We start from the raw sequence: 140898 nt of genomic DNA, 5'->3' as shown, positions 1-140898 counted from the left end.
CATGCTTGTATAAGACTCTATTAAGAACACACTGTGAATTACATATATATATACATAGAGAGATGCATTAGTTAAAAATACTCTTGTCAAGAAACTCCAATGGATATTTTTAAACTTACAACTATATCCCATTATTCATGAAGAAGAGGCATGCTGAAAAATGGCAGTCAAAAAACCTATATTAGTATAATTAAAATTACACAGGTATATAATACTGTTGGTATACAGCAAATTATACAGGTATACTATATTACTAGGTATTGTTATCGAAGGGGTGAGGATGTGATTTCAGTGCTGCTCCAGGTACTAAAGCACACTTTCTACAGGTATTTATCTTTAAAGCTATAAGAGACAACTGTCTGGGATCAAGTACAGCATGTACTTGTTTATTCTGTTCCTTGGATTGTGCTTCCTTAATCTCTGCTATCAATGGCAAAACACAAGCAACTCTTAAATTCTGGACAATGAAGAATAAGCAGAAAAAACTGCAAAAGTTCAGGTAACAGCCAGCTTTATACTGGAGAATGCAATTGTGCACTCTAACTATGAAAGCTACTAAATCAACTTGCCTGCAAACAAGGCATGCACACAGTGTATATGTGCATATACATGTATGTTTATTAGTATATTTTATGTGTATATAGTCTCTCTCTCTTTGCCCCTCCCTCTCCCCACAATCTCCATATAAGAATACAAATATTAACAGTTGTGACCACTTTATTGAGAAACTCTGTTGCATTTTTCAAATCAGAAACCTAAATCCAAGTATAATTCAAGGCTAGTCCAGTAAGCTAACAATACCAGTACTGCATCAGAAGCCAGATCACTTGTAACCTGGTCCTGTTTCCAAAGGGTCAGTAGTGAGACGGACTTGGTACTCTCCAGCATAACCACAGCGCCTCTAAAAGGAGCTACTTTTTAGAGATACACTGAAAAGAAGTTTGTATTGTGGTGGGTATAAATAATCCAGTCACTTAGATCTGTGTTACTATGCCAACAATTGAACAACATATTGAGTATACTGCAATGTGTCAGTCATTCCATGGCCTAGTGCCAGCATAACAGCACCTGAGTTGCCTTCATTTAAGTACAATTTAACAGCAAAATCTGCATACAATCCCTTACTAGCCTTATCATGTTTTTTTTTGTCGTCCTGAAATTGCACCCGAAGCACCTATTAGTGGAAGAACTAGCACTGGGTCACCAATCTGACAAATAACTGCAATCTGGGAGGCTGCTGATGCTTAAACAATAGTGCTCACAGTTTGTGGGCTGGGTGGCTGGTATCTACAAAGAGATCAGTATTATATCTGTAGAAACAGCCCATGCAAACCTCAAATGCAGATTAAGAAAGCAATGACTTCCTTCAGTGTGAACTGAGGATGTTTTTTCTCCAGAATCCCACTTTGACCTACCGCACCTACATTGTTAGGATTCCTAAGTGCTTTTATGTTCTCTGCTGCATCTAGCACAACCCTGCAACCAGACTGCTCATTTCTTCTTAAACTCTCAGGATAGGGTCTAAAGTTTCCCTTCCCATTGTGAAACCAGCACACCCCATTTCTCCAGAGCTCTCTGACAGAAACAAGAGGTTGCCTGTAGGGGGTCACCACCTATGAAACCCTTGTGATACTGGGCCACAAATTCCCTTCATGGTCAGCTGCCAGGGTGCCTGAGGGCATTCAGACAGCTGAGAAAATGAGATGTAGCATTTTTAGTTTGTTTTTAAGAGTTCAGAGACTGTATTTAGTGTTTGGAATGGTGAGAAAGGTGATGCAACACGAGCTGCCCTCAATGCCGCTGGGAGGACCTGGGTAGCTAGTGTAGACAGGCATTCCCAATGAAGGTGCTCTGACTCTGCCTTCCACTTACAGACACTGAGCCTTGACAATACTTCTCAGATACTCACCAACATGATAAAAATTGAAAATACAGAGAAATCCCAAGTATATGAAGGAACAGACTTCCACTTAAATATTAGTTCATACGTGTGCCTTTATATCAGCATTAAATGGTTTCTGGACATAAAATTATATATAAACCACTGCCAGCTTGATTTCCTATTACTTTTGGGGGAGGATGTGGATAGGAAAGTATAATAGTTTTATTGTACTAGGTATATAGAATCATAGAATCATAGAATCACCAGGTTGGAAGAGACCCACCGGATCATCAAGTCCAACCATTCCTATCAAACACTAAACCATGCCCCTTAGCACCTCGTCCACCCGTGCCTTAAACACCTCCAGGGAAGGTGAATCAACCACCTCCCTGGGCAGCCTGCTCCAGTGCCCAATGACCCTTTCTGTGAAGAATTTTTTCCTAATGTCCAGCCTAAACCTCCCCTGGCAGAGCTTGAGGCCATTCCTTCTTGTCCTGTCCCCTGTCACTTGGGAGAAGAGGCCAGCACCCTCCTCTCTACAACCTCCTTTCAGGTAGTTGTAGAGAGCAATATATAACAAACATGACATGACATGAGCAATATATAACAAACATGAGCAATACAACAAACATGACTGTTCTTAAAGCGCTGGTTTCCAACTTTTGCCAAACCTAATTCTTATTTCTAACTTCAGGGCACATTTGCACCTCTTTCAGAAGTGAAAGAAAAGCAAAGTACCTAAACCTGGTGTTATCCAACAACACAAGAAACACAGGAGCCCCACCCAGTCTCTAATAAATGAGCAGTTGTTCTCTCATTACTTGGAGTGGAAATTAAGTTAGTCTGAACAGCTGGCCACAGGGAGCTGGCCTTGTGACTGCAGTCACAAGATGGGGGATCAGAGAACAGGTTGGGGCTGGCCGGCTTCCCAGCAGCCCTGCGGCAGCCAGCCTGCCTGTGCTGCTGCCCAGCAAGCCGAGCGCTGCGAGGAGCCGATCCTAAGACCTCTGTGGTGGAACCTCACCTTTCTCTTAGAAAACAAGACAGCTGAAAGGAGACGCTACTTGAAATACTGGATCAAACGTGTCTGAGTATTTGAATCAGAAGTCAGTACTCTATCTTGTTTTTCGTGAACCGTACACCCAGGGATTTTTGGTTTTTTTTTAATAAAGGCAACTGATATTTCTGGAAAAAAACAAGACTTTTCTTCATTTATAAAATGGAAGCAGTATACTTTAGACTAATTATAGAGAGAGAAAAAGAAAGAGCTATTAGCTTACATAGATTATAGTAATCAGATTTATTGTGAGAAATGGGTGCTCGGTACCTGTGGAAATATAAGGGAGAGATTAACAACAGGAAAGATGATAAAATCATTAACTCCTTCAAGACTGCAAGGATAGAAGTCTCTATTTTCCAGAAATATCCAAGGTTCAAATATGGGTAAAATATGGGTAAAACAGGGAACAAAATTAAGACATAGATAGAGGATCTCCACACAAATATTTTCTTAGAGGTACAGGACACCAGAATTTTTGAGGAGACAGTCCCTACCTTCATGTCATCATGGACAATAACCATAAGCCCTGTGCATTGCTACTGAAAACACTTTCAGGTTTTGTTCTTAGCTTTCTGCAAAGACATACATGGCTTCAGAAAACAGAAAAGTAAAAACTCAAACCAAGCGTGCCATCTGATTCCACAGAATTGATTTTAGTACTGCATGTGACAGGTTTTCCCACTAACCTCTGCCCTGGAGGAGGTTGCTCTCACCTGGTGCAACGATTTGCATCAGGGTTTTGCAGGATCCTGTTCATCAGGAGCTGAGCAGGTTTTTGGTAATAGCTTTTGCAGTTGAGGTCACTGCCATTGATGAAGGGACTTTGGTGAGTGACCTTGCAGAGGGTGTTTGCCAGAAAAGCTCCGTACTCACACGTGGATGAACAGAGCTTGGCCTAAACATTCTTGTCAGCGGCTGAGTAGATCACCCAGTGAATATTTTATAGCTTTTGAAAAGACAGCTCCATGGAGGAGATAACACCCTCGCTCAATTACCCGGCCAGCCATGCTCAGCTGAATGTGCGAGGCCAGCCTAATCCCAGCCCGGGGCACGACTGTTCATATGTCTCATCGGTTCAGCATTACACTCAGATGCACTGTCAGCACATGTTGGGAAATAAAGAAGCCAACTTCTCCCCACGCCCAGCCGACGCAGCACTGGCCTCACAATCATGTGCTGTAAAAAAAACATAATTCTGAGAGACCAGCATGCCCAGCAGTTACCTAATGGGTGACACTCTGTGCTTTGCGCTTTTGATTGCCTGATTTCCTGTTTTGTTCCTGCATGGACAATTTTATCTCTTTTTTGACAACTCAGTGAGACTTACTATGCCACCACAGGAAGAGAAAAAGAAGATTGCTCAAATGAAAAAAACCCAGAGAGTTTAAATAAAAGGGAAAGAGCCACACAGGCAAACACAGATCTGAAATTTAAACTTAGTAAAAGAAAAGGTACAGGGATGTTTACCTTTCAGCTCTCTTGAAGCTGCATTGTGAAAAAACAAAGCCAAAGGAGAAGGCTACCCTTCTCTCACATGTACACACACAGCAGCTAGTCAGCTACACAACCTCTGACCAGCAGCCTCACTACTTTTGGGTATTTTCCTCTCCTGTTCCTCAGCTGTATGTCAGGTTAGATTATAAACTTGATGAGGAGGGAGGTTCTCTTGCTTTTTTGTTTACAAAGTGCCTAACAAAATGGTACTATGAAGTTTGTTGAAATATCTGGAAAATAAAACTGAAATTGCACTTCATAGCTAGTCCTGATGACCTTCCAAGTTTGCTGCTGAAATGCTCTATTATATTGTGAGAGAAACATGATCAAACCTCATAACAGCACTGGATCGGAAAACACAGATTCCTTCAATTCTTCCCGTGAGTAGCGAGCAACAAATAGCAAAATGGCAGCAGAATTTATTCTTAGCATTTGCACAAGGCATTGTAATTTCTGTACAAACAGAAAGAGAAGTTTCTTTCAACTTCATGGGACTGCTACCATAAATTTCCAAAAGCCAATGCAATTTCACAACACAGCTGATGTTTTAAGTATATATTTCCTATTCCAAAAAAACCTGCAGTCAGCCAGTGCTGCATGCTTGAAACAGGAAAGCAAATTGCAATACTAGTAAACATGGCTGCCCAGAAGGAATGTTAAAAGGGCTGCTGAGAAGAATTTGCATTCACAATTCCTGCATTACTGCGCCATTACAGTAAAAGATTGTGGTATACACTTGGCTATATGCGTATCTAGCAAAACTGAGCACCTGCATTTACAGCAATGAACTGTCTAGATAGTTAACAGGCAGCTCTGTCTAGGGGTTTTTTGGTGGTGGCTTGTTAATAGCCCCGTAATTTGATACATTACAGAGATGCATTTAGAAATCTGCTTCCTTTATTAAGTGGGAAAACCCACCTGTGACTTGGCAGCTCTGAAGCTACTTTCATTTCACGTGACTTTGGGATTTTAAGCAAAAGCAAGCCAGCTGAGACTAAACCACAATAGCAAGTGCATGCCAAGGCATGCTTTAACCTAAAGGAGTTCTCACTGTATTCAAGTTGTGCAGGAAGATTTCACTAATAATTGAAAAAAACCAAAAAAAAGCCCAACTTCATCATTAAAGCCAGAAGTGAGAGTATTTTTCAATGCAATTCCTGAAACTGCAATTCTCCCTAGCAGATGCATAATGTAATAGCTATACTTGCTTCAGAGGCCCCTGATGTCACCCCAGGAGGGCGTATATAAATCACTCTTGCTCTGGAGGAACACACATTAACATAGACAAAGAACTTTGAAAGACAAAATTAATGCCAGAGGCATGTCTAAAGTGGATCAGATGTCACTAAGCATACGAACAACCCTCACCAGGGTGGAAAATCACCTCCTCTTTGCTCAGATCTCAGTCCAGCCACAGGGTTCCCCTGGAGGCCCTCTCAAAGGTAGGCTTACCTGGAACCATCTTCTGAAGGTGGGTGGGAAAGGCACCTCTGTCTTTGCTCCATCTTTGGCCATTCTTCCCAAACTAGAAGGACTGTAGGAGCTAAGGTAGTAGGTCTCAGAACTGCAGCACCGCACCTGACAACAGGTATTTTGTTGGTGTTTCTAAAACACGTGTTTCCCAGCATCACTTTACTGGGGAAGGCTAGTAGGTTTCAATCAGAAGCAAGTTTTGGGTCTCCTGGAGGTGGTAAGAACCATAGGCGAATAAAATAAGGAAGAATAATTTTAAAAATAACCCAGTATGGATTATAGAAATATCTGTCTTCGTGGTTTCTTTGTCCTTTTACTCACAAAAGTCAATGGCAGCTCTTCAACAGCTACTAGCATGCTAGTAGCATACAAAAACTGCTGTAGAAATAAAAGTTTAAGATCACTGGAAAATAATTCTTTGTCCAACTTGGCATGAAATATAAAGGAAATAAAGCACAGTCATGCTCCCTGAGAAGGCAAGTGAAGGTGGCTTCTTTTCAGGCCTCTAGTCTATCTAAACTAATCAATCCGTGGGTCAGGCTTCCACCAGGTGGCCAACCCTCCTCCTCCCCAAAGTGAATTTTTCAGGTTGGGCTCCGTGTCTGTTTTCAGGTGAGCCTTACTGAATGTCACCTAAGTTCAATTCTGTGAACTGAATCTCTGTGAATGAAATTTTGTGTCACATTATATCCTTTCTTCTAAATGCTTTAGGTGCCCCTGCATTCACCTGAAATTTCACTGATGATGTGATAAAGCCCTGATTACAGAATGAGAGAAAACATCCCCCATTAATGACTTCATCTTTCAACAATTCTTTCCTCAAAACAGTGTATTAATTATGTCTTAGCATATTCCCTAGCATTTTGACTTCTGAACAAAAACAGTGAAGGGTTTTGGGACAGACTGCAGTCAAAAATGGGCTCTCAATCTGTCGTACACCCTAATAAAGGGCAAAGAGAACTAAAAACCAGAAGTATCACTTTACATTATCACAGCCCTCAGGGTATGCTCAATTCCTTAGTTAATAGCCGGAAATTCCAGTAAATCTCTAATATGTAAAAACTGATCAATTGTTATTAAGCTTAAGAGATAAATGGCAGGATTTTTTATTTCATCATAGAGATTAATAAAAGAGAAAATATGGCATAACTGGTGTTCAGAAGCTAGAGCTTTTGAGTTCTTGATGTTTTGAAGTGGATATTCTCACTTTTTATAGCTCAGGTTGTCTCAGAACAATCTGTTTACAAGCGCCTTTGTGCAGATAATCAGTTAATCATTCACTACAGCAAAACTTCACTGGTACAACTATCACCTTTGGCGTCCCTGAAAGGTTTCAACAGTGAGATGACAAATATTTTGTCACTGTAGTCCTTCAAAGCATTTTGAAAATTACTTTCCTGCATGGATTGTGTAGGGGAATAAGAAGTTATTCATTCCACCGTTAGTGTTTGGAAATTGATTTAACACTAGCAAAGATGAAAAACAGCACACACACACACAAAAAAAAACCAAACCAACCAAAACAAAAAAAATTCCATTCTACTTAGTCACAGATAGGATATAGAAGGAAAAAAGAGTAGTTTCCTGCATTACAGCTGAACTCATTTTTCACTGGAGTTTAAAGATGCAGCACTTCATATGTAAATAGAATCATTTCTTTTCATGGTTTTCCTTGCCTCAAGAGTACTTGTCTTTAGAAACTCATGACCAGCTACTGATAAGTACAGTCATTGACCAGGCAGATCAGACAAACTTGTTATTCTTATGAAATCTTTAGGCCAAGCACAGTCTAAAAAGCACCAGCACATGAGAACAAAATGCAACACTTCTTAGTTCCCAAATATAAATAAAGCAGTTAATTTTCACAATGAAGATGGAAGCAAGTAATAACTGCAGGGCTTTAACACTCTACAGAACTGCCATCTATCATGCATGCAACAGAGTCCCCAAATCACATATTTGGATATGCACAAGACCCATTAAAAATGAGAGTAGTAGAAATTCAGACAGAGCCTAAACAGAGCAGTCTAGATAGATTGGCTCACTGACAACATGTGCACTGGTATCTTTACAAGTAATACATCCTATAATAATGCAACTTCAGCCATCAGCAAGAATACAAAACCAAAGAAAGCCAGGAAAAATATATATTTGAACACAAAGAGATTTAAGTACCCACAGCTTTTCTAGGAATAACTCAAGAGCTTCCTATGTGTGCATGTATGATATATTTTTGCTGTATTATCAGAAAGAAACAACTTTGAAGAGAGGTGACACTTTCCCCAACAGAACATAAACCATCATGGAATCATTTGCTACTTTCTGAGAGTACTTCTAAAGTAAATGAAAGAAGAGACAACTCTACAGAAAATAGGGCCACTGCCATGGAAGCACAGGTTCAGATTTAATGTAATTCTTGAAATGTAACAAGTTTTAAATTTCTGCCAGCGTATGTAACTGCAGCTTCCACAAAATGGTAGTTTACAGTGTCATGAAGCTGACACTTAATAAGACTGTGTAAAAACTGAGTTATTTGTACGACCTGACTTACCCTGCCCCCTTCAGAAGAGAGGATGTTCAGTCAGAAGTCAGCAAGTTTTAATGTGTATAATTGGCTGTATTATCGCATTTTATTTCCCAGTCAGAAGCTGATACTTCTTTTGTTAGCTACATTCCAATTCACATGCATACTCTTTGGAAAGTTATTTCCTTTCCATTTCACATCTGTTCATAAAAAAATATCTTGTTCTGCCAGCAACTTTTATTAGCCTTGGCCTTTGTAAACATACACCTTTCTCTGCTGCCCAGTTTTTGCAGCAGTTCAAATCCTAGCAGGGCTTTGTTCAGGTCTCACCCTGCACTGGATATTCTCACTGTCCTGTTGTTTTAATCAATGCAGACAACTAGTGACACTTTAAGTACTACCAAGCTTGCAGTATTGCCAGCTTCCAGCATTTAAAACTGTTGAGACAGATCCCTTTCTGCTCCTGCGTGGAGGCAGACAGAAAGAAAAGCATCTCCTGTGTAAGGACCTTACACAGTCACTTCCCCCTCAGCATTTTGATCTTGCCTCCCATTTTGAATGTACAGACTACTGCCTTTTCCTTAGGAAAACAAGCCTTGAGAGAACCACCAGAAGAGCTCTGTTTTCATTTCCCCCATAGATTCTGCCAAGCAGCGTGGGTGCTCTTAACAAACCTGGCAAGTCAGCTTAATAGCTAAATTGTAACCAGTATTTCTGCTTTGTGGGTTGTTAAATAGCCACTGGGATGAGGGAAGCTCTTCCTTTTAAGAAGTTTGTAAGGAGAAATAAAAGAAGTTTGTAAGAAAAATAAACCTCTAAAAGCAGCATATAAATGGACTCACAACTGAAGACCAGTTAAATTTTGATTATTCTAGATACCTCATATTTTCTTTTTTCTTTCAAAAAGCGTCTACAAAATACAAGCTTAAGACTTACCAAAAAGAAATTTAGCTTCTGTAACTTGTAGTCCAAGAGCCCTTTATACTCAGGGCTATCAGACTCAATGCATATTATGCATAAAGACCCTTGGGTCCATACACTATGAAGTGGTGTTAGCTAAGCTGCAGGGCTGTCCCTCCAGCCCACATGGACAGGGATGGAGTCAGCACCCAAACAACACAGCAAGACTCCCTCCCCAGCTGTTTGTGGCATTATGAATTCATCCTCTATAGAAACTAGTGGTAACCAAAACACATCTAAAAAACAGTATTAAGCTAGTAAGTATGTTTCAGCAGCACAGACAACTGCAGAGAGGACATCTTTCAGAAAAGCAGGTATAAGGCATCAGTGTAAGTCACTACAGTGCAGTCAGCAAGGAGTATCCAGGAATCAACAGAATGGTCCAACAGCACTGCACACAGAAACAGCATTTTCCTCCTCTCCCTCCACTTCTTTCCCCAGCCAAAACTGGTATAGGGGGAACACAGCCAAAGTGTACTACATACATCAAGACAAGTTTTCTCTTTGAAGAGTCCAGGCACTTTAGATATTCCTGCTATAGCCTATAATGCTCAAAGGGAGACAACTGCTCTAACTACACAAGTAGGGTACTTGGAGGTGCCACAGGAAAATATTAATGGTACTAAAGCTAAATGAGGATGAGGTGCTGCATCCTGGAAATGAAAATACTGAAGATCTACATTATGAAGTACAAAGAAGAGATAAATAGTGCCTCTGGGTCAGAGGATTAAGCCAAAATTCACTTAGATATATTTTAGAGAACAAGTAGTTTCAAAGAATGAGGGTCAGATTTTCAGTCACTTTTTCTTCAGTTGATAAAAAGACAGCTTTCCATTTCACATTTGAAATAAGTTGTCACAAATACTACATGCTATTTTATATGAACTATTAGCCATCCCCAGATAGGCTTGCATTTCAGCAGTTGGTAAGAGGCATGCACATAGGCTTCCAGTTAGTAAAATGATTTAAGATACCTATTTGATAAGGCTCCCAAGTGGAAAAAAATCACAGACCAAAAAGTCAAAGTCATCCATACACACTGAAATTTAAATGTTTATTTAAAAAGTAAACCTTTGGGCACAGTGCAATTTAAAAAAAAAAAAAACAAAGAAAGTATTAGATTAAGCAGGTAATAGCCAGCAATATTACAAGCTGTTTACATACCAACATTTACATTAATTTAGAATAAATGGCATGTCACCAACATGTAAAACATACTTCAAAAGTTTAAAAAGAAATCAAGTTTACTTTTGAAGGCTACAAGTCTACCACATGTGTGAACGTGGGTTTGGTCATTCAGTTTAAATCCCCATCTTGCACTGAAATGTTCAGTCTTCAAATTATACAAGTGGATAACTAGCAGCTGTTGCTATTCCACAGTGGTTCTTCCTGTCCTTGGCCATGTAGATATATCCTTTGTCACCCCACTTCTCACCCCAGCTGAAAACAGAAGTAAATGGTTTGTTTTCATATTCAGAAGATACTTACTTACGCGCCCCACCCCCCCACCCCCCCCCAATAAGCATTTATATTGAAAACTACTGCATTCCACATTTCTGGAGAAAAATTAACACACTGCAGTCAAAACTAAAGTGCTTTCCAGCAATTAAACACACATTACATAAGAAACACCTCAAGCTCACAGAAATAAAGGGTGCAGCCATCATTTCACTAGGTGGAGACCTTGGAGGGCAGTCCTCGATTACAGGTGCCTGAAAGCGCAGACACTGCTTTCCCAGCCAAATTTAACAGAGCAAGCAGCATTTGAGGGTGGTGCCTGAGCAACACTGAAGATGAGACAAGCTCCTGTGATGTGCCCTTTGCTGTCAATTTATTGCCTTCCCTCCAGCCTAGGAAGTTCATCTATCTTTAACTTTAAAGTGTTACCCTGCTTCACACAGGTACACAGTACTCTGCTTCTACAAAAGCCATTACGCCCCCAGAACCTTGTTTCCCTCCTGTTTCCCTCTGCTCTACCACTTTAAAATCTACTAGATTTACATGCAGTTCCAGTAACGAGCTCCCTTGAATAAATTAAAAGGCAGGAGCTTGCTGCTTTGGGCCTACTTTATTAGGCTACCAGCAACATGAATCAGGTTTCCCTTTTGTCATACCATACAATCTGATAATAGGCTCCAGATTTTCTACACACAGACTGACTACCGTTGCATCCATAACTCCCACTACAAGTGACAAACTACCTTTCCTCCCTGCAGAGGGTGCAAGGCAGAGAGAGACTTTACCTGTTCTTAACAATCCAGTATTTTTTACCATCTACATCTTCCCCCTCAAAGCCATAGCCTACAACCAGAACACCATGGTCCAGATCTTCACTGCTGCACTCTGGTTCATAGTAGATACCTGTAGAGGCAGAAGGTCACATGTGAACAAGCTCATTTGCAAGGAACCATCCTTCCTCACCAGCAGCCTTGTATATTTCAATTTATATGTTGCAAAGATTCTTGAGGACAAGAGAAAGGAGTCCCAGGTGAAGCGCATCACAGTAGAAGCCAGGTGACAAATACACACACCCACAAGAAAATTACAAAGTGTGGAGAACAATAAAAGGTCTCCCAATTATGTCCTATATCCTAAGATCATACTTGGGGTATCTTTCACCTATTAAACAGGTGGGTAACAAATACTGGGTACTCAAAAAAAAAAGTTCTTTGCATGCAAGTTGCTAACAAATCCCCACCTGACTGATAGAACTGGAATGAAGAGTGGCCTGCATCAATAGCAACAGACACTGGACCCACAGCTGCTACTGCTTTCATGAGCGCTCTTTCATGTCCTTGAGGAATGTCAACAAAGCCGGTGTCATTAGCAGCATTGTACTCTGCCTTGTAGCGACAGTCTTCATCATCCTAAATAAAGCAAGCCCTAGTTATTACATAGTTCTCCCCTTAACACACAGGTTAGTGCAGGAACTACCAGACATTCTATGACTTGGTAAACAAGGGGCTGAAGAGGATCCAATTGCTTTAGCAGTTCTTTGAAGAGAGAAGAGCAGAGGGAGAATACAGAAACTGCTTTTGAGTTGGTCAGAAATACAGAAAAAGCAAAAGGGCAGTTGGGCCCAAAAGGAAAGCTTTACTGGGATGCAAAGGACCATCACATCCTGGAACACTGCCTTCTTTGGTGGGCAGGACAAATATCTTTTCAGAGAGGAAAGAAGCCCAGACTGCATTAATGGGCAATGGAAAAGAGCCAAGTATTCATTAATTACAAAGCAATCCAGAAACTGTTCACTGAGCAAGCACTTAAAATCCGCAATTTTAGTCTGTCAGTTTGAAAAACCATACAGAACAACTTAAAGATTAATCATTTGTATTATATGTCCTTACATACAGCATTCATATGTTTTGTGCTTCTTCACATTTCATAAAAAACCAAAACAAAAAAACCTGTTGGTGCCACAGGCATTTGCCTCAATAGAAGCCTAGTTTGGAAGTCAGGCCACATAAAATTGAAACAGACTGAAGTAAGCACATGCCTCCCTTACCTGTGTGGTATGAGCAGTAATTAAGTCACCTCTGTCCAACTAAAGGAATAGAGTACACCTCAGTTGCTTACTTTTTGTACTGAGCAAGTCAGGCACTTCCTGTGACTAACTAAGGCCTCTAGAAGAACCAAGATTAAGAAATGATTTGAGATTACAGGAATGCAGGTGAACAGGAACCCACATCCAAAGGCTTCGATGTTGCTCACAACAGATGGGACTGCTATTGCCCACTCAAGTCAACACAGTATCACCTGCAAGAAAAGCTACTGTAGAGTGAGCAGAACTCCAAGAAGTGGAAAGCCCAAACTATGGGCTCTCAAGCGATGCCACAATTAACTACAGTTTTTTTGCCCTCACAAGTTTGTTTCACTTCTGGTATATCACCAGAAGTATTTTGGAAGTCTGCCCATTATCTCCACTTACACACATTTCATCCAGGAGGGGAACTTAAGGCGCTGTCAATAGCAATTTGTTCAAAAACAAATCACGCTAGCTGCCAGAATTACCTGGTCTATGGATAGCGACTCCATAATAGCTCAGTTACAGGAAGCTGAATTGCACTGCAACGACTAAGCAGCACGGTCAACAAGGGCTGGGTCCCAGTTTGGTGTGTCCAACAAGATAAGGCACAGCATCCAACAGGAGAGCAGCAGTGAGGGGGAGGAATAAAAATATTTGCTCCAGTTTCTCCAACTGGTCTGGCAATATTTTGACCTCAAAGACAAGTGTAGTATGTGATTACTGCTGGGGCTAGCAGTCATTCTAGTTTTCTTAGGAAAGATGCAACAGGAAGAACCAATATACTGATTACTACTGAGACACCTTCATTTCTAGACAAGAGTTTCCCAACATAGTTTGTCCGCACAAAACAAGTTCAGCTGTGAGTTACCTTTGCAGTGTAGGGGTAGGATACTTCTGAATCAATTCCTCCATTATCCTGCACATATTGGAAAGCCTGGTCCATGAGACCACCATTGCAGCCTTGATTCCCTTCTGGGCGAGAGCAGTCCACCAGATTCTGCTCACTTAGAGAAACAAGTTTGCCAGTTTTTCTGAAATGCTGCCCTTCAAGAGCACCAGTTGTGCTGAAAGCCCAGCAAGAGCCACACTGACCCTGAGGCAAGAAATAAAAACACAAGTTACAAATCCAGACAGGTAAGCAATTATAGTTCCCTTAGCACTGATCTAAACATGAAGAACGTAAAAGGTGCATAATCAACTTCAGTTTTGCACCTAGCATACTCCTAGCATGTAAAAGTGATGATACAGCAGCATTTTCAGTTACTAAGGCACTTAGTACAGAACTCCTAAGAAACCCCAAAGGGATAGAGCAATTCTAGCAAAACACCACTTCATTTAGCAAGCTTGCAGCAAGCTGTACTTAACAAATAAGTCCAGTGTTTTTCCTCTGTGGAAGCAGAAGCAACACACAGGAAACTGGATCTATAACTGGTTATCACTATCAGAGAGTACCTGGTCTTTAACTGGAGTTACATATCCCTTCTCTCTCCAGTCTACAGATCGTGGCACTTCCAGGAAGTTTGGCTCAAGAAACTGGGATCCTCTGTACTTTCTTGCAGTCTTCTTGTGTGCATAGCCATTCATCAACTGTCTGAACTCCTCAGTCGTCTGAAGACAATTCAAGACATGCAGTCACCACCTATTACACACCACTGTTTAGAACTGTACATTTCATACCTCTATACATACCATGTCACCAAACTGATTCATTCCCAATTTGTAGGTGTGTTTTCCTAACGTGTGATCCAGATTATGGAGTTCAATCATTTTCAGGTTCTTCTCCCACACCACTCTCCTCCAGTTTTCCTCTCTCTGAGGGGCCAGAAAACAACAGGCCGCTCATACAAGGTTCACTCGCACGATAAAGCGCTTTGTTACGGCTTACGGACTCGGGTAAGCGCAGAACAGTCCGAACGCCGTTTAAGAGACGGTTTTTTCGCCACCCTCATAAAAAAATCAGAGAGTTCAGTACGGCTGAGCCAACACATAAACACAGGAAAGGGACCTCGTCAGGGAGGGATTATTTTTCCCAGGCGTGGACCTCAGCCAGCTTCAAAACAAAGCAGGCAGGGATGACTCAGCGGGCACGGCCCGGCCGAGACCCGCGGATCCCGGGCGCTCACCTCATGGTACTCCTTGTTGTGCCACGACTTCCACAGCTGCCAGTGCCCATCCAGGTCGGGGTCGGCTCTCGGGGCGCCGAGGGCCATTCCGAGGCAGAGGCAGAGCGCGGTCAGACGCAGGTCCATGCTGGCGGCGCTGCCGGGAGCGGAGGACGCAGCAACGTCAGGCCCAGCAGCGCCGGGCACGGCTCGGCCCCCGCTTCGCGGGAGGGTCGAAGCCCACCCCGCACCCACGCGGGGCGGAGACGCGGGGAGGGCGGCAGCCTCCGCCCCGCTGGGCCCTCGCGTACGCGACTCGCCCCGCGGCGGGAACAAGCGCGGCGCCCGCAGTCCCCGCCCGGCCCGGCCCGCTCACCTCGCTCCTTCGCCCGCAGCCCGGCCCTGAGGCGCCCCCCACCCCGCCGCCGCTCTTATACGCCCCCGGCCGCGCGCGAGCCACGCCTCCGCGCGCCGATTGGCGGGTCGGGATAGGCCACGCCCCCACCGGCCACGCGCCTGGCGAAACCGCGCCCCGCTCAGTCATTGCCGCCGCTTGGCCACGCCCCCTCGTCTGGCCACGCCCCCACCCGCGCGTGGCCACGCCCCTTTGTGGGGCCCGCGCTCCCCTCACTGGGCCACGCCAGGGGTTCCCCCATCATTTAATACCTGAAACCTGCTTTTTCTTGCCTCTGCACCTGAGCCCGACAAAGAGCCAGGGGTTTTACCACCAGTGTGGCTAATGTTTACATGTCTAGCATCCTTTAGCGGCTGCCGGGTTGCGATACGTAGAATTGCAGAGATTTTTAAGAGTTTTACACTTTGTCCGCGTTTACTCAGGAGCAGACGCTTCGATTTTTAACTTGCCCCATGCAGCAGAATAACACGCAAGAGCCATGTGAGGTTCCTCCTTACACTCTTCCAAAGCCAGCAGTGCTGATGGCTGTAGCTTGCAGACTTGAAACCGAGCATTTAGAGTGAAAAAATGGGGTTTGTAGATTGTTGCACAATAGCAAAAAGGAAGAAATCATATGATACGTGCTTCTCCCTTTTTTTGATGTCTTAAGACACACAGTGTGTCGTAAAATAAAATGAGAAATAAGTGTTTTCCCACCCAGATTAACCCAGGAGCAGTCTTTGGCCCAAAGAAGCCCCACAAAGCCAAATATATAAGGAAAAGTCAGAGGGCTTGTCTTTTCAAAGTACCCATTTATCTCTCCTGGAGTAGTGTACTGAGTCCACAAAAAATGTGCAAATACACCTAATAATGCTGCTCCTTGATTAGTATATAATCGTAGGCAAGCCTTGTAAAAACTCCAAGGAAGTAAACTATTTCAAAGCTAAATTACTTCATTAGGTGAAAGCTTGCATATGAACGCTCAGGACTGATCTCTGGGAAAGGCTTATATGTATGCAGCCACGCCACTTTAGGCAGGAATGCAAAAACATGTAAAAGACTTCTTCGGAATAAGACTGTAGCAAAGGCACACTGGATGCACTATAATTTTTAGGACCAAGTAAAACTATGCATTTCTATCTTTCCAGTATGGTACTCTTCACTACCTAACCAATTCACATGTAAATACCTCAAGAGAGTTAAACGAACATAGTTTGACTAACTCATAGTTAGCTTTTTTTTGGGGAGGAGGGGCTGGTGGGGTCAGTGTTGTGTAGGATTTGAAAAGTTTTTACTCTTAACAGCTTTTTGCTAATATTTTCTGAGCAATGGGAGTTGTCAGTCCCATTTAGTTTTTGCAATTTGTTTCTGCAATTGTATCTGATGTCAGCTGAGCATTGAAAGACTACAATTAAGTCCTCAATGAACTATGGACAAAGGCTTCTTTCCTAAGAAGGCAAGATATTTAGCTGCCGTGACAGGAGGTAAGGTCAAAATTGCAGAAGGTCTTACACCATAAATCACATGTCTACTGCTCTGTAATGCACCCTGAGATGCACCGAGATAAACCAGTGCTTTTCCAGATGGTAGGAGGTCCCATGTCTTTGGGGAATTGCTATGTGGTCAGCTCACATTTGATAGCACTGTGCTACCTCTCCTCGTGGATACTGTTGCTGCATGTGCACACACTCACAAATGCCAGGTACCGTTCTTGCTGGGAAGATGAGTTCGCTCTAGAAATTTATTTAACTACCTTCCATAGGGAAATCTTAACTGAGATTTTGTTCAAATTCTTGAAAGAGATAGGAATACTTTTGCCTTCAACACATTGACTTCAGCATGCACTGAATCATAACTGTTAGGTGGACACATCTCGAAAAAGTGTTCTCACTACATATGTTTTCCAGCCTGTGGATGTTTACATCTCCAGTACTAGTCAATTGTGTGACATAATCTGAAGAAGACCTCCAGCTTCTGGATGAACATTTCCGCTGAGAGTTGTATTGTATTGTCACCAATGTGAAGAATGTGAGCCATGTTGCAGAGGCTGTTCATGGCTTCAGCTAAGGTAAAAATGCCATACTGCACAGCTACTTGACATCCCTCTGTCCCAGCTGGTCCTGTCTGTGCACCATAATGTGCCGAACTGCAAGCCCAGCACCGTGGTGGCCTACTGAAGTGCATAGAGGGTCAGTGGCAGCAGTTAGAGGTAACAACGGGACAGGTACTGCTAGAAATATTTTCCATCAACCTCCTCAACCTTGTTATATCCTAGTACAGTCACATCAGCCACAGCAGTCTTTTGCTGTTTGAAAGCATCTCTATGCCAGCCTCATGTGAGTCTTCTGTGCAAAGCACTCCTTCCAGGTTAGCACTGAGAAGAAGTGAAATGAAGAGCTTCAGTTCCTCTGCTTAAAAATTCAGCTGAAGCCATGCCATCCAGTCCAGAGGAGACCTAGACAGCCATGCTAATCACAGGAGTCACAATGGTGACAGCAGTTCTACAATAATGTGAAGATCACAACTTTGAAGGAAGAACACTCTTGTCCATTAATTTAAATCTCTCTCTTTTGGAGGATAAATTTCCAAGCAGATTTTTAAAATCAGCTTTTGAGGAACGTGATATGCGCAAATCTCCAACTGTTTGGCTAAGGGCATGCCACATTTCTAAGATGCAGAAGCACCACCTTTCAGCAACTGGTCATGTTTCCATTGTGACAGAGAGAGGACTGCCAGCCACCTTGTAGCTATCTGGCCCTAAAAGTTAGCAGACTTGCATTTCTTAACAGTCTCAAGAACATGCATAGCAGTGTATTGGAGGAGTGAACTCAGAACTGATCTCCAGAGAAACATCTCATCAACATGAAACTGCGCTGTTACTGCACATCCCAGGCATGTGGCACAATCCTCCATCTCTGGAACCACTCTACCTACTTGCATCCAGGATTTCTGAAACTTATTTTGTACTTTTAAATCCTTTTCCTAGTTTGTTCTCCTGGTACAAATGCACAGAGGACAGGTCCAACCTGCATCTGCCGGCAAAAGGCCCAGAAATCGGGAAAGCACAGCTCTTCTGTAATGATAGTTGGCTTGCAAAGCTACAGCAGGCTGGACATGGATCAAAAATATTTATGCAATGTAAACAGAATAAGCTGCATCACACATAACTATGAGAAGAGTGTATACACAAGGAGCTCCCACAGATCAGCTGTCTCAAGGTAGCTTGTGTACTGTGATCTTTACTGAAGTTAAACCAAGGTTTATTTGGATACCATTTATCCAAACAGCAAAGGCAGGACATTTTATTTGGTTGGTTTTTGCGTTACTATGAAGACTAAATTCGGGACCCTTATTCCTGGAATAAAAAAAGCTGAACTGGATACTTTAAAAGCTATGACTGTGAACATCTTTGTTTATACCAGGTTAAAGTTGTCTGGCTTAAATCTGCATTCTGTAATATTATCGAACTACACCATAACTTAAGAATCGATTTTTAGAGCAGCACAGTCTTATTCAAGGTGTATCTTGGTGTGTTATCTACCCTCAAATGGTGATTACGGTCTTTTGGAGTAAGCTTTCGCTGATGAACTTGTATTAGATTCTACTGAAAAAAAGAATATTCCAGTCACATAAGTACTTCCGTTCAGTCAAACACTGATCTCATTTAGAAAAGCACATGTACATTGCAGAGACCATTGTGCTGGTTTTACTTGCCAGAGTCTGGTTTAGATAAAGGAAATGTCATAATCGTATTTGTGTTTAGGAAAATGACATTTTTTTAAAAAATGGGTCAACTGTCTTTTCAGAAAAATAATCATATTCTTCTTCCAAAAGAAGAAAAGTTAAAGATAAGATTTTAAGTTTTAAGTTCATTTCGGATACCAGAGTAACTGTTTCAGAAAGCTGGGTAGATGTGAGAAGACAAATATAGACTGGATATCCCTATGCTGTCATAAGAAATGCTACTCACTTTAATACTTGTTTTTAGTGCCAATTTCAGAGAAGTTTTAGAAATTGCAGGTATTTTTTGTAGCTAACTGGATTTGAACATGGCTGGTAAAATGGCAACCCAAAAAGCATGAGCAGTTTTCTTCCTTGCAGCTTTGTGAAAAGTAACCAGCCTTCCTCCCCAAATGGGCATTCCTCACAAAAGATCTGAGGTGGCTCTGGGGTTTATAATGTCCCTCTTCATAAGTACCCACTTTAGAATCTTTGGTTTGTATTCTCTCTAGTGAAAAATCAAATTCAAATTGTGCTTCATCTGGAGCACCCATAATGAAGTTAGTTGTATCATTATTAAATTAGAAAAGGAAACAGCATCTGCTTCAAGAGAACATAGATAGCGTTCTGTGAATTTTCTGAAGATCTGGGAGATGGTTGGGGAGCAGTGACACAACCCTTCTGAAACACTTCTTTGTTTTCAGCAGTCTTGTGATCTGCCAGAACCTCACACATTTCCTCACTCAAGTGCCAGATAAGGAACTGCATTCCAACTTCTCAGCTGGCCCACAAGGCAAAGGCGACTTCGTTTGCATCTCAATGTTTTACCTGGTCACGAGAGCTGGGGAATGATGCAGGGAGTTGCTTGCCTTGAAAGATCAGATGGGGGTCCTTAGTATTGTCACCACTTCAGGATTAGAGTTTCCCAAAAGCAATGTTATTTTCCTATGATGTTTTCATATGAAGCTGTTTTGCATGTGTGGAAGAAATTAGTTGGTTTTTTTCTTTCTTCTTTTTTTTAAATTATTTTTTCTTTTACCTTGACTTGTGTTTTTTTAGAGAGGCTAAATGCTAAGTTGTACTCAAAGTCACCTTTGAAGCATTGACCATGGTGAGACTCACATACACAAAATTTAAAATCTCAATTCGATTCCTCATTTTTACTTAGTATCTACTCTTGATTTCTGGTGGACAGTCATTTCTGATTTGGGGGATATTTGTGACTTTAAAATCTCACCTGGGGAAATAGTGAGAGGATGTGGGCAAGTATATTAAATTGCTAATGTAGATGTTCACAAATATAGAATAATTCCCACATTGTTTCTCTCAAATGTAAAGGACATTGATATTTTTCCCCCCTCATACTAGAAAAGATAATATTTTTTCAATTTTGCTATTCAATTTCAAATATTTGCTGTTTCTTTACTGCTTTAATTTAAAAATTTATTGTAACATGTTGGAATTTGCAAATCCTGTCTGTATTGTAAGGTTACTTTGAACAAGACCATTTTTACTGACGATCTCTACTCTAGAGATCACAGTAAAGGCATTTTAACACAATCCAAAGGCGGCTTCAGAGAGTATTTAATTTAATATTTGAAATCACATTTTGATTTAAACAAACAATGATCCAACATTTCTGTTGTGAAACAGAAGCAGTAATAAAGTTCAGAGAAGTATAAATCTTTATGCTTCTATAAATGTTTATGCTTCTGCAAGCTATTGTAAACGGTTGCAGAGCAGGAAAGAAAATTCTGTTTGCCTGTCTCCTGTTGTTCTTGGAGCAGTGGTGTCTAAAGGGCAAGCTGACATGCTGGAAAGCATTTCCCATGATAAGGTTAGAGTCTGTGAGTGGTGTGAGGAGTTATTTTTAAACTTAAAGGTTGCAGGCTGGGCTTCATTAACAGATCATGTGAAGGAAGGTTAAACAAAAGTTGCGTGCTGAAGAGGAGAGAGGCAATTGAAACAATCAAATACTGGTTTAAAGTTTGTTTTCCTGAAAATCAGGTAAGAAGGAAAACAGACGAATGCATGTGAGTTTTGGGTAAGAGCAACTGACTCACAAATTCTGTTATTCCCTCTTTACAAACAGGAGGACCGAGGTAAAAAGAAGCAGTATCATGCTGTTGTGGCCACTGAAATCATATTAATGACCCATGGATAGATCATTCTAGGCTCTTTGATATAGAAGTTAGCCATAGTAAATCATAATGCATCTTATTTTCCTCTTCTGAAAATAAAAGCAAGGGTTAGGACTTTCTGGGAATGCAAACAGATATGATATAAATCAGTGCAATACACAATGCCTTCCCTGTCTCTGTAGCTACTCTAAGTCAGCCCATTGAACACAAGGATACTGGTAGTTGCTGTCAGATTTACACAATAATTTCAACTATTTTAATAACTAATCACTGTGACAGACAGATACTACACCAGGTCTTTAACAGGACTCTGCTGTCCACGAAGGGCTCTTGATTGGAATCTTCTCGCCATCAGTAGAAGAGAGTTTCTTTTGATCTCTCCCTCTTTGATCATCCTCAACCCACAGAGCATCCTAAATGCGCACCCTAAAGCCCCAGGACAGAGCAGCAGAAGGAAAAAGACTTCTGCCCTGGTTCCTCAGGGGACACTGAAAGTGACTGTATGCAGAGACATTTATCTGTATTTGGGATTAAGCTGGTTTAGTTACTGGCCGGCACGAAACAAGATATTTTAGGGAACTGTTTCACATCGCAGCAGTGCCTGGATGACTCCATGACAAGGCCATACTCAGTGCAGCAGCTACAGAGCTGAGCACTAAATCCTGTTTCTCTAACTTGCCTCATGAGCAGCTATAAGCTTACGCAATTTCCTCTTGCTCCACATGTCAGTGTCCTTCACTCACAGATTCCTCTCTCCCAGAGCAGTATTGCTGGAAGTGAGAGGCTTGAGTATCAGCCAAGTAAGCTATTTTACACATCAGCTCGCAACCGACTCACTACCTACAACACCCATGATTTACTGCAAAAATTGACCTTTGTCCATCACTGGAAAGGTGATGATGAAACCTCTTTCCCCGGGGGCTGTCCTGATTCTGCATGCCTGGGTTGACTTCTGCTCCCCTGCCCCATGATAGTGGTCTCAAATGCCTCCTGTTACCATGAAAGGCAGACAGCTGAGCACACACTGCAATCCAGACACAGTGCCGGCTGTTTCCTCTCACCCAGTTGACTTTATTTTAAGGATTTTGTCTTTAACTGAACAAATAGTTGGTCAAAACAAAGGCTGTGTTTGAGGAAGGACAGTTTAGGCTCTTTTTTACTTTGTTTGGCCAAGTTGGGGCAGCCATGCTTGAGCGACATGGAAGCTGCTTCCTGACCCTGGGAATTTGATTCCATGAATGCAGGCTGCTCCAGCTGCCGTCTCTGCTGACAAAGGACATTCAGATCTAGAACTAGGTACATTCACTGTCTGGCCTTGAAAGGCTAATCCCCAAGTATGTTGATGGTGACACAAGGGAAGGAATGGACAAATAAAGGAAGAAACAATGAAAGATTTAATGTACAATCTGGAGTTTACCTAAAAGACCTTATTTTGTGACTATTTTGATTGTGTGTACAGTGGCAAATATCAATGTAGATATTAAAATATTTTTCTGATTGTTCTTTTTCTGAGTAAGAAGAATATGTTTTCTTCACTCTGAGAGTGGTGAGGCACTGGCATAGGTTTCCCACGGAAGCTGTGGCTGCCCCATCCCTGGAGGTGTTCAAGGCCAGGTTGGATGGAGTCTTGGGCAGCCTGGTCTAGTGGGAAGTGTCCCTGCCCATGGCAGGCAGGTGGAACTGGATGATCTTTAAGGTCCCTTCCAACCCAAACTATTCTATGATTCTATGATTCTATGATTCTGTCTTTGGAATTGGTTTTTTGGGTTGTTTTGGGGTTTTTTTTTGTTTGTTTTGCTTTGAGGTTTTTTTTTGCATTACTAATACTTGTTTCATGAAATAATAGATCCATTACTCATATAAAATATCACACATTTTGTTTCATATATTGTTCAATGGGTTGAATTGGTACTGTCCTCAGCCATTCATGGAATGATATAAAAATGACAAAAAAGAGGGCAAAAGTATTAATGGAAAACATTCTTTAATGATGTCCTGCATCTACTAGGCTATGATAATTTAAATTAAAATGCTCCTTCATAATAGAATTAAAAATTTCGCCCCTTGAAGCAGTACTTGAAACTAGAATTAGAGAATTTTCTTGTCAAATCCTGAATTAGACTTGGTTGAGCTGACTAGCTTTTTCCCCCTCCTCTGCTTTAATGCTCACCAAAAGGCAAGCCAAGCAGAGCTGGCCGAGTCCAGCTGTGATTAGCCCATACTTCTTTCTGTATCTGGCTGTATTTAAAAACTGTATATAAAATATTGCCCTTTGCTCAGTATTCATGCCTTCAGTTACCTGGTTTGTCTGAAGCAGCTGAAAATATTACATCAGTTTCTAGAGAGATATCAAATAAAGGCTTGTAGTTACAGATCTTCTTTTAAAAATTGTTTAGATAATTCAGACTCAGATAACTGGCTGGCTTTCCACATTTGCTTTTAAGCAGGAATCAATATAAAAGTGTTTTTAAATGGTACCAGAATGGCAGGCATGGATATGCCTGCATGCTTTGGCTCTGGCCATAATGTACTCTTTTCTCCTGGACTTGGGGATAATTTCATGCCTTGCAGATGATCCAGTGCCAAGGTAGAAGTCTACTTCCTCATCTGTGGGCCTCTCTGCCACGAGCGGTCTTTCTTTTAACCTTTCCTTATGTGTAAAGGTTGCGTGCTGACAGCTCCTCGTGGTGAGTGAAAATGAAGACGACCAAAGAACTGAGTCGCCAGAAGTGACTGATAGTTGGCTTAAGTAGAATACGTGGGCTTTTGTAACATTTTCCCTGGCTTTTGCTTGTCCACCCACGAGGTCAGTTAATAATCCTTTATAGCCCTCTTATGCTTTAGCTTCTTCAAAATGAAAAAGAACTAAAACGAGCTTTACCTCCCTCATGCCCCCAGCTGTTATCAGCAAGAGCATTCACCCTGTAAAATTCAGGTTTGTTAAGTGTCAGACTGACTTTATCACTATCCTTTGGGACAAGCAGAGGACATCAGCCACCCTATAGACTATGTTAACGCACATTGTGTGTTTGCAGCTAAGTCTTGATAAAAGCTAATCAGAGCAAAAAGAAAAACCACAAGGAGATAGTAAAATACCTCACTGTAATGATATCACTCTAGATCTAATGTTTTGCATTGATTGGATGCCTTCCTCTTCCATGAACATTAACTAATAATGCCTTATTAAGTCTTGTGGAGGAATTGAGGATTAGTGCTGAAAATAATTTGGGACCGGTGTCCATAAATCTCCATACATCTATCAGGGTGCTTTCCCACATATTTCTTAGCTAAGGCTTAGCTGCAATGACAAATTCCTCAGGCTGACAGATCAGCAAATATGACACTGCAGGGAATGGAGCAGAAAATGAAAGCCGATTTTCATCATGATTTTTCTTCCTTTTTCTTTTTTTCTGAGATAAAATGTTAGTATGTTCTTGGAAAAAGGTGCAGAACCAATAATTTCATATGAAACTCTGGAAAGACTACAAGAATTCACCAAATAGGTTTGTAATTCATCAGCTCAGACATAATTCTGCATTCTGAATTCATCATGGACTTAGAGGAGAAAACAAGAGAATGGCAGTAACACAGTCCAGTGAGGTCTTGGCAGATATGTTGCTGTTCTCAAGTCGAGGAATGGAGGAGGATGCTGGTTACTTGTTCTCACATACTACATCAAAGGTACGTACATAGAAACCCAGCTGCTCTGTGCAGTGCTTTTTCATCTGATGAGACTGCACATAGTGGTGCTCTAAATGTCTCTTTTTGAATGCTAATTAGGTGAGATATATCATAAAAGCACATTTCTGTCCTCAAGTCTCTGGACAAACTTCTTCTTACCTTCAGTTATGTACTTGCAGTTGTGTACCTGCGTAATTCACCTGCCAGTTACCTGTTGTTTTCCCCAGCATTTCCATTTTGTTTCCCCCTCCTACTGGTTCCAGGAACAGTCAGGGTTACCTCCCATGTCTCAAACAGCCTTCTGAAATTACTAACCCTGGAATTTTTCTTACTAAATTGCTGAGTTTGCCACAGAGACTTCTTATAAGTAGGTGTTATGAGCAAAAATTCAGCACAACTTTCTTTTTTTACATTTTCCTCTTTTGAAAGGACAAGAAAGTATTTTCATGAAAAGCGCATAGGGCCCTATCCTGCTTCCTTACATAGGCTGAGCCCAGAGAGCAGTAGTAGGAGTTTCAATAGGTAGGCAATGCAGAATAAACTATGAGATTCATGTTTGCCCTGCTCCTGCTCCATCAGTCAGTCAGTACCTTCTGGGGTTTTTTTTCCCCTCAGAATATGGGACCTAAGGCATCACGTTATCTGCATGTCTGTTTCCTTCCTCCTATATCTTTTCAGCATGTTGGCCATTGCAAGTTAGGTATGAAAGGGAGGAGAAGATTCCAACTTGTCTGGAGGGCAGGAGCTTGGCACAAAAGAAGAAAACCAAACTAGAGCTTCCACTAGAGGAAAGCCAGGCTGACCACTGTTGCCAAAAAGTAGTGTTTGGAAGCAGCCAGTTCTCCCCTGTCTGAGCATGTACAGCTCCAGACTACCTGTGGCACTATTTGGTATCTCTCTTGCTCAGTGGGAATGTGAAGAGATACAGAGAGTGAAAGAGGAACACAAGACATAAGAAAGATCCAATGATAATATAAGAAATCATCAGTTCTGCTCTCCCATCACTTTTTTCTGCCATCCACGTTGTCCAGTTGTCTCCACAGCTGGCTTTATGATTTACTTGCAGAAGATCCTGTAGCTACCTCTGTGTCACTATTGAAGTCTATCAGATTCTTGAAACAATGAAACGTAACTATGAAGAGCAAGAGGGAGCACATTTCTACCTGTGCTTCTTTTGTGAGGAAACTGAAGCGTATTGAAGCAAAAGGGAAGTGCAGTAACCTTGGCTAGGGTGATGAAGCTTTCTAGGCAGACTGTAGGCAAAGGAAAAGGAAAAGGCAGGATGAGTTTTGCTTTTCTGTTCCACTGGTTTTGATTATGTGAAGTCTTCTGAGTAAATGAAATCACCTTAAAGACTTAACATCCTGCAACTGCTAAGTATGATGTGACAATGTACATCAGTAACAGAAACCACTGATGATACTAAACATCAATAATTTTTCAAAACAAACATCTTAGAATAGGAGTTAGACTGAAAGGATTATCTCTAAAGCTCAACGTATTTCATGAGGAATCCATTATTTAACATGGATTTTAAAAATAGAACACTTTCCTGTTTCTATGGTTGCTGCTTCTAAAGCACTTTTCTGGAACCTCCAGCCATCCTAATTCTGAAGGCACTGGAAAACCATGCCCTGTAGTATTACCCACAAAGATGATTTCATATAATTTTGTGTGGGTTTTTTACATTAATAAACCACACACATGTTTAAAAGTTTGCAGGTCCAGGTCCTAAATACCTAAATACTGTCTGCTTCAGTGAGATGGCAGAGTTAATTCTTTTTCCTCAGGGAATAGCTGAAAACACGAAGTCTTTCGTCCGCTGTAACGCAGTGCTTCAATTTTTTTCAGCATTGTAGCACTATATTTCATGAAGACTATAAACTAAAAAATAATATAGGACAGAAGAAAGTGTGTTTTGAACAGTGTGTAATCTAAGATGACATTTTTCAGAGGAATAGATAGAGAGTAACCTGACATTTTTGCTGTAGAAACACCTAACTTGAGAAATTAGCCAATTTCTAAGAGTTGTGTAAATAAATTGTATGCTATGGATGCCAAATGGAATCACTGAGAAGAATTTTTTTCTTTGCCCCAAAGGTGCTGTGAGCTCAAGCAGCAGTTTTCGTGTGTATTTGTCTCTGTAATTCAGACTATAAGGATCAGTAGTGTTTTGTTCCAACTTGTACAGCAGTATTTCATAGTTATAGACATCTGATGTCTTAAGAGTCCAAATTGAGGACTTTTTTTTTTTGAATGATACTTCTCATTGTCTTCCAAACTCTCCTGGTTTTCTTCCCCCAGGGGTTGTTTGTGGGGAGGAGAAGGCTCTAAGCATTGTGAGCTTACCATTTTCTTTAGGCAGAGTTGATGAAGCGCCACCACTTACAGATGAGATTAGCTGTCACCCACATTACTTGTACATGGAGGCTGGCACAGTGAGAGCAGATCAGAGACACTGTTTTACATAGCCCTTGTTACAACCTTTTTTAACTTGTCTTTGAGCCTTGCTGTATATGCTTTCTTCTTTTACAGCCTGAGTAGGTTTCTTTTTTCATCTGAAGAACTTGATTTCTTCTGAGCTTCCTCAGGCCGGAATAGATGTGTTTGGGTTTTTTGTTTTCCTTTCTTTGACTAAGCCACCACCTGTGCTGTAAATAACCCTGCAAACTCTTGCTGTCCTTTTTTCAAACTTGTTTCCCCTGACAGAAAAGCCTATAGCTATCTGTCTGCACAGAGAGGGTGAGGGAAAGCACACGTGAGGCGGCATGTAGAAAATCTCCTCTGCAGGACCTTCTTCAGTATGAAGCCTGGGCAGACGAGGGTAAATTCACAGCAATGAACATGGATGGACATGGCACCTGGAGTGCTGAACAAAGAAAGGCCATCATGCTTTCCCTCTGAAAAATGAAACGACTCCCAGACTCCCTTTGCTGCTGCAGGAATAACATATGCCTAGATACATTCCCATCCAGTCAAGCATTGATAGATAGGTTTAAGTATATTCAGCAGGGCCGTGCTAGCATGGTAACTTCAAATGCCCATGTCCACATTACTTATTTGGCTAGCAGCTCTAGCGATTAAACAAGTTCTGCTTGTAGCTTGGGTCAACAGTCTTTTCCCCACTAAATAGGTCACAAGACTATTCCTTGATTTGTGCTCTTGTTTACTGGATTCTTACCCTGGCTGACACATAGCCTAAAGGCACGATGTTGCAAAGGGACAGCAGGATGGATATAGGTCCTCTGATAAGAGATACGTCCCTCCTGTTCAGACACAAAGCAGCTGCTGCAATGCCCTCTCTGCTTCTACAGCAGCTACTGCACAGATAAATGAAAGGTGAGTGAGGACAGGAGACTAGGGTCAGGGCATGTTATGTTCTGCAGTTTAGTGAGCGTGCAATGCAATGTTCCCAGGAAAACACTAACCAGTTCAGCGGTGCATTCACGTGTCTCCCTGCCCCAGACACCTCCCCTTGTTTTATCAGAATCTATTGCATACAGACTGTGCAGGAAATTGTATGTAACAGATATGTGGTTATGTTGCAAAAAAAGTCCTGACCACGTGAAATCACTGCATTTGTTTATCTTACAGAATGGTCAGATGAGAAACCCTTCACCTCCTTTCACAGGTGAATTGAACAGATGGTGCCTCCAGGGGTGACTGGAGACCCTCTCTTTCACCTCCCAGAAGCAAGTGTGCTGACAGGAGTTGAGGAAAGATTGTATAAGACTCAAACAAAGGAGGAATGTTGCAATGGTCATTTTGAAATAAACCTGTTTGTGACAAGCACAGACTGTGGCAATATTTATGCTATGATTCATAACAAAGTGCGGCACCTGCAGTTTTAGTCTGGATGACTTTTAGGATAAAAGTAGCAGTGAGTGCTGTTCTAACATTTGAGAAGAGGAAAAAAAATCATCAGGGATGGTCTTGGCTGTGGGACTGCATTAACTTAGACAGGGCTTCTGTAAGGGCTGGCTGGAGCATCTTACATTACGAGGTGCAGCTTGCTTATAACTGACTTGTGACAAACAGGTTTGCAAAGTTGTATGTCCCTCTGTAGTCATTTGCAGTCTCTCTTCTCTACTGGCGTGTATCATACCATGTTAGAGCTCTTCAAGGATGGCCTCAGAAAATCCCTTATGCCACCTCCCGCTCTTCCTTGATGACAACTCTGAAGTTCCTTATCTGTGTCTATGCTAGATTGCAAGTAACAGTGTCTGCCTTTGTGTCTGTAGGCTCCAGGCACCTCCCAGCAGCCTCCTTAACAGCTGTCCTTGTTGAGAGACGTGCATGTTATTCTCTAAGCAGTACTGATAAGTAAACACTTACAGGCAGGAAGAGGTCAGAGATGGTCACTGCTTTTTATGCCTGGTGTTAATACTGTCGGAAGACAGTTTGGGTATCTGCTTTTAGAGACCTGTCATATTCCAGTGCACACCTGTAGGAGCTGCACATGGGAACACTGGGAAAACAGCTCTTCTGGGGGAATTCAAAAGTCAAGCTCATGTTTCTTTGAGAAACACAGTATGGAGCCTTCAGAATACAAGACTGCTCTCCCACTCTGCCTTAAAACCATTGCTAAATATCAAGATAATGAAAATGTCTAGCTTACTGCCTAGCTTATTGCAGAAAATGAGATCAGGATAGAAAGTGTCCAAAGATTATTTCCTCCAAGACGATATTGGCTTCCAGAAAAATCCTCAATGCACAGACTTCTCAATTCCGTCCTCAATGGTATTCAGTGTTTCTTCCTACAAGTGCTTACAATACTTGAAAGTGCCATGACAAATCTTTGCACAAGCTGGTTGGATGACTCCTCTGCTCAGTACTACACATGTTCTTCTGTTAGTTTTTCCCTCTACTTAACCACCTGGAGCTAGTTTTGAACAGTTTAAATAAAACACCCTTAAACACTTAGGGAAAAAAAAAGTGGAAAAAAGCAGGTTGTTCAAATAGACAACTGCCTATGAAAAAGCCTGGAAGAACTTCTTTCTGTGGGAAATGTTCATACTGATATTTTGCCCTCCTCACCTACTTTAATTCTTTACTTGAAGGAACTTTTGTTTCTTTTCATTTTTGTTTCAGATAAGGAAGATGACTTTCTATCTGTCTCTTCAGTCAATGTAAATGTATCTCAGATCCTAGCCAATGGATTATTTTACTGCTGGAAATGTAATTTTTGTGCCTCTGTACTTCGCAATTGTGTACAAAAGCCAACATCATCCACAGTTGAAGCAATGACAGATCCCTTGACTGTCCTAAACTTAACAGCTTTTCCCCACAGCACATCCCAGTTCTCCCTACTTATTAATGACCTACTTAGGTCTTTACATTTATTTGATAAGTGAAGAAGGAAATAATTCACAAATACAGGTTTTCAAAGCCCTTCTAAATTAGTGGGGGTTTCCATACATAGTAAATAAAAGATAAAACCTACAGGTAAACAGAATTACAAATATCTTTATGTACTCCCTTTTATTACATATTTAGACTACCTAAACACATGTAGATTCTGGAAGATGTACAAAGGGGCAGCCTCACCCATTCACATGCAGTGTGACCTTCCCTGTCTGCAAATCTTCAAAACTGGCTACAGCCAATGCAGAAGACTGATGCATCACTGATACTTTTGCAGCTGATGCTGTTACACAAGAAAACCCTCTTCCCTGCAAGCAGACCTTGGAGGCAAGAGGAAAGGATCTATAATGTCTTTAGTGAGAAAACGTGGACAACTTGGAGAAAAGCTCATCCTAATATACAGTGATACTGTCCAGTCTGGTATCCAGCTGCAATGCCCGGAGAACATACTGTTCAAAAGCAATGCCCTCATCCTCGGTCACACCTGACCTGGTGTTGGGGACCAAGTTGTTCTCTGCTCTAGGTCTGAGGGTGGTGCTGTTCTAGGAAGGCCAGACCTGGAGTGTGGCCCTGTGGACCCGTGCTGTGTGTCAGCCAGACTGTGGCAAGCCCTGGTGCTTTGAGGGCAAAGAATAAACAGATTAAATTAACATCTTTCTTCAGAAACAGAATCCCTGAGTGTTATTTAACTTCATAGAGGATTGTTAAAATATTTGTCAAAAAGTGCTTTACAATTTACTTACAGAATCACGATGGTTTATTAGTTTGATTTTTTTAATGCATTCCCAGGTGGAGACCTAGACTTGCGTCTTGCACCCAACAGTAATATTTGATGTGGAAGAAACGGAAGATTAGCCCTTGCTTTGTGACAGTACTTAGATTTTTAATTTAATTTGCTCATTATATTGTGTTAAGAACCAGCATGTACAGCAGCTGCTATGTATTCATAAAATGAGGGTATTTTTCCTTGTTGTCTTCTGACTGAAAGGAAAACAACAAATCCAAATGCCAATAGACTAAAAATACCCACTGGGTATATTGAAAGAAATGAAAGGGGTTGGTTGACATATAGCTTAGTTTTACACAGGAATGTTTAATGGCAAATCGTACTGTATTTCTTCTTTATGTTGTGTGCCTGTCTTTCTGTCCACATCTCCACCTAGCCTCTCTCTTCCTAGCATTTGTTTTATTACAGCGTGTAAAGCGCAGGCTCCACTGAGCTCCATCTACATCTCTGTGACAGGGCTGCAGGTCCACAGCATTGCCTGTACAGCTCTAAGAAGTTTCTCAAAAGCAATGGCCATCGGAAGGCATGCAGCTCCTGCAGCTCCTCCCAGACCTTGCAGGCAGGGCAGTACTGTTATCTGCTTGCATCCCACAGAGGGCTGAGTCAAAGGTGGACTCTGCGACTTCAGCAATGCTGCAGGAATCCAGTGGTGCAGGCAGGAACACAGCAAACTCCCTTTTCCGTGCTTTCAGGACTAACCGTGACTTCATCACCAGGTGGACTAGAATTGGTTGTACCCCAAGAGAGCTTAAAAAGGAAAGGACTATGGATAGCACTCTTCATTTGCTAAAAGGAGTAAACCAAATTACAATTCCTAGTACTTCAGGGAAGGCCTTGAATCAGGAACGCTCAACCACCACGGTGGTGCATTTACTGTTCTGCCCTCCCCTCCACAGCAGAGCAGCTGTAATTGTTCTTTGAGGCTGGCTTTCCTGGTTAAACACCCTCTAGGGTAAAGTCTCTAACATCTTGCATTTGCTGGTCTTTCTGGCTTTGGAATTGTTGCTCATTCCCTAGAAGGGGGTAGGTGATTATTACAGCTTACTGCAGTCTTTTTAAAACATCTTTTCTGCCACGGGCCACTGACATATGCCAAGAGTTTTATCAGAGCTTCTGGAAACATGTATAACTGAAACAAATATTGAAGTCAAACCTTTGTAGGGTTTGAAACTATTTATGGGTGTGGTTTCCCAAGCAGCTTTGAATGAGCATTACTGCTGAAAGAAAAGGCAATTTGGCCCTTCCCCTCACCTGTGACTTCTCATTCTTGCTCTAAGTCACAGCAGCAAGCTCACTGGGCTGCAGACAAAGCCCACAGAACAAAGTGATAGCTTCCTGCTGGATCAGTGACCTGAACTGGCTGAGCATTGCAACCACACAGGTACCACTGACCTCATTGCTCTCTATAACTACCTGGAAGGAGGTTGTAGAGAGGAGGGTGATGGCCTCTTCTCCCAAGTGACGGGGGACAGGATGAGAGGGAATGGCCTCAAGCTCCGCCAGGGGAGATTTAGGCTGGACATTAGGAAAAAATTCTTCACAGAAAGGGTCATTGGACACTGGAACAGGCTACCCAGGGAGGTGGTTGATTCACCTTCCCTGGAGGTGTTTAAGGCACGGGTGGATGAGGTGCTAGGGGAATGGTTTAGTGTTTGATAGGAATTGTTGGACTCGATGATCCGGTGGGTCTCTTCCAACCTGGTTATTCTATGATTCTATGATTCACTGCAAGCCCAGAAGACTGCCGTGCAAGGGTGGAGAGGACAGTGAAACACAGCATTAGATTAGCTTAAGATACTTGGGAAAACAGACTGTGAAACATTACAGTGTCGAGACTAAAGTGCTGACCAGAGATTTGGCAGAATTTGGTTAAAGTCTCCTCTGCCTCAAGCTGGGCAGGGATTCAGACCAGCCAGCATCAAACTGCACCTACTCTTGCGCATACAAATTCTCTGTTTATCTCTCTCCATTGTTGCAAAAATATTCTGGATTAAAGATAAAAAGAAGAAAAAGCAAAATGTCAGAAACACAGAAGTTGCTTCAACAGGATATCTAACCCTCATCAGCTGTCCTGAGTGTGTTACAAACACAGAGGCACTGCCCATACACCCCAGCTACCCTGCAAATAAGAGACGTCATCTTTGGATGGATTCGCTGATCAGTTGCCAGTGGTCTCGTGACCAAAATACATGTAGTAAGGCTTTGAGCTGTGGCTGTCAGCCAGAAAAGCACCTGGTCCTCTCTCTCTCTTTCCTAAACACATAGTAAAGTTACCTGTTGCTTGCATAGTTTTGTTTACTGTTTCCAACTAACCTGTAATATGCTTATTTCCAAGCCAGCTTAGGTAAAGCTGAACACAGTGTTTACGAAGCAGAATTGAACTTGCTCTTGCAATCAACTCAAAGAGGCTTTGCCAGAACTGGATGTACAAGGCTCTCCAGGAACCTGTACTAGCACATGGACTAGCTTTAGAAAGTGCTTAATCATATTTGTCAGGTGCACTCAACTCTTGTTTACCATGACTAAAGATGAACCAGGACCTCCTTCCCCTAAGCCCCCACCGGTGTCACAGCCCGTAATGCAAACAATTTGTCCCTGCGTCCTGCTGTCACTTAAAACAGTTTCTGCTCCCTACAAAGAGCATTTTAGATGTTTCACAAAGGCGAATGCCACCTATATGCTTTCTAACCTGGATGTTTCACCATTTAATTAGTACATCCCCACTCCCCAAAATGTTTTATCTATTTGGCTCCTCAGAGCTGGTAATCACAGGTGGGCCTCAGGCAGCAGAAGTTAGGAGGAGCATATCAGGCTTCCTAGATTTGAAACTGTCCCTTTAGTTTGTGCTTCAGCGGACTATAATTTGGAAGAAAGGACTATAACTATTTGGTATAAAGCAAAGCCAGATAGCTTGTGAAATTTGGTCCTTGTGCAAGAACAACAACCTTTTTTGACTCCAGACTCTTAATTTCAGTCATTGGCATCTGAACACTTCATCTTTGATCAACAGCTGTACCTAACATTACCAACCATATGGCAAGGTCAAGGAGCCACCGATTTCACAGATTTCCTTAATTTTCACATTCCTGTTCTACTCTTGTTACCAGGCCCCCTTCGTATAACCAACAGAAATAGGCTGAGGTGACTGGGTGAATAAACTCTTTCTCACTTATGGCATACGTTTCAGTCCTCATCATTTTATGGGGAAGTCCAGGATAGTGCCTGGGCTGCATCGGCTACTGCATCTCTGCCCATCAGGGATAAGATGGTGTCACCCCTTGTTAATTCTGGGAAATGTGAGAACACAGCATGTCAAGAACCTGAACTTGGCTCTATCATAACACTACAGGTGTGGTTGTAAATAATTTCTACTGTAACACAACTTTAACAACATCAACAGCTGGGCTAAGTCAAATGCCAACAAACAGAAGGATATCCTCACAATTAAGCATGTGTCAGATGAAAACTAAGTGGTAGAGGCAGTTTAATAACCTACTACCACACCCTGCACGTCAAGAAGTTGCTGTTGTTGGCAGTGCTATTGGAGGTCTTGTCCAAATTACAGAAATGTATGCCTGCACAGTACGCCCCCAGCTGAGATTTGTAAGTCTTGGGAAGCACCCTCAAGCACTGACAGTGACCCAGGGCCATGTGTGATAATCATATTTGGGAGGAGATGAATGTATCTGCAGGTTATTCTGTTGGCCAGTGCAGAAACTCTTCTGCTGGGCACAGACAGGAAACATCTCTACCAAGCACAGGAGAGAGAAGTCAGATTCTCACTTGGAGAGAGATGGTGGTCTTGGATAACGTTCCCAGCGAGCAATTCCAGATCAATTTCTTAATAGTCGTATTTCAGAAAATAGCTCCTATCACTTATACTACAGACTTTCTAGACTGTTACTTTTCATAAATTCAAAAAGGACAAAGAACTTCAACTTGGCAGAGTTTTTTTAAACTTGAAGTTGCAGAAAGAGAATAAAACCAGCTTATCTTTGCAACTGAAATGACCTTACTGATATTACAGTTGATCATATAGATTCTCAGAATCATTTGTGCTTTTTGAGGCTCACCTCATCTGGATAAACATACGGGACCACAAGCAGATAACAGGAGTAAATGCGGAGAAAATGCAAGCCCTTGAGCAGGACTGAGACCATGTCTGTGGGTGGGTTTCTCCAAGCTACAAATAGAAGCCTTGGCCTAAACTTATGCAAAATGTGTCTCTGGGCCAGGTGGATATTAATAATTACATTGCAGTGGCATGCAGTGGTCCTTGTAGGTCTCACCACCTACAGCAGAAGGCAGAAGGAACCACAAGCTTCACGCCTACTGAGTGTGTATTGATCTGCAAGACTCTAAGTACCTGTTAGGGAGTGTAGTTGTTATTAATTTCTATCTCTCATGCAGGGTCATACAGAAGTTATGACTCAGCTATGGTAGCTACTGTGTAGATGCATAACAAGGAGATGTGGCTCCAGCTTGATAGTGGATTAAAGGAGGTTCTTCTATGCGATTGTGAAGCTATTTCTTCTAACGATGGAAATAATTTGAATATTACTTCACTTACCAGTCAGAGTAACAGTCAGCGGCAGTCTCTATTAGTAGCTTCTGTGAACAGAAAATTGCTGCCAAAGGGTTTGTTTGTCTGTTGGGGAAATCTTTTCTTTTGGAGATTTCATTAAAACCACCTAGGAACAATATGGACCAGAGATGCAAGTGGAACAGGATTCCCAGGGAAGCTGTGGCTGCCCCATCCCTGCAGGTGTTCAAGGCCAGGTTGGATGGGGCCTTGGGCAGCCTGATCCACTGGGAGGTGTCCCTGCTTGTGTCAGGGGGGTTGAAACTGGATGATCTCTAAGGTTCCTTCTAACCTAAACCATTCTATGATTCTATGGTTCTGTAATTTCATTCTATGTGATAAACACTTGCTGAAAATAAGAACTTTCCAGCACTCCTATAAAAACCAGCTTCACTTCTGGGAATAAAAGAGAAAAAGTAGAGCACAATGAACACTGAGAGAGGCAGGACTGTCACCCTTTGCTGCTTAATGCAGCACACAGTGGTGCTGGGCTTTATGAAAATGCACATGAATGGTAAACCGGAGTTTCAGAGAGATCTCTTTGTGCTTGCAGTGCCTGTTCCTGAGCTCACTTGTGGAATGTGAAAGATGTTGCAAGTGAACCACACCATGAAGAAAAGTATATGACAGTCTCCCCTCTCTTTAATATACATGGTATTTTGTATATGTGATATTTTTCATTTGCTGCTAATGCCGTGAGAAACTCAGAGGGATCACATCCACATTGCGCAGCTGAATTGTGCTGGAGTCAGAAGCACGGTTTGACTGACAGTAGGGAGAGGCCCAGCTTTTATTTGGCTGGTGACAGCAGCTGTCACATCCATTCACTTTGACATGTGTTCTTCCTCTGTGCAACCCTGACTTTCCTGATACTGCAGGTGGCATTTTGCAGGAGTGACGTACGACTCCTTCCTGTGGTGAGTAACTTAAAGCAGAAAGGCAGGTCCAGTAGTGGAATTGTGAAACAACTGCACTAGCCTACAGGACTGGAATATTTAAATAACTGAATGTTATTCCTTGTTCCTTAGTGAAGCAGAACACATAAAGCAAGCCAGAGATTTTCTCTGTCACTTATTCCTCTCTTTCGTGACTATGTGAGTTCCTACAGAACTTTCCTAGCCATGGTGGCAATAAGTAGGTGCACAGCAGTAAGTTATAGCTGGGAAAGCCAGCCTTCCTATGCCACTCCTTGACCTTCTGCCATTCTTGGAAAGCTACTCTCCCTGTTTCACCAGGTACAAATGAATGCTGGTCACTGCAGGATGAATGCCAAATGAGGTGGTCAATTGATGGCTTTGTGTTAAGTCTTTACATCCATCTTGTACACCCAAACTGAAATCAGTAAATTATGTTCCTTGCAATATTTTCCTGATAAGGCAGCAAAAGGTACGTTGCAAAACACTTCTTGGCCAGGTAATATTACCTGGGATAAGAAGATCTAGGAATCCTTCTCCTGGTACCGCTTCCAGGCTCTGGGCCTTGATTCAGACCCTAAAGCATATCTGGAAACCATGTTTATCCATCAGTTTAAACGCCCTTTCAGGTCCTGTCTGAACCTCTGTAGGCAGACCAATACTGCAGGTCGCCTGCAGGCCTTAAGCACCCTCTGAAATCTTTTCCTGGCATTTGACTGCTAAGTCTAACAGCTGCAAGCAATGTCTCCTTCTGACTGTGAGCAACCCCGGAAATTCAGCCCAGCCTCTCTACTGCTAATTTTGTTACCCTGACTCACTCCTTTCCAGGATTTCCAGTGTAATTGCCACAACATTCTCAGGCTAAGAACACAAGCCCCAGGGATGTGCAGAAAATTTTGATTCAAAGTGTTTGGTTGTGAAGGATGGTGGTTTAACTCCCCTTCTGTACAACCAAGTCAAATAATCTAGTCTTAGCTACCAAAGCCTTTAATAGGTGGAAACGCCTCCAAAATAATCTCTTTCCTGTTTCTTCTGCTAATAAATACCTTAAGAATGATGAAATCATCCACAATATGGGCCTAGGAAGGCAAGACCTAGTTAAATCCTGGGACTCACCTGATTTTGGCTCTGGCTTTCATGTGCATGGACACGTTGCCTTCAGCACAAAATTCAAGACCTGTACCCTCTGTTTTCTGCAGCAATAAAAGCTCTAGCACAGCTGTAGTTGATTGGACTCAGCACTCTGAAGAACAGGGTTTTTTTTTTGCATTTGCAACCACTAGAAAGAACTAAAAAGAGATGCCGATATTACAATGCTGTAGTGCTTTGTAGATAAATTTATTGGTAGCAGGATTTGCTGATGTTATCCCAGCGTTCCCAGCAGATGACCCTTCTCTTGGCACTGTCTTTGCTACATATATTTTGCCTTGTAAGCAGTCCCGTGCAGAGGGTTTGCAGATGAGACTGATCCACCTCAAGGGGGAAACAGGCTATAACAATCAAAGTATACTTCTTTATGGCCAGTCTAAAATAGCAGATTTTGCCATGTAATGAGCAAATAAAAAGCTAAAGGACACATCTGATCTTTTCAAAACATCTGTAGTCTAACCCCCTGATGCAAGAGCCCTCCCTTCTGTCCGTTGTTTCTCTGAGGAGAGTTTTGAAAAGTACTTCACTCTTCCGTCCCTGTGAACCACATGCTGGTGTCTCACCCAGCCTCTAGTCACTCATGCAAATTCTGCCTCTTTTGCTGGGAAACGGCCCCACTGCAGCCTCAGCTGGTGAGATTGCATCAGAAGCATCCTGACTGTACTTCCAGCACGTGTGGCCCGAAGCTTCTGCAGTTCAATTACACTCAGCTGTGACAGTCCCTGAATCTGCCTGGAAGATGCTTCTCTGAGCTGTGCCCTTTAGATCCAATGCAGATGTGAGAGAGTGCGTATTGCTGAACCTGGACACAGAGCTGCTAGAAATGCCCCAATTATTGCAGCAGAAGGAGAAAATATGAGCCCAGGCTGTCAACATAACTTTGCCAGCAAAGTGTAGTGGTTAGGAGTTTACTCCTGTTCAAGACCACCTAGCACCCTGCACCTAGTCTTCCCTTCTCCCTAGAAGATGTGAGTGCCTATCAGTTGCGTAGGACCCAAAGTTTGGGCGAGGCAGTCCAGGTTTACCCCATCTCAGGGCAGGGCTGTGATTTTTAAGATACATTCAACTGACTGAGCAACACGGTTACATTCTGGAGAATGGTCTCTAAATGCTCATGTTTTGGATTTCGACCTCACCCAGGTTAGGCTGGCTGGTGCAGAAATGCTAGGTCAACACAGTTAATGCAAACCCGAACCAGGTCTACTGAGATCCTCATCTGGCTTTGAGGCAGCATTAGCTGCTGGTCCCTTTGTTCCTATAAAGCTTGTTACGATAAACAGTGTAGCCACATAGAGCAACACCATCAGTCCTCTTCTGTATACAGCTCACCGACTTCTGGAGACCTTGACACTTCTGCCTCCAAAGTCTGAATGATCTGGCTGTAAGCCTTTTAGACATTAAGCATTGTTAAAAACTGATTTTTCTTTCTCTTTTTTACCCACTACCTTGCCTTCTAAGTCAGACAAAGACTGGAAAGATGAGGGCATGAATCTCTGGTCCTGTTTGATGTTTAATGAACAGTCAAATTGAAATAAATTTTAAATATTGTACATGGTGCTTTCAGACCACCTTCAAAGAAGATAACTGCACTAACCTAAAGACAGGTTTCAGTTGACAGCATGCTTCATTTACTTTGTTTGGAATCACAACTTAGTTACTAGTCCTCCATTTCACTCGCAAAGCTGAAATAACGATGCGATTCAAATTGAGGCACCTGTTTTGAACAATGATGCTGTAACACAGCACCTCTGGAATACAAATGTTGCCATGAACTATCAGGTCATTTTTTCCTGGGCACAGGTTTAGGACCTAGAATTGGCTGCAGCTGTAAGAGCCTCCCCACTGCTCTCTAGTCTAAAGACCTAACTATTAAGAAAGTGTGTTCTGGCTCCTTTCTGAGCCTTCTGGCTCTGTCAGTCTTTGACACTTGCTAAACCCCTGTAGTTCCATAACTCTTTCTCAATCATTTGGATCATAAGGATCCTAAAACTTGTGGCTGTCTCCAGTTTACATCCTCTTAAGGCAAGAAGAATCATATTTACCCACCTCCACCCAAGGTCACCTCTGGATGCCTTTCCTGTCGCACCCTCAAAATCATTTGCATGTACGCACTGATGTCCTGTGGCTTCCCAAACTCACCAGCTAGGTCAGCAGCAGAACTCCAACAGGGAGCCAAATACAAGTAGCATTATGAAGCACTTTCTGATTCTACATATGCTGCTGTGTGCCAGGGAGAGGAGACTACTTGCAAAAATGGTCTGCACTAAAATCATAGTATCATAGAATCACCAGGTTGGAAAAGACCCACTGGATCATCGAGTCCAACAATTCCTATCAAACACTAAACCATGCCCCTCAGCACCTCGTCCACCCATGCCTTAAACACCTCCAGGGAAGGTGAATCAACCACCTCCCTGGGTAGCGTGTTCCAGTGCCCAATGACCCCTTCTGTGAAAAATTTTTTCCTAATGTTCAGCCTAAATCTCCCCTGGTGGAGCTTGAGGCCATTCCCTCTTGTCCTGTCCCCTGTCACTTGGGAGAAGAGGCCAGCTCCCTCCTCTCCACAATTTCCTTTCAGGTAGTTGTAGAGAGCAATGAGGTCTCTCCTCAGCCTCCTCTTCTCCAGGGTAAACAACCCCAGATCTCTCAGCCATCCCTCATCAGGCCTGTCCTCCAGCCCCCTGACCAGCTTCGTCACTCAAAATGCTTGCTTCCTCCCCAACATCTTCAGAAAATTTCTTCAGAATTTGAGTCCATATGTCAGTAACAGATATTTCTGAACTGCAAGATCACCTGTAATGCATCTTGGCTTTGAGCAGCTGCGTTACAAGCTTGGGAATTTGTCTATATTATGGATTTTTGAAGACAAAATGAACACTGAGGCTCATCTGCTTTACCTTGAAAATCGTGTCTCAGAAGCCAAGTGCAAGGAAGGGAGCCTCCTAATGGTCAGTATCCAGCTTCGCTTATCTCACTAGCACAAAGCGAACTTGGCTTCTTCCTTGCACAAATTACACGTAATTTACATTTATGGCTAAACTTTTTTTGACCTTGCAAAGGCTTGCGTTTCCTCCCTTTTTTAGAGTGAGTCAGGCAAGATCAGTACAGTTTGAACATTTCTAAAAACTGTGGAATGAAGCTCTGCTTCCCAGCCGTTGCACAGAACAACACAAGAAATCAGTAAATGCGAAGAAACTGAACGGACGCCCACTTGTATCACTCTAGAAAACTTTTTCTGTCATTTAGAACAATGGCGACTGTTTTTTTTTATTGCACATGATTTGTAGGAAAGCAATCCAAAGCTATCCTGTGACTGTGATTCACTTTCCTGAACCTATTACCATGAAAACTGTAAATGATGCAATAGGCTGTTACTGCCATTCAAAGATCCATCGTAGCATCTGCTAAGTAATTTATACTCCTAGGACTGCATTTTGCAGTAAATGGAAGCAGAGAATTGTCAGGAACATGCTGTGGAGAGGAGGGGAGAAAAAGCGTAAGGAAAAAAAAAAGGACCACTGCATCGATGCTAGTAAGCCAACGTATCTTGAGTATGTCTAAAGAATCTCTGGAGGCAAGCAGGGGATGTAGCTGCCCAGTATCTTGAAACCTTGTGATGCCACCACAAGCAGCACAGTGCTGAATTAAATCTCAAAGTAACAGACACCACCGACAGCCCAGCATGGGAAAACCACCACACAGCAGTCTCTGCAGTCACACGACTTGTGATACAGTCACTCCTCTGCAGTCATACAGACTCAATGAGAGTAACTGCATGTTTGATGCCCGAGGAACAAGCCCAAAGAAACCAACCAGAGACCCAGATAGTGTTATGAGATAAGAAAGACACCTCCACATACCAGAATCTTACAGAAGTGCTGAACATGTCCAAAGCTGGAAGGCAAAGCATGGTGGTGACCATAAAGTAACACAGGCAAATACAGCCATGGAAAGCTGGGCTCTTCCCTGAGCAACTTCAAGCATTGGTGGGAGATGCTGAACTTCGTTTATCAGAGGCAGAAGAATATCAGAGCAGACACACCTCAGGGCAGAACTGCTCATTAAGGACCAGACTTTTAAAAATTATTTAACAAAGGAGCCCAACAATGCCTGGGAAGGATTTAATGAAGCCAGGGTAAAATACTCCAAGAAAGGCAGTGGGAAAGAGCAACCAGCATTTTCAGAGGAGTCCATTTAAGTCCTTTGCAGCATACACAGAGAGGAGGTATTGTGCAAAGACGCCTGCATAGGGTGCGTGTGGAGACCGTGCAGCTACTGAATGATGCTGAGAGTTTAAATAAGCAGCAGCAGCATGGTCCCTTGTGTGATGAGGGGACCCTTATTGTAAAGGACAAGCCCTAACACAGTGTTCCCCACCCTTTGCAACACAGCATTATCTGGAGGATTCCTGATGACAGACTCACATCTGCTGGTTTGGTTTTCATTGTAAAAAACACAAAGGAAAAGCTATGTAGCAAACGGCTTTGGCTTGCCATTTGTCAAAATGAATGCAAATCCCTCTGCTGCAGAGAGATCAACTCTGCAGCAAACAAATAAATAAATATTCCTCCAACTTACAGGGAAATCCTCCTGAAGTGAGACAGGAGGTTTCCAGAACTTCAGAAGTCAGGCATTGCCTCTCTAGGATTGTGACTGTAATGAAAAGAGATGTGTCAGTCCCATTCAGCTACAGACCATGAACAACAAAGCTGCAACAAGCAACAGTTTATTTGTAAAAAAATCCTTTAAAATTTTACTACATTGTAAGATTAAGGAAAAAAATAGTATTAATATATGTACATACAATATATATTAACAAACACACATCGCACCAATAAAATTACATGCTTTTTAGAACAGAGAATGGGTCATACTCCCTCATAACAATTATGAAGTTATCACTGCAAGAAACCTTGCTTCCTTTTTTTTTTTTTTATCCCCATCAAAGTTTTCAAGTACAGGAAGTAAGTAATGCAGGATCTAATAGTAGAAAAACTTTGTTATACACAAATTACAACTGACAGCTATACAATATTACTCTGCAGTATCCAACACTTGTGTTTTTTGATCCCTATAATGATATGAACTTTACCTGAGGTGCATGGAAATAACGAAGTATGGTAATTGGCAAGTTAAGAGATTTTCACATTATGTTTTGACTGTAATTAAGCTGATTAGGTATCACACATCTATACCCATAGCAGTGGCACAAGAATGCTTGGTGTGAGTTATCACCAATGTCTTAGAAGTGCAGGAAAAATCAAAAGGCAAGCACCACTTGCAATGATAAGCATGCAGACAATTTAAGTGAAACAGAGGTAGCATGTTCTTCTAACTCCAGCAGGGCCATCCCAAATCAACTGCGCCCTCCCTTCTGCAAAAGGCACTCGCTTTTTCAGCTATAAACAATGTGGTTTTAAATTCAGTCAGATTGAGCACAAATGGTGGACTTCTTTCCTTACAAATATAAAAAATGTGAAGCAGAGGACATGATGAAAAGAAAACAAAGGATGTAAGAAGTACACATTTTAGGTAATATGTGCTATTCCTCTCCCTCTACACTTTATGGGGAGAATCAAAATATTTTAAAAAACAGTTGCAGTATGTAATCCAAAAGTTAAGACTTTCCAGTTAAAATGGCAGTATTAAGCAGCACATTATGTATCGGGAATAATTTTAGAACACCAGAAGTACACCAGTCTTTTTAATAGATAAAGAGCAACAATTCACAGTTAAAAGTAGGAAGGTTATGCACAGAAAGGTGGTGCTGGAGAAGGATCCTTCAATGTAAAACCTCATAAATGCAAATGCACAGAAAACTCTTGGACTGTATCTTTTATCCTTTCTGCAGTTTGAAAAGGCATCCATGCAAAACACCTGCTCTTACCGTGACACTACAGAGCTAATAGAATTATAAGATGTGCCACTGTTGCAACTAGAAGCATAAGCCTCTTGACCATTAGCATCTAAATTTATTTTGAATACAGAAGATGCCTTCAGTAAAAAGTCTGCTGCATCTCTGCGACCCAATTCCCTCAACTTAGACATCAGGATACCTACAGTGCTCTCAGGAGCATTACTCCACTCCTGCAGAAGGGCATAGACAGGGCTTGAGATAAAGTCGTTTTGTGTTCCATTATTTGTATTGTACTTTGCAACAAGATCAGCAAGGCCCAGGTTCATGGCCAGAAGGCACCAATCTTTGCCCATAGGATCAGGTGGATCCAAAAGTCGACTTAGTTTTCTCCTGGTAAGTAGATTCAGATCTGAAACATGAATATCCATTCCTAGGCTTCCCTGGGAGTAGACATCAAGACACCCAAAACACAGTATACTGCTAAAGCTCTCTTTATATCCCCCCATAGTATTAGTTAGTGATGTCTCCTTTTGACTTTGGGCACGGAAAAAGTCTCTAGGCTGGTAGACCATTACTGGTTCATGATGTTCCCTCAGCTGTTGAGGGCTAAGGTAGTATTTCCCGGTGAGAAGGCCTGGTAAGGTGGTGGCTATTAAGTTATCAATGGTGCTGCATACAGAATCCAGAAGTAAACAGCACTTGATCTTCTCTGTTTCCAGTCCTCTAACTTGAACCTCTATACCCTGACCATGGTTAACTAGCAGCACGAGAAGCTCAGCTCCACGATTCATAATCTTTGATCCATTTACCCACAGACGTATATCAGCATCTCCCTCTGTGCTTTGCTGATGAATCCACCTGCAGAGATTCACCTGAACTTTATGAAAAATTCCACAAGGAAATGGCGTAAGATGTTCCACAGGAACGATTCTAACACCACCATAAATCAGCACCTCATCCTCATCATCTGTCCAGGACCTGTGGAGATTGTCAGTCTTTATGAGAGCAGGAATATCCACCATTGCTCCACTGCTAAGGTCCCTTGCACAAATATCCATGGCATCCAAAATCTGTATCAGTTCTTCCACATCACTATCTGTCACAAGACGCTGGATGTCTTCTATAGTGTACCGACCTCTATAGTGATGGAGGGCTTTTGGGTTCTCCACTGACAGGATTTTTCCAAGGACATTTGAACAGAGCCAGCGGGGATCCAGAAGCACAACATCTTGTACAGTTTCACTCTGCATAATGTTAATCTGTTTATAAATATGAAAGTTACTATGTACACCTTGTGAAGTAGAAGACGATACCCCACATTCTCTCCCTCCTAACTTAGTAACCCAATCATTTAATTATCACTGCTGACAGCAGAAAAACAAATACTGCATTTAAATTTCTTGCAAGTATTCAGAACAAAGAACAGATCTTGTTCTTGATTTCCCCAAGCAATGAAGCCCATTAGAGCCCTCCAACTGTAAAACGTAGCCATGACCTGCAAGCTATTTATGCAAAGGTATTATCCTATAAATTGATTCCTAACAGACACACACAAATTTCTCATATGCGGTGAAAACATTAGGCACTACCTCATTTAAGATGACAGCATACTCAACCTTCTCCAGTATTTTATATTCTTACAACTATAACAATAAACCATAATTCTTCCTGTCTCAAAGAAATTATGTTGAATGAAATAGCAGCCACAAGACAATAATGATAACAGAAAGCATTATCAACCAGTCTCTACTTGTTATGATGTCAAAAAAAGAACTATAGACACTTGCTTAAATCCCGTTAAGCAACATTCTACCAGAGCAGTTCATTGCTAATAAAGATATGCAATTTAGATAAAAACACTTACTTCTCCTATGCTATGCAACTGCTGCGCAATATGCCGTAGGTCATCTTCACTCGCTAGAGGATTAAGCTGTTCCTGTACATCGTATACAAACTGCTGCAAAGACATCAGCTGGTTGGGCCCATTCATTTTTCTCCATGAAGGCAGCGTGGAGATTATTTTTTCACAGAGATGAGTTATAGGCGGGCAAGTCTTACAAAAGCACAGAAAACATCCATTTGTTATTCTGCTTTGCTGAGTATGACGGTACTATCGTTGATTTTTTTTGTTTTAATGGAGGTTACAAGGTCTAAAGGATTCATGAAGCATCTAAACATCTAAAGATGGACCCTTACTCTTCCATCTGGCATTTACTTGACAAAAACTCTAACTTCTTTTGATAAAGTAAATTCCAGAAACAACTTCATTTCTGAAATAAGAAAACTTTGCAAACATTATTATGATTACAAAATGAATCCTGACACATGGAACACCAGATAAGAAGTCAGTACTTTTATCAACTGATTCTCTTAAAACATCCCTATTGCCTTCATCCTATACTCTCAAGCAAGAGTGCACACTTCTTATGTGGCAAAGCCCTCCAGATTTCAAGCCAGTGACCACAGCTACAATAAAGTTTTGTCAGAGAAGAGAAGGTTATTAAATTAAGAGACCACTGGGAATGTAAAATGAGATGAATTTTGCATAAAACCAAATATTTTCCTCAAGCTACAGAATGAACTTAGTAACATGTTTACTCTTAAGTGATTTTAAAAAAATTCAATACGTGTAAGAGGTAGCTGTAAAAAGTTTTGTTGTTAGCCACACAATTGAAAGGGCCTTTAGTATGAAGAAATTTAATTCCATTTACCACAGGCTGCATAACAACTTCACTTGGTCACTCTTAGGACAGCAGTCTGTGGATTCATGGTGATGACACCAATCCATGCTTTGGTCTCCTATACATACACCTAAATCTACATATGACTCTGAGCACATATTTTTCAGTAGAAAAGTGTGGTAAAATATTAACAGATGTTCAAGTTCATATATCTATATTGGGAATTCTTTTTCTAATGGTTGATGAAACTGTTGTACTCTGTTTTCTTTTAAATTTAAAAACTTATTTGCGTGACATATATTCTGATTCTCTGTAATACCACACTGTTAAAAAAAAAGAAGAATCCACACTCGAATCATTATAATCACAGTTGATTCAAAATAAAAAACTATAACTTTGAACTGAAATTCTCAAATTGTTTCCTTTCAAGACAGATAATTTTGGTGACCTGTATAAGAAAACTTCTGAAAACGCTGACTGAATCTTTGATGTTAGGTGTTGGTTTATCACCAGGTCTCGGATGCATGCTGCCAAAAATTTGAAACATCACGCATTTCTTTACGTTTCATAACGTAAGTACTAAATTCACAGTAAATCATTACACGAGATTTCACATTTTGGCTGGTCCAACCCAGACAATTAGACGTTACTTACAGAAATTATCTGGCTTCTTATTTCTTGCAAGTGATTTCGGAGAAGCTTCATATCTTTAGAACCAGATGCTCCAGCATCCAAGACAAATAATTTGTCTGAAATTTGCAGATCGTTCCCAAATCTAAAAGAGAAAAGATGAACAATTATTAACTTAGTCCCAAATGCAGTTTTGTTTCTTAATCCAGTTGTACTTCAGTCTTAAATTACAAAAGAATTAGTTTATTTCATGGAATTATGAAAATCTTTTAAGTAGTAATTAAGGTAAGATATTTTATAAGCACAGGTTCTCATGTAGCTTCTCTCAAATTTTCTTGAAAACAAGCCGAGCTAGTGAGAGAAAATTGTTAGTCTTTCCTAAGGAAGGTGTCTGAAGATGTGTAAGAAAATTGCAACTGCATTGCAGGACCTGCAATCAGAAATGCCAAACATTTTGCTAAAGAAGGGGCAGCAGGAATTAATTCTTTTGAAGATCTTTGTATTTTTTTCCTTTTTTTCTTTTGTCTCACTTTGAATAGTGCAGCTGCCCATTGCTCTCTTTCTCACTTCCTTTTGACTTTTCAATCACACACACTTGTTTCCCTGGCTCTGGACTGACTTCCATTTAAAAGGATTCCAGCATGAAAGATTACACAAAGGTATTTTCTGTTCGTTTATTTAAATAAATTATGATACAGCCCCACCACTACTGTGCTGGAATTCCTGTATCTGTTTCTTGTACAGTCCAGACAAGTGCTTATGCTCACAGGTATGGTTTCTTGTCCCACATGTTAACTGCTTACGTAATCACTGTGAATATAAATTATTGTTACTTTATACAATAGTATGTTTGTGAAAAATTCCCCACTTCCATGTAGCACGCTCTCCAACCATGAGATGAAGAAGGCTAGAAGTTTCCCTAACTTCTAGGTATGTTTTGGATAACCCTGTCACCTGTGTGACTCCACAATATCCATCTCTCCACAAACTGTGTAGGGAGCACCTCCAGGTCTGGTTTAAGTACTTTTTCCTACCCATCCTGATACAGGCCTTTGGATGTATCCCAGTGTTTACAGGGTGAGACTTCCTGAACCTCAAATGATTTTTGCACCATTTGGCTCATTTTATCTTACTTAAGGCAGCTCGCTCACTGTAATACTGGTAAATATTTCAATTTTTGCACAATATAAACTTCCCGAGCATACCATAAAAATCCTAGTATCATAAAGCTTACACCACATTAAAAAACCTTTTGCATATTTCTATACATTTCACTATTTTTTATTTCCAAATGACATGTTTAAACACTACATATAAATACATTCCTCACTCACCTGTTCCTGATTTCTTTCAGCAATGACATGTCTTTGTCATACCAAAACTCTCCTGCAACAGGGCGAGGGAGATTCACTATATCAGCATGTGTGGCAACCAAAACAACACGCAGATGATTTTTCAGCTTTCCACCAAATGCTAGAAGAGAAACGAGAGCATTCCCTCACTACGAGACAAGCCTACATAGATTGTCTGTCTTACTGAGCTGGGAAAGCAGCAACACATTTTACGTTCCCCATGCCAATGACTTTTGCAGTGGATTTATCAAATCTAAGCATAGTCATAAATGTGCTTATACCACTGGTCCTTCGGCTGTTACCTGCCTATAGCATTATCTATATAATATACAATCTGAATAGCTAGAATCTTTGAATAACATGAGGTACATTGATATTACATTATTTTATTGTTTTAACAAAAACATTAATAAAAACCCACTAACATTATATCTATTAACTATAAACTATAATAGTGTGAGGAACAATAATTTAAAATGACAGCTTCTTGAAAGGGTTTATCAATCTCTGGACGGTCCTTAATACTACAAGTGCAAAGTAGGTTTGTACGTAGAACACAAAATGTCTCTACAACATTCATACATTGGTATGAATGCTATTTTGCAGTACTTACACAAACAATGACCTCTCACTTAGGTGAGAGTTAAGTAGGAAAGCCTGGCAGAAACCATGAAAAAGAATGAGAAAGAAAGAAAGACACAAATGGCATGAATGAGGTGACAGTATGGAACACACAGTTTTCAATCTTTTCTTAAGCTGATCTTCCAGAAAAATAGGAAGCATCATTACATCATTTTTTTTTAAAAAAACAGTAGATCAAATCCTGCTGGGTTTCTTTTCACGTGAGAGAAATATACTTACATCACTGCCCAGTTTTCATCAACAAAGAGCTACACAATACACTTATGAAAAGCCACATATACCCAAATCTGAAATATTTGTATAGCATTTCAAGGTAAGCATTTCATGACTGTAAATTTTTTTTTTCCCCAGGAAGGACTAAGACAAAATGAGTAGAAAGTAATTCCAAAAGTTTAAGTTTTCTGCTAACATCAGTTACTATATATAACTTGAGATATTTATGACAGTACAAAAAAGCACGGGTACCCAAATCAAGCTGACCAGTATAAACACTGATTTAAGCAAAGTCTTTAAGTAATGCTGATAATCAGACCACAAGAAGAAACAACTCAAATTCTAACCTGGTCAGACCAAGAAAAAAGTTTCCTCACCTGACTGAAGAGCAGTGTAAAGCTTTCAGCGATTGCTAACTAACTGCACTTTCAATTTTGATATTTTTCTACAAATTAATAAGCTTTCAATTCCAGAAATAATTTCATGTTAGTTAGATCCAAATGCTCATATTGTTAACCCTGTGATTTGGCTTAAAATGGAAAATGAAAGATGTGTCAATGCCAGAACTGCAAACTGAAGGTCTGCCTTGGCTCATCATTATCATTATCTGGTTTAGAAAATGCACACAGAATCAAGCAGAAAAGAGAGAGAAGGGAACACTCTTTGCAGTATGTAAGCTTGTCTAGAGAGTCCCTAGCATTTGTCCATGGAGGTGTCACAGTCTGCAGACCAATGCTCAGCTAAAAACATGAACAAGTTATATGGTACATATACCTAGACCTACAGACATCACAAGAGAAAATTTATTTAAATTAATTTGTTTGCCCGCCAAGTAACTTTCAGTTTGTTAGAAAGCCTGAATATAAAACAAGTAAACTTAATTAAAACCTGTGCACAGTCTGAGAACGCGTGAAGTGAAATTTACCAGAAATACTGGTTTCTGTACACCTTGATGCATCAAATACAAATCTAGTTAAACATGCTAAAAGTGGCACGTACTTAGAGGTAATGACAAAAAGTTCTGCCTTTTTCTCACCAAAAAGAATAATTTATGCTGGAAACACTGCCAATTGGGGTTAGATATAAGGAGACTCTAAGCAATCCATCTAAAACTGGCTATAAATGTTGTGAAACACTTTTCCATGCAGTTTATCTGATGTGAAAGTTAATCTACCATTTACAGTGGTGCACTGTGCATCATGGCCCTTTTTAGTTGGACTAAGCGGTGTGTACAACTCTTCAGGCTTGTTCCATAGGTAAAACTTCCTTTCTCTAAGAAACTTTGTATAAAGTTTGCTTGAATACATGGGGATGAAGACACATAACAGGACTCAACATGGAGGATGTACAAAGTTGAAGAGAAACAGAAGACACCTTATCTTACAGTTCCTTATTATTTCATTAACAGGCAGAACAGCATACCTATTGGCTCCTCAACTGGGACTAACGATTTCAGGAAACTGAGCCAAAAGGTCACTTGATTTAACTGAATTTCATAAGGCTCCTCGAGACTAAAAAGCACTAAGTGAATTGCAGTGGGATCATTTGCAGCAAAATAATCGTAACAGCAGAAATACACAGGATTCCCAGAGAATTCCCAGATGCTGAAATCACCAACTCCTGAAAAACAGACAAACACATAAGGAGATCACAGTTTGTCAGTAAGCTCGAAGCCTCTTTCCATCATGCAAACACATACAAAAGAGTTAATCCAAGTTCAACTTTCGCAAAGAAAAACCATATGCATGTGAGAAAGTAAGACTGTAAATACAGTCATGAACAAAAGGAACAGGTTTCAGTCAGCATCAGAAGCAGGGAAGTTGTGTCCTCACAATCCGTTCCTCTCTCACATTCAGTTCCCCAGGACATCCAGCTGGATGCCACAAGAAAGCACCTGTGTGTTAGAAGGCATGCAGCCTTACACATTAAATTGGTCTTTGCCTTACACAACAGCAACGGGTCTTTTAATTCCCCTGAAAAACAAGAATAATGTCTCCCATTCTCCTCCTGCAACCCCCCAAAAGCTCAACTTTTAAATTAATTTTTCTTCTTAACATGCCACTGCTGGTATTAAAAAAAGCTGAAGGACATTCTCAAAAGATGCCACTTTGCTTTACAGAACTGTATTAATCATGTCACACTGTTAAGACAGGAGTGAAGTATCACCATGTTAAGGATCCCAACAGCACTGTGCTTTGTTCTGCATCTCCTTTAGCTTCACGTCAGAAAAGTAGTAGTGTGTTGCACTGTGTAGCACTTCCCAGACTCACCATCTGATTACAGTGAAGTCTGACACACTTGTACTACCTCTGTTTAAACAAATGCTGATTAAGGTGAACCTTAAACTACTAGAAGCAAGCCAGAAACCTCAAATCTGCTCATGTGAGTACAGTTATTCAGAGTTCACTCATGTGCACTTTCCTTCCGTATCAAGACAGCACCGAGCAAGAAAAGAAACCCCTTCTGACAGTCTGTTGCACAATCCTTTCACTGCAGAATTTGACTTGGTTTCAAATTACACTGAAAGAGGAAATTAGCCTAGACAAAGAACAAGCTTTAGCTACATGCTAAACTCTTCATCACCTAGGACAAACGTTTTGTCACTGCATGTGTTAGTGTGCGTATACTGCATTCATAATGAATTTCTCTCTCCAAAATAAAATCTTGACTAATCCTAACTCAGCCTCAAAATTGCACCTACTAATGTGTGCAAAACATTTTTGTTATTAAGAAGAGATCCTGCTGGGAGAGATCTTATCATTTACGTAACTATTAGTATGGCTGGGGGTGTATATGCACAACTTTTATAGTCCTCACAGCAAAAAGCCATACATGCATTACGACAACTTCTTTAACTGATCCCTCTTACTGCTAACTGGTTTCAGTCACAGAGCAGTTAAATCTCTTTTCTGAAAAACTAAATCATAAACTGCACTCACTATGTTTGCTGAGCTTCAGAGCTCACCAGACATGCTCCACAGAGCATGAATGTCACAGAGCAAGAATGGTAGGTCCTTCATACACCTAGGAACGATTTACATGTGAGAATACTTGCATCTATGACCAGACTGAATCTGATTAAACCCCAAAAGACAGACAGTATATGTGAAGGAGCCTAGCAGCTGCACCGCCAACCCTCATCTGTGTATTACAGGTATAGAAGTTCATGCAGGTTTACTTCCTGCTTAAACAAAACCAATCCCACCAAGTGTCAGATTCTCAATCACAGTCACTATCATACCAAGTCAGATTTTTTAAATAAACTATTTTTACTTTTGAAAACAAGCCACGGGATATTAACCATCCTACTGCATTAAGGTGCACCAGCCTAGGGCTCTGCTTACCATGCAAGCAGGCATTCTGAATGTCGATGGCCTTGGTGGACTGGTCATCAGCAGAGAAGTGAGAGTGATGAGCAGGTGAAACAAAAGCTTCTAACACCCCTTTAGTCAGGCCTGGCTCAAACATCATACTACGGCTTCTCACGCTGACATTCTCACATCCAGGATAAAGGTTCGTAATGCTTACTGAAACTGGGTCAGGGAAAGGAAAATGAGATTACAAACCATGTGAAAATCACAAACAGATCACTTCAAAATAAGCATTAAGGCATAAAAGCTGATTAAAACCCCAAAACTACTCTTAAGAGAAAGTAGTTGACTACCAAACTATGAATATACATAGCTACAACCTTATTGCAAATGACAGAAAGGAAAAATCTTAGAACAATGTCGTATAGCACTTACTGCCCTTTAGCAGATATACTGGTTGGTGAAAAACAGAAAAAACCTGAACGGTCTGGGAATGAAAGTTTTCAGTAGTTAAAGTTCTTCTTTAAGTTCTTCATCCTGTTTTTTTAGCTAAGAGCTGCAATTTCATAGCATGGGCTAGTTTGATTGCCACGGAAATGCTACAGATACATATAGCCCTGTAAGTAAGGACAAAACCACCATTTTGTAACATCTCTTCTAGGTAGATGGGGAGAAAAGCAGGTACTTAACCAAAATTATTTTACTAATAAGTAACTTTTCCAGTTCATGTTTAATTCAGGTTCCTTAAGAGTACATGAGAAACAAAAGGGCTTTTTTATTGACTTGCACCATCTAGTGGAGAACGTAAATATTTCTTTCCTTCACTAGATACTGAATTCTAGTAATTAGGTTCTAATATAGAAACTTCCAGCTGTAAAACTCTACTTTCATACAACAACAAAATTCCAACATTAAAATAACCCCACAGTAACACTGTTGTTATTGAACTGCACAACTTTCAAGTGTGGATAGCAATGCACAGCTTTCTGGCTTTTTACCTAGGTAAGCTCTATTTAAGTGCCTGCTTCAAAGTCACCATTATTTCTATAATGATTTACCAGTGTGACTGGCAGTCTTGTTTGATTTTTTGATGGTGTGAATGCGTAACAACTATCCTCTGGTTGTGGGACCAACCAACATTAAAAAATATCTGCCTTTAGTCAAAAACCTTCTTGTACTGCCTACAGAAACTGATATGCCCTGAGTGACTCATCTTCCCTTGTATGGCATAGTAAATTAAGATAAATAAATCAAGAACTTCAGATTGATCCATTTAATCAATCTCTTTTTTTCTGTTGTCAGAGATGTGAGCCCTGTATGTTAAATGTTGCATTAACTTAAGCAAATGCAGTAACAAACTCTGTGCCAGCTATTTTTTCCTGTTAAGCCAGTCTGTGAGTACCTTATATCATCCTCAGGTGATTAGAGAGAAAGTAGAGATGAAATCTACTACTAGCACTGTTCTAACATTGTTTAAAAGTGATGAATGAAACCTATACTTGCCAGTATCCACATATTTTTAAAGAAAAAGGCAACCCTGACCCCATCTAAAACTTAAGTAGTAAGACTACTTCTAAACATCTATTTAAAGTGGAGCGCCTCAAAGTGCCTGCTTAGCTTGTATACACTGCACAGCTTCTCAGTGTTAGAAATGGGACCTGGATAAAGAGTTCACTACTCTTTCCAGTGTCCTTCTGCCATAACTGTGGATTCTTCTGATGCTAGGCACATGCCAAAGTGTAAACCTAGCTAGTTCCTCAACATACTGCAGCTCTTCTCACTTCACATAGGCCAACTGATCCTACATGGTCAAAGTTCCCCTATTATCTGCACACATTTACTTCAGTTTAGAATAAAAACCATTACCACCTTTTTTTGGAGACAGTTTTAGACATCTCTGACTAGCTAACCCACTCCTAGGGGAAAACACTCCCAAGACATCAAGAGGCAGTTCTAAATCCTCTGTTATTACTTAATGGTCACATAAAGATGCAGCAACTGTTTATATTTTGCACAGAGTTTACTGATGCTACTCAAACAAAAATATACGAAATATAATCCTCAAAAACAAAATGGTGGAATCTGGTCAGAACACCAGCACTTGTGCCTAGGATTTTTTGTGAAAAATAAATGCCAGTGTTCACAAGTCCTGTCCTCTACTCTCCAATTTCATTTATGTAGCAAGTGAGTAAACTAAACCTTCAGTACTCCTATATCCTCCACTCCTGCTGCTTCTCTTTGCTCTTACTTTAGGTATGAGCTTGTGCATAGAGAAGTCAATATCCTCTGTTTTGCTTTGCTTTCTTAGGTGCTTAGCCTGTACTCTTTCACAGTGTGGCCAACAGCTCCTTCCTTAAAAGCTACAGAGATTAAGAGAAATTTTTTTTTTTGTTGTTCACACATTGCAGATTTGAAGCCATACCTGAAGGTTTAGAAGACAAAGGAGATGGGGGAAATCTGGTTGAGTTTGTGGAGGAGAGCCTAGGCCTACGTCTTCGGAAAAAGCTTCGTATCAGGCCACACTTGAGAGACTCCACAAGGGTTGTTTTCCCAGTGCCAGAGTGTCCAAACAGCTTCAGTTTGATCCGGGGCTGCAGATTCTGCGTGTGCCGCAGCTGCTGGATAAAAAGACCCCGGTGCGTATCCTAAAATTCAACATAAGGAAGGAATCAGAACATATGGCAGGGAACTTCTGTCTCCCATCAATCTCAAAACATAGGGTTTAGATAACGCTTTTTTGCAAGGTTTGTGTTCATCTGAATCAGTTCCTCCATCTGCTTCATCATGCAAGTGACCAGTTACTAGCAGGAGGGCAGGGACAGGCTCTCAAGAACCAACTTGAGCCTTCATGAAAATCACACATGACTTCAGCCTCAATATCAGTGAATGGGAACATTTTAACCTCTGTTGGAGAGGGCAAAGGAGGAAAAACTAGCTTCTATCAGTATCCATTCTCCTTAACTGTGAGTCTCAGTAGCCTAACCAAGATCTAAAATCTTACCTAATATACATGTGGAATTGAAGAATTTTGCAGTGACAGCTACCACCTGAGAAATCAAAAATCTTGACGTGCATTTCCCCTCTTCTTTACATTGACTTTACTCTATACTTCTAATATTCGGGAGAACTCTCCTCTTCCTCTTCTCCCCCGTTCTCTATTTTATTTCCACTTCAGTTCTTTGCAAGGTAAATGTTGGTTTTCCCAGACCACTCTTCTTCCCCCTTCCCCCCGCAACTTATTTTTCTTTACTTTAAAAGGCCTTTAGCACACTATTCACCAACCATTTTCCTGCACCCCTACTGCAAGGGTACATCCTCCAGGCTGGTTTCCCTCTTTACACTCAGGCCTCAGTAGATCTGCCTCTCTACCTAATTCTCCTCTCACAGTTTTCCCTCTGTGTGCATTCACCATCTCTTCCAAAGCTGCAATCTCATCCTCCTACACAGGCCTTCCTCAAACCCAATCACGCCTTCTAACTGAAGAGCTTTCCATTTTGAGCTCCCACACTACTCCTCTGTATCTTGCACTGTAGTATCTGACGGATACTCCTTCTGCTCCTGCCAAACACATAGTCATGAATGAACAAATAAAATCTGTGTTTTCTCTTTGCTCAGCAAGAAGCAATCAGACATGGATGCTCCATTTCCCACAAAAGCTAAGCTTGAAATATCAACTCAAGAAGGGGATGCAGTGCGGGACAGCAAGTGATCAAGCATCTCTTGCCACAGAATGACCTGTTTTAAGGAAACAGGGAGATAACAGAAAGGTGAGAGGGCAAAGGAATTAGCTTCACCCTCCTTTCATTTCACCATTTAGAGCTGAGAGGCTCTGTTGTTCTGCATTTCCACTGAGTTTAACACACAGGATGAGTCATTAAACAAGCACCTAGAGACCCCCTCAAATTATAAGCATGTAGCAATTAAGCTGAGAAATTTGACAGAAATAGTAGCGCATATACATTTTAATTCCTTCCTTGCTAACAGGCATTTATTAAATAAGTTAGTCACAACGCAAATATTGCACCCTCTCATGGCTAATACTGAATCCTCTGCAAGAGCCACTATCGTATTATGTTCTTCATGAGTGTGCTATGAGGTACAAAACCCTACAAAGGCATTGAAAATAACTGTCAGGTATACTCTCTATTAGATGACGTTGACCATTTTGAGTAGTACTAGCATATTTTCAGTGGTTTGATATAGCTTATTAATTTCAATTGATCAGATTCTCTGTTGCAAAGTATATTTTGATGAAGTACACAATTATCATACGTTTTCCCCTATAAGTAGGCAGGTCTTCAATAATCAAGTATGGTCTGCTATCAAGAAAAGAGTTATGGTTACTAACATATCTTGCAGAAGATATCTATGTGATCTCCTCCCTTTTGTTCTAGGTCAGTTTGTATCAGTTCCGTATTTATATCATGCCTACACCACAAATTCATCCATCTGCATGCATAAATAGGCAAGGGCTCGGTGTAGGGATACAGCTGTGCAAAACCAATCCTGTTATGACAAACAAACAAAACCTATAATTGCAAAGGAAGCCTGATTTTTGGCACTTTCTAACATCTTCATTGACATCTTTTACAATGCTAGCAAGTACAGATTTAATGGCAGGACTAAAGGACATGATTCTGCTTCCTCCTTAGCAATGCCTTGTACATACTATATTCTATTGCTATTCTGAAATGGTCCCTTATTTCAGTATTTTGTGGATTCGTCAGCCTAATTAAAATTGGCTGTTGACTGGAATCTCTAGGCAGGTAGTCCCTGAACCTCCACGGCATGAATGATGCCACCTACCTGCAATAATCAATGCATATCAGATGTGTCAGGGTTACTGCCTTTCAACAAGTTCAGATCAGCTTTGCATTCTAATTGTCATAGGATTTCGAGACACTGAAATTGCAGAACTAAAAAAATTATACTGAGAACTTATGCCACCATTCCACATGGTAGTAAGAGTTTCCAGAAGAAGCACTGACCCCTCATACTTGGTAACTGTAATCTAACTGTTACATAATGGTGATGGTGGGAAAATAAGTCCTATTGTGTGATGTTCTAATTCTCAACAGTTTATTTTTCAGTTTCTCCTAAACACCTCAGATGCTTTGCAAGTCATTGTCAGAGACAGCATAAAATAGATCTGTGGGACAGACTAGCTGAGTCTTTTTCATTAATTTTTACATACTAACTTTAACTGAGGGCATAATTTCAAATTTAAAATGAAGAGAGAGAAAGAAAAAAGCAACAAAAAAGAGTCATCATTCCAGTAAGGATTTTTGCAACAGGTTTTTCAAGTGGCTTTGATGAATATCTTATTGTATTATTTCCCATGGTTAAACTTATCTTGGTGAACCATGAAAAACTCTGTTCAAATTCATGCATTCCCAACCTTTCTAAGTCTTGCAAGCAGACCGGCTACATGTTCATGCTGCTCTGCTCTGGCAAGATCTTCTGCTGTTTTCCCATCCTGTTAAGATACAAATTATTAGCAGCAGTTCCTTCCTTTTGCCCACAACAACAAAATCAAGTGCAACATAACTCAGCTGCTCAAGGGAAAAACAGAATCGCTGTCAGATGCAAATGAAATAAGCAGAATAATAAGAAAACCAAACCAGTAACAACTACCCCCCGACAGAATTCCTATTTTTTTTCAAATTGTCAAAAAAAATTTACAGTACAATGCATAACAATGGCATTTCTTTCATAAATTGGCACCTGGATGCCACTGTAACAAGATACTTTGAATTCAGAGCATGATACAGATGCCAGTACTCTCCATCTGAATTCCTCTTCTCTTCTCACCAATTAAATAGTGATTTCTAGATATTACATACTGAACAGACCTGAAAGCTTAAACAGTTCACATCTGCATATTCACTCACATGAATAACAGGAGAATTGTTTACTAATGGATAAAGAGTGACAGTGGCATATCAGTCACTGCAGGTTTCCAGAAGAAGAGCTTTCCATTTTGAACACTGTAAGAGATGCAGTTTAAATTGCTTCCGTGAATTTAAAAGGAGAAGCAAAGCTCCCTTCAGCAATCTAGTCTTGGCATTTAATTACCTATGTTTCAAGGTCAGCAGTTTAGTATTAAATAGGCTGAAATTAAAAACGCTCACTACTTTCACTTTTGCAACTACATTAATGCTACTGTGCTGTTTTAAATTTTTCTAACAGGTAACTTATTTATAAGCACCTTGCTTCCTTCACTCTCTCATTAAGAGGCTTCAATTATTAAGAAACAGTACTGGAAAGCAACAACCTCTTTCTTGGGTTTCTTTGATTTTACTAGTGTTTCAAGTGAAACCTGAATTGTCTTAAATAGTTCCTGAGGTTATTTATTGTAATTATTATCCCTACATATGATGTACCTGGACTTGTGCAAAGCATTTGACACTGTCCTGGATGACATTCTTGTCTCTAAATTGGAGAGACACAGATCTGATGGGTGGACCACTCAGTGGATAAGGAATTGGCTGGATGGTTGCACTCGAACACCTGTGGTCAATAGTTCAATGTCCAAGTAGAGACTGGTGACGAGTGGTGTTCTGCAGTTGTCAGTATTGGAAACTGTGTTGTTTAACATCTTTGTCAGAGGCATGGGAAATGGGATTGAGGGCACCCGCAGCAAGTCTACCGATGATACCAAGCAGTGCGGCGTGGTCAACAGGCTGGGGGGAAAGGATGCCATCCAGAGGGATACAGACAGGCTTGGGAGGTGGGCCTGCGTGAACCTCATGAAGTTCAACAAGGCCAAGTGCAAGACCTTGCACCTAGGCTGGGGCAGTCCCAAGCACAAATACAAGCTGGTTCGAGAATGGACTAAGAGTAGCTCTGAAGAGAAGGACTTGGGGGTGCTGTGGATGAGAAGCTCTACATGAACCAGCAACGTGTGCTTGCAGCCCAGAAAGCCAACCCTATCCTGGGCTGCTTCAAAAGTGTGAGAAGCAGGTCAAGGGAGATGATTCTGCCCCTAAATTTTCCTCTCGTGAGACCTCATCTGGAGTACTGCATTCAGTTCTGGAGTCCTCAGCACAGGAAGGACATGGATCTGTTAGACCAAGTACAGAGGAGGGCCATAAAGATGATCAGAGGGCTGAAGCACCTCCCATACAAGGACAGGCTGAGAGTGTAGAGAAAAGCAAAGGCAGCTCCAAGGAGACTGACTGTATAGAAGACTTCCAGTACTAAAAGGTGGCCTGCAGGAAAGCTGAGAAGGGGCTCTTTATTAGGGAGTGCAGGGATAGCATGAGGAGTAACAATTTTAACCTGAAAGAAGGTAGATTTAGATTAGATATTAGTAAGAATTTTTTTACTGTGATTGCAGTGAGGCACTTGAACAGGTTGTCCAGAGAAGCTGCAGACGCCTCATTCCTGGAGGTGTTCAAGGCCATGGTGCATGGGGCTTTGAGCAACTTGGTCTGCTGCTGGGTGTCCCTGCCCATGATGGAGGCGAATGGAGGGGAGCTGGATGATCTTTGGGGTCCCTTCCAGCCCACACCATTCTATTATTCTATGAAATAAATGTCTTTGACAATTTAGTGTTCATCTACATAAGCCATTTTCATGTTTCCATAAAACTTATTATGTACTCTAGAACTTCACATAGAACAGGAATAAAACATTAGCAATTAACAGCCAAAATTGTAGCTGATAGTGTGGACAGACTAAAATTGAACCAACACCACATCCTTAAATTCCTTCCACAGACGTATATAATTGTAACTTCAGTAAAGAAACATTTGAATGCATTTTTTTAAATTAATTTTCCTTGGAGAAGATGTATCCAAGAGGAAAAATGCCTTTGCCTGTAACAACCCTAGCCTCCAAATCCCAGTTAATCCTGACTGCCTGCTGTATGAGAGCAAGAGTGGTCTAGTGGCTTGGCAGCTAGCCAGCCTTCAGACGAATTGCTTTAATACTTCTAGAGCTTCCCAAGTTTCCAGTCTTCAATATATCCAAGGGAATCCAAAACCTTCAAACAAACCCGAAACCTCGATCCTCTTCCTGAGAATTACTGTGGTAACAGGATGCAGCCTTCACCAACCTAAGTGTGATCCCCAACTGGCCTGCTTATAAGTCCAAAGCAAGAGTGCTACAGCCTGGCCACACACTCTTGCAGAGCAACATAAGGTTGGAGATGGCCTGCCAACCTCCAGCACCCAGTATGTATGCAGCGATGGACCCCTGCGCAGGCACTGACCCTTTGAATCAGGACAGGTCCCACACCTCTTGACAGGCAGGCCACAAGTCCTGTGGTGTGACTTGGATAACGTGACATCCTTGCTTGCTATGTCTTGTTGCTCCATGGAGGTTTGTTCTGGCTTCAAGCCTGGCTCCGGCTAAACAGCTGTACTCTAGAACATTATCTGTTTAGCTCAGTCACAGCTACTGGGGCATAAACACAAACGAAATAATAATGTGGCAACTATTTGGCAAGTAGCGTGGAAGGCAGCAGCTCAGCCAGAGCCTGATCAGTGGACATGTTTATAATGGGATGGAAGTGAATGCTCCCAAAACTGGAAAAATGGCAGCAGGAATGGTTCAAATTGCTAAAAGTTTAAGCAAATGTGTGCACAGAGCAAGCTTACTTGTAACAGTGGGATGGCACTGTCGTGACCCAGAGCTCCCTCTCCACTTCCTAACAGGTTCCTGAGCTTAATACTAGGTGTCTGCTGCAACTGTCCAATCTTGGTCCAGAGTGCTGACAAGGAAAGACATGAAAAGAAGACCCTCTAGGGGTTTTCATGCTACCTGTTGCTCTCAGGCTGAGGCTTTTCCCCTTGGTAACTCACCTGAGCAACACAACAGCTATATGTCTGTGTGTGGCCACATACCTCACTGCCATAGCCTCTAATTCCTAGGTCTGAGCTTGAACCTGTCTCTTCACTGTGGACTTGGAGAAGGGGGATGGAGAAGGGGGCCTGCGTGAACCTCATGAGATTCAACAAGGCCAAGTGCAAGGTAGGGGCAACTTGGGTTGGGGCAACCAGCAGTTTCAACAGAGGATGGGGGACGATGTGATTGAGAGCAGTCCTGTGGAGAAGGACTTCAGGGTGCTGATTGATGAGAAGCTTAATATGAGCCAGCAGTGTGCGCTCGCAGCCCAAAAGGCCAACAGTATCCACAGCTGCATCAAAGAAGCATCGCCAGTAGATTGAGGGAGGTGATTCTGCCCCTCTCCTCTGCTCTTGTGAGACCCCACCTGGAGTATTGTGTCCAGTTGTGGAATCCTCAAGATAAGAAGGATCTGGAATTGGTGGAACAGGTCCAGAGGAGAGCCACGAAGATGATCAGAGGAATGGAGCATCTTGGCTGTAAGGACAGGCTGAGAGAGTTGGGGTTGTTCAGCCTGGAGAAGAGAAGTCTCTGACGAGACTGTATAGCGACCTTCCAGTACCTGAAGTGGGCCTACAAGAAAGCTGGAGAGGGTCTTTTTACAAAGGTATATACTGACAGGAGGAGACGAACAGCTTTAATTAAGAAGGAGAAAGATTTAGATTAGACATTAGGAAGAAATTCTTCACAGTGAGGGTGGTGAGGCACTGGCACAGGTTGCCTAGGGAAGCTGTGGCTGCCCCATCCCTGGGGGTGTTCCAAGGCCAGGTTCGATGGGGCCTTGAGCAGCCTGATCTAGTGGGAGGTGTCCCTACCTGTGGCAGGGGTGTGGGACAGGATGATCTTTAAGGTCCCTTCCAACCCAAACTATTCTATGATTCTATAACTTGCCTGGTGAACTCCAGACCCTGGTTACTGAGCTAATTCCTGCCTTTGAATTAACCTTAGACCTGCCCCTCTGTTACAGACTTGTTTGGTGATCTGGACTCCTGGCTGAAGCTGGTTGCCATCACTGGACCGGCTCTGCTTGGATACTGCGTGACTCCGGTCCTTGCTGAATCACAGAATCATAGAATAACCAGGTTGGAAGAGACCCACCGGATCATCGAGTCCAACCATTCCTATCAAACACTAAACCATGCCCCTTAGCACCTTGTCCACCCGTGCCTTAAACACCTCCAGGGAAGGTGAATCAACCACCTCCCTGGGTAGCCTCTGCCAGTGCCCAATGACCCTTTCTGTGAAAAATTTTTTCCTAATGTCCAGCCTAAATCTCCCCTGGCAGAGCTTGAGGCCATTCCCTCTCGTCCTGTCCCCTGTCACTTGGGAGAAGAGGCCAGCTCCCTCCTCTCCACAATTTCCTTTCAGGTAGTTATAGACAGCAATAAGGTCTCCCCTCAGCCTCCTCTTCTCCAGGCTAAACAACCCCAGCTCTGAAGACGACACTGTCCCTGCTTGCCTTGTCGTTTGCTCACTGTTCCTTACTGAGTAACGCCTTAGCAAGGGCATTTTCTGAGAAGCACTTTTTTTAGGTCCACGGTCATCAGATCACACAGTAAACAAGACAGGCAGAAAGACCTGTGAAGCAGGTGAAGCGTACCCCAGAGCACAGGCAACAAGCACAGCAGAAAGAACTCTAGGTCAAATTTACCCCCTAAAAATGCATTTTGAGATGTTTACATTGACAGATGCTGCGATGGATGCATTCCACCCTGCCCTGCACCTCTCTTAACCAAACCAGCAACAGTTTGGTTCAGGCTCTTGAGGAGGTAAAGGCCTTCCCACCGCTGGGCAACACAGGAAATACTGATAAGGAGGGTCATATGCAATTGACTCTGAGTCAACCACTTAAGCCATAAATATGACAGCCTAAGTGAGCCTTCTCTGAGCTTGCCCTGCTAGCAATGCGTTGATGGTCTCTTCTCACACTGGGACACCTCTCAGACGTGCTCCTTGAAGCAATGAGATCTTTCACCAATGACAGATCGCTGGTGAGCCCTGTTTGAATCCTTTCTGAACAGCAGGTGGACTACAGAACCAAGCAATTCTTGTTAAAAGGGATTGGTATTTTAGCCTAAATAAGTAACATTTTTCAAGAGAATAAATCATTTAGAGTTATACTATTGTGTGACTCAGTATACCATTGGCTTAAATAAGATTCTAGACAGAGAAATTTTGTGTTTGCTTAGCTTTCTTGGCATTAGTAGCAAGACTTGACCTGAAGCACTAGGCCACAAGATGGGAATTTCTAGTTAAAAACTTCCTGAGAGCAAGCAACTTGTTCAGTCAAAACATGGTCTCCAGAATCAATGAAAACCAGGAAAATACAGATAGACAGCAAAAGAATTCATTGAAGAATGAGAAGACCCCAGACCCCCAAACTGGACTGAACCATCACGTTAAGGAGTGGGTAAATTGTCAGTAAGGGTATAATTGCCCAGGGACTCCTTGGTTCATATTGGTCCCTCTCTGCGGAGTGGACCTCCCTCTGCACAGTAAATCCTCTTGCTATATTTCTCTATTCAATAACTCTTACAAAATCTTATGCCTGAGAATTTGCTTCATGAAACCTCAGATTCTAACTGCAGCACGAACTAACACTATTCACATGGAAGGATCTGATGCCTGAGAGTCTGGTTAACGAAACCTTGGGAATGCAAGTGAATTGGGGATAAGCACTAAGAAACTTTGAAATATTAGCCGAGTGACACAGCGAAACAGGTGTCTACATATAATTCTCTGGCTGTAAACACATCTAACTCCACTTTCCCTCACATATTTCCTCCATGACTTTATTGAACTCTAAGACATCCTTTCATTTCAGTAAGATTTTTATCTAAAATACATTTTAAGAGGCACTACCAGTTCAGTTCATGTCTGTTGAAAATTTAGGCTCAGATCTGGAAGTTCAATTTATTGATTGAGATAACAGGTGGAAAAGCATTTGCTTCCATGGAAAATAAATTAACAGAACAAGTTTTCTTTTTTTGTCCAAAACTGTGAACAAGATGAAGCTATTTAATTTTCTGGATGTCCACTGCAGAATACACTGTAGACAACAAGAATTAACATACATACAAGCAAAAAAGCAAATGAGCTTCAGTAAGTAATTTTCCTATGCAAGCTTTCTTGCAGAGTGCAGAATATCTGTACACTGGAATAGCAATGCACAAGCAAACCTGGCATCTACAAAGGCCTTGGTTACAGGTCCATGATTTCACATCTGGCATCACAACTGCTGACTGGCTCCTCTGTTACCAATCAGACAGCTATACCTGTAAGAGCCATCCCTGAGTTTAACTGGCCATTTGCAAGCATCATTCACAGTTTTTAAGCAATCCAACAATTTTCAACCTGATACGACTTCAGAAACTTGCATGAGGAGAAGTCAAGATCTCGGTTCTGGCTAGCATGTGAGCATAAAATTTTTCTGGGGATACTCAAACACTGGAAATGAACACTGGAAATACTCTTAAGAGCATAAGGCTTTCTAAGGGCACTTACCAACATTCATGCAATCAAATTAAAAATCAAACTAGTCCTAAAGTGGGCTTTAGCCTGAAGAGGAGACAGGAAAATCATACTGTTGCTCAGTTACTTAACACTTAACAGTGCTGAAAGAGTTAACTCCTGAGAGCAAAAAAAAAAAGGTAATTTTACTGCAGTGTACTGCACTGTGTCAAAAAAAGCTGTTAATGCGACTTCACAGAACAGTTTAACATCCACCTAGCAAATTAACGCAAACCTGAAATGTTACTAAAATCACCACAAGCACTTCCTCCTTTCTTCTCTTCTTTTTGCCACAAGACTGCTGGAATAATGGATAATAATGCATATTCAGTCTGTTTCTCTTCCCAGATCCTGTATCAGCATGATTTACTTTTTAATCTCCTTCAAACTGATCTGAACCAAACAGCTAAAAAGTAGTTTTATCTTGGAAGGATAGGGTCCACATAGGCAGTAATACCAACAGAGCAGTCACAGCATAAATGAAGTGACACAGCTGAAGAACTGACCCGTCACCATATTGTTATAACTTATCTTTACAGTGTAGTGAAAACACATATACATAATAGGACATAGCAAAATAAAAAAATAAAAGTAAAAAATAAAAGGAATAAAGTAAAGGGACAAAGAAAAGTGAAAAAGAAAAATCTGTAAAATACCCCGTGAAGTTCACTGCATGCTGCTTTCATTGTTACTGATTAATAGGGAACATGGCAATCTACACTCTAGTAGTTATCAGAATTCACTTTTGGATGCTAAACTTGTTTAAGCCACAATCCATTGGTTCATTGGTTTTAACGACTGCTTTCTGATGGCTTCCTCCTGCCACAAGATACATGCTTACAGAAAAACAAAAGCACAGTATAAAAAGTACAAGGAAACAACAGAAATATTTGTGTTTTCTACCAAATGGGTAAAGCAAATGAAACCAAGTTTTCCTCTTTCCCCCTCCATTTCAGCCATCTCAGGGATGCTTTGTAATGAGAAGGACTTTAAAAAACATGGACTTGACTGAAATCTAATTACAACATGATTTCAATATACAGAGCAATTTGTGAGCAGAAAACATTGGCAGCAATACATTTGAAAATAAAACACAGTTAGCCTGCTTTAAAACACAGGTAATAGTATGTATATCTGTAATGCATTATGTGTGTTTGGGGTGTGCATGGTGAAGGACACTTCAATCCTGCTGCAGATACGTCAGCTAGAATGTTTCCCACCTTAGTGAGAACAAAATACCTTCAATGGTGCTAGCTGGAAGCACTGGTGCTACTGATCTGACATAAATGGTTTATTTTACAAGGATGCAAGCCACTTCACTCATACTCTCCACCACGAAACTAAAGTTTTTAAATCCCCTGAAATCAAGAAAAATATTTAACATATATAAAATACACATGAACAGTAACTGTACCTGTTATGAAGTTATGTACATATTAATGACAGTGGCTCACTGTGCTTACAGAAAACATAATTCTAGAAATAATCCTTTGGTGAAGAAATTCTTAGCTATAGATGAAGTAGTAGCTGTACTGTACCTTAATCAGTTTCAAATTTATTTGTAAGAAGGGAATAAGCAGATAACACAGAATGCTTTACAAGCAATGGACTTTCAACAGCCTAGAACTTTCATTTAAATTTCAAATTGTAATAATGTTAGACCACTGTCCTCCTTGTCCCCCTCACAACAGATGAATTAATTTCCTACTATCACAGACAAAAGATGTGAGAAGCTTAACAGTACCTCCCAATACTTACAGAGGTTAAGGCTTCTACATTGGCACCAGTAAGACATAGGAACCGGACAACATCAAGAATGCCATTGTTTGCTGCCAGATGTAGAGGAGTTCTTCCATACTAACATGAGAGGAAAAAAATGTCATTACATTAGTCAAAGAAATTTGTTCCAAATTTTATGACTAATAATGAAACATATTGTACAATTATACATACTGACACACAGCAAAGAACTTGCAAAAAACTCTAAGAGAAAGTACACAGGAAAAGGCTTAAGCACAACAGCCTAAAGCTGTATTAAAAACAAAGGCTAGATTGATTTTTAAAAAAATGGGAAACAATTTTATAGCTAAATCTCCCACAACTATGGAGGAATCCTTTAGAGGTTTTGGGCTGTATTTGAGGGTGTGTTTCTAATTCCCGGTAAATTTAATTGCATTTTGCTTAATTAAACATGAACCAGTTAAGCAACACTAAGTTCTTAATCTTTAAAGCTCTGGATTCTATTTCAATTCAAGTATTACTGAAGATCACATATCTGCAGCATCCCCCTTTCTACCCAAAGCAGTAAAAGGAATGAATTCAAGAAGTCAGCCTGAATGAATTCCTGCTTGCAGTGACAAAGTACTTTAAATATTCCCTCCTTAGTATTTGCGTTTCCCCCTGAATCTCTCTAATAGGTTCTTATGACACTCACTTCTCATCTTTCCTGGTCAGATCTACTGTTATAAACATGACTATCATATATTCTCTGCTTGTAACTCCCCTTACTATCACTTCATGCGTTTTCATGCATTTTCATGCATTCAATACTGTTCTCCATGTTTCAAATCTACATTCAGACTAACAAACTTACTTCACAAAAGGGGATCTGAAAGCAAAGCTAACATTCTGACAACTGAAAACTGAAAAGATGCCCAGCTCCAAAAACCCCTACATCTCAACTGAAATATATTCATGTATGAAGTTTCCACAGTTTGTAGAAAAAATAAATGGTGTCTTCAATTATGCATACGTGGGACAACACCAGATGTGAGGACCAAGGATAGATTGTAGTTATGTTAAAACACTCCCATTACAGTGCTCACTGCTGAAGAGGTCCAGTGGAAATAAATATTCTCTATCTGATAAGACTCAAAGTCACTGTTTCAAACAAAGAGCACTCTAAAAACCACATGGAATAACATGACACAAACTTTAACCACAGCTTCTGTAGCCATGATCCCACCTTCACTAAATGCTTGAAGACTTATTTTTCGCACAGTGTGCTTGCAGCCAGGCCACCGATCCTAGCTCATCGTTCTCCATTAAGAAAAGAGCTGCTAATCTAGCATCGTGCTGTATTGACTCACCTTCCCCAAAGTGTGTTCGCAGCTGTGGATCTGGATTTAATTGCCTAGTCAATTAAGTTTAAGCTGAGAGGCAGGACTAGGAAGCTCATTATTGTAAGTTTTTTCACTTGGCAGCTGATGATTTTAATTATTAACACCAGAAGTGATTGCACTAGACAGACATCAAGCCAAAAGCCCCATAGCTTTCTTTAGATGGCTCATACAGAGAAAGTCAGTGCTTTGATAGTAACAGAAATGTTAACTATGAAAAATGTTTTTACCAGAATATTACTTTTCCAGTAAAAAGAAAGAAGCTACATCACCTGAGTCAAACAAAATGCATATAGCAACGTACAGATTCCAATGAATAAACACAGCAGAAAGAGGCATCCAGAGCAAAATATCAAGCACTAAGCCTTATAGCCTGTCAGAGTCTAATGGCTGACCTTAATCTATTCAAACTAATTAAAGTTTACTGAAACAGCTTACTTTTATCTTAAATATTTCTTAGAAGAATGTCAGAATGTTAAATCTGAAAAACAACACATTCAGCTACACCATACACTGCAGCACTAGTGAAACAGAAGCAAGCAAGGCACTAGCATTTCAAAGTTTAGGGACAGATTACTAAATGTGCTCTTTGGAAAATGCATTTTTCATTCTGAACTGCATTTTGATTCTGAGATTTCCTGGACCTTGCCAGTGACAATTTGTTTAATAGATAAATTAAAGCTATTCTCTTCTCAGATAAATGATTGATAGGAATGGTTGGCCTCGATGATCCAGTGGGTCTTTTCCAACCTGGTGATTCTATGATTCTATGATTCAATTTTAATACATCAACTCGATGCAGAAAAACGTAAACCAGCCAAAATGACACTTATTTTTATAACTGTGAGGAGAATCTGCAGTGATTTCAATTCCTTGTTAGATGACAGTGCAGACCTTTTCATGTAATTTGGAAGTATTCAAAGCAAATTTTTCGTAAAAATGTACCAGTCTTCAATTCTGTATATAAACTACTGTTATTAAATCACATCAAATCAACACCTGCTTAGGCCAGCAGCAATACACTTTACCTGTTCTTCAGCACTTAGATGTAATCTGCACAAAGCAAAGCTATTTCGCTAAGAAGGAAGGTTGGCATATACTTTAATATTAGAGCTGAGTGACAAAATATACTGTGCAGTAATTGTAGTCCATTTACCTTATTAGTGACATCCAAATTGCAACTTGCTTCACACAGTGCCATCACAATAGGAACATTACCATCTTTGCAGGCCACGTGCAAGGGAGTATTACCATGCCTGTCTTGGAAATCTACAAAACATCCTTGACTGATGAGAGTTTTAACTACTTCTATTTGACATCTTCTCACAGCAAGGTGCAGGGCTATATGACCATCCTGAAATTACAAGACAGCTTGTAAGTAAGATTTAATAATGCTAAAACTCAAGCTTTTTACAGAGTCATAGTCATTTCCTGTAACTGGCTGCACCTCCTTGCCTTACGAATCACGAAGTTTTTTATTTTTATTGTGAGGGTGGAGGCAGGGAGATGCACAGTATCTGTCAGAACAAATTAGTTATAGGATGAAAGCAGATCTCTATTAAGCCACTGGGCTTTACAGTGGAATGGATGAAATCTAAATACATGTTCTCTACTGATGACTTCCATAGCAAGTGGAGCAAATCACTCTAGTGCTTACGAGCAGGAGTTAGCAATGTAAAAGCTGTGATCTGCTTAGTGATCAGGAACTTTACAGAGTGAGCTTTCTCTGTGGAGCAACTTAAAGAGACTTGAAAAAACAATTTAATTCCTTTAAAAGCAAAAGCATTTTTCCGAACTTGCTTTAATAACTACTAGCAACAAGCATCAATAGAGGTAGCTAAGAGGACAAGGATATCAGAGTATCAGCAATGAAATGTAAAATTCATTTGTTGGGCTTACACCATGAATGATAAAAAATGATTCTGAATCAAGCAAGAGTTATATTTTTAAACAGTCAGAATTTAACTTATTGGAAATAAGTATGATTTATAGGAATCACAGACTAACAGAAATTCCACCCTTTTTCTTTTAAGTTAATAGTTTATTGCCACTTATGGAACCCAATGTTCCTGCCATTTTTCACAGTGTTACTCGTAAAGTGATACTAATAAGGTGATAATGAATTAGCAAAAACTCAGTTGGTGAAAAATAACCAATGGGCAACTTGAAAGACTGTTGCAGTCATCAACAGTCTCTGTGTGAACTGCCTGTAAAACCCATGTCATAGAAACAATCTGGCTTTCAGCATTCAAATGAAGCAATGCAGAAACACAGCTGACATCTGTGATCTCTGAACATAATTCCTGACGAAAAGCAACTCAAACTAACCTTGTCTGTTGCATCAAGGTCAGCCCCATGTTCTGCCAAGCATTCCACAATATCATGGTAACCTCGAGCAGATGCTGTCAGCAGTGGAGTCTCCCCTTCTTTGTTTTTAATGTTCACATTACAACCTGCTTCACAGAGTGCTTTGGCAACAGAGTAGTAGCCGTGCCAAGCAGCACAATGCAGTGGGGTTTCTTCTTCCTATAAATATGGAAAATAATGGAAAAAACAACACAAACACAGCTGAACCAAATGTTAAGAGGAAAAAATCCCCAGCTTAACTTAAAAAGACAGGAAGACAACATGAAAGATAAAAGACAGTCGATAAAAAGATGATATAATTTCTAATGCTTACATTCTCAAAGCAAGAATAACTCCTGTTGACATACTAAGTGATTATGGTAATGCACTAGATTTTCATTATTACCTGGATTCTATTTACTGACAACATCTTGCATGTCAGCAATCTTAGCTTAGACATTTCCATGCTCCCGAAGCTAACCACCCTGGTTCTCTCACTTGAAAACTGATGCTCATTCATAAGCAACTGCTACATCCTGTGTGCTAAGGGGCTAACCCACACTTTAGAACAGACTGCTCACCAAGGACATGCAAGCCCCACTAGACTTGCAGTTTGAGGCAGATTACTCTGTTTACCATGTTCAAGGAGCACATCCTAATGATTCAGGAGCTTAGGCAGTGACTTGGGTATGTAGTAACCAGAGTTTTATGCATCACAACAAGTCTTTGAAACTGTGGGCACTGTGAGTTCAGTTGTGACTGAAGTTATAATTTGCTTTTTGCCTGAACCTAAGAAGCTTCAAAATATTGTCCTTCAATCTCCTTGTACTTCGTAACAGTTATGGAGAACATCTTTAAGAAACTAGATTTAGTTTTTCAAAAATATGCTATTGAAAGTGGCCCACTGAAAACCAAGGATTAAAACACACCAGAACAGTCATTTTGTCAAATTTTAAGAAATAAAATATCCTTTCTGTACCTAGCAAATATCAATAAGGAGATAATCAGTGCTTAAGTATTAATAGAACTTGGCTCTAGTCAACATTTCTCTAAAAATCTGAGAAAAAATAAATAGTCAAAAAGCAGGTCCTACGGTCCCTTGGCCTGCTGCTACTTGAACAATATAAAGATAGTCCTAGAGGATGCAGCACTTAGGGAGACTTACGGAACTCCAATATACAGTTAAATTTGGTCAAATGCATGTCTTTTTCCATTAAGCTTTTTCTTTCATGTTTTCTCATGAGAATTCAGAGCTTTAAAGAAGTCCTCTTGAGCCCTCCTATCATTTTCAAAACTGAGTGCTTCACACTTCAGAGAGGTCCCATAATGGCTCAAAATAAGCTGAAGTCAAGACAAAAATCGAATGAAAACTTTTAGCTGAACTCACAGAGCACGCATCACCGCCCATAACTTCATGATGGTGAGTTTCTCTGGTTTTAGTCTTTCATTTTTGAGAGAGCTTGTGTTTTATAATCGTAACTGATTCCTGCACACTGTTTTTTGAACAGCCTTCATCTAGTAAGAGGTATTGAAACCTCCATAATTCTGTTAGTTTTTTCAAATGCAAACATGCCAGAGGCTGCAAGGTAAGCCTAGGAGTATTGACCACTCATACTAAAGCCTTATTTAAGGAAAACGGAGAGTTTCTATCACTCACCTTATCTTGAAAGTTCGGATTGGATCCAATGCTACAGAGAAATTGAACCACATCCACATGCCCATACCGAGCTGCAACATGGAGAGCGGTCTCCCCAGACTGCAATTACAGAACATGCTGCTGTAATTTCATGTCATTCCTAGACATTTCATGACTCCTAGACGTCACACCACCAACTACCTGAACGAAGGTTATGGAGAGCAGGAGGCTGGCCTCTTCTCCCAAGTGACAAGGGACAGGACAAGAGGGAATGGCCTCAAGCTCCACCAGGGGAGGTTCAGGCTTGACATCAGGAAAAAATATTTCACGGAAAGGGTCACTGGGCACTGGAACAGGCTGCCCAGGGAGGTGGTTGAGTCACCTTTCCTGGAGGTGTTTAAAATACGGGTGGATGAGGTGCTGAGGGGCATGGTTTAGTGATTGATGGGAATGGTTGGACTCAATGATCCAGTGGGTCCTTTCCAACCTATTAATTTATGATTCTATGTACACCCTGAATGCCTGTAAGCTACATGGAGTACTCCTCCACTGCTGTAACTCAGTGGCACAGCTGTGTACAGCACAGATCTCTTGATTACAAACTGTAGTTGTACATGGCAGATACTATACTGCTTGACACGCTATTTCTTCAAAAGCTCTTCCTTTTCCAGAATTTATTTGGTCAAGGTCACAGCCACAATGGGATTTCTGGGCAGTATGAGTCAGCAGATGCCTGTGCAATTGGTGTTAGAACAGACATCCTATTTCTATTCACACTTTTTCCATATGCCCTCCCTCCACCATGTATATACATATAAGGGGTTGGCCTAACACTTCAGTATATCCTGGCATATTTTGATTCTTACATGTAACTATTGGAAAATTTTTGTTGGAAGTTACATGAAATAGACAATAGTATTTTTATTAAAAGACACGGTACTTTTATTAAGAGTTACCTCTTTCTTGGTAGCCCTATAGAGACTTGAACAATAATTTTGCTCATGTGCCTTGCCTTGCACTAGTTTCCTCAACAAAGCAAGCCATGTTTTACAAGTATAATTGCCTCTCTACTGAAGACTTTAACAGCGACTAGTTTCTAGGACACATGTTGCTCAAGTAAAACTGCAGGAGACAAGGTAAGCGCTTATCAGCTTCAAATTGTTAGGCTTCATTATATTCAACTTAATTGCAGTCAAATTCACTTGTCATACAAAAGCGATTTTCAATCAAGAGGAATGAAAAACAGAATCACGATTTTATCCTGAGTTCCAATGAGAAATCCAGTCTTCAAGTGAAAATTAATTTAGGATTGTACTTTCCCCACCTACCCACCATGTACTCACCACATTTAATATGCACATTTGGTTATCACTTGCCAGGAAAATAATGAGTACATCCAGCTACTTTAAAGGAGTGCTATCAGAGCCCTATATGTCAACTTATAAAACCATGCTAAAAAAGCCAGGAGATTCTTGGAATTACGGAACAGCTGAAAATCACTCCAATTGAAAGGCCTCTTTCTTCACTAACACAAAGTTATTAAGGAAAATAATTTTTTCTTACCTTATCCTTAACATCCAAAGGACATTTATTATCACTGAGAAATTTCAGTGTTTCTACATGACCATGTCGAGAAGCCCAATAGATCGCATTAGACCCAGCCTGTCAAAAATATTTAATTACAGATGTTATTGATCTATTTAGAATCCTAATTCTAAATTTTCAACTGAAATATGCATGGACTTAGACATACACAGATATATTGAACAGCTATTCAAGCTTGCATGAACATTGTTCAACAATCCCACATACCAACACTGACAACAAAAACCCCTTTATGCAAGAATGATTAACAGGACCCTTAACTGTTTGTAAGGATAATCCTCTTCCTCTTTTTAAGGAAGTTTTTTAAAGAATAGTCATGAGATAAAAACCTTTCTGCTGCTTACTTTACCATCTATTAGATAGTGAAGCTGACAGCACTTCAAGTTTCCTTTAAATGAAACCCAGATGTTATAATACATTTTGAAAATACCTTGTTGCAAAGCATACCCTCCATGACATATGAGCTTTCATTGTGATATTCCCTGTTGCCAAAATGTGCATTTATCATTCAGCAATAAAGTTCACCACTGTGTTTCAGGGCAATCACTAATATGACCTAATTGAGGCAATTCTGTAAGCATGAGTTAGATTTCAAAATCAGCATGACTCAAATTACTTAGTTAATGAAGTGATCAAAATCAGAGGATATGCACTAGTAATAAATGAAATTATGAAAGATTTCAATTTTATCTTTTTTTTTTTTTAACCTTTTTGCTGTGGGAGACGGAAAACACCCTGTGGCCCAGATTTCTTCATTTTCAGTACAACTTGGTGTGAACTGCTTGTCCTCTGTTAACTGTACCGAACACCTTATACAGAACAGTGATAAAACAGAATCCTGACCTTATCTTGAACATCGATACGGGATCCACGCTTTAAAAGCAACTGAAGTATCTGAATGTTTCCACAGCCAGCAGCAATCAGTAGCGGAGGTGTTCCATGCTAACAATGAAATATAAGCAAGAATGACACATTTAATTTTTGGAGGATTACGAAAAGAGAGTGTAACAGAAGGCAGGCACTGAATGGCGTCTGTGGATTTTCAGTTTCTAATTAAACCTCCAGGGATGCTACATAGAAAATAATCTCTGTTCAAAAATTTATTGCAAAGCTATTTTCCATATTTTTAGGAGGAATTCATGTTTACAAACAATACACCACATATGAAAGACATGCTTTTCAAATTAGCCCAGTTTGGCAAGCATGTTCCCCTTTTGCTACATCTTTCTATCTACATTTTAAGCCAGATTACCTAAAATGTTTGCCATATCACCTCAAAGACAGAAGCCACCAGCAACATATCAGAAAGTTAAAAAGGAATGTGTCATCAAAACAGAAAAAACCTAGTGATTTCTTGAAAGCTTCAAGAACTTCTCACAGTAAAATAGGAGATGCTTTACTTTTATAGTGCTCTTAATATTTCTCGAAGTATTTCACAATAAAGGTCAGTATAACCATTCAAAAAATAGTGAAAATTAAAGCAGACATGATCTATCCATGGTTAGACAGCAGAGCCAGTAACAAAACTTTGGTCTTTTAGTCTCAGTTCCCATACTCCTGTAAATACAGCAGCAGTACACTAAAATACTGCAGTAGGTAAGTCTTTCTGTTGCCAAAAATAAGAAACACAATCTAACATTACATTCATGTAACCAGCTTCTGCAGTATCTAACAGTACTTTGCAAAGTCAGTTTTGACAGTCTGACTATTTCTACATATCCTGCCATCTTCATCTGCTACAAGAAACAACTGCAAACAAGAGCAAAGGATGATATCTGATATACCACCACTCTTGACAATAGAACTGATGAATACTTTTTCAAAGGCCTAGCACAAAAATCCCATGTTGGGCTCCATTTTCAGATAGTCTGAGAAAACTGAACACAGAACACATTAACATCTCCCCTAAAAAAAGGCAGAGTTACTTCTCACCCATTTGTCTTTTCATTTCAGATGTTCTATTTCTATTTTACAATCACATTGCTCTGTTCAACTGCGTGATAGCTAGTTCCCCATGCACCTCAATGCAGACCCACACTACCTTGTTGGGTTGATTGACATCGTAATTTGCCAGAGATCCCAGAAGATGCTGTAATCCAGGAACATTGTCATCATTGATGGCATGAATAATAGCTTTCATCACAAAAGAATCTTCCTCATCCTTGTAATTAAATGAAAAAGAAGAAAAATTGTTAGTTTCAAGGAAAAAAATACCTACTCAACAGCTGCCAAGACATCTAAAAAAACTGAAAAGTAAAATTTTCAAAGTCTTTCGGAGTGCTTCAGCTGCAAGTTGTAATCCCTCAAGAAGCATACAGCTAACATGTACACATGTTATTTGAAAACCCACACCAAAAACCCCTACACTTTTTCTAACATAATATGTTTCTCTCTTCTTCACTCATGAACCTATTACCCAGTGAGATTCCAAACAGGTTTATTTCATTAGGGGTATTTTCCTTTTCCTTCTACAATTTACAATAGATGCAATATTCTCATGAAATTAAACAAATTCCATGCATATATGTGAACAATTAAGAAACCAAGAGGTACATATATAGAAACTGGAGTATCAAGTTTCACGCCATCCCAGAATACAACATGAAGTAATTTGGACCAAGCTTTCATCTATTCAAATGGACCAGTTAAAAATCTAGAACATTAGTAATGTGCCTAGATTCCTCTGCAGATGTAAGTACTTTTCTCCCATGCACTAAAATGTCATAAAAATGAAATTCACTGAGTCTAATATCTGGATTACTCTTACCTCCTTCCTCCTGGGGCTTCAGATTTTTTAGAACACTAACATTAGGCTACAATCCTTTCTGCTGCAACACAGGTGTGAAATGCTGACCCAGAGTTAAAAGGCATACTGATAGCTGAGGCAGGGAAGGCAGGGAAAGACTGAGAGAACAAAAAGTGTGGAAGTAGAAAGATAAGAGAAGGAAAAGTGGAAATGTGCAGAGTTGCACAGGAGGGACACAAGGAAGATAATAAGGATAATGGCTTTGTAGAATTTTGGAAGTTTGATCCTATTAAAGCATAGAAAAGATGAGGTTACCCAGCTCTAAATAAATTAACATACATACTTTGAAGATCACAGGGAATTTGGGTTGTGTACTAAAACCTGGAGAGCAAGCTAAACAAGAACGCTTTTGCATTTACAAGAATTTATAACTGGAAAGCATACAGCAATTGTTCTTGACAACTAAAATCTAGCAGATGGATATAATACCACAAAGTGAATACTGGCCAACTTTAAAATTTCCTACTTAAATAAATATTTCTTGTGATACTGCTGTCTATCATTCATTAGATCTAAGAGAGTCTCAATGATTTTGAGTATTCTGTTAAAAAAAAAAGCAGTATTATTTTACTTTACACAATGCCATGAAAAATTCAGATGTAACTTTTTGACATTATAATTGCTACAGTACAAAAAAAATACTGCTGAATCAAGCTTCTAAGCAAAGGCAGATGAATTTCTGGCACTAGCAATCAGCTTCACCATGGTAATTAATAAATTTCAAGGTCTGTGTCATGCAGAAGATCAGACTATGGATAACTGACCAATGTAGCCTTAAAATCTATTTAATCCTACATAAAAGATTAATTAAATCATGCACATTTTCAACAGCCCAATATTTCTGTTAGAATCATTTCAGAAAATGTTGCATTGCAGAGGCAGTAAAGCATTCTAAGCATATAAGTACACACTTACCAGAGTATCATCACTCCTAGTGACACTCATATTACTTCTGGACAAGAAAGATCTTGATAATCTTTGGCACAAGGATATTAAACGCACTGATTGCTTTTTAAAAATAAGAAGAAAAAAGCTATATGTAAAAAGAAAAATCAAAACAGAATATTTGTAATAAGATGCTACTGCAGAGATTATAAAGGAATACTATCGTATTAGACAAACAAACAGGTGTCTGTCTTCCACACCCTCACCTCTTTTTTATATTGCATTTGAACTTCCGATTTCTTCTGATGTTTATAATCCAAATAGGCTATTCATATGCTCTAAGCAAAACTACATAATATTTCTGGATTCCTACTACTTTAACAAGCTTTTCAAATACAAAGCAAACTAGATTTGTATCACATCCTCTTGTTGTGAAAATATTTAAATGTATATATTGTAAAGTAGGCACACACAGAAAACCTAAATTGAGCGTAAATTAGCTAACAGCAGTCCTTTAAATGCTGTATTACAAAACAGTTTAGGATATTCTGAGACCCACCATTTCATTTGAGGGCAGCAGACCAGTACTTAAATTTTACAAACAACAAAGCAGTTCACTTAACACAGGCACTAACTCCAGCAAAAAAACCCCTGCATAGCTAGATTGTGACTTTGGTCCATAGCTTAGCAAAACTGTGCTATTTCTTGGTGTCTGTGACCGTGAATAAACCTCCCTTTCCAACACTTAGCAACTTCAGTTGTCTCACATTTCATCTGTTTTCATGATAAACAGACTTTTCATACAAGTTCTGCCCTTGCTTATTATCAGCATGAATTCCCCAATGTGCACACTGAAGAAGGACAGGACCTTGATGAACTGCTCCTTGCACAGATCAATTCTTTCAGCTAATACCTTGCCCCACTTCTGGTAAGATTATATAATGCAAACTTTTAAACAGGTTGGCAGACTCACACCAAAAAGGTTTTGCAAAAGAGACCGGTTTTAAATTCCTGCTCTAAGTGTTGGCATCATGTTGGCTGGAATAACTAATTCTGTTAGGCCCTCTTTTGATTTACTGGGATTACTTTCACAAAAACATGTACCTCTCCTCCATAAATGTTACCCAGACAGATGATAATAGCATACAGCTAGATGCATAAAACAAACAATCCACACACAAGCATTTATATGCATAACATTAAGAAAGAAGTATTCTCCCATACCAACATATTCAAGCACCTCATTTATTCCAAATAACAGAGGAATGTGTTTCCTCTTTCTTCTTTTTCACTCTTAAAGGTACTGATGTTTCCCTGCAGCAGTTAACACTACTCTATTTGTATGCCACCAACACCTGAAGACTTACTGAATGACTTACTTTCCATTTTCGTCGTGCTGCAAACTTTTTGAACTTCTCCATATTCACTGCAGAGGCTTTTCTGCTAAGTGCTTGCTGGGTGTCTTTAGGCTTTGTGCAAAAGGAAAACAAAGCTGTTTTAAAATATCCCACAATTACAACCAGAACTTTCATAAAGCACTTTCTTGTATATCTGACTGTTCTTCAGGGATGACTTCCACTTCCATTACAATAATACTGTAATCATATTGTAATAATGAAGTTATTGTAAATACATAATTTTAATACCCATAGCCTAGTGGAGCATGTAGATGGAGTTTAATGAAAAAATGCCCTAAAGGAAACCCAGACCTAAGAATAGTTCATCCAACACTAAAATCTGGTTTTTTCACTTTAAACAAAAAAGTCAACAGTCAACAGAATGTTCAGCTTTATCTTCCACCTCCCTCTGTGGTGGAGGCAATGGATATCACCTACTAGATAAATCTTGTCTTCTGGGAAAATTTCCTGGCTGATTTGAAATGCAGTTAAAACTTTGTTCCAGTCGCAGTGTAATCAGCTGCATTCTGCTGGCTCCCTAAAATACCACATCCCTCCTACCTGTGTAACAATCTCTAAGGCTGAACCCTTTGAACTTTCTTATAGGTTAATACTAAGCACCAGTTATCAGTTACCAGTGGAGCTTACCAAACCTTGCATTGTATGATCTATACTTAAAGACATTTTTACAAAGAAAGGCAGGTAAAGTAGTGATGAGAAGGCAGAAAAAAGGATATGACGAGTAGGGTGGGCAGAGAATGCCCAGAAAGTTACGATACAAAGAACATAAAGAGGGTATAAAACAACATGTCTAGTTGCAGGAATAGAGACCTTAGTCCCTGAGAGACAAACTCAGACAATGCTTGCTTCAGCCGTTTAAAATATCATTTCAATATGTTTCAGCTCTATAAGATTACCCACCACAAAATCAGTAAAGAACAGTCAAATATGTAGTTTGGCTTACTGTTGTAGAAATGTCTGCCCTAGGACGCTGAACTGTGAACTGGAGTAGCTGTGGCAGGGATAAATACTCTAACTGGTTCTCTGCAAAGTGGAATGGGGTCAAATGCCCACTATGCATCCCCAAGACCTGAGAAATCAATAGCACTGAAGAGGTTTACTACTCAGAATCACAATGCAATGTGGAATTTAGAAAATTACATAGCAGGTATTACTATACACTTTAACAAGAATAACAGTCTCGTTTTCTCCCCTCAGCCTAGTTGGACCACAACAGCTCAATCCAAAATGAACATTAAAAGAAGTGGTGGATCACCACCCTGCATCAACTGTTTTCTTCAGTCTGAACAGGAAGGACAGAAGAGTGATAACCCTTTTTTTGCCAATCTAAATAAGGAGATAAGAAGATGAAAAAGTGAGAGGAAATTGGACTGGATTCAGAGGAAGTATCTTTTTCAATGCAATGCTCCCTGATGATTAGCTTATCTGCCTGAGCACACTTTTAATCTCAAGTGATAGTGAAGTCCACATTCTGGATATTTCAGTCTTCATACAGACAGCTTTTCAAAACAGTAAGTTATATTGAAAAATTATGCCAATTTTCCTTGCTGAGGATCTTGAAAAGTGAAAGCAAAGTATAAAATTAAGAACTACTCAAAACACAAAGGAGAATCAACTACAGACTAACCTTGATCCAAGGATGCAGCAAACTATCTTCAATAGTCATTCTTTTCCTTTAAAAGAGTAAAAGATAGAACTGTTTCAGATACTAAAAAATACATACTGGTATATGTTTATTAAACTCACATTTCATATAATATAATTTGAAATAACAGAGATAAGCTGCATACACAAGAGAAGCAACTCACTTTGGATCCTTGACTAGAAGTCTTCGTATAAAATCTTTAGCTAGTGCACTGGTATTACTGAAGAACTCCTCTTCAAATTCATAATTCACAGCAGATACATTTGCTAATGTTTCCTGTTTGGTTTCTCCAAGAAATGGTGATGCACCACTTAGACTGCAAGAAAGTCAGAACACAATGTTGGTAACATTTCTGTTTCAACTCCCTGAGATCAAACAACAGCAAAAAGTGAACATTTTATCCTTTTTGCTTTGAGACTGCAAACATGTTTTCAGGAAGATGTGATTTACCAGGGCAAAAGGCTTTGAAGTAATTTCAGACAATATTGATTAAAATAAAGCCACTGAGGAAAATGACCTACAGATTTGAAGACAGCTTCCCATGCTATCTCAATTCTGATCAACAGCCATTCTTTCAATAACTACACTATTGCTTTAATGATCATTTAACTTGAATAATGACGTGCAATCCAAATTACTTGTATAGACACCACCAAAAACCTAGAGTATAGAATCAGAATGTGAAAAAATCCAGTATTTACAAGAAATACTCATGGATTTTGATACTTACAGAATATAAGTTATTACACCAATGCTCCTGGAGTGAATGGAGAGAAATACAAAAGGATGAGGGCGAGAGAAGAGAAAGAGATGGAGGGGGAGAGAAAAAAAAAGGTTAGAACATAAGAATAACCAAAAGAGACGTATTTCAAGCAAAATCCAATAACTTACCACATATCTGCTTCAAGACCAAGAGGCTCATAATTTACTATTTCAGGAGCTAAAGAAAAAAGCAAAAAGTACCTAGTCAAAAGAACAATTCTATGTCACTCTGAGCCTACATATGTCAGAGATAATAAGCTAAGATGCTGACAGATAAAACCACCTTAATACAAGTCTAAGTTGGAACCAAATGCTACAAATAGCTTATTTAATTTTCAAAATGTCATGAATCACACACAAATTATATACTCTGCAATTTGGCCAAACCAAACATTGTTTCACAGTCTGAGAAAGAATAGTTTGAAGAAACAACAGTTTTCTCACCAACAAATTCTGGTGTTCCAAAGATATTTTTGAATTCATTTCCGAAGTCAATTTTGTGTGCTAAACCAAAGTCAATAATCTTGATCCGAGGCTTTGGTACATTTCTGTCCAATAACATTATGTTTTCCGGCTTTGAGGAGGAGGATGGGGGAGAGAAACAGATATTATACATAGGTAGAAAATGTCTGACATCAGCATTCTTCAGCACTGAACATTCCCCTTTACTTCCTTCAGCCTCCTGAACTGTGTCTCCAGCAGAAAAATCCCATCTTTTCCCATTATGATCTAACATCTCCTAAATATTAACTACAGTAAATTAGGATTTCACAGTGATGACACAGTGCTATGATTTCCACAGGGCCAAGACTTTACCTCTTGTAGATATAATAGATGCAGTTTTCATGTGGCCTGATCCTAAGTGAAATACTTTGTCTTTAGTAAAAAACACAGCCCTTGTGCTACAGTAATTTGAGCAGTGCTGGGAGCTTGCAAGATACTACGTCCTGCAGAAACAAAGACTCATAGAATGGTTTGGGTCAGAAGGTATCTTTAGGATCTAATCCCTCCTGCTCACATTGGTAAGGATTTCTGGTGTCACTAAGGACAACTCTTCACGATCACCCTTCTTTCACCTCTTTTCCCTAATTAGGGGGGCTGATTGTGTGCAAATGTAATTTTTTCCCTACCGTCTCTACTTTTCTATTGCATACTTTTATTGTTCTGCGTACTTTAATTCTTGCTGCATACTCTCATATATTCTTGGTATATGGTGTATGGATACTTTGTTTGATTACAAGCACATTGGCAAAAAATTACATTTCATATTGTCAGAAATGTATTTTGTACTGGATTCACAATTCTTTTCTCCTGCTGACTGTAATACAAACACCAAATATATTAGAGAAGGTAACGAGGATGAGACTGGAAAAGCTATGCTTATCCTGAAAACCATTCCCTTTCCTACCACAGCACCCATTTCAGTAATGCACTGCAATGTAATAATTATGACTCCTTTTTCTGTCATAGACACAGCTGCTGACCTCCACAGACTTCAGGAAATGTTCAGTTGCCTGCCCCTGAAAAAAAAATCTTACAGAGGAAAATATTCTGAAATCAAAACATGAAAAAAGTAATAACTGAGTTTAGATACAAATGCTCTCCTTTAATCCCCACAATGATGCAAGTAACGGTTTTTCTAAAAACAAACAAAAAAGCCTCAAAAGCCAAAAAAAAAAAAAAAAAAGAAGAGGAAATTATCTGCTGTCTGCTCCACAAGAATCTTTGTACTTGACTCTATAAATTTTCAATTTAGTATCTATAAGGAATGTTCATAGAAACATAAAATTTAAGAACAGCAAAAAAAAAAAGGTGATAAAAGGCATCCTGCTCAGAATGTTTCGTTCAGATCCCATTCACCCTTGCTAAGACCACAATTGTAATATTCACTTCAAGATTGCTTCCTCAGAATGGTGTAATTTTGTCAGAAGTTGCCATTCTCCATGAAGATTTTTAAATTAAAAATGGATGAGCACCATGGTTCAATATCTTCTTTTCAGTGGCTAAGCTTTGCCCTGTCTACATAAGCTTGCAAAACGAAACTATGACCTAGATCTGCTTCATGGCAGACTTGCAGCTGATGTTACAAAGTACTTCAACGGATTGAAGTTTTTATCTGCTCAACACACCTTAAGATCAAAGTGGGCAATTTGCAGAGAGTGGAGATACTGAACACCATTAAGTATCTGTTTGAGAAACTCTGTGGCTTCCTCCTCTGTGAGAGATTCTTTCTCAGCTAAGAAGTCGAAGAGCTCTCCACCTGCAACACTTGAAGAGTAGAAGCAAAATTAACTGATGAGCATAATTAATCAACAGTTTCCTTTTAGTATAGCTATTCTCAAACCAGTCTTGAAAAGGATCCAGATGCTTTAAAGGTTGTCAATATCAAATAAGATGAAAGCTACTTAATTCAATACCCAAAATAGTTACTAACTACCCCCCTCTCCTGCTGAAAATAATACAATAAAGACTCTTATTTTCAAACAAAAAAAGATTTGAAAAACAAACACACATGGTTAGCTGTATCTAAATTTAAGTTAAGTAAACCCCACCTATTCTCTGTATGCATACATTTAAAATAACAAAATTAAATGTGAGGTAAGTGTACTCAAAACATACTAATGTAATGGGATGTTTAGAAAATAAATGATCAATTTGCTCATACTACCACTAAAACATCAGATTCTGTCCCCCTACAATTGAAAAATATAAAATTTTAAAGCCTACTTTGAAATAGTTACGGGTAGATGCCCTTCTATTCAGTTTCTAAACCCCTCAAAGCATTCAACTCCTTGAAAATATATTCTATTCAGCATGTATGTTTTACCACACTTTTCCTACAATAAAAAGCCACTACTGCCCATAAGACTATTTCCAGCAAGTGTTTTAGCCACACAGGCAGAAAGAAGAGAAGTGAGGAAGGTAAGCAGATCTAGATTTTTTCATTTGAGGGTGAGGAAGAAATGAAGACGACCATTTTCTCAGCTCAGTCAGCAGTTTGTCAGGAATGATGATAATTCTCAACAGAAAAGCAGATACTGAAGTGAAGTGAATAGGAAACCTGCTATTCTTATAAACCAACCGATCTTTCAGTTTAAGGACAGAGACTACCTACTGTGGCAAACTTTTTTACTGCTTAAAAAAGTAGCATTATTACCTAGAAATGTCTTATATACTGCAAAGCTGGTCATATTATCCCCTGTATTTTACATTGTATTGATTTAAAAGAAATTCAGAAAGTACACCCTAATTTATGTTGCCTTTCTGTAGGGAGAAAACCAATTTGTTCATTATTTAAAATTCTGATTATGCAAACCAATAGGATTAACCCATAACAAACAGCTGAACAGTACGGCCAAATTTCTGGAAATACATTTGACTTCTTCATCATGTCTACTTTTCAAGAGACTTAATCTGCACTATTATAATGTAAATTGCATGAAAAGTGTATTTTAATGAGTTCTTGGAGCTTTCACTGATCTGCCTAGATGACAATGAGACTATTGTTTCGGGTATTATTTGTGTGGTAATATTTTCTGCATGAAAGCAATTACTGCAATGAAGTGCCATTAAGTATAAGATCTACAGACTGGAAGGAAGAGGGGTCATTTTAATAATCTTTTTTTTTTTGTTGTAGAGACAAGAAAATCTAATTCCTAGAGATGAAAAGTTCATTATTTTACAGAAGCTGGTCAGAAACATCTTACAAATGGATATGCATGCATATTCTCTCACTCTTTGCTTCCCATGGTAAAAGTAGCAAAAGGCTTTCAGACTAATATCGGTACCTGTCCAGCACTTCGTGATGATGAACAGAAACTGCAATAGTGACACAGTGCTGGCAATTCTCCACACTTCCAGTTACTGGGATAAGGGCTTGCATATCACATGGCACTTGTTTCCATGTGTTTCTAAGTGGATATTTGCTGCAGTTGGCAAGAGACTGTTAACTGGAGCACAGCCACGCCATGCAGACCAGGCAGTCTCACTGTGATTACTTGCCCAGCCACGGGCAGCTGTGGCTGCAACCTGCATTCCCATGGAACTCAGTAACACAGGCTGTGTTTCTTAGCTTCCTTTTCATGCTCCTCAGAAGACTGCTCATTCCCTACCTTCCTGCTGACTCTGGCAGGTCAAATGCGTTTTCTTATGAAATGCAATAGTGGTAAAAGCATCTCCCAGCCTTCCTGATGGAAGGCTGACAGATGCATCTGCAACTTACGTATCTCATTCTGGACAGGAAAATATATGACACTCATTGAAAAACAATTTCTGGATAGTACTTTCATAAGTTATCAGGCCTTCTTAACTATGAAACAGAACTGATCACCAGATCTCAGAGGAAGTAATTATGGGAACCTACCCAGGGAACTTAAAACCAACTAACCTTCAAAGTAAATGTGGTCACTTTGTAACAACTCAGTCACATGCCATGCTGATCACATTGCTCCTACTGTAATAGCACCTAAATGATAATTAATGATTATCTAAGGATTTTTGATGAAGTTAAAAAAATGCACAAACAAATTCCAAAACCTAAGCCCAAACCCCTTGTTTGAAGAAACTTCAGCTAGTAAGTTTTTTAATTGAGGCTTATAAGCTTTAATTTACCTTGCTTAGATTTCAAAGCAATATAAACTAGTAAAGTTAATGAATTCCAGAACCAATTTATTCCATTTTTAAAGCAGAGTCAACTTGATAAATCACCTGAATTCTTCTCAAAAAATTCCTTCCATCAACTTGCAAAAGAAGCATTTTCTCTCAGGATTCTGTGGTCAAATGTCTTTTGCATGAGTCTTTGTAACGTTTTGAAGCAGAAGTTCTCTATTCATTGAAATATTGTTACTTCTGTTTCATTTAAGGTTAAGGGTTTTTTAGTTTTGCATGAACTTCATTTCACAGCCTTTATGAACTGTGCTTTTACCAACCTGTTCCTCAGAAGTAAAAAGTGTGCCAAATGTTTTGACAGAGGAGAACAGGACTCATTATGTTACCTACCACTCATTATGTTACCTACTGCTGAACAACATCGTACTTAAGTTTTTTCTTTATCTAGGTACCAGAAAAATCAATGCCTGCTAAAACATCACTATGTCTTGTAATTTTCATTTGTTCAGCTTCTATTATAAACACCAAGTGTCATGAAATCCTGTCTTCTGTGTGCCTAAGCTCTTCAATTATATTGAACAAGAAGCACTGGCCTCAGAATGGCCAGTCAGCATAACCATAAGCACCAAATCCTGGACTAAGGGTCAAGTAGTTAAGTGACACAAAGAGGGAGACCTGAACATTTCTGTGGATCTTTCCTGCATTCAAACATAGCTAGTATTTCAGTTTTTGTCATTGTTCCCTAAGTGCCCGGAGTCTGGAAAACAGACATGGTTACCTATACTTTGGCCCAGCAGAGTGTGTTAATGTTTTGATTCTGCCTAAGACATTCAAATCTAACATATGAAGAGCATTGAGATTCAGCACACAGGAGTGTCATGCATTTTGGTCAGGGACTGCAGAGACCAAAAGCTAAGTGCTCTGCCTACAATACGTCCTCAATTCATTAGAGAGCCACACTGGCTTTGGCTCTTTTCAGCCCTGCCAAGCCTTCAATGTTACCTGTCTACATATCCTTGCTGCGACTATCTGCGGCCCTTCAATACAGGATTTCTAAGTCAAAAAGTGGCACAACATCTACAAATTAGTATTGCAGGTTGTTTTTCTGCTTTACATCCCACTAAGCTCAAAGATTCAACCCTCCTCTAAAAATTCAGTACAAGGCCACTTGAGAACAACTTTCTTACGACTTGTATGTAAAATTAACAAAAACCTCAGAGCTACTTCTATCAAAAGACAACTGAAAATTAAAGAAAATCTCTGCAGACTTCAAGCTTCTCTGGAAGCCAAGCTATTATACACGTAACAAGTCAAATTAACGCCCCAATAACGCAGAGGAGGAATTTAAAAGAGTTCATTATTATTTGCTCTTAGTTACTTTTCAATGAGGAATTCATGACATCATCAGAATTTTTATACACAGATATACCATCCTCTCCTTACTCTGTTCTGCTCTGGTTAATATTATGAAGGTATCAATAAGATGGCAACTCTCTGAGACATTGGGATGCACAGGACTAAATTTTAAAGGCAGTTTGTAGGAACTATCTTCTATAAAACCCATATAACCTAGTATTTAATGCACAATCACACGCAAGTTTATGCCATTCCTCTCTTTCTGAGCTAAGACTTTCAAAGCTTTCTTCTCCTTTTTTTTTTGCCTTGTAGAAACAGATATTCATCACTCAGAACTATGCTAACAGAACTAACGTTCTTTAATTAAGATTTCAAATTCAGAAATAAAGGCATGTTTTTTGCAGAGAAAGTATGAATACCTTAACTCCATTCACAGCTTCCTATAGAACGGTCAGTTATTGCTATCAAGCTATTTTAAAAGGCAGGAAGACCATTACTTTTCACCAGTCTAAGGAACTACTATATTATTTAGGATAAGGGTATTTACTTTTTGCAGTTGCACCAAGAAACCATAACCAAGGCTCTACAAAGCAACAAATACTGAGTATACTTCGGAGGTCCGCAGTCTAAATAAAGACATAAAAAAGTAGAAGAAAAACAAAATAGAACAGACACAGATAATGCATCAAAGGCCAGCAAATGGGGAGTCAAGTAGCTACAAAATGTGCTTTGAGGAAAGAAAATAATTATCATAGTCCAGCAGAGGTATCTGTATTTTCTAGTCTGTGAAGTCTGATAAAATAATGGATAAAATAGTGTTAGTATTGCTAACATAACACAGACTGGTTGCTGTAGCTAGACAGAAACAAGTACTATAAAATTCAGAATAATTCAAGTATTTGTTTGATATGAGAAAAACATAATAAAATAAACTATCACAGTTTTATGTTAGATGAGTGTCTTCCAGTTCATCTGTAATATGTACACCATTTCCTGCAAGATGATGAAAGAGTCCACAGAGTGGAAACCTCAAAAGTTATTTCCAAATCAAGGAGACACTTGCCACTAAGTAAGGCATAGAAATATGAAAATTTGCCAGATTTCTCTAAAAATACCAAGAGACTGCAATCAAGTAAGGCTCTTCAAAGATCTCTCATTCATGCTTGTGTGTGATTGCTGAATCTTTTAAGGAAGCATTTTATTTACAATTTTCAGAAATTAAACTTACAGTATTTTTTTTTTTGGACAGTTTTTTTACCTAAGGTAGTTGAGAGAAAAACCTCTAAAAACCTATGCAGATAAACTTCTTGATATGCAGCTCTGCCTTGTGTTCAGTGTTCTGAGGACCTTGCTACTGCAATAATTAACTAACTGCTCACATATTTTTGCATATAAATCACCACCTTGAATACTTAGCTAGCTTACATGATATTTGCTGCAAGGGAATGAACAGAAAACGTCTACAGTCAGTTGCTCACCTCTGAGAAATGACAATGCAGAAGAAAGTTTAGGAGGCCACATGCAATACTGCAAGCCTCTTGCTGAAGCAGGAGATAAATACCAATAGCGAACAGGCAAAAGACTCTGCTGCCCTGACACTGTCCCCATTAACATCTGGCAGCCACCAAAAGGGCTACTGTAGAGGCTTGATACCTGTGGGCTGCAGCTTCTACCAAGAACAGAAACCAGAGATACTTTTCCTTACCACTGCTTACGTTAGTACGCTTGCTTCCTAATACGAACACAGTGTTTCTCCTGGGTTTCTGTTTCATTATGAATTCCTCATGCATAGCTGTAATGTTTTTCGTCTCTCTCTAGATTTTAGAAAAGTCAGGTTACACAAAATCCTGTCAGTATGTGGTATACTGTCTCATGTTGTAGTCATAAAAGAATACAAGTTCCAGGAAAATGCTGTGTTCTAACTAGAAGAGAAAATGATCATCTATGACAGATTCTGAGGACAATAAAACAGGTTATTTTAAAATCTTTCAGCTTTATTCCTGTTTGTTTGAAATTATTCTGTAAGAACAAAGAATGTCATGGGAGCTTGTCCTCAGGCAAAATGTGAATATTAGAACATTAGAAGAAAAGGATTACATATATAAGTGTGTAAGTATGCAATTAAAATAACAATCTTTTGCCTTTTCCATAGCTTTACATAATATCAGTTATTTTGAGAATTACAAAACTTTACAGCAATTGGTATATTAATTTTATGAAGTTCACTAATGTCTCACCTTTTCCTCTTTGACCCTTTTACCTAAATACATGTGTTCCTTTTGTGATATTCCAAATAGCACTTCTTTAACTTGCAAGACTCACATAGGAGTTTGCAAAAGTGAAAAAAAAAGTCTACAACTGAAACTGCATGGGGATTGTTAACTAGACAAAACAATTAGCCAAACTACAATGCAAATAACTTGCTGAGCCTCACACTCAAGCTTATGAAGTATTAACATGCATTGTCAGAAGCCATATCTGCTTCCATTCCTGACTTTTAGTGGGTGCACACAGACACACAAAGCGACCTTGCTGCCAAAAAACTCCTATCCATGTAGAAACTGGGAGGCACAGAAGGGCTCAATTCCTCCTACCACTGCCCATGATTCCTGAGTCTTCCCTAGATTTTTCAAGTCTAGGCACTGGCCTGATTTTATTTGGACAGAATACAGAGCAAAAAGCGCTGCAGAAGCAGTGATACAGTGACAGTACAGTTATAGACAGAACAATGTGAGAGCTACTATTAAGTGGGGAGAGGAAGAAGCACCACACTATTTTGCTCTATATTCATGACACATTTTAAAGAGTTATGAAAAAAAACAAAGAATGTAAAGAAGTTTTACTTCATAGAGGATGAAAATTTAGCTTTCAAAAAACCCCACGCTTGCTTAAACTATCCACATTTGACAAACTAATACAAGTGTATACTTCTGGTCTGAAAAGAAAACTCCAGACTATAAGTATTAGAGTAAACCACCATACACTGGGGTAGAAACGTAGAAGTATGTTCTAACCCAACGAAGCACTATCATGCAGAAAAGATGAAACTCCAAAAGCTACTTCCTAGTAGCTTTTGGAACTTCTTAGTTCTCTTTTTAAATCTATACTGTTAATCTACACATAAGTTACTGAAAGCACGAAACAATGAAGTATCCTTATAAGGTAAGTGGAAATACAGTTTACTAAAGTTAGTAAGCACAAAGACATAACCTACATAAGAAAAGCCAAGGAAAAGATACAAGTGCTGCCCAAGATTCTAGGGCAGCATGGAATACTTACTCTAAAACACATCTAACTGATACAGAGAAAAGATGGCAATAACACAGCATCAAGCACACAAAATACGTAAATACATTCACGTCCCACTGGTAGACACTGTCAAACTGTAACAGGTGAGTAATGCTTAAGTTCTAAACTTGCAGTCTTTGAGGAACATGAAGCCAGACTTGAAACAATGCAGAAGTATTTTCTGTTGGTATATTTACCTCAATCCATTAGCAATAACTTGGATGAAAAATGGGAACTAAAACAAGTAAAGTTCAGTTTTCATTTAACAGGACAGAAGTGGGAAAATTCTGTTCTCTGTTATGTGAGTTAAAAAAAGAGGAAAAGCATGCAGTGATGCTACTCTACACCAATGTAATACATAGTAAAATTCGCTAAACTAACCTCAACTTAGAATCTCTATTTTCCTCTGCTCTTATCTTCAAATCAGTCTATTTAGCTCCAGGCTATTCCTCTGGATCCATAACATTGACTACAGTAAAAAGCGGAAAACAATCCTAAATATGCTGGATCTTTTTTAACCTTTGTAGTGCTTTTACAGAGAAAAATATGTGCAGAAATCATGAAGCTACAGCTCTCACTTAAGAGTGAAGAATTCTCAGGCTATTATCTATCTTCTTCTATAGGAGTAAGGAAAATTCATTAAATCACCGCAATTCTCAGAGAAAGTGTCTAATCTCTTAAAACAAAAAAAAAATCTGTTACTCTTCTTCATGTCTCTGGATCTACTTACAGTTCCAGGATAAGAATGACATCTGTTTTATTCTCATAAACATCATGCAGTGTGATCACATTAGGATGTCGAATCTCTTTCAGTATGCCAACTTCTCGCTCGATATCTTCCCGGCTCACTCCACGCCGGCTGGATTTTGATCTCCGTTTCTTGATGAACTTTGCTGCAAACTGCTGACCAGTGCTCTTCTCACGGCATTTTTTCACTACAGCAAACTGCCCACTAAAAAAAAAAAAGAAAAGGAAAAAAAAGGGAGGGAAAATATAAAGATTAGTGGTTAGTTCAAGGAAGTTTAGAGCTGTGCGTAGCTTCTATTTACTATGGTGGAAGAAAACAGAATCATAGAATCACTAGGTTGGAAAAGACCTCCAGGATCATCGAGTCCAAACATTCCTACCAACCACTAAACCATGCCCCTGAGCATCTCATCCACCCAACTTTTAAATACCTCCAGGGATGGTGATTCCACCACCTCCCTGGGCACAGAATCACTAGGTGGGAAAAGACCTTCAGGATCATCGTACAGAGGTACAGCTGCACCTCTGAATTACTGACTCGATTGCAGTACATTACTGAGCTTTTTATGCATTCTAGAACAATATCTGAAAAAAACCTAGAGGAGGCAGAAAAGTTAAGATTCCACTTTTACATCACACAAATGTACACACATAGACATTTCAGCATATCCATAGGTAAAAGGTAAGAACTGTGTAGAGCACTGGATTTTTGACAAATATGTGCATCAGGGATTATTGGGGAATGGTAGTGGTTTCTTGATTTCTCCTTCCATATACACATTGAAGATAATTCTTTTTGCTCTGCAAGAGAGAAAATCCTTGGTTTCTTTATATCTACATGATCTGTCAAAATTTCCCTTACTCTATCAACAAGTCTGGTTTTTAAATTTTTTTAAAAACAGTACTGGATTTCAGGACGCTGCTTTGGTTTCTAGTTTTAAAAGCACCGACTAAACAGAGTAATATCAAGAATTACAGTTATTGTATAATCTTCCTAAGTAGGAAGAGTTTGAAAGTGAGGAAAGTATCAAGGCACTAAGGAATAAAAACCCGTGATTGAGTTACAAACCAGAGGACACTTCAGGAAGCTGCTGACTTCAGCATATTACCATTGATGTATAAGCCTGTTGCTGTTAGATGTAGAAACTAATTCAGATCAGAAATATCCAGGAATCTAACGGTGAGATAAAGCAAGAACAGGATTTCTAATGCTGCTGAATTTTCCTTTTAACTTTTCTTAATCTCTTGCTGAGGATCCTCTACCAATTTTGTTCTTGATTTATATCACTGGACAAAGAATCCACAGAATTACAGAATTATACCAATGAAGCAATTTTCTGAAGTCAGCCTACTCTGTTATTTGAAGAACTGGGGTCCCCTGAAGTAGACTTAGAACATCGGTTAAATGGCTAAGCCTAGCAGGCCTGACTATGCAGACAGCGATATGACAAGCAGTACAATTCCACCCAGTACCTGGAAGAGGAGCTAACCTGTATCAGTGGTTAATTAATTACAATTGACAGAGACATCTCTAGGAAGACGCATCAGCCGCAAAAAGGGCATCACATAATAACGAAGTGCCAAGTGCGAATCACACAAAGCTACACATCTCATGCGTGAACTCAATGCACAATACTACTTTATTATTGGAGAAAGAGCACATGCCAAATGCATTGACAAAGTAATTAAGCAATTAAGGTAGGCATGACAGATAGAAAATAGAAGATGACGACTGATCAGCAACAGTGTTATCCAATAAATGAAGATAATAAAATGCTGTAAGGGAAAATCACACTCATGACTTTTTAATTTAGAGGGCTGATCAGCTGAGAGCACTTCATGCTGTTGGGTCACCACTGCCACCATTACATTTGTTTGGTTAGTTTAACTCCACAGCTCTTCCAGCAACAGTGGTGCTCTGGGTGTAATCTTCAAGGTCTCAGCAATTTTACACAGCAAAGAATACAATATTGAAGCATGCACTTAGGTATTTGATTCATTCATAAGCCTGAATGCTACGTGATTAACCACTTTCTTATCATGTTCGCCTTGTAAGTCTGTCAACACCTACTGCTTCATTTAAAAAATAATAATTAACCCCCCCACCACCAAAACCCACACCCACAATGCAAACCCAATGAGCCCAACAACAACAAAACCCAAAAGACTGAAAAACAAAATTCCTGCTAACATCAGCTCTGGAGAGGCTGGGCCTGAAAAGTAAATCTGAAGTACATAGACATAAAATATAACCAGATATCCAAGAAGATTTAATTATAAAAGTTGACTGAGTCTGTTTAATCCTACTTTAGCAGTGGGTCAACTATGATGTTACAGCATGAGGCTGACCTACTGGAAACAGAGAGGACCTTGTAAGACAAATAGATATCCTCTCTCTTCCTTTTCTAAGTTACGTAGCTTTATTTTTTTCATTCATCTTCTCCAACTACAACCCCATGTTTGAAGGATATCCTGAGCTATCACAATTCAATATAAAATGTTATCAGAAGACCAATATATTTTTTAAAACCACACTTTACATCTTGGTCCTATTCATGGTTTATAAGGATGCCAGGCTCCAGAGAAATCTCTCGACATTGCTCAAGCCTGCAAGAAGTTATCAGCTAAAAGGTATCTAGAGTAAGTGCTGGCTAGACACCAAACAACCTTACTGTTGTAGTATTCAGCACATAACCCCACAATTAACTGTTTGTTATTAAATGCTGTACATACAGATCACACTTAAATTGCAATGAAAAGAATTATTTCATGTCTGAGAACCCTATGCCACATTATTTTACAGCTCCCTGTAAACTCCTGTTTTCAAAGCAGCGGAGAGATGTAAATCAAGGTATTTGCTGATCATTAACCTACAGAACTGCAGTGACATGTTATATGCCAGCTCAATATATGGGCTAACACATTTACAACAAGAAATATTCTCCCACAGATCCTACAGTTTCAGATCCAGAAAAAAAATTCAGTTTTTTTAAGTTCTCTTGCTTTTGCAGGTTAAATTTAAAGTTGATGAGGTCAAAAAATGACTGCCATTTTAGGAGACAATTATATTAAAAAAAAACCAAACCAGAAGTAAGTCACAGAATCCCACTTAATAAAGTATTTGAAATATTTTTTTTACCACATGGCAGAATCAGGTTAAACAGAAAAGCAGGAAGACAGCTTGACATGAGAACAAATACTTCTGTTAATAACAGTAATTTGTTTTTTGATCTTGTAATTTTTACTCAACCACCAGTTAATTACTATCCTAAATCCACTCTTTTGGGGACACTTGGCATGGTATTTCCTTATCCATTGACTTTTCAGACCAGCTTCAGAATAAGTGCTTATTCTGTTGCCTAATCATTACATTTCTCCATTGCATTTATATCACAAGATGACACACACTGCCCTTCACAATACTTACATAAATATATGCAAAAGACATACAGAGAGGTGATGGAGTCGACATTAAAGCACCTATACTCCTTATTTACCAGGATCACAAAACAACTACTCCTTAGAATGAATTATGGACAGCTTTAACTAGAGAGATGGACATTTGGACATTTTAGACTCAAAGGGCAAAACTAAAAACGTCCTCTCATTTTTTCCAGAAAGATGATCACAGTGATTAGGGGTGGCAGACACTCCGTATTCCTCCCATTCCCAGGCTTCTGCACTAGCTCTTCCCAGCTAGCTCTTTCTGTGAGGAGTGAAACTTTTGACCAAAGAACCCTCCAAAAGAGGTTCAAGCTGGACAAAAAATGCTCAAGTAACTCCCAGGGACCAATTTTCCAGTATTTATTGCCACAATAGGATAAGCATGGGGGAATTCTCCATGCCATCGTCTAAGGACTGCATTCAAAAGACAAAGTTTAATGAGAGGTTGGGTTAGGAATAAGTAAAAGGTGTTACATTGACACCAGAGTAATAAGATGTCTTGGTATGTTTCTGATATGTAGGTACATTCGGTATCCATTACTCAATTCTGAAAATGCAATATATGAAGATACAACTGCTTTTACTGTGTACTTGACTGCTTTCCTTTTAAAATTTTACTAATCAAACAGAAAGAGATTTACATAATACTGTTAGATTAGCCCATGAAATAAACTGCAGCTCAACCATAGGGCCATTTATTTTCCTTAATAAAACAGATACTCGCAGACTGGGGACACTACTGTCTTTTCTTAGAGATCTGCAGCAGGAAAGGCCAATCAAGCACATGTTCCCCGCCCTGCCTCAGCATCAGTCAGCTCCGTCAGTCACGACCATCACCCACACACCGCTGCCCATCATCAAGCACATCTGAGCTGTTTCTGCTAATAAGATTAACTCACAAAACTCTCTGGTGAGACAGCAGTACCTGAGTTTTTCAAAGGAAAAGTTGACTTCTCCACAAACTGTGAAGGTTTATAGCTACATTAAGTTGCTCTCCACCTTCTGAATCAAGCAAAACATTTTCAGTTCAGCTGCAATGCCAAATTGGAGAAAATCTCCTTCCTCTCTTCCTTTTTATGGTCCCGCAACAGACAGTAAACTTTATGAGGCATTTGAGAGCCTCTCATGTGGGTATAATGCTTACAGCAGCTGAGAGTCACTAGCACAAAGCATTGCACCTACCCCATTGAGAAGATAAACTATTATCAGCATTAGCTGGGCAGGGTAAGCCATAGTTAATAGAGCACTGAAGTAGGTGCAACTTGGAAGCGGTAGTGTTTCATGCGTACTATGCTCGAGACAACCTGTTTCATGGAATAGCAGCTTTAGTACTAGTTACCAGATTATGCCTGGAAGAAAAAAATCTTTGATCTTGGTAGATAAAGAAACCAAGATACTCTGAAACAAAGTATCTTGCCAGGTAGAGCTCCTCTAAAAGCGCATGCACATCTTTTCCCTGAGGGCCCTTTCCCCAAATCACATTTTTAATTTTGCCAACCAAAGTGTACGGGCAGATACGGAATGAATGCAGGACTGACTGATAAACTTGTACTATGTTTGTTTAGGCTCTGAAAGCCGGAAATACTTCCACAGTGCTTACAATGTTTGTGCTCCTTCCCTTGCCCTGCAATGTTTAATTCTCTGGTACAGATGCTGAGAGAACACCAGAACTGTTGTTCAGCTGCATGCCTTCCAAGTCCTGGAGAGCTCTGAAAAGAAATGGCAAATGATGTGAAGATATGAACATCACAGGACAGATGTATCTGAAGGAAACATGGATCCTGGATAGATGGTTAGGCTTTTTTTTTTTTTTTTTAACAGCTCTGGCAAACATTTTCAACATAAGTGACAAGTTTACCCTTCAAGTGCCAACACAGACACACATCTTAGTCAACAATGGATCTGTCTGCTTTTTGTTTATGGCAGAGAAACATTTTCACAGTCCACATTAAGTCCACTCAAAGTACTAGAGCACACTGTAACAAGAAGGAATTGCACCTAACTATCATTAGGCGAAAGAGCCACAGGCACTTGAAGCCTACTGATCATTGTAAACATATTTCGGCTGCATGTAAACACTTTTTTATAGGAAAGGACACACTGCTCATAACACAATAGAAGGAGTAACTTTGGGAGATGCATAAGAAAGTACTAAAGAAAAGAGACAGAAGTTAAATGTGATACAGCAGTTAAGCTCAAGAGAAAATGCTCCTCAAATCTGCATAAGGAGACCAAGTAAGAGAGTAAGCAAGCTGAAAACTGAAGATGCACCACAGAGATCATTGTTAGGACTAGTCTTTTCCAACTAATACTAATATAGAAAAGCAAATATGTGGACTTCATTAAACAACCATGAAACTAGAAATAACACAGTGCTGCAACTACAAAGGCAGAAGAATAACACACATTATGCAAATGTGCAGTACATTTCCAACACGTAGAGTTGGAAACAAGCTGTAATTTATACTCATCAGTAAAATGCACACCAATACTTTCCCTCTGTTTTGGAAAAGCAGCAAAACCAAAAAGACCAAGGATAGCGAGGAAGGGGAAGTAGAGGGGAAAATCAAACAGAATTATAAAACAAAGACAAACAAATATACTGACAACTGCTACTTTCTGTCTTCTGAGCTCCTTGTTATGCATAGATATATTCACACACTTCTGAACTCCATGTCCCTTAAATTCCCTAATTTCTGTCTTAAGAGCATGTTTTTCTGTTAAATTAACAAGTTTCACAAGTACTCTGGTCCCATTACAGCATGTGGTGTATGTGATCAATGTATGTGATAATAGAAGTTTTATCATTCAACAGGAATACACCAAATATTTCATTTAAAATTACTTTACAAAAACAATCAAAGTAGATAAAGGACTTCTTCCCTTAAGCAACACCACAACTTTCAAAATAATCTCTGCCAAATACTTACAGTCAGAAAGAATACTGCACTGCAAGATACCACTTTTTGTCTGTATAAATCAACTGAACCCTCTGCTCTACTACCTATTCAAATATAGTTCTAACAATGTAATATAAACTTATAATTAAATCAATAGGAAGAGAACCACTCTGATAGTATCCATAACAGATGGTATTACAAGATAAAAGAGTGAGAATTTGAGGTTTCAAACACTGTAAAAAGCAGGTGGGCCAAGGTTTTAAGCATATCCATAGACCAAACCACCTATTTTAACATTGTATAACTGAAGTCAGGTTGCAGGATGAAGCAGAATGCAAAGAATCACAGAAGTAGGGAATTTGTCGAATCTGTTCTTTTTCCTAGTATTTTATAACCTCATGCTTCATATTTTTGTGCTTAGGTTATTTTAAAAGCAAGTCATCATGCATTCCAGCTATGTTTTTATCTTCTGCAGAAATCCTCTTCTGCTGTCAGCCTCAGCACATTACTCTGATGAAACTGGAGGTCTCTATCGCTCTGCTGCTTTCTGCAGTTTCGTTAGGCCACTAATGGACTTTGCTAGAAGTTTATCAAGTTTACAGAAAAGTGATTTTTCAGTCTTTTTATTGTCTTCTTAGAAACCCAGAGGGGACATAACAGGCACAATAGAGAAATTTACTTATGACACAGCACAAGAAAGATACCACAATGATTACAGTTTATTATTTCTTATGTGCTTTATATTGCTCCGAGTCATGTATGAAAAATATTAGAGCAGTAATTACATGGGATGATGGAGTATAAGAAAGAGACCACAGATCTGGTCAAGACTGCATGTCATTGAATACAGCTCCTCAGAACAGTAATTACTGTTAAGCATGAGCAGATTAATCAGATGGCTCTGGCTGGTTCAGAGAAAAAGGGATGAAGAGTAAGAGCTAGATGTGAAACATTTTCAGCGTATGGTACCGACTCATTGAAAGTAAGATCAAACACACCAGTGCACCTCCCCAGGGCCTTTCCCCAGCATACTTATCTAAAGGAAAGGGGCTGATCTGCTTGGAATGTTCTCATTCTACGCAGAGAACTATGATAAAGATTTTCCAACATAGTTAATGCCAAACGAGTTCAAGTGTTGGAGTGTGCATGCATGCACACACCTGTGCATACATTTGCAGAGGCATAAAGCACTCATTAACTAATGCAGTCCACCAGGCAGAGATGATGGGAAGTGAATCCCATACATCGGCAATTTGACAGTAAACTTCAACTGCAGATGACTGAAGAATTGTTCTTGTTTAGAAACAATAACTTCATTAAAAATGTATTCTCTTGATAACTAGCTTGATTTCATGATGTGGAACAAAGGATGAGTTAAAAAATCCAGCTCTTTCCCTTCTGTTTACATGCAATACACTTAATGCCTTCACCCACTCCCTGTGTATGCACAAATATACCAGTTATTTCTCTAGACATCACAAGAGCATTGTAAAAACAGGATACAAAAATATATGACTGCATGACAGTCTGTTTACAGTTTATTTTATACACAGTATACTGTGGAGTGAATAGAGATATTTGATACAGTCTATCTTTGTAAGCAGTAACTGAGTTACTGTCCTTGAAAAGTGTTTTAATTAGAAACACAGCACCTTGAAAAAGAAATTACTAGAGTCAAAACACCTGTAACATTTGCAACCTGCCCATGTACTTTACCTGAAAGCTAATGCACAGCCCTTGCCAAGTATGGCTATGTAACTAAATAAGAGTTCAGTCCTCTCTTCTGTCCGAGCAGAGCACCTGCACATTTTTTCCCTTTAGGCAAAGCATTGTTTCAAGTCCGGGCTCTAAAATGAACAGTATCACAGTATGCAAAATGTGTTCAGATTGGATAACACCAGATCTCCCCACAAATCTGCAAATACATCTACTGCATGCAATTCCTAAGCATCAGCATATGACCTTGGAGTGGGGAGAAGAGTGGGAAGAACTACTAAAAGCAAAACTAGAGATATTCCGTTGTATGTTTCTGAAAACAGTTATGGAAACACTTGAGAAAAAAGCAGCGCAGGTTCCTTTTGAAAAAGAGGCCATTTGTAATTTCCTTATGTAGTCCACCTCCTCGATATTTAATTAGATCATAGAATCATTTACATTAGGAAATAATTTAAGATCACTAAGTCATGAATGTAACACTGTCAAGTCCACCACTAATTCATGTCCCTAAGCGCTACATCTCTATTTTTTAAATACCTCCAGGGACGGGGACTCAACCACTGCCCTGGGCAGCCTGTGCCAATGCTTGACCACTATTTCAGTAAAGGAATTTTTCCTAATATCCAGTCTAAACCTATCCTGATGTAAGTTGAGGCCATCTCCTCTCATCCTATCACTTGTTAGCTGGGAGAAGAGATCAACACCCGCTTGCTACAACCCCCTTTCAGGTAGCTGTATAGAGCGATAAGGCCTCCCTTCAGTCTCCTCTTCTTCACGCTAAGCAACCCCAGTTCCCTCAGCCATTCCTCACTGACTTGTATTCCAGGTCCTTTTTCAGCTTCATTGCCCTTCTCTGAATATGATCCAGCAGCTCAATGTCTTTCTTACAGGGAGGGGCCCAAATCTGACAGCATTCAAGGTGCAGCCTCACCAGTGCCAAGTACAGGGGGACCACCATTTCCCCACTGCTGCTGGCCACGCTGTTTCTGACACAAGCCAGCATGCCTTTTGGGCCACCTGGGCACACTGCTGCCTTGCGTTCAGCTGGCTGTCAGCCAGCACCTCTGGGTCCATTTCTGCAAGGTAACTTTCCAGCCATTTATCCTCAAGCTTGTAGCATTGCATGGGCTTGGTGTGACCCAAGTGCATGACCTCACACTATTGATCTCGGCCTATTGACCCAGCCTGTTCAGATCCTCTGCAGGGCCTTCCTACCCTCGAGCAGATTGACACTCCCACGCAACTTGGTATCATCTGCAAACTTACTGAAGGAGCACTCAGTCCCCTCATCCAGATCACTGATAAAGATATTAGACAGAACTGGGCCCAACACTGAGCCCTGGGAAAACACTGCTTGTGACTGGCCGCCAATTGGATTTAGCTCTGATCACCACAAGTCTTTGGGCTTAGCCACCCAGACGTTTTTTTACCCAATGAAGTGTACACTTGTCATGAGCTTCCAGTTTTTCCAGGAGAATGCTATGTGAAATGGTGTCACAGGCTTTACCAAAGTGTAGGTAGACAACATCCACAGCCTTTCGCTCATCTACTAAGCGAGTCATCTGGTCATAGGAGATGACGTTAGTTATGCAGGACCTGCCTTTCATAAACAGTTCAGTCAGATGTGACAGAACTGTGGTTTACTTCGTACCCTTAAGGGATATTTAGATAACTACTTGAGTCACAATGCACCATGCATTACAGTACAGGAAAAAGTCAATGATGTTCAAAAGTATTTTATCCAGAATAAAGGGAAGGATATTAAATTATAACCAAACATTAAAACAGAAACACTTATAGCAAAGTTAATATAAAAAGATCACATAATTATATCTACACTGAACCAAACCTGTCTCCATTTAAAGATACCATCGGTCTTAGTTCAAAATAATGAGGAAGAATAATGCAGGAGTTATAGATAATAATGGAAAACTTTGTACAAACAAAATAAGAGTATTTTGTATATACAGTACTTCAACAAATATCTATTATTTAACCTGAACAGACATACAAAGCATGAAATTGTGAGACATAGTCAAGGCTTACCAAGGCATTTCATCATTTTTTAAAAACACTAAATAACAATGTTTATCTAGGACTTATTAGACAATATCTGTAAACTCAAACTGGCAGATAACTCATAGAGTAACTGAGATTTCACTAAGTCCTTCAAACTCCCCCCAGCCAAGAAGAAAATGCTTAGCAAGAAAGATGCATCTTAAAGCCTCAGGACAGTTCTCAAGCTTAACCTTTGAAGCTGTCCAACTTGTGTGTTGTCGAGGAGCACATCACTGGCTACAGGAAGTTCCACAGCTGAGCACATGTTGAGGAGGAAAGGGGCCCAAGGAAACTCATGCACATGCAGGGAGATCTACCAGGCGCCCTTAAATCTTGTGAATGTGGCTGATAGGGTAGGGTTGTTACCAGAAGCAACCATGGGAGATTTAAACAGCCCCTAGGGAGCTGCAGTGACCAGGGGTATGGCACACAGGATGGGCAAACAAGGCTTGGTGCATAAGCCAGGACGTGGCATGCCAGTTAGCATAGGCAGGGCAAGCAGGAGGAGCTCTGTTGCAAGGAGCTGAGAACTGCAGGAGCAATTGCATCCACTTGGCAGCTGTGTCGTCAGTGTCCCTCACGGCCCACTCATCTGCAAGAACAGATGTAGCCACTCAAAAGAAGTCTCTAGGGGAATTGCAGCCATCCAGATCCCAGGCTGCAGGGTGTGCCCAAGTTTTTGATCAGTAGCTGAAAGCAGCAGTGAGGTAACGTGTGGAAGACACGTGCAAGTAAAGGAACTACTTAGCCTGGTGACACAGCTTCGGGACGAGGCGACCAGGCTGAAGAGTATCAGGGAGTCTGAGAAGGAGATTGCTGGAATCATACTCTGAAATCCCCAAGAGAGATGCACCATTCAACTGCAGCACAGGATACAAAGGACCCCCCGCCACTCTCCTCTAGCCATCAGGCAGGTGGAAGAGACCCAGGACACAAGGAAGGATAAAGAAAGGTTACTGTGTGAGATGGCATGCCAATCTGCTCTCAGCATGCCTTACTTTCTCAAGTACCCATAAACAACACATGAGGCCCCGGAACTGGACAGGCAAACAGCAGATGATGTGGGCATAGGCCCTTCCGGGATGTAGGGGTCGTCTCGGTAGCCTACCCATCACCACCATTCATACAGACAAAGAGAAGGTAGTTGTCATAGGTGACTCCTTTCTGAGAGGAATGGAAGGTTTGATATGCTGACTGGACCCAACCCACAGGGAAGTCTGCTGCCTCCCTCAGGCCAGGGTAAGAAATACTAGTAGGAAACTCCTTACTTTACTTAAGTCCCCAGACTATTACCCACCAGTGTTTTTTCACGTCAGCAGCAAAGATATAGCAAAGAGAAGTCCAAAGCAATCAAAAGGGATTTCCAAGCCTTGGGACGGTTGGTTAAAGGATCAGGTGCACAGGTAGCATTTACTTCAGTTCTTTCAGTAACCAGGGAAGAATACTGAATGGAGCAGGCAGACCCAGCTGGTCAACACATGGCCCCAAGGCTGGTGTAATTGGCAGGACTTTGTTTTTTTCAACTATGTGGTGGTCTATTCATCACCAGGTTCACTGGTGTCTGATGGCATGCACCTCTCACAAAAGTGGAAAAGTGTTTTTGCTCAACAGGCTAGCAGGGCTGATTGACAGGGCTTTAAACTAGACCTGAAGAGGCAAAGGGGCAATAGCAGGCTAGTCAGGGATAAGCAATGGGAAGGCACACCAAAGTCTGAGGAGCTGCATCCTAGTAAGAGTCTTCAGACTGCTCCATGAGGTGATGGGCACAATGAACCACTCTTCAAATGCTTCTACATAAATGCACGCAGTATGAGAAACAAGCAAGAGGGGCTGGAAGCCTTGGCTGAGTCCCAGAGATATGACATTATGGGCATAGGTGAAAACTGGTGGGATAAGTCTTGTGACTGGTGTGCCATTATGGATGGTTACAGGCCCTTCAAGAGGGATAGACAGGACAGACAAGTTGATAGGGGGCCTGTGGCACTGGATGTAGTAGAAGGGCTAGAATGCATGGAGCTTGCAGTTAGTGACAGCATAGTTGAGAGCCTCTGAGTGATGATTAAGGGGCAGACAATTAAAAAGGATACCATCACAGGCATCTGCTATAGGACACCTAACCAGGATGATGACACTGAACTAAGAGGTGCCTCCAAATCATCTGGCCTTGTCCTCATGGGGGACTTCAATTTACCAGGAATCAACTGGGAGTACCACACAGCTGGTACAAACAGGTCCAGAAGATTCCTGAACTATCTGGACAATAACTTCATGGTATGGGTGCTGAGGGAACAGACCAGGAAAGATGTCTTCCTCAATTCGTTGCTAGTTAACGGAGAGAGTCTTGTGAGTAAAGTGGTAATTGGAAGCTGTCTTGGCCACAGTGACTATGAAGCAGTGAAGTTTAAAATCTATAGTAATAGGAGAAAAACTGACAACAAGACCTCAACTCTGAATATGAGGAAAGCAGACTTCAGGTTGCTCCAGGAACTGCTTAGAAAGGTCCCCTGGTAAAAATCTTTTGAAAGCACTGGGGTCCATCTGTGCTGGTCACCACCTCTTAAGAGCACAGGATCAGGCAGTCCCAAAATGCTGGAAGTCAAGCAGGTGAGGTAGAAAGCTGGCCTGTCTGAGCACAGACATTCTTCTGGAATTAAGGCATAAAATTAAGGCGTATGGCCAGTAGAAGTAAGGACAGGTGATCTGGGAGGACTAGAGAGATGCTGTTCACTACTGCAGGGCAGAAATTCGTGCAGCTGAAGCTCAGTTAGAGTTGAAGCTGGCCAGCATTGTGAAGGACAATAAAAAGAGCTTTTTAAAATACGTTAATAGCAAAAGGCAGGCCAGAAGTAACTCTGGCACACTACTTGATAAGCACGGACACTTCACAAACAGGGATATGGACAAAGCAGAGACATTTAATGCTTTATTTGCCTGATCATTGGCTCGGGCACCCCTAAAGCCTTGGGCCACAGAACCATGACTGTGCAAATGATAAACTCCCAACCAACCCCAAACTTGTGAGGGATGTGCTGCACCAGCTGGATACCTGTAAGTTGATAAGGTGTGATGGGATTAATTTGAGGGTACTTAAAAGAGCTCATTGATGTCATAGTGAGGCCTCTCTAAATGATTTTTCAACACTCTTGGGAATCTGGATAGGTACTAGCTGACTGGAAGCTGGCAAATGTTGTCACAATCTTCAAGAAAGGAAGCAGGGATGATCCCAGTAATTATAGGCCTGTTAGCCTCACTTCAGTGCCTGGTAAGTTTATGGAGAAGATTATTCTGGGAGCTATTGAAATACACTTAAAAGACATCACAGTCATTGGTCTCGACCAGCGTAGGTTCATAAGGGGAAGGTCCTGCTAAACAAACTTAATTTCTTTCTATGACCAGGTCACCAACCTGGTGACCTAGACCAAGGGAAGCCCGCTGATGTCATCTTTCTGGATTTCACTAAAGCCTTCAATACTGTCTCTCACAGTATCCTCCTAAACAAAATGTCCAGCATTCAGGTGGATAAATACAGGATGCAATGGGTGATCAAACTCCTGACAGGTAGGGCCCAAAGAGTCATCGGAAACGGTGTTACATTGGACTGGACACCAGTTACTAGTGAGGTTCTGCAGAGATCCATCTTAGGGCCAAACTCTTTTAACTCCTCATTAAAAAGATGCAGGACTTGAAGGTTTCCCAAGTTCACAAATGACATGAAATGAGGGGGAGCTGCAGACACTCTTGAGGAAAGGGAGGTCTTGCAAGAGGGATCTGGATGAATTACAGCTGGGCAATCACCAGCCACATGAAATTTAAAAAGGGCAAGTGCCAGATTTTGTGCCTGGGACACGGCAGCTGCGGATGGACATACAGACTGGGGAGCAAGAGGCTGAAGAGCAGACCTGTGGAGAGGGATATGGGGGTTCTGGTTGACAGCAAGTTGAACATGACCTAACAGCGTGCCCTGGCAGCCAAGAGGGGCAACCATGTCTGGGGTGCACCAAGCACAAGGTTGCTGGCTGGCTGAGGAAGGTGTTTGTCCCACTCTGCTCTGCACTAGTGCAGCCCCACCTCAAGTACTACGTGCAGTTCTGGATGCCACAGTATGAAAATAATAAAAAAAAAAAAAGACATGAAGCTACTGGAGGTTGTCCAGAGGAGGGCCACAAAGTTGGTGAAGCGTTTAGAGGGGAAGTAATGTGAAGAGCAGCTAAAGTCTCTTCTGCCCAGAGAAGAAGAGATTGAGGGGATACTGCATCAAAGTTTACTGTTTCCTCACAAGAGGAGGAAGAGGAACAGACGTTGATCTCTTCTCTCTGGCAATCAATGACAGGATCTGAGGGAATGGCAGGAAGATGTGCCAGAGGAGACTACGGTTGGATATTAGGAAAACGTTCTTCACCTAGAGGGTGGCGGAGCACTGAACAGGCTCCCAAGGAAAGCAGTCATGGTGCCAAGCCTAACTGTATTGAAGAAGCATTTGGACAACACCCTCAGACATAACGGTATGAATGTTGAGGTTGTCAAGACACAAGACTTGGACTCAAAGATCCTTGTAGGTGCCTCCCAATTCTATGACTCTATATTAGCTTTAATTCAGGTTAACCTATTAGTTAATTTTTCACCTTTTCAAGGGAAAGAAAAATTTGCTATGACTCAATTTCCTTCAATTTAGATAACTATGAAAGTTTAAGCTTCATTTTCCCAGGGTGTCTTCAAATTTCTTACGGCATTAAGTAACTGTTTTCTTTTTCATAGCAAATAAAAGAGGAAGCCATATAATTCAGAAGCAAAATAACTGAAAAAACCCACACAAGAAGTCATTACTTTATGACTGAGACATGACACAGAATAACCTCATATAAAATGTTATGTAAATTTATAAGGCTTAGTACTAATGGATGCTTTAGAAGACGTAAGCATTCATACAGAAGTCAAACTATTTTGCTGGGTCACATTTCTCCTTTCAGTACAAAAACGAAGGCATCATTTGGGGCAGCACTTGAAGATTCCTGGAAATAGCTCCTACCTGTAAATGTCACACTGCATCTGCTTTAACTGTTGGATAAATGTTTGTATTGCTTTAAACATACAGCTGCCACTGTCTTACTAGTTTACTCCACCTCCTGATTAGAAATAATGGCAGGGGTAACAAAACTGACAAGTCCAAGAGTTAAGAGAGTTTGGAGGATAGCACCTCCTTCTACTCATCTTCCTTTACTTTCTCCCACCCCAATTATCAACGGATTTCCTGGTTACGACATATCTGATAAATGAGGCTTGCTATCCGCCTGTGGCCGAGTGTGTACCATGATGAGACTGTACAACATACATCGCTCATTTTGCTGTATTGCCAGTAGTCTTCCTCAGTCAAAGTTTTGCAATACAAATGAAACACAGCTTGCTCGCCTTTCACCTGTTTTGAAACTCCATTTTTTGAATAAACTGCTTGGATCCACAGGCTGTTTACCTCTTCTGTCGACCACCTTCAGCCCTCTTTGTCCCATACGTGTTATTTTTTTAACATAATTGAAAGGTCTCCTCCTCATTATTTCCACAACTGTCAGTTGACTGTATTTACGGTCCTCGCTAAGCCTGCTAAATTCCATTTTTTTAATATCTTTACTTTCACCTCCAACATCAGCACTCTTGAGTCCACCTTTCTCTTATTTTGCTACATCTAGGCATTTAAAGTCATGGTGTCCAAAACTTGGAAAACATGACAAATTCCTCCTCACCTCCTCCAAATGTGCTCTCCTCTTTACTGCTTTTCCCTGTGTTTAAACATTCAGGTGACTCCAGTGGAATGGCCAGGTACTCAGGTCTCTTCCTGAGGCACAATGAAAGCAATGAATCAGTAATGCCCAGAACGTCTCTCCTAGGAGAGAGGACCTTCTCCAAATCACCCTCTTGCTGCATACACTAACTCCTGAGCACAATACTTGGGTTTCCTTCCAACTTACTTTCACAATAAAACAGCAATGAAAAACACCTGAAAAAAACCCCAAATTATGACAATTACGCTTCTGTTTTGGATTAGAGTGCTGCATCTCAAATATGGTGTTCCCGCTTTCCCAGCACCTTAAACACTCAGCGGAGGTTATTTGTTACATAGAGAGAAGCAATTAGTCAGAACCTATTAAGTTCTCAACTTAGGATGTATGAAACAGGTGGATTCATAACACATTCAAAACACAGTCTTAAACAAATACTTTACTATAATCTAAATAAAGGAATAAACACTAAATTTTAAATTAGTAACTTAAAGCTTCTGTGCACCTCATGTTAAAAAATACAAACCTATGAATTTCAAAGGTATTTACTCTCCTTCATCTAGATAGCTGAATAAGACCTGTTACAACTGCTTTAAGTAATAAATAAAACCATACGTGCACAAAGTCTAAATTCAACATACAGCTAAGCGGCAGATGGTACATCATGTGGTTACCCATCAATCTATAGCATTGGCAAAAGGATTAATCTACAAATCCTGCTGCAAAACCAGCATCAATACACAAAGTGTCTGAACCCCCTTACATGGCTGCCCAGTCTCCCCTCTTCCCCATCTCACATGCATAAAAAAAAAGCCCCTCTGTTCCTTAGGCAATGGTTTTTCAGTAGGAAATCCTTGGACATTTACCTATCCATTTGCTTTTGGACCCCAACCAGTCCATTTTAGCGCCTCATTTAAACAACAAACCATCTGAAGTCCTTGTATTTGCCAAGATGTTTCACTTCCAGGAATTTTGTTATGCATGAAGTTTCCCATGTCTCTTCTAATTCTAATCCACTATTCTTCCAAAGATGTAAACATAATTTCTACAGCGTTGTTTTACATTTTTTATCTCCCTTCTCTCCCATTCCCAATTATTCTAGATATTGGTACGAACAGTCTCACTATAGCTCAACTAAATAGAACAATTATCCAAACCAAGCAAATTAACTTTTCTTTGGTTTTTACTGTGTATAGCTTTAACTTACAGCATCTAAATATCTTTTAAAAGTTACTAAAAAACCGAAAGGGCTGGGGCATTCATTTGCTCTCCAATTTGAATGCCAGTACAGATTCTACAGCAACCAGGGTTTTTTTTTAACCATTTCTGCCCAAACCTTCACAGTTCTCTAATGTAACAGAACACTCTACAGCTGCCTTCCTTCCAGGGAAAACAAAGCCTATGACTCAATTTCTGCATTTTTGTGCTGAAACATGCTGACCTAAAGACTGCTGCTCTTTGCTACCTTAGAATCGGTTTTGTCTAACAAGGAACAATTTCATTTTAGGACTTGGTGCTACAACAGCAATCACAGGGTACTTGTGAAAGTAATGGATAAAAACCACTGGTGCCAAAACCAGCCACTTCACTTCTTTCATTAAAACCACAGTGTCCTCTTCTTTTGGTAGGATTTGAAAGTGCTGTTGTACAGCACTAAAGAGACAGCAATTTGGAGCATGACTGCAGAATAATTACACAGACTCAGGTTAAGCGTGCATTTTATTCACATGAGTGCTCCTTGTGGAACAAGAATAAGCGTTCCAGTTAAGATTTCCAGATGGAATTTGAGAAGAGAGGAAAATGTCAAGTCTTTGCCTAACTTTTTCAGAACCTAAAAATGAGGAATAACAGCAGATCACAGAATTAAAAAGCTTGTATGAAATTAAGAAGAAATAGGTCCATCATCATTTTACTCATTTGTTGGTTCTCTTTAATTGTCTGAAACAAAATAACAAAACCATCACCATCCTTTGGAATTCCTTACATTAGCGTCCTAGGTTCTTAACTGTATCTACTTCCCCTCAAAAAACACCTATTTTTCCTTGTACAGTTTTTAACATGCTTTCTGCCTGTAAGTATTTTGACCCACCATTAAAAAGCCAGCAATATGCATTTCATTACGACAAAAGCATTACAAGCCTCATTTTTCAGTGTTAGTGCTGCTACGCAGAGAAAAACACAAACATTTTTCTATACTTTCAGGCAGCTGAGATGATCTCTTGAAGCAGAGAAATGGACTACATAATTTGTAGAGACATTCTAAGGTTCTATCTTTATACTTTACATAAAAAACCAGCTCACTGCTAAAAATGCATGTATTTCCAAATGCTTTAAATCTCTATTTTACTCAATATAGATAGAAAAATGACCATTCCTTAAGAAAGATTAGGGAAGATGCAGTGATCCAGATTTAAGGTCGTATGAACACAAGAAACTCTGCAAACAGCGCAAACAGCAGTACTCAGCAACATCCAGAACCTACCTAGATTGCATGATCTGGGATTTAGACTTTCATACCTCCAGTATTAATACAACCTACTTAAGGGCTAAGTTCCTTGAGTAGCTAGTGTCTTATTTTCACTCTAAATTGTACTTGGAATGAACGATTAACCTACTGTGTAGCTCCCAAGCTTAAATTCGCTAGAGAGCAGCTTGCTTATGCAGAACAAGACTGCGGATAAGACTGCACTGCAAGGCAGCATGTGAGCAGGCAGACAGCCATCCAAAGCATCAGCTCTCTCTCTCTGATCTTCTGTGGGCAGAGCGTGCTTCCCCTGCTCCAGCTGCACTTCTGCAAGTGGATACTGTGCACGGAAACTCTCTCCTGTGAGCTCTGACCCAATAACACATCAGTTTTTGACTTGAACAGTCAGTATTTTGAAGCAGTACAAAATCCACATGCATACATTGATGACATTTATGAAAGCTTTGAGAACTACTACACTGAAGGAAAGGTCAGGGACTGTTGTAAACGTCTATATTTTCATTAATAAAAGCAATATGCTTAATGAATATCAACAGTGAGTTTATACCCCTTAAAAAAAAAGGAAAGGGAAAAAAAAAAAGCAAGAACGAGTTGCAAGCTTAAATCAGCATTACTAAAAAGAGTTCAGCGTCTGTGCCAAAACAGAAAGTCTTTTTCTAAGTTTAGTTTTGACTAACACGATGCCAAGAGATCTGTCATTCAAAACAGTTGTGTATTTATAAATCTCTAACCTTGCATGAGAAGTTTCACTTTCTACAATAATTCAGCCAGTCTACAGAAGATGCACGCACATCAACTCCAGCTTTCAGTGCTGCCACTCCTTCTACTCAGATTAAGAGTTAGACATTAGAATTAAAATGCAGTCACATGAACATCATCACCATAACAGTCACTGCACACTGCAACCGAAATCCATTCTTCCGTGTTAAAAGGGCTGACAGTAAAGGAGTGCACGAACTACAGGAAATACTTTTTAAACTATGGTCTTAATCAAAGGGCACTTCTGTACACTTCTGCACTGCAGAATTTGAACTTGTCATACACAATCTGTCCTTGACCCCTCCACCCTCTTACTTTATAATTACAGATATGCAATATTACACCAGAGACAAACAAGTGGGATAAATTGGGGACATTTGGTTTAAAGATGAAGCATGGCTCCCCACAGCTCCAAAAAAAAAAAAAAAGCATTGATTTTTCAAATACACAAATTATTTTGTAAATGGAGCTTCAACAAGAATATTCTTCCAGAAGGCTGGTATTCTCTAGCCAGAGCTGGCAAATGAAAGGGTAGTACCCCTACAAAGAAGAGTATCCAAGTCCATCCCTTGGTTGTGGTCTGCTCCACAGAGTTACGAACAAGCAAGTGGGGATTTGTACTTCTTCCCCAATGCTGCTGCCAGCAACGTTCTCCCCAAATTCAGTTCCTCATCTTCCCTCTACTTGAGACCTCTCTGCATTCCAACTGAAAACGAGCAGGGCCCTGGAAAAAAGAAGCAGCAGTTGCCCAGCAGTATTTCAGTACTTACAATACTTTTTTTCTGCACATCATTTCCCCCTTCCCTCCACCCTTCAAGAGATATTTCACTGCACACTCTTTGCTGTCATGACTTCCTCAAAAATAACATAAGAAATTCACTTCCCTAAGCATTAATTCTTTATGTAATAGATTTCGGAGGTTTTGGGAGGAGTACTCATGATATACTGGAAGGGTAATTAAGGGCTTCTAGTTAATTATACCTGTGCATCAAAGCTCTTTGGGAAGTTTTGATCAGATGTTTCTGTATTACACGGTATTCTAAAAAAACTCAAAACAACAACCAAACAACAAGTTGCCTACAAGGAAGATATATTTGCTTTAATTACTAAACATTTTTGTGCACAGAAGTAAATGACAGACAATCCTGAACTATTTCACTGCAGAAGCCAGAACACACTTTGATCTTTCATTTTCTAGATACAGACTTTTTAAATAAAGACTTCAAATATTAAACAACGCGAATTCCCTTCTATTTATTTCCTTCTTGATAAAGGTATTTTCCTGAAGGAAACCATCCTCAGAGATAAGAGAGCCAAACAGGGCTGGCAAATATGTAAGGAGGCTTTCCATAGAGCAGAAGAACGCTCAGTCCCCAGATGTAGGAAACCAGGCAGGGAAGGGAAGAGACCAGCATGGCTGGCCAAACTGAAGAGCAAGAGGAAACTTGTGCAGAGTCTAAGGATGCTGCCCAGTGGTGTAGGGATGGGGTCTAGAAGGACAAGGTGCAGCTGGAGATGAACTCGGTAAGGGAAGCAAAGAATAACAAGAAGGTCCTCTGCAGGTATGTCAATCAGAAAGGAAGGTTAAAGAAAGCATAGCCCCCGATGAATGAAAACAGTGACCTTGTATCAACAGAGAGGAGAAGGCTGAAGTACACAAACACTTTTTTGCTTCAGCCTTCACTGTCAACTGCTCTCCTGACCCCTCCCAGCTCAATGGACAAGATGAGGGCCAGAGGCGTAAACCCCTCACACGGTAGAGGAGGATCAGGTTTGTGACCACCAGAGGAACCTGAACATATATAAGTCCATGGGACCTGATGAGACGCATCTCAGAATCCTGAAGGAATTGGCTGATGTGGTTGCCAAGCCACTCTGCATGATGTCTGAAAAGTCATGGCAGACAGGAGAAGTCCCTGGTGACTGAAAGGAGGGCAGCATACTTGTTTTTAAAAAGTGTTGAAAAGACGACCCTGAGAACTACCGACTGGTCAGCATCACCTCTGTGCCTGGGAAGATCATGGAAGAGGTATTTCTAGAAGATATGCTAAAGTACACTGAATACAGGGAGGTGATTTGACACAGCACGGCTTCACCAAGGGCAAGTCCTGCCTGACCAAACCAGTGGCTTTCCATGATGGTGTGACCACATCAGTGGACACAGGAAAAGCAATGGATGTCATCTATCTGGATTTCTGTAAAGCCTTTGACACGGTCCCCCACAACATCCTTCTCTCTAAATTGGAGATACACAAATTTGATGGGTGGACTACACGGTGGATGAGAAATTGGTTGGATGGTCATATAGAGAGAGTAGTGGTCAATAGCTTGATATCCAGAAGATCTGTGACAAGTGGTGTCCCTCAGGGATATGTACTGGGACCAGTGCTGTTTAGTATCATCAGTGATCATCAGACAGCAAGATCAAATGCACCCCCAGCTAGTTTGCAGATGACACCAAGCTGAGTGGAGTAGTTGCCACATCGGAAGGACAGGATGTCATCCAGAGGGACCTGAACAAGCTGGAGAAGTGGGTCTGCGTGAACCTTATGAACTACAACAAGGCCAAGTGCAAGGTTCCACATCTGGGTCAGGACAATCTGCGGTTTCAATACAAGATGGGGGATGATGTGATTGAGAGCAGCCCTGTGCAGAAGGACTTGGAGGAACTGATTGACGAGAAGCTTGACGCGAGTTAGCAATGTGCACTCGCAGCCCAGAAGGCCAATCATATCCTCAACTGCATCAAAAGAAGCATCGCCACGGAGGGGGTTCTGTCCCTCTAGTCCCTTCTCATGAGAACCTACCTGGAGTATTGTGAACATAGAGAACTGCTGGAACAGGTTCAGAGGAGGGCCACAAAGTTGATCAAAGGAATGGAGCACCTTGGCTACGAGGACAGGCTGAAAGAGTTGAGGTTGTTCAGCTTGGAGAAGAGAAGGCTCCAAGGAGACGTCATAGTGGTTTTCCAGTAAGTGAACGGAGCCTGCAAGAAAGCTGGGGAGGGACTTCTTACAAGGGCATGTCGTGACAGGACAAGGGGGAATGGCTATGAACTGCAAGGGGAAAGATTCAGATTAGACATTAGGAAGAAATTCTTCATGCTGAGGGTGGTGAGGCATTAGAATGGGTTTCCCAGGGAAGTTGTGGATGCCCCATCCCTGGAGTCATTCAAGGCCAGGTTGGATGGAGCCTTGAGCGGGCTGGTCTAGTGGAAGGTGGCCCTGCCCATGGCAGGGAGGTTGGAACTGGATGACCTTTAAAGTCCCTTCCAACCCAAACCATTCTATGATTCTAAGAAACAGACAGAAATGACTCAAGCCCCAGCAGTGCAAGCACAGCTATAGCTAATATTTGCTTTTTTGTTACAGATCCAGCTCACAAAGACACTGCATTTTGGCCTCAAGAACACAAATTCCATTTATGCACGTCATTCCTTTTTGTGTCATAAGGAAGCATTCATCTGCATGAGCTACATCTACTTGAAGCATTATCTGGAGCAAGTTTTCTCTTAGCAGAGACTGCTATTGTTTCTGTCACAGAAGTGTGAATCTCTAATAAAACCCATTATGCTGGATGACTATGTACCTCTAGACAGCTTTCCATACACACCTCATGTCAGCGAATGGTAAGACGCCTTGCCTTTCCTATGGAAGTCACCAGCTTTTCAGGTGGACACACATTGTCTCCAGGAGGGCAGCACAACATGCTTTCCGCTAGGGTCAGGCTTCTGAAGGGCAGGGAGGGGGGCAGATGCAGGGAGGTGCGCAGGGGCTGGGGACAACTGACCTTGCAGAACAGTTTGATGAAGAAAAAGAAATTTTAATTGTCCTTTTCCATTCTGGGGAAAGAAGTCTTTTTAAGGAGGACTTACTGTAGAGTCTGGCAAGCACCATTTTCTTGTTTCACCTCCTGTAAAGGTCTCGTGCCCAGCCACAGAAGGCAGCAGTGGCTGCTTTTCAGGAGGTCAGCACTCAAACAGCTCTGTGAGGCCAGGGTACAGCGCTGTAGTTTGTATGATGGCTACTTCCCTATTCATGGTGTCTCAGTAACCTGCCTGAAGCCCATTTTGTGTTCCTGCTTCTCAATAACTCCGTGTACAACACTGTCTCTTTCAAATCAAAGTCCTGCTATCCCTATACTTCACAGTGTTTCTGAAACTATTTGTGCTGCTCAGTCAATTTCATTAAGTACAAAAAAGCTAGGTGTCAGAAAATGTTGCCCTTTTCCAGCACTGATCAAGAGCTGCTGTAGTCAGCATTGCCCCTGTCAGAGCTGGGAGTCCAAAGGCAGGTCTCTCCACTTGCAGAAGAGGGGGAGGTGATGTGCAGATGAGCTCCGTATCACCTCCAAAACAGTCCTTCCTTGCCAGAGCAACCACAGAGAGGCTGCCACACATGTAGGAACATGACCAAGCCATGTAGTTCAAGAGCATAGGGCCAAAATGCAAACCCCATTTGTCTAAAAAGAGCAAGCCTGGGTCCCCAAAATGTCCTAGATTATTCCACTACCCTCACCTGCCTCACAACATGTCAGGAAGAATACAAATGTGATGGTGTGCGAACAGCATTCTGGATGGACTGTCTGTTGTTGCTGGAAAGACTGTTCCATTATGGGAAGCTCTGGGGTACATCGACTCTGACCAGCCATGAGCAACCATATGCAGCACACTCCTCAGCAATCACAAAAAAATTAAAGAAAGCCCCTTGTGGTCTTCGTAGCTGGTCCAGAAAACATGTCAGCACCCAGGTTTGCACCTGCTGAGCCACAGTGATGTGTGGAAGTCCCTCTTCCCTCACAGGTGAAAAGATGAAAAGCACTAGGTCACCAAATAAAGAAAGCTCCCTTCCTATTCCTAGAGTGACACCACTGAAATTTCTCTAGCAATAAATAAGCTTGCACAGGTGTTACTCTGAGTGTAACCATAAGACTGCCTAGCTGGCAGAAACATCACTGAAGTGATAGTGTGTTGGTGATGACAGGGAAGGAGAGCACAGCTCAGCTGCCATAGCGTAGTAAATACTGCGGCATTGGCAGCGAAAAATCAGCTTGTAGGCTTGACATGGAAATTTGACAAATGGAGTAGCAAATTGCTAAACACCTTTCTGTCTGGAACTGTACAGTCACACCCAAAGAGTCACAAAAGCTTCTGAATTATTTTTCATTATCTTGGCAAGAAAAACAGACACACCAGTGAGTCTTAGATCTTTTATAACATCTCTGAGGCTTAAATTCACCATCATTCTCAATTACCTCACTGGTTGACAAGATATTTATTGCTCTTTTTGAAAGCTTTCTCAAAGCTCAGAAATTAAAAAACACTTTAGCATCAGAGAAAGTTTATCTCAAGTCTACTCTCAAAGAACATTTGAGTAAACAAGCTGAAATCCTGATGGGCTTGTGGGTTCAGGCTTCCGCTAGGTAATGAAAAGAGTAAGTATAGGCATTGCTGCAAGCATCTGTGGAGACATTTTAAAGAGAAGAAGGTCTGGATACTGTGGGACTGATTGATACTGAGCAATTCTAACACAGTCTTGAAACAGAGAACTGAAAGAAAAACAAAGGCCAGTTCAGTGAGGCCAGCTGAAAGGAATACAAGAGCTAGTTCGGTAGGAATGAGTACCAACTGAAAGGAAAACAACAGAAGAGAACATAGTTAATTTTAGTGTAACTTGGTTTTCTAGCATGTACAGTAGTTTAGCCAATAATATATTAGTAATAGCTTTATGGACAGCTACCTTTAGTCAATAATACACTGTAGATACCCTTGTGGGCACCCAGTTACGTAACTAAGAACGGTATATAAAGAAACAGCTAACTCAATAAAATGTCTTTGATTCACCAGACTGAAGTCCCTCAAGCAGCCAGACAACCTTTGTCAAGGATGTAGATAACAACTGCCTTCACAGTGAGAACAAAATCCTCCCAACAAAGGTTCCTCAAAAATCCACACCCTTTTGGAAGATGTAATGCAGTAGATGGGAAAGAAAAATTACTGTGCAGCTGTAAACAACTCTGCACACAAGCATTTCACCACGGTACTGAAAGAAGATTGTTTATCAGAGATAGGCATATGATGATAAGATGAAACTAAATGACAAAACGGTTTGAAGCAGCACCCACATGAAAGACAGCGGGATCTCTGCTGAATCAGCTGTAGATGCTACCACTAGCACTAGCCAAGCATAAAGAGAGCTTTCTCCTGACTGCAAACACAGAGGGTTACGGGAATTACACTGAGCACAAGGGACACTACCCTCTTCCAAAGATGCTACAGAAAACCCACAACCACGTGGAAACCAGACTGCCACTAAAAACAGTCACTCTTTTCATGGCCTCACATGATTTTTCATGCTATAATGCTGAAACTCTTTTCCCCATCTGCCCCATCACTGGCAGAAGAAACACACTGCAGACAACACCACTAGGGTAGGAAAAAATGGGCAACACTGAAACTCTAAAAATGAAAGCAGGGAAGGTAGTAGCAGTCTAAAGTTGATAGCGGAACGGAGCACCTTGGCTACGAGGATAGGCTGAAAAAGTTGAGGTTGTTCAGCTTGGAGAAGAGAAGGCTCCAAGGAGACATCATAGTGGTTTTCCAGTAAGTGAATGGGGCCTGCTGGGGAGGGACTTCTTACAAGGGCATGTAGTGACAGGACAAGGGGGAATGGCTATAAACTGCAAGGGGAAAGATTCAGATTAGACATTAGGAAGAAATTCTTCATGCTGAGGGTGGTGAGGCACTAGAATGGGTTTCCCAGGGAAGTTGTGGATGCCCCATCCCTGGAGTCGTTCAAGGCCAGGTTGGATGGGGCCTTAGGCAGCCTAGTCTGGTAGGAAATGTCCCTGCCCAAGGCATGGGGGTTGGAATTGGATGATCTTTAAGGTCCCTTCCAATCCAAACCATTCTAGGATTCTCATTTTTCTACTCCCTCAGTTTTCATTCCTGAGAGCAAAATCTTTAACTCAAGTCATCTGCTTGGCCATCCATACCCCAACCATTAACATTAGCCAGAGAGGTCACAAGGATATATTTTGGGGGCAACATGACAGGCTATGTTTTTTTTTTATTTTTCTTTCTTTCTTTCTTTCTCAGCAACTTGTGTTAATAGTATTTCGCATAATTTTCTGAAATTTTGATTCCTTTAAGATGCTCCAAAGACAAAGATGATATTATTTGTCATCTTATATGGTGTGACTGAGGGAAGATTTATTAAGACTTAGGTGGGGTTCAGCCAAAAGCACCGGTACTTTTCCACAGTGGTCAGTTTCTTCCAACTACAGAAATCTAATTACTGTCAGGTTATAAAACAAAATTGAAATAAATTATAGCTAGTTCACTACATTCAGGATACTACTCTGGAAAAATCAAATTTTATTTCTATACATGGCAGTTAGACCAGAGGCCCTTGCCAGCACATCATCGTTCACACACTGAAGTGCCATTCACAGGCTTTTTTCAATGAAGCCTGGTTTTGTCCCCCTCCCCCTTCATAACTAGTTTAAAGCTCTATTAATGAGCCCTGCTAGCTTCTTGGCAAGTATCCTTTTGTCCCTTGAGGAAAAGCATACCCCATCCTTGGACAGCAAGCATGGTGCTGTGTAGGCCAATCCATGATCAAAGAACCCAAAGTTATGTCCCTCACACCAAGTTTGGAGCCAGGTATTTATTTCTTGGCTCTTCCTATTCCTCTCCTCATCATTCCCTGTAGCTGGAATGACAGAGGAGAACACTACCTTTGCTTCCAATCTCTTCACCATGTGTCTCAAGGCCCTGAAGTCCCTTTTAACCATCCTCAGATTTCTTCTTTGGATTTTGTTACCACCTATTTGGAAAATCAATAGAGGATAATAATCTGTGCACCTGACCTGGGTTGGGAGCTTTCTTTCCACATCTCTGAGGCCCCAGGTAGGCAGCAAACTTCCCTATGTAATGGGTCTAGTGCGCAGATTGGGCCTTCTGCTCCCTTGTGAAGGGAGCCCCCTATGACAATAACCTGTCTTTTCTTCTTAACAGAGGTAGTTTTTATGGATGGCTTTGGGTGTCTCAACCTAGGGAACATTTCTAGGCTGTCTGACCCATCACCCTCATTGAGGTTTGGTTCCACTTGCAGAGCTTCATATCTACTGCATCAGGGAACCGGAGAGGCTGAGGTTGGCACAGGGAAGACACGTCTCCTGCGCTGGACAGTAACCTGCTGCCATTCCCCTCCTTCTCCTAAATTTCTCTCCTCAGCTGAATGGAGAGAGGATGGGGATTCCTCTATTGCATGAGGCACACCTGCCTGTTGGGTCTGAGACAGGGAGCTCAGGGTGTTGTTCCAGTGGTCAATCTCCCTCTCACACCCCCTGATGGTCCTCAGCCTGCTCACCTCCTCTCTGAGTTCTGTCACAGAGTGGAGGAGTTCCTCCACCTGAGCACAACTCCCACTGGTGAACTCCCCACTGGTGTCCGATATCAGTGCAAAAGCAGGGTATGTCCCGCAGCTGGGCATCTGGGTGGCAGCGTGCACCCACTGGAGCTCTGTCTGGGATGCTGCATCAGTCATGGCTGGTACAGAACTTGGAGCAGCCTTCATTTCCTGCAGTGGCTACCACGATTCTCTGGTCCTTATGGCTAAGCTCCATCACCCTCCACGTTTGCCCTGCCTGCAAAAAATGCTGTGTCCCACGCCTGACTGCCCACTCCTGCTTGCAGTGCTCTGCTTGCTGATGCTCCCTACAGGCTGTTTAAATCTCTTGTGGCTGCTTCCAGGACCAACCCCCCCATATCAGCTGCCATGTGGGAGCCATTGTTTCCCCTCATTCCCTCCTGGGTTACCCTGCTCAGGCAACCACCTTTTAGCCTCAGCCTAGCGCCTGGCCACAAAACTTACCATCCCTGCTGCCAATTCTCAACGATGCCTTTCCCTAAAGGATTAATTTAATTCTTAGTTGAAGAAGCATCACATTACATTACCTTGCTTTTTCCAGTGCTTCAGTTCTAACTGTAGCTGAGAAACTTGTTTCTGTAAGATACCTCCTTTTTGGTATGTCAGCAGCATTTGTCATCTTTGCGCATGCAGGAAAAGCCACCAAAGATAACATTACTTAGTAAATGCAAGAAAGCTGTGTTCAAATGAGAAAGCTTAAGAGGCTTTGGCTTAAAAAGCTTTTAAAAATTTGTAATCCCCCAAAATGTGCAAGAGAATTGGGTAAGGGAACAGAACTTTATTATTAAACCATTTTACACAGCTGACTAAATACAGGACCTCACAAAACACGCCAATTACAATACATTCTGTGTGTGGAGCAAAAATGGAAGAAAATATAGGCACAGAAACCCAAATATCATACATCCTGTATGTCCCCACAAATAGACACACAAAGTCTTTTTCCTTTTCCCCTCCACCATTATTTTGAAGGGAAAGAAGTGAGTAAGCCCTCTCCCAAAAATATTCTCATTTGCCTTTGCTTCTGATTACCTCCAAAAGACCTACTAGAGGAGTACTTAAGGTTGTATGGTCAAGGAGTTTAGGCCATGAAACTGTACAGCATGAATTGTAGACCAAGAGAATTGCATAAAAATAATCTGAAAAGACACCCTTGACAGCACACCACGTACAGGATATGTGACATTTGAAAGGGCACTCAACCTTTTTTTCTCAAAAAAGGTTTTTTTTGAAAGTTACAAAAAAGATGGAAAATGATTAACTAATATTGGAACACACAAACAAAAAAATCAATGCAGTTTGTATTCTGATTTTCAACTGAAAGTGACAGTCAGAAGAGCTCACTCACATCAACTTTCTTTTTCCCCTCAAAAACCAGGGACATGATGACAGCATGAAGAACACTACTAAGTGCTACAGTAGACAAGCACTGAATTCAGCAGAGGCTGAACAATGATAAACAAGTCTCCTACAGAGGCACAATCAGTCCGCCAGGAAAAGACAAAAATTAATAGCTAGCAATTAATTTATTTAGCTAATGAATCCAACAGCAGCTACAAAAGACTTTTTATTTTCTTGCACCATACTTTGCAAGATCAACAATTTCAGTAATCCTTAAAAACTTCACATTGACAGTGAGGATCTTTCTTATTAGAAAATGGATTTTCCTTTCACAACTCTATTCTAAAGGCTGGAAAAACTGCCACACTACACTTAATTTGGGACTTGGTTTAGTATATAGGCATACACAGGAACTCTGAAATAATTCCCATCTGCCTCACAAAGGAGCCAGAGAAAACATTTCCTCACTTGTCTGTCATTTACATTACCATTGTGCACAGCTTAAACCAGAAGTGCATTAAGAGTTTTCACAGTGTAGCCGCACATTCATCACTGTAAGCAATGACAGCAGGAAACAGTTTTCAACAGATGGAAGATTCACTCTGCATCGGTCTACAGCTTCAGGTTTTTGAGAGGTGGCCCTGATATGCAAGATAGAAAGTACCACCAGTACTGGAAAGAAGGCTGAAGGTTTGCAGTGAGATGCAAAGTTAAGGAAGCAACTACAGGCTTCCTAGGTGTGAGCACACAGACAAGAGCCAGTAATGCTCTCCCTCCTCCCACCACGTTTTCTTGCTGCTGTGCTTCAAAGGTTATCAGAACTAGGGGGCTAACAGCTACCACTGTATCTCCTGCTTTATTTTGCCTTGTGGTCTCTTATAATTTCTTTCCAAATCATTACAGCATTTCAAATCCATGCTATGCCTGCAAGTAAGCCTTCTGTGGAACCATGTGCAGGAACACACACCCAGGTATTTTTCATCTGGATAGGAAAAAAAAGTACAACTGCATCATGATTCAATCAAGCTCAGATTCAAGAGTTACTGTCTCTGTCTTAAGTGCCACAGCACGAAGGATAAGGGTTTTCAAATGAAGCATAAGGGTTTTCAAGAAGAAAAGGTAGTACTGACAATGGTATTTCAGACAATGGAAGAAAAAGAAAGGAGAGATCTTGCAGCTGCTAAATCCTCCACAGACAGGGCCAGCACACAGCCATCAACATGCTCCTCTTCTTTCAAAGGAGAATACGACTTTAAAGAAGTTATGACCACAGGGTTAGCAGACAATATGCGGGACTTCTCCACAATTATACTCCGCTAAGCAATTAGGTCAAACCACGCTCTTGAAAATTAGTTTAGTGCAGCTTAAGGTCAAGGAATGAAAGCACGTGGGGAAGATGAGATAGAAAAGGAGTAGAAAGATTTATTTTAACTCTCGAGCATGTACAAAGCCCTTGCTGTAAAGAGGAGTTGCACCGTCACTAGAATTTTATAGTGCACGAAAGGAACATTCTTGGCACTGAAAACCTGACATCTGTATACAAAAACTGTTGCTCCAAGTTACAAGTAGTACACAGGAACAAAAAGGAACTCATTTACATCATTGTGCTCACCAGCACTCTCATCTTCTTTCTAAATTACACATTTGTCAATAGATTTATGTGATTTAATAGCTAGGTAAATAAGCAGATTTTCATTGCAGTTAACCAGAACAAAGAGATACTACATGCTTCTATGGAGTTTCTGTAATTCTGCTTTTTAAAACAGATTCTGTTGCATAAGCAGGAACTCTGATGTCAAATTTTCTTTCTATTCACGTTTGTGTTTTGGAATGCAAATTTGAATGAATGAAGTACTCTAGGTCTATGTTGGCAGCAGATGTTCAGAAGAGAAGGCACACTGAAAAAGCTGGATGCATTACTGAAGGTTTGACCACTCTGTCCTCCTGCAAACTTGTAAATTACTGCAGATACAAAACAAAGACATACTAACAGCCTTACAGATTATTATAAGGAGTTCACCGAATAATTTAGGTTGAAAGTAGCCAAAGAGTAAATTCTCTTTCCTGCTTTTTATAGTGCTTTGAAGGGTTAGAATAGGTGGGTGAGAGGCTAACATCAGACAGGCACAGACAAAAACTTCCCAGTTTCCTGTATGTATATAAACAATTCAGCTCTGTCTTCAGTTTCATACTATCTATGCAACATTCACTGGTACAGTCTGGGTAGCACCAGACATGCATGCTTGTCACAGTGCCAGCAGACAAGACAAGAAATGCAAGTTATCAACATCACTGAAACTTTATACAAGAGGCTGAGCAATAGCCAGACACTACTTTTTTTCGGCTCTCTGATCCAGTTATTGTCTAGGCAGGAACAGCAATTACATTATTGGGGGGGAGGAATCAAATTGTGGGGTATTCCTTTGTAAGCAAAAGCATAACATCTAAATGTTGTGACTTGGTCCCCTTAGGAGCTGTAAAATTTCTTACTGCTCAAGAAATAAAACAAGTTGTCATGGTTCCTTCCTGAGAATTCCCTCCAAGAAACAATGACTTTTCACTTATAAATTTCATCTAGTATAGTTCGACATGAGATGGCCTAAGTGCACTATTACAGACACTGTTTGATCAATACAGAGTTAGCTTTCAAGCAGTCTCCATGGTATGCTTAATCCTATTTTTTTTAAAAAAATATTTTTAATATGAGATTGAAAGAAGAGTTCATTTGTTATAAGTTACTAACATAAGTTTGAATATTATGTATAGTTTCTGTGATTTTATAAGTAAAATATAGAATTAGCTTGAACAATAACTTCTGGCTAGCCTGTGCCTGGATACTTATGCTTACATAAGGAATTTTAACAAAGCTGCAGTTAGAAAGAATTGGAAAGAATGTGACTGTATCTAATCAAGCCAGGTAACAAAGACCGGTGCAATGACAAGAGGGAGAAGAACCAGCTAAAACTAGATGCAACCTTGAAGGGATGCCCAAAAGTCTAACAGCACATGCAAGAAGGGAAGTTGAAAAGTTCAATGTGACGAAGACAAGCTAAGTTCATCCCCAAAGACCCTCATTGACCACTATCACTAAGAGGAACGCATGCGCAAGGAGGAGGAGATATACATTAATGAATTCTTGGAACTAATCTTACTAACCCAACCCACTTCTCTGAAAAGTCATGACTATGTATACTAACCTAATACATATGAATAATACAGCTCAATAAAAAAGTGCTAGCTTGGATGCCTGGTGTGCAAGCTTGGAGGAAAAATCTCCCTTGCACCCCTGCATGGCCACATACCTGCACCTAACTCTGAGTTGGGTGTCGTTATTGCGCAAGTCAAGACTAAGCCGTGCCGCAAAGCTAAACAGCTCTTAGCTTCCTAGGATAAATATAACAGCAGTGCTAAACCACACTGTGAAATTCCCACTCACTCCTTTGTGCCTCACAGTTCACAAAACACAAGCTTACCATTAGATTGACCAAACCTCTGTACTCTATGGTCCCCTGTCAAAGAACACTTCCTAGTCACTGATCTTAAACATATGCATTGATAACACTGTAGCAAACAGGAAAAAGTACTGACCTCTTCTAAAGGACACTGGAGTTGGTCTTTGTTAATAAGAAGTGGGGAAAAAAATTTCACCAAATGTGACACAATTTATCTCACACAACAAACGTAAGATGATGTGTACAACCAGTCCAAAAGTGACTTCAGTCTAAATACACTTGTGCCATTTTTGTAAACCATGGAGATGGTAAAAACAAAAGTGAAAATGTGAGAAATCCCATGCCTCAAGTCCTTCAACACAAGCACTTATACTTCAGTGATTACCATACTACAGAATGTGAAGAACTATCTTATTTAAATAAGAACTATCTTATTTGCCCAAGTGAGGATTCCAGAAAATGTTTCGCACAGAAATCTACTTGTAGACAAAAATCTACTTACAGACACAGTGATTTAAAATGGCAATGCGAAGTCCACACTGAGGGAGTAAGTATGGCTTTAAAACTTCCACGGCAGCAGGATGTCAGCTATTTCCTGTTAATGATGCTTTGGCTGGAGCTTGCTGGAACTCATTTAGTCTCAATACAGATACATCTGCTAAAGCCTTTTCAGGAGTCATCTTATAGTATAAAAAGCAGAGTACTCACACTTGTAAACAGTTCAAGTAATAACTACATCTATGATGGGAAGGAAAAAGCCAGAAAGAAGGTGAGATAAAGTAGAGAAATGCACAGATTTTCAGGCAAAGTGCTACCCTTGTTGTTACTTATGGCATTAAAAAGGAGCTTGCACATACAGGTACCTAAAGGGATCAATGTCTAAGAACATACCCATATAAATGAAGAACATAATATACCATGCCAGTACTTAATGCCAGAATTTGAGTCTTAATGCTTCTGCTGTTCACTGTTTCATTTCCCCCCCTCACTTCAACTTTTCATGCAATTTGTAAACTAGCTCAGCAATTAACTTGAAATCATAAGTTTGTCTTTGTATTTGTCAAGAGATGCACACGATGTACATTTGACTCAGCACTGAACATAAACATGCAGCCATCACTCACTCAAATTCTTAAGCTGGGCTGAACATTAAAACCCATAAGCAGAACAAACATTTGATTTTGGTCATGCTGAAGACTGTTGTTGCTGCTATTTCATAATATGTTTTGAGTAGCAATGGGTTTTGAAGCACACCTGAAGTAGGAGTTTGTCCTTCAGCTTGGGAAGTGTCTAGCCATAATGCTTATTAGATCTCAGTTATTCCATCCACTGTTTCTTCAGAATGAGCAGCTTTGCGTTGCTTCACCTTTTCAGAACCTCCCTGTTTTATAGCACATGACCTGTGATCTTAATGAGCAATAACAATGTGTCTCTAGGCAGCATTTCTACGAAGATTTTGACTCTACACTGAATGGCCACAAATAAGAAAACATAAATGCACATTTGCAGCACAGGTGCACCACTTAGATACACTAAACAGTGCTAATGTAAGGAAACATTTTTTCGGTACATTTGGAAATCATTTAATGGGATGAATGATCCATACTTTATCACCAAACACTTTCTAGAAAAAGGCTAAAATCTAATCACTTAAAGCAGAAATCAGGAAGTACTGCAAAGCCCCAAACAAGTTTGCCCAAAAATGAGAGCGCTAAAGGTGTAGAATGGATTTCATCAACTTTCTTACTTTCCATCAGGTACTAAGAATCACTGCAAAATTGATGGGTATCTTACTAACCTTTCAGTACCACAGCACAATAAGAAACATACTACTTCAAGCTTATACTCCACAGAAGGTGGCAGAGTTATTTTTGTGGGGGAGAACCGGTTTTTCCCTCCAATTGTTAATCTGATGTTAGCTAAATACATAAGAAACTCCCCAAGCAATACAATCTATAAGCACATTATTTAAGCCAAAAAAATCTAAGCCAGTGATGAAAATGTTGCTTTTCCTTGACTGAGAGCAACTCTTTAAGAAGACATGGCGTTACAAAGCACAGCTTGTGTCACATACAGAAATTTCATACCAACTGCCTTAGTACTGTCCATATACATTGAGAGTTTATGAGCTATTTACAGCCAAATAACTGACTGGTTCTCAGCTCTTCAGCCTTTATTCACAACTACTCACTTTCACAGACATGCTTGGGCAATTACCAATACAGAACATTTTCAAAAAAAGTATTCCGGGTTGTCCTCTCCGACCTCCGCGCAAAGGAGGGCTTGTCTGGCTAGCCTACAGCTGCTACTGTGTGAAAACATACTCAGACTGTGTAGTCACTGATCTCATTGTCCAGAGTTAATTGACAATCAGGTTTTGCTTCCCAGTTCAGAGCAGCTCTTCCATGTGGTCTTAGCTGGCCCACCTGCACAGCACTGATACAGAGCACGTGGGGCATGGGCTTTACAGTGCAGACTAGGCCAGCATCGGTCACAAATGGAGGCTTCCCCATCCCTCTGAACATCCATTCCTATACTATGACCCTGGTGATCCAGTTCAGGGAGCTCAATCTGTAATCCTCTCCTGCTTTTAGGCTGCACCCTGGATAGTGCCAGTGCCAGCACAGGAGAAGCAGCAGAAGAATTCGGCTCAGCAGCTGAGGAATAGGATTATCCCATTCACTAGCCCATTAGGTTAGTTTAGCCACCCTATAAAAACAGCCACACAGCAGAGCAGGCAGACAAGACAGTGCTGACAAACACACCCTTAGGAGGGACAGTAAACTGAAAGTTTATTTTTAAAGCAACAAAAGGGGCAGCAGAAGTGGATCAGCTTTGTAAGATATAATTGGGAACAGTTTGTTCTTCAGTTAATGCTATACCTGGCAACAAAAGCAGGAAAAGTGATCCTTATTTTAGGCAGGAATGTGAAGTAAATAGTATCAGAAGACCCTTTCAAACAAAAAGCAATGAGGAAAAATGATACATGAGGAACTAAGCCATTCCCTGATGTGCTTTCCTTTCCCAGGGAATCAACAGCAATTCTGCGCAGATGGCCCTTCTCACGGAAATAAGAAAATACTGCCAGACAGATAATATACCCCAAAAGTGCTAACTCCCATACCAAAATTTTTGAAGTCTATGGTTGAAAAAAAAAATCAAAACAAACAAACAAAAAATCCAGAAAAGATAAAGAAAGCAGAAGGAGGCAAGGTGAAATATCAATCTCTGGGATTACATCTGCATCACCTTCATTAAACTAACAGGAGCCAAGTGTCCCAATAATGAATTCAGAGTCTGCAAGAAGACAGGTATCAAAAGAAAGCTAAAATGTGTCACCATCCAAGACTCCCATGTACTCTTTTGTTGTTGATGAGGCTAAAGTGCTAAGTTCTTGGCCACAAAATTGTTGTAACCAAGTGAAACACCCACTAACACTGTTATCCTCTGTGGATAAAGGAAATCTCCCATGCCTCAATCTCAGTTAAACTTGGAAGAATTATTTAGTTGTAAACCATGGTAGAACATAATACAATGCTATCAATGAACATGGAAGTTGGCTTCACCTCATTATACCTATATAACTAAACAGAGTGAGCATAGTACCAAATAACACACACCACACAAGTGTACATAACACTGTATGTTTTAAAGCATTGGCTTTCTTAGTAATTTAGAAATACAGGATTACAAAAGACCACCTCAGCTCAGCAATAAAGTCCAATTCTCTTAAGCTGCAGACAAACTTGCAATAGTCAACAAGACTAAAAATTTCAGAATACAGAGAAAGAAGAGATAAGAGATCACTTTTCTATAACAAGACAGTTAAAAGTCATAAAAGACGCCCGAAAATGAACACCCTTTCTCTGTCCTGTAAAAGTAATAACTCCAAAACACCACAGCTTCAAGAGACTGTGTGAACTGGGGAAAATGACCCTTAGCTATCAGCTCCCTGACACAAGAGCAGGTACTCTACAGGCACACCCACACAGTACCTCAAGTCTTATAATGACTACTTACTGATACTTGACAGAAAATCCAGAAAAGTGGCAAGAGCCCAGAAGCCAGTTTACATCCTGGATGGAAAGTAGGGTTTCTCAAGTAACTTGTAAAACCTTAGGAACACAGTACTAATTGATCACAAATAAAGATACAGTAGAAATCAAGTATTTCCAGTACACTTAGCTAACTTAACACCCCGTTTAAGCAAGAAGCACAAAGATAGAATGCTACTGCCCAAAGCAAATTTTTTCCTTTCCAAAGGCTCACTCCTCTGCATAGTTGAGCAGAAAATTTAATTAAGTTACACCTTTCAAGCAGGTTGTACACACAGTTATAATTTATACTGACTGTGAACTCTTCCAACCTTTGGATATGTCCACTTATGCTTGTGATCACCCAGTAAGAAATAATTTTTCTTCACAGAATCACAGAATCACTAGGTTGGAAAAGACTCCCAGGATCATCAAGTCCAACCATTCCTATCAATCACTAAACCACACCCCTCAGCACCTCATCCACTCATCTTTTAAACACCTCCAGGGAAGGTGACTCAACCACCTCCCTGGGCAGCCTGTTCCAGTGCCCAACAACCCTCTCCATGAAAAATTTTTTTTCCGATGTCCAGCCTGAACCTCCCCTGGCGGAGCTTGAGGCCATTCTCTCTTGTCCTGTCCCCTGTCACTTGGGAGAAGAGGCCAGCTCCCTCCTCTCCACAATTTCCTTTCAGGTAGTTGTAGAGAGCAATGAGGTCTCCCCTCAGCCTCCTCTTCTTCAGGCTAAACAACCCCAGGTCTCTCAACCACTCCTTGTAAGACTTGTTCTCCAGCCCCCTCCACCAGCTTCGTCGCTCATCTCTGGACTTACTCCAGAGCCTCAACATCCTTCTTGTGGTGAAGGGCCCAGAACTGAACACAGGATTCAAGGAGCGGTCTCACCAGTGCTGAGTACAGAGGGAGAATAACCTCCCTGGACCTGCTGGTCGTGCTGATTCTGATACAAGCCAAGATGCCATTGGCCTTCTTGGCCACCTGGGCACATTGCTGGCTCACGTTCGGTCGCTGTCAACCAACACCCCCAGGTCCTTCTCCTCCAGGCAGCTTTCTAGACAGACTTCCCCTGGTCTGTAGCACTGAACAGGGCTGTTGTGCCCCAAGTGCAGGACCCAGCATTTGGCCTTGTTAAACCTCATCCCATTGGTCTCAGCCCAGTGGTCCAGCCTGTTCAGATCCCTTTGCAGAGCCTCCCTACCCTCCAGCAGATCCACACTTCCACCCAGCTTAGTGTCATCCACAAACTTGCTAAGGGTGCACTCAATGCCTTCATCCAGGTCATTGATAAAGACATTGAACAGGGCTGGACCCAGCACTGAGCCCAGGGGAACCCAACTTGTAACTGGCCTCCAGCTGGATTTCACACCATTTCCCACCACTCTCCGGGCCTGGTCATCCAAGCATTTTTTCCACCCAGGAGAGTGTGCGCCTGTCCAGCCAGAGGCTGACAGGTTCTGAAGCAGAATGCTGTGAGAAACTGTGTCAAAGGCTTTACTGAAGTCCAGGAAGATACATCCACAGCCTTTACCTCATCCAGTAGTCGAGTCACTTTGTCATAGGAGGTGATCAGGTTAGTTTGGCAAGACCTGCCTTTCATGAACCCATCTTGACTGGGCCTGATCACCCAGTTCTCTTGCATGTGCTTCATGATAGCACTCAAGATCACCTGTTCCCATGACTTTCCCTGGCACTGAGGTCAGACTGACAGGCCTGTAGTTCCCTGGATCCTCTCTCTGAGCCTTCTTGTAGAAGGGCACAACATCAGCCAGTGAAGTGGAACTTCCCCAGTCAGCCAGGACAGCTGGAAGATAATGGAAAGGGGTTTGGCAAGCACATCTGCCAGCTCCTTCAATACGCCTGGGTGGATCCCATCCGGCCCCATGGACTCATAGGTGTCTAGCTGGGCAAGCAAGTCTCTAACCACCTCCTGTTGGATCATGGGAGCTTTGTTCTGCTCCTCTAACTCCTGGGTATGTACACACAAGGAACAACTGTCCTTAATATTAAAGACTGAGTCAAAGAAGGCATTAAGTGCCTCAGCCTTGTCCTCATCCTTTGTCACAGTTGTTCCATTTGCATCCAATAAGGCCTGTATATTATCCCTGATCCTCCTTTTATTGTTAATGTATTTACAGAAAGATTTTTTGTTATCTTTCACCGACTTGGCCAACCTGAGCTGTAGCTGGGCTTTACCCGTCATGATTTTTCCTCTGCACAACCTCACTTCCTCCATGTAGTCCACCCAAGACACCTGTCCCTTCTTCCAAAGCTCATATACATTCCTCTTCTTTTTGATGTCCCTCAAGATCTCCCTGCTCAACCAAGCTGGTTTTTTTCCTCACCAGCTACTTTTCCAGAACATGGGGACAGCTTGCTCCTGAGCTGCTAGGATTTCCTTTTTGAAGAGCTTCCAGCTCTCGTGGGCTCCCTTGCCCTTAAGGACTGTCTCCCATGGGACTTTGCCAACCAGAACAGTGGCTGGAAAGCTGCCTGGTGGAAAAGTCTCAAGTCTCCTCTTTTAAAAAGCTTCTTCCCACAGCTTCATCACCTTAGTGTTTCTTCTTTAGAACAGAACAGCAGTAATCTCTTAGAAAGGGAGGAATGAGAGGACTGAGTACCACATAAAGGAAGATGTAGGAACATACTGCACAACAATATGGGGAGACAACTGCCCCTACAATTCATCTCTGGTATTAGACTGTTCCATAACTGCACCAAAACCAAAAGGAATGTCACTCAACATCTGACCAAAACATGCAGGTTCCACTCTTGCTGTGTTACCATCAAGTGATGAGATCTCAGAGTTTAAGAACATTACCAGTATCAGACTCCTTGGCACAAGGTCTTGTACACCATTTTGCTAAATTTCACACCATTTTTGTTACTCCAAAATTCACTGCAACAGAACTGTTTAGGCTTGAAGATCTTTAAGCTTTATCCACACTACTGCCAGCTTCCACCAATCTCAACCATGAACCTCTGGTGGTTAAGTAGGATCTACTATGTTGCACTGTTAGTCAATGAACACTTTTCATGTTTGTTGGATAACCCTCCTTTGCAACACCTACCTTCTAGGGGGGTCAAAATACAATTTGAGAAACAACAGCTTTATTTGAGACAGACTTCCTGTACAAGCCACAACCATCCAGGAAATAAACTTCTGAGCTACTTCTTTAGCTGGCACATTTTCTTCAGAACATAAAATTGTACCAATAAGCTGCATAGGTCTGCCAACTATGCCAATTAAAACCAGAAGGATACCTGGCCATGAAGCGTAGCTGCGCATCTCACAGGAAACATGCAGTTTCCTCCAAAAGCTGATACAACTTTGAATACCTATGACCAATTGCAACAACCATCCATCAAGGTTACTCCAGAACCACTGCACAGTCCACCGTTCTCCTGATTTCCATCATAACTTCCTTGTAGTTGGTTTACGTTCTTCTGCCTATGTAGTAATGCGACTCTTTATCTCTGTCCCTCCTACCTATTAAACTTAAGGTAGATTTATGGAGGCAATCACAACTTCAAGCAGGCTGAGATTTCACAGAGCTTTCAGCTGATCCAAGCATGCACGGCTGCCATAAATCAGATATAAGGTGATTTTTTTTCTCCTTTGACAGTACTGCTGCAACAAAAGAAATCCCACAGAGAAACACAAAGCAGAGGAAAGTGATACAGCTCCTTTCAGCCACTAACAGCACAGACTGAGCCTGGCACACAGCTCTCAAAAACACACCCTCAACATTCCCTATCCTAAGCTTAAGGAGCCGATTTATGGTCAATACACACAGCTCCAGCAGAGGAAGTGACATATCCAAACATCTGTAAAGAGAGGCAGCACAGAGCAAAAAGAAGAAACACAAAATGACAAAAAAGCAAACTCCCGAAAAATTGAATGAAATTTTCAGCACACCCTTAACATACCAGTTCCAGTATTGTGCCTCACTGAGCCTGGCTAGAAGAGAAATCAAAGACAAGCATTTTTATCTGCTTTCTGATGAGTTTAGATTTACAAAGATTCATGCATTTAAACTGAAGGCACAGAATAATCAGCAAGCTCTAGTTTTAATTACACTTCATTTTAAAAGACCTACAAAGCAGGCATTATTCTCCCACCGAGTGAGAAAGCAAGACCAAGCAGTTATACTCAAAAAAGCATCTGCACCTCTTGTGCTTTTCATGCAGCAAACCTCTCAGAAGGTTTTATAAGGGAGTAATTGTTACCAGTAGTGCTGTATGGTGACAGCCTCATGCAGCCTGCACAATCAGCAGCTCACAGGTTTATTATGTGTATGTGAAAAGGAGGCATTTTGAGACATGGCTGGGAGGTAAAGTGACTTGAGACGCAGAAGAATAATTCCTCCTACCACACTTTCCAGATAAGAGACCTTCTTTTTCAGTACCCACGCAACCACCAGGGCTAGGACTGGCAGACAAGCATGGAATATGCAATTTCTTCTCTGAAAGCTGACAAGATCGATAAAACATTTATACAGTTCACAAACAGCACAGATATGAGTTCTTTGCTTTAATCCAAGTATCACAATTTTTCAGCTCTTAAAAAAATAAGCACACAAAGACACCAACCAACCATGTTTCCTGCTCAAACAGCAGCTCTGTGGTCAGCACTTTCAGGGTTCCTCATAGGGTCCTTGTCCCTGAAAAACTCATAAAGTCTACCCAATTTACTGTAATTAATTATCATGCTCAACTAGAATTTGAGCACATACAGTTACAGCAGCAGTGAACACCACACTTGCAGTATTTACAGTTGTGCCTGTATAGATACCACAGGAAATCCTACCACAGAAGTCTGCACCTTCTGCATCTTCAGCATTTAACGTCCCTATAAAAAGGAAGGTTAACACATGCCTTTTAACACAGCGATGGAGATGAGGTTACAGCAAGAAAATACAACAGAAAGTGGAAACTTCAATGTAGCACAGTGAAAAATTTTATACCTTATGCATACTACTTTTAGACTTAGCAGACCACCTTCCACATTGCTCCATCCCCCTCATACGACTTTCTAATTTGATAATTAACAGGAAGAAATGTTACATTAGAAATGTTACATTAAAGACAGTTGCCACAGGTTTAAAATGTGACCATTCTGAAAGGAAGTATCATCTCACAGTAATTTAACATCCTATACACCTCACAACATAATTTAACCATACTCAGACAACTTTAGTACATGGGCTAGATATCAAGACTATTTTAGGTTGTCAAGTCTGAAATGCGTCATGAAGGCCAAATTCCAGTTGCCATCCAAGTATTTTTTCGTTCAGTTTTTGCTTTCCTCCTCAAAAAGGAGTGCAGTGTAGTTACAGTTACGGTGTTTGGACAGACAGCCCAACAGCCTTCCTGTTTCTAAAAAGCAATGTTTCTAAAAACTAGTATGTTGATAACCAAAAACACATACATGCATGCATAAATACACTATGTTCTGCCTACACATTTCCTGCTTACTACAAAAATCAGTTTCCAGTGCCCAGAAAAAAAGGCTCTTTTCACTTAATGGTAAATGAACGTTTTTCAGATTGTGAATACACATGTGCACAACTCTCTGTTCTCCTTCATCAGCATCTTCATCATGTTATTCTAGGCATTTTTCTGTTACAACTGATAAAGCAATTGGATACCTTAGACAGGGGTTAGCTTACTACTTTTTCAGTTAGCATCTCTGCTTGGTGACCTACCAAGCAGAATCAGATCAGTTTCCAAAACTGCTGAGATTCATCATTGTTTCTGTTGACCAAGACGCAAGCATCTCCCTATTATGTCCAAAAGGTATAAAGAAGCTTCGGGTTTAAAATTGTTACATACTTCTGTCTACTTTTTGAATCAACAAGTATCTAAATACTGCAAAGCACAGTGCAACGCAAATACCATTCTTCAATTCCAAAATTTTATTTCAACGTTCATCTTTTTTAGGAAGCACATGAAGATTTTAAGAAAAACAAAAGAAAAACCAAAACCCACACAAATTGGGGTAGGATGGAGTGTAGGAGATGAAGGAGGAAGGAGCTGTTTCTAAGACCAGGAACTAAATCCCCTTAATTCACTTACACAGACAAAATATGTATCTCTTCCATAGCTTTGTTTGCGTGCCACTCTCTATAATTATTAACTCAATGCTGCATTTCTTTCAGTGCTGTGGCAATTCCCAAATAAGGCCAGTCACAGGAGGGTAAAAAAAATATTTTGATTAGTTTGATCTGGTTTCAAGGTGCTTATTTGTGTGCTCACCATGGTGAAGTTAATACTAAGTAACTTGAATTCTTGTCGTTTGGGTGGACTGAAGTAAAAGCACTGCAGCAGAGTATTTAAAATGCATAGTAAAACCACTTGCAACTGCAGACAGAATCAAAACAAACAAAATAGCTTGAGTAAATCTGTTCTCTTTCACAATGATCTCTACTACCCCTTAAAATGTCATGGTTAGATGACTACTTAACACATCTGCAGGCAGCCTGAACAATATCACCAGTAATCTCTAAGATGAAAAATAGGGTATGCAACGAAACGTACACAATGATCAAGAACACAATATTCTTATCCATTCTGTGCGAAAGACAATATTTGATCTTCAAGTCTCAAAAGAATGTTTTGGTACAAATGCTTAAGATAAACCAACTTGAACAGCCCCAAACATGTTGGAAGAAATTACATACAGGCAAGACAAATAAGGCTGATCCTGCCAACACTCACAATTCCAAGTTCTTTTTTTTTTCTTATTCTCCCCAGATGCAAGTCAAAACAAACCAAAGAATGAAATAAACCCAAACATTTTTGTAAAAGGATGAGGACCATTTATTCAAAGGCACTGTGAAACACCAGAAAATTAGCATGTGCTTTTTTTTTTTTTTATGCCCAGGCACACCACTACCCCTTCTCCTTAGTGTTAAGCGATACTTACCTTCCCTTTATTTATTTCAATCAAAACTTTCATTTACACAACCCACTTACTTTCTTCAAGACACCTTTTCCAGATTGCTTTCTGATTCAAATTATTTTTTTTATTCTTGTTACTGTCAGAAGTATTATAAGGTAATAAAGACACCTAAATAATTTACAAGGGAAAATAACAAAGATTATTAAAATTTCTGAGTATTTCCATCTTCAGTGAGCTTTCTCAAAAGGCAGGTTGGCCAAGGATTTCAAGACTCATTCATTTAAACACATCTCTGTCAAAAAACCCTCATCTGTTCATTTTTTTTACTGTGTTTGCTCTATGAGTGCAGCTAACAAGGAGGAAATAAAAAGATTTTTTCCCAAAAACAGTTTGGTTTCGCAAAATGGAACAGCTCATCTCTGCTCCGCTTAAGTATTCAATCATGGTTTGGATTCTCAAATGAGCATAAGAAATTTGAAAGTTAAAGACATTTTTAATATTCACTGTTCTCCGAGTTTTGAGTCTTTGGGTTGAAATTTGCACCTATATTTACATGCAAACGTACAGTGAGAAGCCTACCAAAGGGGAAATGAGGAATGGAAAGCCATGAGATTCACAAGAGTGTATTCCATGCAACCCCAGAATTTAAAGTTTAAAATTTAAGTTAAAAACACCACTGAACTAAGCCATAAAACAAGTACACCAAGATGTACTTACTCTTACGATTTTATGGCAACACTTCACAGCGGAATAACCCTGGTTTCCCAAAGCAATGCTGAAGTGAAAGCTTTGGCCCCTTGGAATAACTGTGTTCCATATTTAATGCAAAAGCCCTGTCAGATATTTCGCAGCGTTTTACTGTCCACTGGTATTTTCTCACAAAAGTATATGAAAATTTATGAGCTTCTCAATTTTCTTTACTTTCATCAAGGAAAAACAAGAGAAGAGTTTAACGTTCTTTTAAATTCTTAAAATATTATAGGTTTAGATTGCATGACAAGCTTATATAGCATTAACATGAGTAAGAACAAGCTCAGTACTGTAATACCTTGCCTGTAACTGATCACATTAATATACCAATCTTTTACTGAATCACATTATCCAAAATTCTGTCAATTTAAAAAACTTCATGTTTTCTTTAACTATATAACACTATTCAGTATTTTCACTTCCTTGTACCGTAAAAATGAAACACTTGGTCTTCAGTGCTATATTCTGGACCTAACATGTGACTTACAAAGCATGTTTGTTTGGAAAAATCCCCATGTATTTAAATATTTCTAGTGTAATTGGCCTAAGGGCAATAGTTTTATTTCATAAATATTTCTTAGGGACCAAACATTTCCTTTATATTATCTTTAAAACAAAAAAAGATACAAGACACTGCATAAACCTTAACACCTTCTGAACTAGCATACCAACATCATCTTTTCCCTGAAGAACCTCAAGAAAACACAAAGCTAATTTCTAGATTCGTATTTATTATTTTCTATATAGTAAATTATGTATCACTGTCTGTAAGGACAAGCATAGTTTTAAAAGTCCAGAAACATAACCGTGAATTTCAGAACACTTTATACGTTCTGGCCAAAAAGAACAGAAATCAAATAGAACAATTTTATGTGTCCAAACAAAATATTTAGACTGCACAGCCTGAATTTATGGTTCAGCACGATAATATGACCTTCTAACAAGGTATGCAGTAGGTTAATATGATTTTGCTGTCCAACACAGCCTGTCATTCTAGACGTATAAACAATCCAACCCGGAACACTATGTGAAAACAAAAGTAAACATTCATCCTGTACCCACACAAGTTAGGGCAACAATCTTGTGCATAAATGGGGTGGTTCATTGTAAATACAGTCCAAAGAACTTACTGATAATGTGGGGACTTTTTGTTTGTTTGGCTGGGGTTTTTTAAGAAAGTGTTGTATTTGTAATTTCTTGCCTATGACAGTAGTTTGTTCGCAGCACTTGCTTTTACTAGGGTGTTCACTGGAAAGCTACGCATAAGTAGCCATGGGATTATCTGCCCCACATACATTGGCCCGTGGCAATTGAACACTGATCCTAAGCTTTGGAATCCTGGAACGAACACTAGGAAAGATCCTGCCATACTGATGTGCTAAAACACCATCAGATCCTCCATCAAAGAAGTGGAAAAGAAGATGGAAGGAACCGGACACAACAGAATTCAGTGTTAAACGAGGAGTTCTGAAACACGGAAATCACTGGGGGGGGGGGGGGGGGGAAAGGGCAGGACCAGCAGCTTGAGCTCTTTACACAAACTGTGTGCCAGGAGGAATGGCCATACAGCAAGCCAAGCAACAAGGCTCAAGCAGGCAGCGCTTCATCCGCAGCGCTCTGCCACACATCCCCCAAGACGGCTCTCACAGCGATGCCAGGAAAGCAATCCCCACCGCAGCATTACTGAAATGCAATTACAGAGTTACTCTCACTTCTCTAATCGCGTTATTAAAGCAAAACCAGCACGCGATATGCATGGAGTCCTCCTCTACCATCACAGCGCAAACTTCTGCCCTTAAATGCCCACTGCATTCCCTGGCACCCGTGATTCCACAGCCAGACGGGTGACAAGGTTCCAACCAGGAACTGCCCCAAATCCCATTGCACCCATATAATAAAGGCAAATGCACCACAGCTCAAAACCCAACTCCCTTTCCTGTTGTTCCAGTACCTGAAAGGGCTACAAAAGAGCTGGAGAGGGACCTTTTACAAAGGGTTCTTGTACTGACAGGATGAGGGGGAATGTCTTTAAATTGGAGAGGGGCAATTTGGACTAGACGTTAGGAAGAATTTCTTCACAATAAGGGTGGTGAGGCACTGGCCCAGGTTGCCCAGGGAAGCTGTGGCTGCCCCATCCCTTGGGGTGTTCCAGGCCAGGCTGGATGGGGCCTTGGGCAGCCTGGTCCACTAGGAGGTGTCCCTGCCCGTGGCAGGGGGGTTGGAACTGGGTGATCTTTCAGGTCCCTTCCAACCCAAACCATTCTGTGATTCTATGACAAAAGCAAATGTGCCGCAGATCAAAACCAAATTCCCTTTCCTATCCTTTCAGCACCTGAAGGGGCTGCAAGAGATCTGGGGAGGGACCTTTTACAAAGCATGGAGTAATAGGATGGGAAGGAACTGCTTTAAATTGGAGAGAGGCAGATTTAGACAAGACATAAGGAGGAAATTCTTCACAACGAGGGTGGTGAGGCACTGGAATAGGTTGCCTAGAGGCAACGGGTATCGACTGGAGAGGGGCAGATTTATCCTAGACATAAGGAGGAATTTCTTTATACCGAGGATGGCGAGGCTCTGGCACAGGTTGCCGCGGGGAGCTGAGCGTCCCTCATCCCCGGAGGTGCCCGAGGCCAGGTCGGATGGCGTGGTGGGAGGTGTCCCTGCCCGCGGCAGCGGGGCTGGAACCGGCTGACCTGCCCGGTCCCTTCCCATCCCGCCGCCCAGCGATCCCGGGGCGCCGCCCTCGCGCCCCTCGCCGCCGCGCACCCACCTGCCCAGCTCCTCGCCCGTCTCGTAGTGCTCCTCCAGGTTCTCCTGCCTGAACACCGTCATGGTCGCCGCCGTCAGCCCCTGCTCGGCGCCCTCATCCCCCGCCCCGCGGACCCGGCCGACCGCCCCTCCACCCCCCCGGCACGGGCGGCGGCAGGAGAAGAAAGCGGCGCCCCCCGCCCCTTCCCCGCCGCCCGGTCGCCTCGTTCCACCGAGGCTCCGTCGCCCCGGAGTCGCCCTCCTCCGCCCCTTCACTCTCTCCTTCCTCCTCCTCCCCCGCCTCCTCCTCCTCCTGCCCCTCTCGCCTCGCCCGCTCCGCGACCCGGGAGGCGGCGACACCGCCGCGCGCGCAGGCACCGCGCCCCGCCCCGCCGGGCCAATGGGAGCCGCGCCCCGCCCCGCCCAGCCAATGGGAACGGCGCCCCGCCCCGCCCAGCCAATGGGAGCCGCTCCCCGCCCCGCCCAGCCAATGGGAGCCGCTCCCCGCCCCGCCCAGCCAATGGGAGCCGCGCTCCGCCCCGCCCAGCCAATGGGAGCCGCGCCCCGCCCCGCCCAGCCAATAGGAACGGCGCCCCGCCCCGTCCGGCCAATGGGAGCCGCTCCCCGCCCCGCCCGGCCATTGTCTGTTCTCTCAAGTGGTGGTGGGATGAGGGGGAGTATGGTCAGGCTGCAGCAGGGAAGGTTCAGATTGGACATCAGGAAAAATATCTTCGCCAAAAGCGTTATCAAGCAGACGGGAAGGTGTCTGAGTGCCCATCCCTGAAGGTGTTTAAAATACGGGCAGGTGAAAGGCTTAGGGATATGATATTTGAAAACTCATGGCAGCCAGTAGAAGCCCTTGGTGGCTGGAAGAAGGGCAACACTGTCCCTTTTGTATAGAACGGTAGAAAAGATGACTCTGGGAACTACCGAACTGTCAGCCTCACCTCTGTGCGTGGGAAGATCGTGGAACAGATCCTCCTAGAAGATACACTAAAGGAGGACAGGGAGGTGATTAGTGGCAGCCAGCACGACTTCACCAGGGGCAAGTCCTGCATGACCAGCTTAGTGGGGTAACCACAGCAGTGAACACAGGAACACCAGTGGATGTGATCTGTCTGGGCTTCTGTAAAGCTTTTGACACAGTCCCCCACAACATCCTTGCCTCTAAATTGGAGGGAGATGGATTTGTTATGTGCGCTGTTCAGAGGATAAGAAGCTGGTTGGATGGCTGCATTCAGAGAGTAGTGGTCCGTAGCTTGATGTTCAGATGTAGATCTGTAACAAGTGGCATCCCTCAGGGATTTGTACTGGGACCCAGTGCTGTTTAATATTTTCATCAATGATATTGACACAGAGACTGAGTGAACCCTTAGCAAGTTTGCAGATGACAGCAAGATGAGTGGTGCAGTTGCCACATTGTCATCCAGAGGGATCTGGACAGGCTGGAGAAGTGTGAACCTCATGAGGTTCAAGAAGGCCAAGTGCAAGGTCTTACACCTGGGTTAGGGCAATGCACTGTTTCAATACAGGATGGAGAATGTGATTGAGAGCTGCCCTGCAGAGAAGGACTTGGGGGTGCTGGTTGATGAGAAGCTCAACATGAGCCAGCAATGTCCACTCGCAGCCCAGAAGGCCAAACATAAGGGCTGCATCAAAAGAAGCGTGGCCAGCAGGCTGAGTGAGGTGATTCTGACCCTCTACTCCACTCTCATGAGAGCACCATGTGGAGTACTGTGTCCAGTTCTGAAATCCCCAACATAAGAAGGATATGGAACCGTTGGAACAGGTCCAGAGGAGAGCTATAAGGATGATCAGAGGACTGGAGCCCCTCAGCTATGAGGACAGGCTGAGAGAGTTGGGGTTGTTCAGCGTGGAGAAGAGAAGGCTTCTGATCTAATGGGATGTGCTCCTGCCCATGGCAGGGGGTTTGGAACTGGATGATCTTTAAGGTCCCTTCCAACCCAAACTATGCTATGATTCTTTGATTCCATGATTCTATGGTTTTATGACTTAGTAGTAAACAGGTACAGTTGGGCTTGATGATCTCAAAGGTCTTTTCCAGCGTATGTTTTCAATCACCAGGCAGCAAGAATGAGCCTTTTTCAAATACAACATACATTAAATTGGCTCTGCAGGGTGTTGCACCTTATATTGGGCATTTGGTAATGTTTACTATCTTCCCATGTGCTGACGCTGCTCAGGTTCAACTGCCCCAGCGCATGAGTTTTTTTCCTAGTTGCTCTGTTTTCTTCTCGTCCATATTGTTCAGCCTTGAGTACATGATGTTGGGTAGCTGAACAGCTAGTAACTTCCATCTGAATTCCTGAGATCTCTCAGAAAGATAATTGCTCATTGAAGGTGAAAAAAATTTTAATGCAGTCATAGGATTTTACACTTACTTGATTTAGCACTGAAGAGAGCCTGGCCTTCTTCAGGTACAGGGCAATGAGTACAGAAGCTGTGAAATTTTCTAAGTGAGTCACAGTGTGACCTTGGCCAAGCATGAAAACTTTTAGGGCCTTCGCTCAGGTCATCTGTAAAATGAAGAGAGGGCATTCGAATGAATTACTGGATGTGAAGTTACATAAAGGCGTCTTCAAAGAGGGCAGCAAAGTAGCATCTCCTCACAGTGAGTTACATTCACAGCTATGCACCCCTCACTGTTTGATTTATGGCCAGACATGCAGGAGGATGATGGTGTGTCTTGTCTTCAGCCCATCTTCTCTGTATTTATCTCAGACAGGTTTTTTCAGAGTCATGACTCACTTTTGAACATAACTCAGGGTTTTTAACAAATGCTAGAATCAAGTTCAAAAATTCATTTTGGTTTTAGAGATTCTTCCTTCACTGGAAATGAGGACAATTGCTCAAGCTAGGCCATGAAATTTGAGGTTCTCTAGCCTTGCTTGATCATCAAATGTTTTTCACTTCTTTGTTTCGGGAATTTTTATTGTGGCTCTGACCTGATATAAATTTTTTTGTAGTTTGCGTGCATTTTGCATTGCAAGTGCTACTCAAACTCATAATTCAGTACTGCTTGTTATGTCTCAGCCTTCCTTTAACTGA

At 40.9% G+C, this 140898-nt stretch overlaps 2 protein-coding genes across 2 annotated transcripts; both read right to left on the bottom strand.

Annotated features, from left to right (window-relative positions):
* Positions 1 to 10433: 10433 nt before the first annotated feature.
* On the bottom strand, positions 10434 to 15475 carry CTSL (cathepsin L). The gene is made up of 8 exons (XM_069880160.1): positions 15398 to 15475; positions 15043 to 15178; positions 14609 to 14731; positions 14372 to 14527; positions 13788 to 14012; positions 12092 to 12260; positions 11637 to 11754; positions 10434 to 10833 (listed from the first exon to the last, which is right to left on the bottom strand). The coding sequence occupies exons 2-8, from the start codon at positions 15166 to 15168 to the stop codon at positions 10734 to 10736; spliced, it is 1017 nt and encodes a 338-aa protein (XP_069736261.1). The 5' UTR covers positions 15169 to 15178; positions 15398 to 15475; the 3' UTR covers positions 10434 to 10733.
* A 27008-nt stretch (positions 15476 to 42483) lies between these two features.
* On the bottom strand, positions 42484 to 137957 carry DAPK1 (death associated protein kinase 1). Its single transcript, XM_069881224.1, has 25 exons — positions 137852 to 137957; positions 91004 to 91225; positions 83151 to 83289; positions 81466 to 81595; positions 81151 to 81199; positions 80990 to 81016; positions 80423 to 80575; positions 80242 to 80287; positions 78576 to 78665; positions 77227 to 77319; positions 75547 to 75666; positions 74349 to 74447; positions 73464 to 73562; positions 71922 to 72020; positions 70247 to 70444; positions 69075 to 69272; positions 66558 to 66656; positions 57838 to 57915; positions 54862 to 55084; positions 52473 to 52661; positions 50551 to 50748; positions 48256 to 48394; positions 46946 to 47066; positions 45475 to 45663; positions 42484 to 44869 (listed from the first exon to the last, which is right to left on the bottom strand). The coding sequence occupies exons 1-25, from the start codon at positions 137911 to 137913 to the stop codon at positions 43637 to 43639; spliced, it is 4293 nt and encodes a 1430-aa protein (XP_069737325.1). The 5' UTR covers positions 137914 to 137957; the 3' UTR covers positions 42484 to 43636.
* Positions 137958 to 140898: the final 2941 nt, after the last annotated feature.

This window comes from Phaenicophaeus curvirostris, chromosome Z (assembly GCF_032191515.1).
Source record: "Phaenicophaeus curvirostris isolate KB17595 chromosome Z, BPBGC_Pcur_1.0, whole genome shotgun sequence".
Classification (NCBI taxonomy): Eukaryota; Metazoa; Chordata; class Aves; order Cuculiformes; family Cuculidae; genus Phaenicophaeus; species Phaenicophaeus curvirostris.
This window is presented reverse-complemented; position numbering and strand designations above follow the sequence as displayed.

What these genes read in the sequence shown, in the direction of transcription:
- CTSL (XM_069880160.1), bottom strand. Translation starts at nt 15,168, where the DNA reads ATGGACCTGCGTCTGACCGCGCTCTGCCTCTGCCTCGGAATGGCCCTC. An exon ending in ACAACAAGGAGTACCATGAG is followed by an intron (nt 14,732 to 15,042) that starts GTGAGCGCCCGG and finishes CTGGCCCCTCAG; the next exon opens with AGAGAGGAAAACTGGAGGAG. An exon ending in ATTCCAGTTCTATCAGTCAG is followed by an intron (nt 11,755 to 12,091) that starts GTGGGGATTTGT and finishes CTGCCTCTACAG; the next exon opens with GTATCTACTATGAACCAGAG.
- DAPK1 (XM_069881224.1), bottom strand. Translation starts at nt 137,913, where the DNA reads ATGACGGTGTTCAGGCAGGAGAACCTGGAGGAGCACTACGAGACGGGC. An exon ending in GTCATTCTTATCCTGGAACT is followed by an intron (nt 83,290 to 91,003) that starts GTAAGTAGATCC and finishes CTACTCTTCAAG; the next exon opens with TGTTGCAGGTGGAGAGCTCT. An exon ending in CAGCACGACGAAAATGGAAA is followed by an intron (nt 77,320 to 78,575) that starts GTAAGTCATTCA and finishes ATTTTTAAAAAG; the next exon opens with CAATCAGTGCGTTTAATATC.